Here is a 127,515-nt window from a genome sequence, read left to right as displayed (position 1 = left end):
TGGTCATGCCTAGATTTCGCATCTTCTCAAGATCCTACTAAGGTTGTTTTTCTGCTCCAGCATCCCAAGCGTTGTATAAATCCATCCGCTTGGTCTGCACTATGACCAATGGCTGTGTGGCCCACAGGGTCCCAAAAGGAGAGAGGAGCTAAGGGAATCCGGCCAGAAAACCAGCTCCTTGCTCTGCGGGGTGGGATTGGAAGCACTGCAACTTGGCAGGTTGCTGCCCAAAGCTGAACCAGGGCCATGGTCCTGTCACCAGCCAGTCCTTGGCACAGCTTGCAGGTGCCCCTGGGGTTTCCCAGGATGATGGTTTCAGTTCAGGGTTTGTAACGTAAGCCAGCCCAGCTGAATTTTTGCCTCCTTTGGGATTAAGTTCCTGAAAGAGGCACATAGCTCAAACCATAGCTCTTGGTTATGAGGGCTGAACAGTCAGATGTTTGCAGTAGGGCAGTTAGCAAACCCTGGGGCTTGAGGGCAATAGGATAATTGTCTCTTAGGATGGATGTGCTGGTGTCTCCGTACTTCTGACCACTGTGCGAAGTGCAGTTTGGAGCTACAGGTGGGGATGGCTCCACTTGATCAGGCTGTCCTACTGCTGGAAGCCATGAGAGACCTCAGCTACAGAAGCTTTCTCTCCACTTCTGCCACTAGCTACTGACAGCTCATGTCCTGCAATTCAAGCCTTCCCAGATCCCCCCTCTCTCCTGCCTAGCATCCCTGTGGAAGCTGTCCTTTACGTATATTTAAGGTACTCTGAGACATTAAGGGCTGCTCAGCCCAGATCTCAAAATCTGGGGACGTCAGGTTGCCCATGAAAACATTCGTGTTGCTCCTTGGGTGCATGATGGCACAGTCTAGAAGAGCTCATTCATTATTTTCCCCACTGTATGTGTGTTTTGTAGGGTTTTTTGCATGTGTAGCACAGAGACCATCAGGAAGGATTCTCTCCTTGCTGTCCTGAGTGTGGCTGGGTGGTTACTGACAGTCCTCCTCAAGCCCAGCTCTGGAGCCAGGCTCACGCCATTGCTGGAGACCTGAGTGATTTCATAACGCAGGTGTCCCTGTCATCATGGGTGTCTAGGAAATAATGTGCAAGTGAGCAATTCCTTCCTCCTCTTCCTACTTCAAGTGATTCACTACCCCAGTAGCAGAGGTGGCCACAGTATTTGCAGGCAACATGCAATGGCTTTAACCAGGAAAGTAGCCATCCTTCCATTTAATGTCCCATCCCTCCTGTGGGACACTGCTCCTCAAACCCCTTGGAGACCTACAGACCCTGATTTCCTATTATATGGTTCAAATTCAGTCCCAGAGCTGTTTTGTCCCAGCAAGTCTTGCAGGGACAAGCATGTGAGCTGTTTTATGCCCTAGCACACAGGGTGAGGAGGGGAAGTTCACCTAATCAAGGCATCTCGTATCATGTTAAGGTTTGACATCAGCATCTTCATTTTCTCTTAATGTAGATTTTTCTGGGTGTGAATAATGTAATGAAGCTGAAACACAAACCTGAAGGAGGTATCCCAGCAGGAGAAGTGTTTTGGATCATTCAAGATTGAAGTTAGTTTCTGGGGAAGGTATTTCACATGGAAATTGGTTATAAATAGTGGCATTTCATACCTTAAAAGCTTCAGAAATATCTTCAGCAGTGAGTTCCACAGATTAATGGCAGGTTGTAGGTAAAACATTTTTTTTCCATATCGCAGGGTTTTTCCTATTTGCCTACCAGGACAAATTTGGAGAGGCATCTGATGTTTCTGTCATTTTCTACTTGCTGATCTTCACTAGTCTGGAGAAGCTGGCTGCTCTCAAACCATGGGAGGCTTTCGGTTTGGAGCCTCTAAGTTTGCTGGGAAAGTACAATGGGAGTTGTTTTAAAATAGAGATTTTTTCAAAGTTTTTTTAAATTTCCCCGAGAAATAGACAGCTAGCACTTACCCATATCTTGAATAAGATTTTATCAATTTAATCCAGAACACTTTTTTTCAATTAAAAAATGCCATAAACTGCTGAGAAACAGTGAAGACTGCAGTCCTGGGGAAAGCTCACATGTTCAGTTGGGTTTGTATTTTCCATGCATGCTTTTGCTTCAGGACAGCTTTTAATTGCATCTTAAAAATGCCGCTGCGGTCCTTGCTGACACTTGGCTTTCTTAAGAGGTGGCTTGTGAAGTGTCACTGACACCAGGGTTCTCCCTGGGAGCAGCAGCACATCCCGTAATACAGAGATTTGAGGAGCTGCTGGATGGAGGAGTGATGCATGAGGTGTTGTGCGTGGTCTCCTCAGGTGGGTTTTCTCATTGAGTTTGTCCTTGTTTTCTTTAAGGATTTCATTGGGGTTGGCGAGCGCGAATACAGCACGATTGGGTGGGGAGAGCAAGCGGTGTTGCTGCTTCTTGGAGAATTAGATCCTTGGGATGGAGGGATGGGGAGAAGTCTGGGGAGGGAATTGATGGGAAGAAATTAAATAACGAGCAATATTGCCAGAAGTGGCCAAAGGCAGTTGAGAGGCAGGGCTGAGCTCCCTGCTCCAGAACCTGCTGGTTTTTCACCCCTTATGGCCCCAGGACAATGAGGACAGACTCGGATATGACCCCATGGATGGAACTGTCCCTTGTCACCATGCTGGATGTTGTGGCCTCTGCTGAGGAGCCCAGCAGCTTTGCTCAGAGAGGGATGGGAACAACCCTGCCCAAACACAAGGACATGGCCAAGCTGTGCTTGAGATGTTGCACAGGGAGCTGGTCACTGTGGTTGAGAAAGCCCTGATCCGCACGTGGCAGGGTCTGGATGATCTGGGGAGTGATTTGGGGCAGCATGAAAGTGTGCTGTGCCAGGGGATGGCTGGGCTCCCTCAGATTTGCAGGCAAGCAGCCGTGCTGGTGGTCTCCAAAGGTGGGGAATGAGAGATGACACTGAGGATGCTCCTTGCAAATACAGGGGGAGGTGGTTGTGCTAAAGCATTTCAGCAAACTGGGCACCTGCAGTGCCTCTGCAAAAGCTCTGTGGTTGGGACCCATGCCCCCTTGCCCCAGGAACAAGCCCTGATGGGTTGGGAGCCTCAGCTGGGAGGCTGGGCAACCCTCCCAGCCCTACAGAGTGATGGAAACCCGTGACCATCCATCAGCATCTCCTTCCTCCTCCCTTGCTGAACCTGCACCTCCCAAGACAGCCGCAACCACCCCCTGCAATGGAAAATAATACAGCTCCTTCTCTTGAGTGTATGCCGGGCAGCATCCTGCATCACCCTCCAGCAACCCCCAAGCAGAGGGGGTGAGTTCAGCCTTGAACATTTACCCTTTGGCTCTAAAACAAGGGTTTTCCCGGGGTGAAGGAGATCCATGCTGGTCTTGCAGGCTGGACCTCCAGAGGGCAAAACCCATCACACACGTGTGCAGCCTGCAAGGAGCAGGGAGAGCACTGCGCTGAGGATTTGCAAGGTCCGGGAGCTGCAAAGGATGGGATGCAAATTCTCTTTGCGTAGCTGCATGTGCTGTTTGCTGCAGGAGGAAACGTCTTCGTGATCTCAGCTGGTTATCGGCTTTCTCTGCCCCGAAGCATAAGGGCTGTGAGATGCTGCAGCTGCCTCCAGGCCACAGTGACAGCAGATGCTACTAGTGGAGACATCCAAATATTTAATCCTTCGTTGGAAATTATTATCCGCGGTGTCATTGTGAAGGTGGAGATCAAAAGAGCACAATAAATGTGTCAAAATAAAACTGGAGATGAAGGGAAGTTGCTAGCAGAGGATAATTATCAAACAAAGCATAGAGATCTTTTCATCTCTGGAAATTCCCTGTACTGTAAAAAGTCACCAGGTGGAAGTCAGGGGCCACAGGATTTCTCATGGCAACTCTGCTGCCTCTGGCAGAGCTGTGCTCATTCCCCCTGGGATAGAAACTGGCTTTCTGCTCCCGCAGGCTACAAAAAGCAATGTTGGGGTTTGAAACGTGACTCGCAAGCTCTCCTGCTAGGATTTTTACTTTAGGGCTCCTAAAATACAATTGATTTTTTTTTTCCTTATTGATTCCCTTTGCGTGAGCTTTGTATTTCCTTGCTAGGCTGGAGGAGTCTGCAGGGCTCTCCTTGCTGGTGGTGGCTTCCCCGTGCTTGCTTGATCATGTCTCTCTGCTACACATGTGCCTGCTTAATCCCCAAATAATTTCCTCTGGATGAGGTGTGCTGGCAGCACTCGCACAGATGTTTTGTATTGGGTATGGAGCAAGACTGTGCTGAATGATGCCCACACCTGCATGTGGGGCTTTAATTCCAGAACATCCTTCTGGCCTGAGCAGACACTGAAAAACCCCACCTTTTTCAGGAATAGACTTGGATTTAACTGCTGTCCTCCTGGATGGGCTTCTCACCTGCATTGGGAGTGGGGTAGAGAGCCAGGGGATGCTACATCAGCACCTCTTCTATCTTTACCCAACTCCTCCTTTTTCAGGTAAGTGGAGGCATTTGGTGGGTTTAATTTTTCTCTCCTGGCTGTGGTTTTTTTTCTTAGCCATGAAGGAGAGGAACTATAAAATCCTTATAAAGGACACAGTAGATTTTGGTGCTGAGTGTTGGGTCTGGATCTGTCCCCTGTTCTAAGCAAGGGATCCCAGGAAGAAAAGCTCGGCTTCCTCAATCTGTGCCTATTCCCTGTCCCCTATTCTTCCTATTGAAATAGTTTTTTGTCCTCTTTTCCAAGGGATGTGGCCATTTTCTCAGGTACCCATGACAGCATTGTAGCAGGGGACTGAAACAGGCTGTTTGTGTAAGGTAGTGCACATCAGTTAAAAAAACCCAAACAACAAAACCTCTCATAGGATAAACAGCCCCTATCTGCCTCAACAGGCGTGTTTGGGATGGGAACTGCTCTTTGCAGAGGAAACGTGGATCATGCCATAGTAAAGTCTAAAGAGATTAGAGATGGGAATGGTTTCTGCGTGAAGGTCTTGCCGTTGACTGTCTGAGCCCTGGCATGATCTGAGATCTGTGTACCGTATCTAAGATCTTTCCTGTATTGGGGATTCACTGCGTACCCCATCAGTCTGCAAACTCTATTTTAAATATGGGGTGTTTGCTTTCTCTGCAAAGGCAATATGGGGAGGTCACCTGGATGTGATGGGAGATGTTCCTGCACCTGGTGCAGGGGCTGTTTATGGGGAGTGTTGATCTTGGATAAGTGGTTATCCAGACAGTTTGGGTAAACAGAAAATGTGGCTCATAACCAGCGCTGACACAAGACCTGTGCTGGAGCAGCAGATCAGATGGAGAACCCACTGGATGTGACTGGAGGGGCTCCTCCAAAAGTTAGCACCCACGTTTGCTTTGGTGGCCTGAAAACAGACACCTGGTGGCATCTGAGACTCCTCCATCGTCAACCACTGATGTCCAACATCAAGACGTGCATATTTAGGTTTCTTAATCTGCCAGCTGAATCCCACCTCTGATAAGGAGATTGCAGGATGGCAAATGGAGAGGCCGGGGGTGAGGGGAGAGCAAGGCTTGCCCAGCCCATGCCAGGGTGGTGGAGCTGTGTGTAGGGAAGGAGGGTCCTGGATATCTTCTGGGAAACTCTGCCCTAAAGCCACAAGACAATGTATGGTGAGCTGGAAAAATACACAGAGGTGTCTCATTTTCATCTAGATTTGTGCATGTGCTGGATAAAGAGTGATGATTTTTTGGAAACCCCTTTGGGGCTGCCTTTCCTGGAGATGCTTGGTTAAGCTGGTGGTTGTCCCAGGGCTTTGGGCAGCTGAAAAGGAGCCCACTGGATCCAGAGTGGGGTGCATCTTTTGGATGGGGAGACCCTGGGGGGTTCAGACCATTTGGGAGCAATAGCAGGGAAGATGGTGGAGGTGCACCATGAGGATGTAGTTAAAGGGGGCTGTTGGGGAAGGTGGTTCTGTGGGAAAAGCTTGTTTGGTAAATCTGGAGGGTGCAGTAGGAAAACAAAGGATTAGCAGGGTGGGAGAAAGGCTTTCACAGGAAGCGATGTGTTGGGAAACACTGTGTCTGGGAGGAAAGCTGGGCAGGATTGAGCCAAGGTTGCTGAAAAAAACACCAGAAACTTGAGATGTGTAAGCTGCTTTGAGGCCAGGGGATTTGTCCCTTCAGGGTTCTGTTTTTAGCAGGTTTACCTTTGATATTTAATCTTTCATTTTCTTTTCTTTCAAACTTTGTGCCTGCATTTGAGGTTAATTCCTACAAAACACCAGCCGTCACCTCGAGCCACGTACAACGCGTGCTCAGACAGGCCCCGTCGGAAGCGGTGCTCAGTCAGGAGCTCGGATTTGGGGATGAGGTGGGATGCGGAGCCGGGTGGACAGGCAGCTCCTGACCTGGACCTGTACCCGGTGGCAAGGGACCACAGCTGGCTCCAGTGGTTGATGTGGGGGTGGACAGGGCAGATCCAACCTTCACCAACAGGACCCCCATGAAGAGGTCTTCAAGGGAACACCATATTGCAAAATCATAGTGATGAGAGCTCCTTGGGGAAAACGTAGCCTCTCGATTCAAAGGGAGGTGCCACCTGAGGGCTTTCCAAAGCCAACTCCTCCTGTGTCTCTCCCTTTCTCGGTGTAGATACCCACTTCTAGAGGTCAGAGCGGTGAGGATTCACAGGACCCCAGCAGACATCCAAGAGATGACCCAACTGATGAGCTGAGCAGTATGCAATTACCTGGCTGCTTTCAGAGCAGGTCACACCACCCTGATCCTGCTCCGGGAACATGGCATGCTATGTGAGGATGGGCTCCGGGGCCCCTTGCAGCTGCCTGCTTGTGCACCTGGGTGCTTTCATCTCCCCGCTTTCCAGGGAGAGAGCTGCCAGGTGCTTTCCCATGAAGCTGGGGCTTCGTCGCTGCCTGTCCCAATGACGAGCCCTTCGGGATGGGTTCTTCAGCAGCTTTTCCTCTGTGCGGTTTGCCCCGTACTGCTGGGAGTCCCCTGATGTGAAGCAGCAAACAATACCTGGACCCAGGTCGTAGGTCCCTTTCAAGCATGCTGAAGCCACCGTGTACTCGTGAGGGGCCAGGAACTGGGTTAGAAATTAGAAATTTTTTTTTTTCTAGAATTGGAAAAACAAGAAAAGCTCTTCAGAAATGCAAACCAGCCTGCTGGCACAAGAGGGATATTCACCAGGAGGAAATGTGGGGTTGTGTCCTCCTGGAAGAAGTGGCGATCCTGGCCTTTGATGGGCGTTGCACGAGCACGTGATGGAGTCGTGCTGCAGTCTGTGGCAATGCGGCTGAATGTTTCAGCACGTGAGCTCCCTGTGAAAGGAAAGGCTTTTTGTGATAAGCGGTATTATCACAGGCCCTTATGCAACATCCTCCCACATTCCCGAGAGATGGGATCTGTAACAACACGGATGAGAACTGGCTTGTCTTTGTGCTCGGTGCTGTGTCAGGGCCTGAGCGGGTGCTGGGAAGGGGTAGGACCACACAGCTGGGGAGAAGCAGGGAGGGAGGAATAGCTGAGGCTCTTCCCCTCTGCGGCTCTGTTGGCTCAGCTGCATGTGGATCTTGGCCATGAAGTTCATTTTGCTCATGCAATGTCTTGCGTATGCCTCGGAAGGAGGCATCAGGACCCAAGCAGGTGGATTTGGTGGCCTGTGTCTCTGTTAAAGCCTGTCTCTCTTCCTAGCGCTCTGTTAGGTAGTGACTTAGAGGCAGGACTCTTCATAAATGTCCTAAAAGCAATTCATGGGTTAATGCTCCAGGGAACATGAGAGCTAGTTCAAGGCAAGGTCCATTTCCCAATAGCAAGTGGAAGTGACAGTGCTCACCACAATATCCTTTTCATGACAATAAAGGTCTGACTTTGAATGATGAAACCAAGAACATTCATAGCTGAAGACTGTCATTAAATTGCCCCTCGAGGGCCTCGCTAGACGCAGGTGTCGGGGAAATACAGGATGTTTTGTGTACGCTCAGCACACTGAGTCTCAGCCCGAGGAAAGGAACATGCTTGGTCTGGAGCAAAGAGCTGTTTGCTCTGTCTACCTGGGTCACCTCTTGTAGCTGGGAAGAGATGCGAAGGCTGAAGTGATGTGCAGGGGGTGACCATGCCTGAAGTGACAAGAGAGGCAGGAAGGAGAGCTTGAACACCTTCAATAAGTAGGGGTGGGTGTAAGGGAGGGTTGTCCTTGGTCCTCACCCTGAACGGTGAAAGGAATCCCTGGTGGAGGAGATGCTAAAGCAGCAGGAGACATGCAGAAGCCTGTATTGCTCTTGGAGTAAATTAACATCCCCTCTGAAAGAACCTGAGCATGATCCTGGGCATAGCTTGCACCAGAAACCCCCCTCCTCTCATCCATGTCATGTTGCATGGATGAAATGGGTCTAGACCCAGCCCTTCACACCCTGAGCAGTCCTCTAGCCCTCCAAATTCCAGGTCACACTCTCAGATTTCCCATGCAGACCCATGCCCCTTTGCAACACACTACTGGGCTGCAAACGCCTTTCTCGGCTGTGACACCGCAGGGATGTTACTCCAGGCGCTGTGAATGGGACAGAAATGTAAAAAATGACTGTAGCCCCAGGAAAGCCATGGGAGGTGCAGTGGGGATATGCAGAAGTGTCATCTAACCGTGAAGATGTGAGTTGCTCTGCACTGCTGGGATCTGGGGTCAATTCTCACTCTCCAGCATGGTTGCCTTCAGCAGAATAGAGATGAGCACTAGGAAGGGGGGGAAAAAAAGTGGAGGGGAGAAAGAGGCAAAAGGAAAGAAATGGGGAGCCAAGGGGTTAGGGGAAAGCAGAGGAGGAACAGCTCTCTCCACCCTTTCCTTTATCCTACATATGAGAAGATGTGGGGAGAAAGCAACACAAGTGGAGGAAGGAGTTGATGCTAGTGGGTCACCTACGTCTGAGACCATACAAAAAGAGATGGGGAAGGGTAAGGGAAGAGTTAAAAGAGCAAAAGTTTTGCCTTCACACCCTGGGAGGGGAAGGAAACCCCTTGCATTCAGGGAAGCATGAGTATTGAGCCGGATCGGGGCCAGAACACGATCTGTTTGATTTCCCATCACCTACGGTGGATGCAACGCGGCTAGATTTGTTGGCAATGAGTTGCACCGTCTCTGCGAGTGGTGTGAAAGAGTGCTTCCTTTTGTTTGCTTTAAGCCTGCTGCCAGGCTATCTTGGGACCTTCCAGTTCCTGCAGACTATGAAAGCTGCCGGCTTTCCCCTGCCCCAATGTCATGCAGTCCAGAAGCACAAAGGCTTGATCCGAATTGGCACCGTCTCTGCGGAAAGTTGTTGCGTTGCGGCTGGCCAAAGGCGAGCCACCCCGATGCCTTGAGCTGCCGCAGATCTGGCTTCTCACGCTCTGGTTGTAGGTATTTGCTTTGATCTGCTTCGCTGGGAAAAATTGCCCCCAAGTCCTGATGATAAGCTGGGCTCTTGGTTTTCTCTGCAGCACCGAGGAGGTGGCTGGGATGGAGACGGCGGCGAGGTTGACGCTGGGGGAAGCCCATGGGCATCTCTGATCCCTGCCAGATGCTGGTGAAGGCTGAGTTCGGTCTAACCCGAGCCCTTCCACCAACCCTACCTCTGGGGAAGCCAGACCTTGTTGCTGTCTGTCCCCTCTTCTTCTCCTGATGATGGATATTAAGAGGCCAGCTTTGAGAAGCAAAGTTCCCGCTGGAAGCACAGCCTGGTGATGAAGGGGAGCCAACATAAACACCTGGCAAGCTTCCCTGGCCAAGTTTCACACCTAGAATAAATCAAAACATCTTCCTTCCTGCTCAGGCAGCCCCCAAGGAGTCGCTTGCTCCTGCCACACACACTTTCTGTTCTTTCCAGGAGAAAACTTGCTTCCTCTGGAAAGTTCGCACCATGAAACCTTTTATTTTAGACTGGCCCCCTCAACTGTGGTTCCGGCCAAGGGCTGGGAAGGGGGAACGCTGGTCCCTCTCCTGTACTGACTTCAGGCATGCTTAGCCTGGGAGGTCTGTGCATCTGTCGTTAATTAGGGCTCCACAGTGAAAAAATATGGAAAAAACTCACAAACAGCTCAGGGTGAGGAGGAACATCCTCCCACCCCTCCTGGTGATGGAGTTTCTTTGGCTTTATGCGACCTGGTGTTGGTTCATTGTACAAACAGCTATGAAGTCAGGTGGGAGTGACAAGGTCCTCTCAGTCTGTCTTCCTTCTGATATACTATTTACAAGCTTGCTGGCTTCAGAAAGGTAGAGTTGCCCTGACATGCCAAGTTAGGTGGCCCTTGGTTTTATTTTGCTTTGAAAGAATGATTATTTTCAGGAGAGGATGAGAACTATGGTGAGGAATTAATCTAGATTTTGGAACAAGTCCATAAGGAAATAATCCAGTGCTCTGTGCTCCTATAGAGGAGAATCACGTCACCTGGAAGACAACCGGGTGCCCCACCAATGCTCCCACCCTATTTCTACCCTCTGGTTTCTCTTGATGGTCCCTGTCCCATCCAGCTCATTTCAGCTGCTGAAGTGTATGTGCCAAGTGCTGTTTGATGTGACCTGGGATATCCCGTCTGTCCTCTGGTTGCTGGCCCAGAAGGACGTGGGTCTCTTGCAGGTTCTCAGTCAGGCATCTCAGATCCCCGTGGCCCCATAAAGATGGCAAAGGTCTGGCAGGACTTCTGTAAGAGGAGTGGTTAGGCAGGCCAGGACTTCATAGCTTGGGAAAGAAGAGGAGAAACACAGCAGGACCATCAAATCCAGGGTGATATGGAGAGGTGGGAGGGAATGACTCATTTGTTGAGAAGCGATTTCTCGGAGGAATTTCTGGCCAAAGTCTGGGAGGCATTCTTGGACACCTAGACCAGAGCTCTGGCCATGCATTTGGTGTTGCTGGAGAGGATTACGTGTGCTGGTGCGATAGCAAAGCAATCCTCTGGCTCAGCTTTACACCATGAAAAATGGTGATTTCCAAAAACACCCTCAAAAACATTTCCAAGCAGTAAACTCTTTGTCAGCCCAGTCAAGCTTCAAAGGAGAAGGAGGAAGGCACAGCTAATTCAATGAAATTTTTTTTGTACAAGTATGTACTTGGAAAAGAAGCATCCTATTGTGTTCCTTCGGAAGAGAGGTAACTCCACGCTCCTCCAGGAGAGAAGGGGCAGCGGGAGGTTCAGCATCCTGCTGCATTTACCATGTTTTCACATCCTCGGGTGAAAGTTGACACAAGGCTGCCAAGTGATGTGATAAAGGAGGATGATTTTTTTTCTTCTTCTTTTACAAAGTCTTCCTCCTGAATGATCTGGTGACATCAGATCTTAAATTTGGAATTACTTTAAGAGTCGCTTTAGTCTTCCCCCTGCCCGACTGGGAGGGAAACAGTGATTTCATAGCAAATCTCTTTTAGGATCGCTCTCCTGTCAAAAGCAACAGCAGAAAGCAATGAGGAGAAATAGGGGGTTTTGTCTCTGGCAAATTTTGCTTCATTTTAGAACAATGTATTCCTTGTCTTAGCTATTAGCTCAAGTGATTAACTTATTATCAATGATTTATGACTCCTCTTAAGCTATTGCCAGGCTTATTGGACTGACATCATCAAATTGCTCCACTTAAGAGCAGGCAGAGCCAGCAGATAAGCAATCCTGACTAGTTGCTACTGTTCCAGGCAGGATTTGCTGAAATCTCAGTGGTGTGAAAAGCAGAGATTCAGTTTTCTCACCCATGCTTTCCTCTTCCTGCGGTGATGGTCCAAGCTCTGGTGTTGGAGCGTGAACTTGTGCTTCACCATCATGAAGCTCCATCAGTGGTTTCCAGTGGAAGCAAAGGTAGAAGCCAGTAGCTACATGCTGCCAATAAGATTAGATGCATCCAGCAGCTGACAGCCCTCGGCTATGGGTGAAAAGTGGAGCATCCTAAAATTGGCTGCTCCTTGCATCCCTGATAAGGGGCCTCTGCAGTCACTGTGCAGAGCGGATCTTGCTTTTCTTTCATCATCCTGAATGTCTCTGCTCCTCTGGGTCTTCTGCCCCATTTGGGACCACGAAGCTATCTTATAGGCAGGTCTCTGGTGTTTTTGCCCTTGCTTCAAGTGTTCTTCCTTTCCCATTTGGTGTCCTCTGCAAAAATGCTTCCTCCTGGAGCTTCAATAACCTCTGAAGCAAGTCTCTATGCCACTGTCACTGACCTGAGTAGTTCTCCAGCTGGGGGCAGAGAGAAGGAAATGGGGGCTGCAGAAGGTCCCTGGAAGGTTCAGGGCTGGATAAGCTCTTGGAAATACCCATCTGATCATTGCATCTCATTGCCCACTCTTCTGTCTCTCCTTCTCTTCTCCCTTCTGCAGATTCCCTCCGCTCTGGTGTCCTGGAGGGAAAAGGTCATGGCTGAGCTGGAAGCTCATCCATACAAGCCAAAAAGCCGGCGGAGTCACCTGCATTTGCCATGTGAATCCCCCTTCTGGCCCTTAAATGAATGGGGCCAGGTCTGGCAGACCTGGACAGGCAGGGTCTGAGGCTCTCGTTGCTCTGTGAGCTGCACAGCAAATGTTCATCCGTCTGGGGTTCCAGCAGAGGAATATGGCCCCATGTCATCACAGCCTGTTTGCTGGGTATGCCAAGAGGGAAAGCAAGCAGGAGGACATTGATCTGCAAAGGGGGGGCATCCTCCTTCCTTCCCTGGGCTGCTCTCACCTGCAGCGCCTCACTCCTTGTTCAGGGAGGTTACGCAGCTTCTGCTGCATTGTCTCTTTACCCATCTCCTCCCACTCGTCTCTCACCCAAGTAGAAGTGTCTTCAAATACAGCCCAAAATGTAGTCTGTGCCCCCAGGCTGGGAATTCTTGGTCTGGAGGAGAGAGACTGAACAGGTCCTGGAGATGGCTGTGGGTGCTGCCACCTCCTGAGGTGCTCCATTGGAGTCCTGTGCTGCTGGGACACTTCTCGGACCAAAGCCATCTCTGCAGCTGTGGGCACACATCCCTCTCCCACATCTGCAGCCCAAAAACATAAGGAGGGTTTACCTTCCTCTGCCGCCGCACCCTCCTCCCCAGAGCCCAGCCTCCTGGCTTCATCCTGCTCCCTCTGAACGCATCCTGATCCGGGGTTTGCGCCGTATGCTGACCATCCTGCAGCAATCGAGCTGGGGTCTTGTTCTGAGCTGGCATCTTTGATCAGGGCAGCTCCTGTGCTTCCAAATCAACCATTCCTCCTTTTCCGGGGGGTAAGTCCTACCTGCTCTCTGTTCCTTAGTCATCACAGGCTGCAGGCAGGGGAAGATGCTGAAAAAAAGATGTTGGGGCCCATACAGAGGCTTGGGATGATGGATACGAGGTTGTATTGAGTACAACTCTTCTCCACCGTCCATTAGCAAGGGCTTTGCTGTCCTGCTCCCACCGGGAGCTACTCATCCGTGTTGGCACGGTACAGCTCTAAACCAGGATGCCATCTATTTTCTTTTCAGGGCGGACACCGTTGTCAAAATAAACCTTCCAAGATAAACCTTGCTGCCATTCACCCCTGGGTCACTGCTTCAAACAGCCCGAGGTTATCCGGTCCAACCTGGCCATGGGTGGGAGATGACCTGAACACAGTCGCGTCCGGCACCTGTTGGGTGGTTAGGGGTGAAGGGAATCGCTGGTTCTTCCATGTGCCTGATGGATGGACACCTTCCTTCCATCTCTACCCCCATCGGCAGGACTGCCAGGAGGTTGGTGTCATTGCTGCCAGTCCCTGCAGAAGAATTAAGGGCTGACCGGGTAACAGTTTGCACGATCCCCTGCCTTCCCTCCAGGCCGTCCCTGCCACAGCTGAAGCCTCCTGGCATCGCCTGGCTCTCTTCTTAACATATATTGAACCCAGCCACCCTCCCGCTCCTCTGTGGCAGCTTCATCCTCATGGCAGAGCCTGGGGGACACACTTCCAGTAAGAAATGTCAGGCCTGTCCCAGCCACTGCGTGCCTCGGTTTCCCCATGTGTGAATTGGAAGGAGGTTATCTCACCTCTATGCTCTTCAGCCCAGGATGGGCTGTCCCCTGCTGTGTCACGCACGCTGCCAAGCATGTCAGGGGGCTCAGGTCTCCTTGGGACAAGTGGTGGCTGTAGGATTATCATCACTATGGCAGATGGTAGCTTCTCCTGCAATGGGCACGAGTGATGTTGTTCAGCAAGCCAGCAGATCGTTTTTCTCACCTTTCTGCTGCCAGTCTTCATCTTTGCCAGGTCAGAAAGCGTCTGGCATGCCCACATGTCCAAGGGCCAGCGATGCAAATACCGGGCTGATAAAATGCCTTGGTTCTCTTGAAGCCATTGAGATTTATGTTCCAATTGAGATTGAAGGCACAGCGTGCAGTGGTTAGAGTAACATCTTCAAAATAAACCAGAAAAAGGCTGCTGTGATACCCCCTGCCCAGAATTTCTGCTCATCTGACCTGGGTATGGTTCCACTGAGGGATGTGAACATAGAGACAGCAAGGGAGCATCAGCGAGGGAAATGCCAGATGATCTTCCTGCACTCAGTGATGCAGTGAAGGCATTTGTTTGGTCTTGGTACAACCCGGGCCCTTTTTATGAAAAAACCCCAAAGGATCAAAAATAAACCAAGAATCCTGAAGTCAGCGTGAAGTTTGTTCACGTGGATACTGGGGCTCAGTCCAGTTCAGCAGCCGTAGGCTGTTGGAGCTACCCTAGGACCTGCTGGCCTCCAGCTGTGGTGGGTCTCCTACTGGACCTGGCAGATGTGCAGATGTTTAAGGTATCATAGAGCATTTTGTATGTCACCAGGCATCTTGCAGGGAGCCAGCTGACCCCTCAATCGCAAAGACTCTGCTCTGTAAGCCAATTGCTGTGCTAAATTCATCAGCTGCTTCTGGTGGCTTCTCATCTCTGAAAATGTAGCTTGGGTCAAGTTGGAAGAAGCAGCAGCAGAGGGAGCTGGTCGGCCAGTGGATGGTTGAAAATTATCGCTTAAGAGGTGTTCTTGTTTCACCGAGCAGCACTTCAGGGGCTGAGCAGAAGTTGGCCTGGAAATATTGCACCCTGCCGCTGTCGTTGGGCTGGATCCTGTGTGGTGACCGGGAAAATGACCTTCTGTCCTTGCAAATAAATCCAGGAGGCAGCGGCGGGATTGCAGAGTCCAACCCAGGAGCTGCTTGAAGCAGCAAATGCCGGGCTGTACTCCACAAGTACAAGAAGTGCGTCAGCACAGCCTGTACTCAGTAAATAAACTCCATCCCACGTCGGTCCCACTGAAGGGCAATCTTAGAGCTACGCTACCAGCATTAGGGCTAAATCTCACCAGGGCCCGTTAGAGGGAACGGAACGTTGGACGTGGGAGGTGATTTTATTTCTGCCTGATTTAGTTTCGCAGGTCTGGGTGAAGCAACGTTTTGGATCCCCCTGGGAGGGATGTGACCCTGCAGGAAGGGCATCCTCTGGCAACACCGGTCCCAATTTGCTGGTTTTCCCAGAAAGCGGCGTTTTGTCTCTGCTGAAGGAGAGGGCTGCCTAAGCTCCTCTAGACTGGGCTTTTTGTACTTCGTTTGAAAAAGCATTCAAGCTAAAGATGCTGCTCTCCTTTGCAAGCAAAATCTTTTCAAGATTATCTCGCTCCTTTTCAGAAAGCAGATGTTGGCAGTAATCTTAATTTCACATCACTGAAATTTCCTTTGATTTTATTTTCATTCTGTTTTTTTAATCACTTATTTTAAATTACAGAGTGGGAGGATTGCTCCACAATTTAGGAAGATGTTTGTGGCTCAGGAAAAACAAAAAATTTCAGTCTCCTGATTCTGCTGTAAATCTGAGTGATCTCGGTAAATTTTTAATACATCAACCATTGATAGTCTATTAAGGTTTATGTCATCTGAATGAATAGCCATTCGGTCAAAGGACTTTAGGCATTTAGGAGCTGGGGATCTAAATCTGTCCTTGCCTTGCCTTTGCTTGTAATAATTCCCTGTTGCTGTGAAATGAGGATAACTACTCCATCTCCCAGCGGGCTCTTGGGAGGATTTGCCCATGTCTGCTGGAGATGCTCAGGGGTTGCTGGAGCTCCCGCTTGAGCAGCAAAGCCTTGTGTGAAGGGTGTCCCCTTGGTCACATCCCCTAATGTGGCTGTTACGCCCTCTCCCATGGTGTGCCCCAGCTGGCCCATCTCCCAGGAGGGGAGACGTGTGGTTTGGCAAAGACGTTCCCAGGATGGATTTTGCTTTGCTGTGAGGGCTTATGGAAATCTCTGGCCAGCTCCAGCCTGTGCTGTATTTCCTGCACTACTTCTGCAATTTCTGCACTTTCAGATAGGGGTTTTCATTTGCTTAAACTTGATTCCCTTTTTGGGGTTTCAACAGTGAAAGCAGATCAATATCCCCTGAACCTCCTCCGTAAAGATGGGGTGCGATTTGCTGCTGTACTGCAGCTTTACGTGCTGGAAGCGTTATTACCTGCTTCCCCCTCTCCTCTCCTTATTCCCACCATGAGCACATTAAGTCATGCCACAGGCAGAGATCCATCAAAGGTTATAACTGCTGTGGATGTTTCCTTAAGTGTCTTATTCAGAACATGATGAGGCTCGAGTGCTTCTCCTAATGCAGTCACAATTCAAAGTTACTTGTGCGCTCTTAACTAATAAACTTGCAATTGCAGACCAGAATAGAAAGCTCTGTAATCATGTAAAATTGCTTTCTGACGGGTGAAAATGCACGAGCCTGGGGTGGAGATTTTCTTCCCTTCCCCCTTCTCCTTGTTTCCTAAGGCAGGGAGTAGGAAGCCAGAGATTCTGCCTGATGGGGGCTGGGTGGAGGGGAGCAGGAGACAGGAGCATCCTCTCCTTGCTGTAGCGATGGCTCTTTTTGAAGCCCTCAGCATTCAAATGGGATTTGACACTGGTTATCATTGCAAATTGTGATTATACGGCAGATGGGAAAGGGATCCCTCCGAGGCACCGTGAAAGCTTCCCCGCTCTGGGCTTCATCCAGCAGGTCGCTAAGCCTTCCTCGATGGTGCCAAGTTCCCCCTTCCCTGGAAAGGATCATGCTCAGCGTCTCAAGGAGAGGTGCGCTGCACTGCAAGGGGAAGAGTGGGCTGGGAAACGGGGCTCCCCGCAATGAGCCTGGCAGCCCCCATCCTTTCATCCATGCTGTCTGAAGCATCTGTGCTTCACTGGGGGGTGTGTGAGCTCCAGGGAGAGCTTGAGCCCACTCAGGGACATCCCCTGGGGTAACGCCAGACCTTGGCTTGAGAGCAGGCAAAGAGCTCTCCTGATGGGTGGGAAATAGTCCAGTGTCTCCAGCTGGAGAAATCCCGAGGGGTCTGCAAGAGATGGCGAGGGAAGGGGCTTTTTATGCTGCAGACTCGGTGGGACACCCAGGCTTAAAGGTGTGGGCTGAGGTGCCACTTCGAATGGGGCTCGGTAGGCAATGAAATGTGAAGGGTTAATTGTTCCACGTGTGGAAAAGGCCACCTCTGAGGAACATCTCCCTCCTCGTCTTTCCGAGGGATGCACGGCTCAGCAAGATGAGCCGACGACGTGAGGCATTGCAGGGAGAGCATCGTCGGCGCGTCGCTGCGAGATGCCGAGCCCTCTCTGAGGAGAATTCCAGGGCTGGGAGCACGGCGGGGTCATCTCCCTCCCAGTTACGCACGTGCAGAGCGGGAGGCACTCCCCGGACACTAACGGGGTTATCCCGATGTCAACCCGGGTGACCGCAGGGTAAGGGCCAGGACGTTCCCTCGGCTGGAGCCTCGCCTGGCTGAGGTCGGATTTCCAGGGCCAGGAAGAATAACGTCCCCGGAGACATTTGATGCACTGCGTGTGCAGTGACGGCGTCCGACGGACGGATGGTTTCATACCTACAGGGCTGAATCAATGCTTCTCTGTCTATAAAACACAGCCCTTAGGTGCAGCACGTACATCTGGCACATATGGGGATATAGGCACGAGGCAGCGAGGGAGGATGCCCAGCAGTTATAATTCACGTGCTTGCAATTTCAAAGTTGAGCTTAAACTCCAGATTCAGTCAAAACGAATCTCAGATCCACATTTCCCTCTGTGAGGTTTGGCCTTAATTGGGACTTCTGTGTTCGTTCTGAATTATTCATAATTTTATTTTTTTTCCATACAGACTGGTTTTGGTTATCCTGCTTCATCTCGAGTGTCTTGCATCTCAGGCTGGCTCATCTAATTAATTGGCACCTATGAGAATATGAGGCACAAAAATCCCTCCGAGCCTTTCCAAGACCTTCATATCTAAATTCACAGACCAAGGGCTGAGGTTCTGGCTACTAAGTATTAATACTCATTAAGTAATATTTATCCTTGTCTTCTTCCATTCCACTCCTGTCCTTCCTTTATGCTGCTCCTCCTTCAGTAACTCAAGTTGAGACCATCCCATCAGTGTCACCCAAAACCTTCCTGGATCTCCCTGCTTTGCAGCTTACCTGGCCTGAGTTGATATCTATGTTTCAAAGCACCTGATATACTTTAATAGCAGAAATCAAGGTGCTCTCCCAGTTGGTTTCTGGCTGAGGGGAGGAACGAATGGCCTGGAACATGCGTACCAAGAATGGGTGCAGAGGTGGCTCAGCCAAAATCACGCACTCTCCGTGGGGACCATGACTACTGCAGTCTCCAAGCCAGGATGGCCATCTTGCAGGTTCAGCTTATGGCTGACACCTTAAGGCTGTAGAAGACCATGCGTGGCTGAGGGTAGTCCCTCCTTCACGTGTGCCTCGTGCCACTGAGTGGTGGCCACAGAGCTGGCCTGCACTCAGAAGGCACCGAGGGATGTCTGACAGAGCCAGCACCCGGCCGTTGCACCTGTGGCTTCCTTCCTATGATGCTGGTCTCCCCAGGACATGAATTTTGATGGCATGAGAGTGTTTCCAGGCAATGTGTTGTGTCTTCCTTCCAAGGCAGAGTGAGTTACGACCGTCAAGCCTGGAGATCTCTGATCTGTGGGAAACTGCAGCCAGGTCCAAGGATGAGATGATGAGGTGCCAGATTAAGGTCAGGGCTAGCTGAGAGGGAGCGTATCTTTCCCATCACGGCTGCTGGGATGCTTGGGGGAATTGAAGAGGACAGAGAAGATGTGGGATGACACGGTGGTCTGAGGGCAGAGGTCTTGCACAAGGGGAAGATGTCCAGCGGCTACAGCTCCATCCACACTCTTGTCTCTGCCTCTCTTCCTCTCGCTCTGTTTGGGCCGGAAAAAAAAGTCTTGAGTGCAAAAGGACCCTTTTAGCACCCTGCCAAGCAGAGAGTCTGGGCTAGGACAGAGGCTACGTCACAGGGCCATTCCCATAGCAATGATGTCCTGCGTGGGAAGGTGTTTGGGTCTCGGAGGGGGCTCCTTGGGTCTCCTAGCCAAATGACAGACCCCAGCCTCGCCTGGCTGGGACCAGCGAGAGTCCTCTCTGCAAGAGCTCTGAGCTGCTCCAGTCCCTATAGCAGTTAAAGAGTAAATAATGAAATTAAACAGGCACAAACAAGCACAGAGATCAGAATTCAAGACTCCCCAGTGCTTCTGGCCTGACAGAGAGTCGCAACAAAACCTTTTCTCAGCCGGCTTTGAAAGGGAAACCCACACAAGCTCCTTTTGCTATTCAGCCCAAACACAGGGCTGCTACTCATTCGAGCCCTCTGAATGTTTTCTTAGCTCCCGGGTTCATAGGGCTGTGCCAAGAGCACAAACACTAAGGCCGCTGGTTGTAGGTGGGCAGGAAATGACAGCGGCGGACCAAAGTGTTTTCCAGAGCACAGTAATCAAGGCACATCCCTTGATTACAACCCTCTCATCCTTTTTTTTTTTTTTTTTTTTTTTTTTTTTTTTCCACAGTAAATGGGGAAAAGTGGATGAGAGGACATCCTGGAGTCTGCTCAGCTTCCTCCTGTAATTTCTATTAGGGCTTTGGCTCAGTTTGCAAGTTGAAGCCAAGCTCTTCATCCTCGTTCAGTTCCAGCAAGAGTGAGGCCAGCACAGAAAACTTTCATCTGAGCCATTGGACATGGACTGGGGGCTTGGCCAAAATGGGTCCAGAGCCCAACCATTGGTTTGGAAACTACCTACTGCTGTATGTGCCATCTTCATCTGCCAGGGAGCAGGGCTTCTTTGGAAGAAGGCATGGGAGTGGGATCCTCTCCTTGGGATACATAGCTTAGCTGTGCCTCAGTTTCCTTCCAACCTTATTGCTGCCTCACTGGGGTGCTGTGTATTTCATTAATTGATCCAGTGGAGGAAGTCCTAAAATGAGGTCCTTTCCCTCCCTGTGGTGCAGCTGACAACCTGATCCAAACCCTGGTCCAGAGAGGTGCTGAGTGCCAGAGAGCTCAGTGCACCCGGGCGACCCTGTGCAATCACCCCATCCTTAAGCGCACTCATCAAAACCACCTCAATCTACGCCAGACTGCAACCAACAGTAAAATCAGGTCAGCAAACCATTAGGACCAGGAGGGAGAGGTTAGCTGGTGTAGCTCAGATGCAGGACACAGCAGTCCCAAGGGGCTGGAAGGATGGCAAAGGCTCACCAGCCCTGTCTTGATGTGCTCCAAAACCACAGGAGGTTTTCAGCTCACCTCCATACTCTGGGGATGTTGTGTCGCCTGGGTCCCCTGCAGGGACGAAGGTATGCGGTGGCGTCCCCTGGATCGTCTGGGGCCACAGCAGAAAAAGGAAAAGGATTTTATGCATTGCCTGCATTTTCTTTTCTTCTCAGAAGGAAAAGATTTTGGCCCTTCTCCATGTTTTGTGGCCACCTTCAGGAAGTCCTAGATGCACCTCCAGAAACGCTTCTTGAATGCTTTGATTCTTAGCCCAAAGAATATCAGCAGGAGAAATGGCTTGTCCTCATGGCTAGGTCAAGGAGAAAGTGTCAGGTTGTAATAGGTGCTCCTCGTCTTGCTTGTCCCTGAAGTCTCTGTGCTTTCCCTTCTGTTGCGAAATGGAGGTTACAACACTCATTTTACCTTCCTGAAAGCCTGTGATGTTCTCAAAGGCGTGTTTACATGTAGAAATGCTATCATCCCAAGCAGTGTTTCTCCCAGCACTGTGGTTTTTGCTCTGTTCTCTACTACAAAGCAAGCTCCTCGTAGCCCACAGTCTCCACTTTAGTATCTTCCCTTCTCCATCGCCCTGGCTCATCCCAAGGAAATTCCCTCAGAAAACCCCTCCTGCCCTCTGAACGCATTTCTCTTTGATCTGCTGCCTTTGCCAGGCATCACCACCTGACAGCACTGCTTATTATGATGGCTAATTGGTGCTGGTGCTGCTTATATGTGATTTTAAATCCTGTCTTAGCTAACAACACAGGGATTCAAATTTCTAGCTTGTGAGCATGGATCATGCTAGGAGGTCTGGCTATGCCAGGAAATTCCTTGCATTTTCTTGGGCAATTTGTTACTCTGTGCCTCCTTGCTGGAATGGGCTCTGACACGGCTTTTGTTTGTTGCAGCTGCTGGAGAACAGAGCTATCATCGTTCCCTTCCTTCGTGGGTGAAGCTTGTTATTTTGGAAGGGAAGCTGGCATTTTCAGAAACCTGCTGAATTGGCATCCTGGATGCCAACGCTCTCTCGGCCCAGAGCTAGCACAAGCCCAAACTTCTCATCGTTCAGTTGTTTTGTGCTCTCTATGGGATGAACACACCTCTGGACTGGGAAGATACATTTGGGCAATGATTCAGTTGCCTAAATACAGGTTTCAGTGCTGATTAAGATACCCAGGCTCTCCTGCCTGGCACATCCCTCCCTCCATCCGCTGGTTCAGTGGCCATATCTCCTTCCTTGAAAAGCCTGTGCCACATCCCTATGAGGATGTCCCAGACACCACAGCAGGTCCCAGGTAATACCAGATATCTATGTTTTGGTAACCACATCGAGTGTCTTGCCAGCACAGGCAGTAATGTCTAGAGGTAATTCATCTGACCACATGCAGGCACTTTCTGTAGCGGTGGGTAGTTCTCTAGGGTCCCTTGATTAAATCTCTGTGAACCGTAACAGGTCCCTGGTCACCTCTGGCTAAATGCAGTTGCCTCAATGTAGACACTTCAGGCCTTTTGAGAGATGCTGTACCATGCCGAGGACATCTGCAAGGGTTGGAAGGTATGGCACGGGATGCACAGGAGACCCATGCATTTCCAGAGAGGTGGGTGGGATACCCAAGGATGTCCCTAGTGGAAACGGATGCCTACATTTAGGAAGCTGAGTCCTGCCCCTAGATTCCAGGTAGACACCTAACGCTAGTGGGATTTTCATCTGAGAACTGAACCCCGTTCCCGCTGACTCAAAAGGACGTTGACTACTCCAAGCCCTGAAAGAGAGGAAGCATTTCACAGGGCATGCTGACACAACAGCAAGAGGCTCTTTCCTCCCTATCGTGGTGCAGGTGACACATCCATACTGTCATTGCCTTGTAGGTGATCTTCCAGCTCATTCACAAGCTGCATCCCTCTGGTAACCCGTGTCATTCCAGGAGATGCCAATACCTGAATGCAATTTTGGCTTGCTATAGTGCAACAACTAGCAACAGAAGGTATGTCAGGTAATGCCCTCCCTATGGGATGGGGTTCAGGTATGATGTGTTCCTGGAATCAGTGGCTGTAAACATCCCACAGCCGTGTGTGAGGTGGAAACAGCCCAGAAAAGAGATGCTGCTCTCTGGCCCAAAGGCTCTTTTAACCCACCTGGTGAGCTTGGTGTTGGTTATATCTCTGTTTGTTAGTTCTGCTAAACCAGAATTGAGATTTGGGACCTGCCTTGGTAGAGACATGCTCCCAGAAAAGGGCTTCGGACAGTGATGGAGGGGAAAGATGAGCATCACTGGGTTCCCTTGTAATAATGTCTGCATGCAGAGAGGGTAGCAATAAATGCAAATTTAGTTAAAAGCCTTCCACGCCTGAGGTGGGGGAGGCTCATTTCATTCCAGTTCCCTTTGGCTGCCGGAGTAAACTTGGATGTTGTCAGCAATAATAAATGTTGCTAAGCAACACGTGATCCCAAATCAGCTTCATCAGCCCAGCCCTGTGGGGAGGAAAAGACAAAAGGGATCTGAGCAGAGAATATCAGCAGAAAACACCTGGTAAGGGGATGGAGGACAGAAACAGCCCCTGGTCACCCTGGGGACAAGCCCATCCCAATGCCCTGCATCGAGGGAGCAAGCGAGGGCAGAGCCAAGGACTGGCTGTGGTTGTGCTTGTCCCAAGTACAGCATCACAGAGAAGGGCAGGGCTGGTCTCCATGCTGACCGGTCCTGAGTGATCAATCCCCTGCCATGGGCAGTGCTGGCACCCATCCTCCTCGCTGGCTCGAGCTCTGGTGTTATCATCTCTGGCTCGTGTGCCACCACGAATGTGGCGTTGGCTTGGGGAGAGAGACAGACAGACAGTCTGCAAAAGCCAGAGGCCCAACGATGCCAGCACAGAGGTAGCTGATACCCAGAGGGGTTTTCCCAAGGAAGAATAACACAGGAATTGACCTCTTTCGCTTTTCCATTCCTCTCGGATAAGCAAGCCGCCTCTCCCCATTGCTATAAGCTCACACTGGATGCTCGCCACAGCTCATGTAGCAGGGCGAGCACCGGGGGGGGGGGGTCACAACATGTGTCCCCGAGCACCTCTGTGTGAGTCCAAGCACTTTTCTGCCCTCCCCTGCACTGTCAGTAGCTCTCCAAGCTCCTGATTTAGATCCTTGAGATCTTGCTTTAGGCCTGTCTCATTGCAACAGAGACGTAACCGTGCTTATTAACTCCTTCCCATGCAGGTTCTGGGGGCAGGAGGGAGGATGGTTCAAGGCTTTCCATCCCCATCCTCATCAGACGTGTGTTCCCTGCTGCTGAGTCTCTTTCTCCACGCCTTTCCTGCTCAGATACATTCATTCCTGGGTGAAGCTGTCTCCAGTGAGGGTGAGGTGCTGGGAAACATCACACAAGAATTAAGAACACAGGGAAACATCACAAAGGCTCTGCACTGCACCAGTGTGCCCCGTACCAGAGGACCAGGAGCTGGGAAAGGTCCTGAGAAGTGCAGCGATGGGAGCAGAGGCATGGAGTGATATTCCTACAAGGAATAGCCAGGTAGGTACTTCTCGGCTTTGAAAGGAGACGACTGTGGGAGGACACAAGAGCGGTCTAGAAAGTCATGGGTGGTCTGGAGAGTGTGGGCAAGGACTAGCTAGTCGCTGTCTCTTACACCTCAAAAACTAGGGGTCATCTGATGAAGCTGGCAGGACAGACACTTTCAGTCTCTGGAAATTCCAGAGGTGATTCCTTGCTTGCTTTGGTTGTGTTTCAATTACTTGTTAGCTATTAAAGTGAGATGGTTGCCAGGCATCCCCTACAACATCCACCTGGGGTGGAAGTGCACTTCCCAGTAGCAAATGTAGCTTTAATGCTGCCTTCCAGGACGGCTGCAGAGGACTCCATGGTCATTACATACACTGCCGTAAGTCACTCCTCCTCAGTCGCATCCCCCAGTATGAGTTTGGAGCGGGGCCCGGTGAGTCCAGAGTCTCTTCTCACCCTCTGCAATGACTCATGGCTGGTGAGGGAGGGATCAAAACCCACGGGGTTTCACAACAGGGCTGGATCCTGCGTGATGCAAGAAATCTAAGTTCCTTGTCACCCGTTGCGTTGCTGACTTCCTTCTCGCCATCCAGTTTGGTTCCAGTTCTCCTTTGCCTGCTCACACAGAAGCAGCATGTGTTTGGTTTTTAGCATCGCCGCAGGATATTTTGTTTAAATACATTTACTCTTGTTTTTCTGGTTGATTTGGTACAGCTTTAGTTTGGTCCCAAGCCAGCAGTTCTCAAATTGCACCCACTGGGCAAGCGTCGCGGTGTCCTGGGGACCAACATGCATCGTGGGGCTTTTAAGTGGACACAGCGGCCATGGGTATGGTTTCATGGGCTGCCCAAGATGCCCTCACAGACCCCAGGGGGAGAAATGTTGTTTTCAGCCATGTAATGTTTTATCTGGTCATTACCCTGAGGAAGTGAAGGAGATGAGCTTTTGTCCCTGTGTAGCTGCATTGTGTCTTCCACCCCAGCAAACTCTCCCCTGGGTGTTCATGCCCACCTAATTTGACACACCACCATATAGATATAGATGGGTTGACCTATATGGAGCTCTCCGGGAGAACAGATAAAAATGTTTGAGGATCAGAATATTCCATTTAAAAAACAAAAAAACAAAACCAAAACCTGAAAGAAAGTGCATGCAAACAAAACTTGTAATTTTTTCCCCTACTAATAGCATTTGATCTCTACCTGGTCTCTTTCTGATGCTGGTGCTCCATGCTGACTAAGGTAAATATTCTGCTGGACCACAAATCAGGAGGAACTGATGTGATCGTTGTGGGCACCTTAATTTCCACTGTTTCTTCTATATTTTTAACATGCAGCCGGTGAACTCTTGCACTGTGAGCTGCTGCAGTGCTGCTGCAAATGCTTGGCAGGGAGGAGCAAGATTTCCACAATGGTTTCTTTGTGTGCCCCAGTTAACCTCTTACCAAGGAGAAGTGAGCAATGGATGTTCATGTAGAAGATGGGGAGTCTTTGTGAGAGGAGTGGTGGCCACTAGAGGGTGGCCATGTCATATCTGGTGCTGGCCTTGGGGACACTGCCTTCTGGGGCAGCTCTCTGTACTGGGAACCTCATCAGGGTAAAGTGACTTCTGGCTTTGGATGTGTGACCTGCCCAGGTACAACATTTTTGATCTGAACAAGGTTTTGTACGCTCTGGTGGCTGATGGACGGGCAAGTAGTTTTCATGTCATGTGTCAGAGAAGGAGTAGAGGTGTTTGGACATCTGGGAAGGAAGAAAAGGAAAGGTGCGAGAGTTGGGTAGTTGTCTAGGCAGGGCCATGAGTAACGTCATAGCTACTTGCCACGAGTCTCCCAATCCTCTCAAGTTAGGGGTGCCAATGCAACATTTCCATCAGCTCAGAACTGCAACGCCAGTTTTCTAAGCTCCAGGTTTTTCATCTGCTTGCATCATGACCTGACTTCACATCTAAGCCAACACAAACACTGCTATCTGGGTTGTTGCTTGAAAGCCACGATGCTGTCAGAGAACATAATGAGTCCTCCGCCCCTCACGTTACTGCAGGTACCGGCGGTCGGACCAGTCCTGCTTCCAGCAAATACACTGCATAACCTGAAGGACAGAGTTCCTCAGCTGGAAGTGGCCCTAGGCTAAGGCATGGTATGGACTATCACTGAAAAGAGACAAAATAAATTCTCCCCTCAGTGTCTGGCTCTCTGCAGCTCACCGCAGGTCCCCCAGGCCATCCTGCCAGCCGTGGCCACCTTCCAGCATCCACTTCCCCTCCTCTGCTCTCCTGCTGCGGGATATCTTGTGATAAAGCTGGTTTCCTCGTTCATCCTCCCCCCCGTTTTGGCTCTGAACAGGAGCTCTCTGTTCTCTTCCAAGGAGACTTTGGCAAAAGAGCACATTTCTTCCTTTCCCTTTAGCAGCCCCTTTCCTGCCCCAGATCTGTCCCCACCATCCTCCTCGCTCCGTCACTTGATGCTCCCTTCTGCTTTGGCTCTCTCTTTGCTTACCCTTCCACTGGCTTCTGGTTCTCCTCCTCACAGCCCAGGCACATTTTAATCTTTCCCATCTGAAACAGCTCTCCCTCGGCTCCCATTTCCTCTCCAGCTCAATCTGATTGACACTTCTGTGCACATACAATGCCAAGACCCAGCTCATGTCTTCACTAAAACCTTGGCCTGCATCTGACAAGACCTCATGGATTTTGGGTTGTGCCCAGCATAGTTAATTCATTCCTCCTGTGCTGTCTTGGTGTCTTTTTTTGAAGCCTGAGGACACCACTGTGTCTGCTGACACAGTGAATTTGTCCCCTCTTGCTTACACACATCTTATCCCAGCCCCTGAAAACCATGCTGTGTCAAAAATCCTGCTGATCCTTCCCGTGCTGTGTCCTTCCCACCCCTCCGCACAGCTGCGGGTCTCACCCACGGCCCTTGGCATCTGGTACCTTCGTCACGACATGGATGCTCTGTGGCCGATGACTGCCTTTCTGTACCAAATGGCTCAGCCTTGCTTCTGTTTAGCCCATGGCATCTGCAGCCTTCTTGCTTCGTTTTCAGACACGTGCCTCTATGGTCTCTCCTGCACTGCTCCTCCAAACTCAGGTGGGGAGAATTTCTTTTAAACATCCTTGTTCTCCTTCGAGTATCTTCTTAAAACACCACAGCACTGTGATGGCTACAAAATGGAAGGTTCGGGAAAACCCAACATTGTCTTTTTTTCTTCTTTGTACTCGCTTTCCTTCATGTTGGTGTCTACTGATGGTCTCTGACCACAGGTACTTGAGTCCTGGGCTTGTGGGGTTTTGAATGAACAGGAACATGAATGAACCTGGAATTATGAACTATCTCTAATTTAAGCATCTCTTTTGCTGGAGCTGTGATATCAACAGAAATGAGTCTGGTTCCTTGGGGTGTCCCAGACAGACAAAGCTGTGGGACGCTGCCTAGAAAGGACACGTAGGTGCTGGGAAGACAGATGGATGTTTGCATGGCAGGCAGGCTGTTATTGCCAGCCAACACCAGCTGGTCTCAAACGGGATCTGCTGGTGATTTTGTAGTTCAGTTTGAGCCTCTTCAAGGCTTAGCTGTGTCTGTAGGAAGGGCTCCCTGTGTTTGTACACCCCTGAACACATTGCAGTTCTGTGCTCCGATCACCTCTTTAGATGCTCTGATAATAACAAAGCAGCAGGGAGAGTTCTCACACCAGCTCTGCAAGTTTGTGATTTCTGGAATCAGGGGCAGAAAATACTTGACAAGTCCTCTTACACTTCCCACCTTCCCAGGCTATGGATTGGGATCAACACACTCAGCAGCACTTCCCATGGGACTCCTGCCTTGGCTGTTAGAGGATCCTCATGTGTCAGTGTTTGTAAAATGAGCCTGGCCCTCTGGAGCTGGTTCCCATCCCTGCTGACTTTGCAAACATTAGGCAGACACGAATGTTTGCCCAGCAAAGCACGTGCAAGATCTGCTCTGAGCAGTGAAGACATTGCTTCCTCAGCAGTGTGGGTGCTGGGGATGGTTTGCCCAGCACCTGCACTAACACAGAGAGAAAGGGAATAGGGAGAGGTTCATAGGGGATACCACTGCTCAGAGATCTCTGCACTGTCGTGTTAGCTGTCCTTGGGGCTTTCATTCAGGGAAATCACCCTGGAGAAATTCAAATCTCCTCTGCTATTTTTCCCTCCTCCAGTATCTGTGGAGTCTATTACAAAAATACTGGCATCTTCCTCCTCTTTCGAAAATGCAGCCTTCCAAGACCATTTGCAAACACTGCATGCTCAGTCCTATCTCCTCAGTGAAGCAAGAAGAAATGCGTTACTATTGCTGCTAAAGCTGCTTTGGCCTTGTGGGCTTCCATGTTCATGTGTTTGGCAGCCACTTTGTTTTGAGCCTGTATGGGATACGCACACCCTCATGCGAAGGGGCTTCAGCTGCTTGTGGTACCTTTTAGGGAGCATCTGAAAGATGGTTCCCTGGTCTCAAAAGACAAGTGAATGCAAAGTGAAGTTGGAAAAGACTTAGGACACCAAGATGCTGAAAATTTGGTAGTGGCTACCATATCACTAAATAGATGAGGACTCATCAGGCTGGAAAGGAGACATTCTGAGAAGGGTTATGACAGAGGACTATAAATCACTGGGTGGTATGGGAAGGGTGGACAGGGAGAGTATGTTCACCATCTCTAGTTGTACGAGAATTACAGGTCATCAGATGCAACCAGAAATTGCAAGTCCACAACAAAAACAAACAAGAGGAGGTAGTTCTTCTCGCAGTGTATAATTCAGCTGTGGAACTCCTTGCAACAGGATGTTGTGGATGTTGAAAATTGATGGGAGTTCATAAAGCAACTAGATAAATTCATGGAAGAAAAATTCACCATGGGTGAAAATATGAAAACACTCTCTATGGCACAAGAAGCCATTGTTGAAAGCTGACTTGATATTTTGGGGAAGTATCTCAAATTATTTGCTGTATTCCGACACTCTTCTCTAGACATCCACTCTTGGCCATAGCCAAAGACAAGTCCGTGGGATGAATGGACCTTGATGGCCATTCTGATGGTCCCACATCTTTCTACCTGAATACCTGACGGTAGGTTAGGGCCCCCATTACTTTTTAGGTCTCAGGACTTGTGAGGATGCTGAAGGAGTTTTGGTGGTATGCTGTGGGAGTTTCTCCTGTCTTCTGGTGGCTGTGATGCTAAGATTAATTACTAGCCAGAGGCTTTGTGTAGGTAGGGGATAAGTCACCTCCACAGAGACTATACATAAAATGGCTTATAAACTGTTTGTGCCATCCTTGTGTGCTTAATATTCCATGCTTACCGTGCTCTCCAAACCTTCTAATACCAAGTCAAAGTGCTGCTTTAACCTGCAGATCAGCTGTGGATCCTTTGCAGTGGAACTCTCTGGATTCCACAGGAACCATCACAGTGTAGATAGGTCTAACTGCATCTATACTAGAGTTTGGTCACCTGCAACAAGGCTGGTTGTCATGAACATTTCATTGTTTTCCTGATCATAGTCCACAAGAGTAATCTCAGCAAGGCTTAGACCAAACTTTGTTATTTCTCTATTTGCAGTTTTGAGCAAGTACTTGTTTTATAGCTGAGATACCGTCCTGGTTTCAGCTGGGATAGAGTTAATAAGAGAAGCTTTTTTTTGCTTTCTTCCCCAGCCTTGTGTGGACTAGAAGGATTGGGCAGATCATGCAGCACCTTTGGGACCTGAAGGCAGTTGCCTGCACTTGTGTATGCTTAGCCTGAGTGCCTCAGTACTAGTAAAACATAAATATGCATCCCCTTCCCAGTGCCCATCCCCAGTTTTATCAGTGCCATCTCCTCTCTGTTGACTGTACAGTCAGGCAGAGATGCAGTGATGGGAGTTGATCCACCTGAAAAATAGGTAAACAACAACAGCAAGTGTGGTTGTTTTGAAAGCTGTGCTGGTGGCAACTGAGAGGACAAGGCAGTTGCAGTGTGCGATGATGGGTGGGGAGGGATGAAGCAGGCAGCAATACCTTCAGCAGGTTTTTCTGCAAAGACTTGGTGCCGTGAAGCCACAGACTCAATGCTCGTTGGCATTTGCGCAATGCCATTAGCAAGCGTGCTGGATTTTAAGGCAGGTTGTTGTGATCTCTGGCTTCTAGTGTCTGGAAATAGGACTTGTGCTTTGGTCAAGAAGAATGGGAGCTTGACGTAGGTTTTTGTTTCCTTGGAAAACTGTCTTCTCAGCAGGGAATACAGGGGAATCAGCAGGGATGGAAACTGCCACCCTAATTTAAGGACGTGACCAAAGCAAGCTGGGCCATGAACTGTGTGCTGTCTGTGGTCCATGCTAGCTCCGTTCAACTTGGTGACCTTTAAAGGCTTAGCACATTCCCTTTGGCTACCAGTGGGTGACCTATCGAAGCAAAGAAAGAGGCGCCTGTGCCTGGGAAGCTCCAGGCTGTTGAGTTTCCCCATGCAGAGCCTGGCTCTCCTCCCGTTTCCCACAGATCACAAGGGAAGAGGGAAGTCACGATGCAGGCACTCACTGTTTTGACGGCGACTAGTCTCTGCTTTGCTGCAGCTGCAAATTAACATCAGCTTCCCCATCTGGCTCCCCTCTGCAGGGCCAAGGAGGACATTTCATGCCAGAGGTAGCCCGGGACAAGCCGAGGCGTGCACTTTGCTGACAACTCCTGCCCTGTTCAGAGCCAAAAGCGACAGGTGACTTTGTCCACAAGGTAAGACACAAGGCTGGTTAGTTATCCTTGTGACAGCTCTTGCAGATTTGCAGGGTCTGAAGGCTGGAGGTGAGGGTACAAAAGACAGGCTGAAATTTGGAGGGCAAGAAGAATTTTTCACAGTCCCTGGTGTCTGTACCCTAGGCGACATCATCCCATTGGGGACAGTGAGTCTCTCTGGTGCTTCTGAGCAGCATCAGGGAAGCCACAACTAAGCAGCATTGAAGGTGGTGGTTCTTACATCTAGAGGCCAGTCCCAAGTACTCCACTGGGACACACCAGCTTCAGATCAGTGGAGACCTCCTGTTGCTTGGGCTGACAAGGAAATACTTTGATTCAGCAGTTACCTTCACGTTTACCTTCCCAAGAGCTAAAAGGAAACATTTCTACCCCAAACTCTTCAGATCTCTCTTCCACTGCTCAGATCAGAAATGCCTGCCAGTTCCCAACCACCCCATTAACCTTTGAGGCAGGGCTAGCACGGGAGCTGCTCGCTGCAAATGCGGCATCAATTAGCCTGTTATGAGCTAAAGGATGTTATTGGGATTCAGAGGCGTGAAGTTCATAGGCCACGTACTGAGCTGCCTAATAACAGATGGAAATTTGGAATAGCTGTAGACTGCAACAAACAGTGCTTCATGTAATATATTTTAAGGTTGAGATATCAGGAGCCTTTGTGGAAGGAGGGCTAACCCAGTGTGCAGAGCTGTGGGTTTCTATGTGCCCAAGTGCAAGTTTCATCAGGTAGCATAAAATACTCTTAGATTGGAGGTTTTTCTGCTTTATCAGGAGATGGACACCATGAACAGAGGACTTGGGACTCCAGGATCCAGTGCGCTGATCATAACTTGGTTTCTCTTCTCTTTAGCATGTATAACGTGTCCTGCCAAGTTGCAGTAAGGAGGCACCTGAGGCTAGTTTAATGCATTCTCTTATAATGAGTTAAACCATCCCTTGATTTCACTCCAGTTTAGATGTGCTGCTTGGTCAATGCTCAGGCAGGACATCGTAGGCTGAATGTTTGAAAAAAATCCACTTCCTCTGCTGGGGCAACTTTTTTTTTATTAGGCATCAAAATAAGTAGCCAGATTGACAAGAGACGTCTGTGTAGCTTGGGAAGGACTCTGATGTGCTCTGAAAATGTGATCCAAAGGCTGTCATGGTTTGCAGTTCTCACCTTTGCTACACACTGTGCTCAAAATCTGTGCTCTGCTTCGGTGCCTAAGTGAGATCTGAACCCTTTGGACGATGTAGACATCTGTGTGTGATTGTGTGTGTGTACGTACGCATGCGCACGTCTGGCCAGGGTTGCAAAAACGTTGAGTCCTCACAAATTCAGCTGAACTGACGTGGAGCTGAAGGACAGTAGTGATGGTCAATTCCTTTTGTTTTCTTTCAAAAGACCAGAGAAGGATTTGGTTTGGTGTCTTAGCCAGAAGCCAGACTGCACCACCCCAAGTCCTGCCAGGCTCTGCCAAGACAGATGGTACTATCTGGCCTTCTGCAGTCACTTCCATTTTCACCAGCAGCTTTATAAACGTCTTTGGGCAAAGGGACATAATATTGCTTCATGTTATGATACCTGCCAGAAAAAGCCTCCCGGAGACGGTCCTACGTTACGTGACTGCTCTCTTGCCCATGGTGGGCTCTGCTGCAGGAAGGTGATGAGTCAGGCTGTGTATTCTGCTCCTTCTGCTGACCTAGAAGGTCTTTGGGAGCTTTCAGCCTCCCCAGCTACTGATCTAACTAGCCAAATTCAGTCCAAACATGGAGCTTTCCCTCCTGACCTTTCCAGCCTTTTCCTGAACCTTTGGTTTTATGCTGCCCTGCTATAAAGCTTAACAACTCCTCCTATAGAAGGCAGCAGAAAGGCTTTAGCAATAGATGAATATGCATAAAAAATTTGGGAGAAATGGTACTTTGTGGTAGGTACTATTTTACACTTAGGTGCAAAGACTTTCCATTGGGATTAATTTCCCTTACTTTCAGCCATATGAAAGTCAGGTATGGAATCCAAATGATACCTAGGCTCAGAGGATGGGCTGAGGCTTTAGCCCCATGCTTGAGACAGTGCTGAGCCACTTCACAGCTTCAGCTGTGGTCTGCATGGAGAAGGTCTTGATTGCAGTGTCCAAGCCGTGCGTTTCACCTTCAGCTGGCTGCTTGCTTCGGTCCGAGTTTATCCATAAAGAGATGGAAGGGGAGGAAGAGGGCTTTCCTCTTTCAACCCGCTCACCCCTGGGATTTCTGCCTCTGCTGCTGAACCCAAACAGCAGCCAAAGGTCACAGTCTCAGTCCTCAAATGTCTCAGAAGAGGAAGTGCTGTACATGCTGAAACCGTCTCCTTGACAAAAAAGCAAGACAAACACTGCAGCTGGTGTTTAAATAGCCTGACCTTGAGTAACACGGGCTTGCCAACTTTAAGAGAAAGGTAAATGCTGTGTTGGGGGGTAGGAAGGCAATTGCAGGAGGGAACGGTTTGGCTTGCAGAAGAGGTGAAGGGCAGGTGCCCAAATGCCTAGAAGACCAGGTGTATCTCCACTCCACATGGTGACACGACAAGTAATGCTGTGTAGGTGCCCAGCAGAGCGTGTATATGTGCCTTGCCAGGACCTCTGGGACAGCCGGGCTGGCAGCTGATCTCCCAGCAGTAGATGTAGGTACTGAGGTTGACCCAGGGGTGAAACCAGCAGCCTACCTAGCCTGGTGACAACCGGGAGCTGCAGCCTATATTGGGCACTGATAAAATAACCTGATCGTGGGAAAGTGCTGTCCTGGTCCAAGTTTGTCAGCGCTGGTTCATGCTGGGGCTGAGGAACCTGTGGTTGGGGGCTGCACGCAGCTTGTGACTTCATTTCATATGCCTTGCTGCCTTGTTAGGGCATCATGTCTTAAAGCATTCAAGTTGTAGATTGGCTGCAGCCAACCTACATGGTCTGCAGCGCTATCCCAGCATGTCTTGCACCATCTGCCATGCCCATATGCCCACAGTTCTGTCCAAGGGCACTGAGCACATACCCTGGACACCACACTGGTAGGTTGTGACACAGCCCTCACAAGGTCTTTGAACTGAAAAAAAAAAAAAGAAGAAGAATTTCATTTTGTGCACAAAGGCACTGGGGGACCCAGAAGAGACTTGCAGCAAGCACAGTTCGCAGTGGACATGGTTAGTCTCTTCCAGGCAAACAGTATAGACAAGAGCCCACAGCATTTAGCCTGGAGACCAGAAACTTCTTCCTGGGGAGGGTGACTTTGGCGGTATGGAGATAGTCCAAGTTAATTAGATCATTTGTAGCTTGTTCAAGGAGCGTGAAGGAGCTATTTGACCTTTCCTAACGAAAAAGTCCACAGCCTTGTTTTACAGAATAAAATGGGAAGGTCTAAGCCCTAGAGAAAGTATTTAACATTCAACAAATGTGACTGGCCATATGGATAGTTGAACTGTAAGGCCCTTGTTTGCAAAAAGAGGTTGAAACAGGGTAATTGGCTGTCCTGGCCTGGTTTTGTTTGGAGGTTTCTGTGTGTTGTCTTGCAATGGGAGCAGTGGGAGCAGTGACAGCAGGAAGGAGAATGGGAAGGGTCCCTGACTCCCCCTCCAGGGAGCAGCCACAACCACCCTGGCTTTTTGATTTTGATGGGGATATAGACAGTATATGTGAATATAAATGTATAGCTGGCCATGAGTCTTCTGGATAAAAAAACCCAAACAACAAACAAAACCTTGCATAAAAGGTCCTAGGGATTTTGGTGGACAGCAAGTTGGACATTAGCCAGCAGTGTGCTCTTGCAGTGATGAGCCACAAATAACACTGTATTAACACGAGTGCAGGTTGAGGGAAGTGATTATTTCCTTCTGTTCAACACTTGCAAGACATATCCAGCTACTGTGTGTTGGTTTGGTGTCCCTGGTAAAAGACAGACACTGACACAGTGGAACAAGCCCAGTGGAGGCTATTGAGATGGTCAGGGGGCCAGAGTACATGAGATACAAGGAGGGGCTGAGAGAGAAGGGTTTGTTCAGCTGGCAGAAAGGTAGGGCAAGATGGTACCTTATTGCTGTTTAGAGCTACCTAATGTGAGGGTGCAGAGAAGACAGAAGATTTGTCTTGGGAATAGACAGTGGAAGGGCAACATGCAGTGGGCACAAGCTGCAACATGGGAAATTCCAATCACATAGAAGGAAAACCTTCCCCATGAGGATGGTCAAACGTGCAACCAGGGCACTGAGAGGTGGGGGAATCTCCGTCCTTGGAGATATTCAAAACTCAGCTCGAGCAGGCCCTAAGCAACCTGAGCTAACTACCCCTGCTTTGAACAGGAGCTGGACCAGAGACCTCTGGAGGTACATTCTAAACTAAAAGGTTCAATGATTCTAAGACATGTGAATATATGTGTATATAGACAGTACGTGTAGATACACACCTCAGAAGTGATTAGTATGTGATGTGAGATGCCTCATGGAGTTATCCGTAAGACCAACACTGTGCAGTGTTCCCTGATCTGTTAGCAAATGCAGGGTATGAGGGAGTGAGTAACCCACTGTAGCAACAGCTTCTGGGACAGCATCCCAAAACGAACAGTGAATTTCACTTCTTGTATCACTGCTACCTTAATGCTCCTTTTACAGTTTTTCATTATTCCCTTATTCTGACTAATCTAAAATCTGAAATGTTGTTGTGTCCCTCCTGGGCCCCTTTAATTGGGTCACCAGCCTATTCAAGCATGAGTTCTTATCTGGCGCTGTAGCTAAGTGATTTGGAGGGGGGGTGAGAAGGGAATTGACTGCCATCTCTCTTGGCAATTCTGTCCCCTCCAGCAAGAGCAGCAGGAGGAGCAAGTATGGCTCTCCTGGACTCATGCTCCACTCCTTTGTCTCATCTCCATCCACTTCATCTCTCCTGAGGGAAGGCACCAACTCTTTATCCTGTGGGAGAAGCTATGAGCCTGCTCTGGCTGCATGCAGCACCCCCAGATGAATCCTCCACTTTTTAATCTGCAAACTCAAAAATCTCCTCCAATTGGCAGCAAATGCTCTTCCAGGTCCATGACAATCCTCTGCCATTCTTCACATCAGGGTAGAGACTGCTGTTTGTTTGGTGTAGGGAGTTGGGTCTTTTCCTCCCTTGGGAATCTCTGGTTTCTGGAGAGTCAGCTAGGGTTATCAGACATAACTGAGGTGTCTGTCCATAATTGTTCTGTTGTTTTTTTCAATATGTCTGGCTCAGCTTCCTTGTGGGGTTTGCAGTCAAAGTACTGCAGGACAGTGCTATTGAACACAGTCCCCAATGCAAAGGAAATGATAAGCCTAAGAAAAATGGCAAGCTGAGATTGCAGACTTCTCACGAATGTCACTATTGTTATATCGCTGATAATGTCATTAAAGACTTCAAGCTATGAGAATAACCTGTCTTTTTCTGCCTTGGTCACTATACCTGCCAATATGTGCAACAACTGAGGTGAGGATTTAGAATAAAATTTTTTCCATTCTGCACATCAGGGCTACCAAGACCAATAAATGATGCAGGAGTTCTGCAGGAGAGAAGGACTCTGTGCATGGCACATCCTGAATGTGTTACTTCCCAGGCTTCACACAGCTGATGGTTGTGCGTTACTGTCCCCTCACCCGTGCTTCATCTGTACACATGCAATTGTTTGCCAGTGTTGCTAATCCTTGGCCCTGAGAGAAGGAGAAAATGGGCTTCTACCCTGTTAGGAATGTAGCTTGGTGGGACCATATATCTCGCAGAAAGGCATGGCTAGCAGATGAGTTTGAAGGGTTCTGGGCTGTCAGAGTGTGAGTGTAGTCAGCACTAGAAATTTCTTAGAAGAGTAAATTTCATATATGTCCTTGCTGGCTACAGAAATATGTTTTTTCCCTTCCAAATGGAGATCTCATAACATTTTTGTGTGAGGCAGTGCCAAACTTGAGTGCTTCCAGACTCAAACATGAGCCCCGGGACCCAGCACTGAGGACTGGAGCTGGTGTGATTCTTGCCAGTTTTAAAGCTGCTATTTCAAGCTGACAAGAACTGTGCTCGTTTCAGATGGTGGCTTCAGGGATTTCTAGGGGTAAAAGAAGGAGCAATGACCTCGAGCAAGCCAAACAGAATTAGTTCTACTTAGGTCCTTTGGCTGGATGGCTCCTTGGGTTGCCTGACTGATGGGGCAGTGAAGCTCCCCAAAGGACAGTCCAACAGCCTGGAGATAACATGAGTTGGGATTGCAGCTGTAGTGAGCTGCCCCAGAGCTATGAACCACCAAGCTTACCCCAATATTTGACTAGGACCTATAAGAGACACTTTTGTAGAAGCCTTGAGCTCATCAAGTCATCAACCGGAGATCCTGATTGCAATTCTACAAGCCTGGCTCCCTGGAAGTAAAGGACAAGTCGGTTTGCACAGAGTTCCTCATACATCACATGAACTGGCAGTCAGGTTCCCAGTGGAAATTTGTCTTGTCCAGTGGAAACATCTCCCTGCCTGTGCTCCATCAGAGGTTCACCAAACCAAATGTGTTTTCTGTGAAATGTTCAGCGTTCCATGAATCTGCACAGTCTGATGGGAAAAATGTTTGTCTGGAAAATTCCCAAGTAGCTTGACTGGGTCTGTGTGGTGTGAAGCGTGCCTGGGAGTGGGGTGGTGTTGAGAAACGTGACTGTGTCATGCTGTCCATCCCATCTCTTGGGTGTAACCTCATCCCAGACCTGACTAACCTGTCACTCCTGGCTAAAGGCTCTGGCTTTCTGTCCCTGCTCCCGGCTTCCCTCTCTCTACTCAGCTTGTTTCCACGGATGTCTGCCATGGAGATGATAGCTTTATCTTGGTCTCCAAAGGAAACACAACTTCTGTGAGCACACTTTACACATGTATGGAAGAGAGGACTGTCTTCACCTGTGCTCTTCTCTACTTTAACTACTCTTGAAGCGTTTAACCAACTTCCACCAGATTTCATGGCAGAAAAGTCATAGATATAAAGCTTTCACAAGTTTGCAGTCAGCTTGTACCAGAGTCAGGTCACAAGGCACAAATCCACGTGGAGCCATTGGGCATTATCAGCTCTGCTGCATATCGAACTACTTGTTCTTGCTCCTCTTCTCTTTCTGTCCCTGCAGGGTGAGTCTGAGGGGACTAGGGAAGGTCCACAGTCTTTATCCATGGCTGGAAGAAGGAGGCTGTAGGGTTGTCTGTCTTCTGCCTCCTGTATGGGGTCCGTAGTAGCTCTCCCTGACTGTGAGTCAGGCTGGGTCCCTCCTGTTTCCCCTCCGGATGCTCCTCAGCAGAGCAAAGAAGAGACCTGGTGTTAATGCCCAGGAACCTGTCCTCCAGATCCTGTGTTGGCCTCCAAAGCCCTCTGAGTTTCTGCAGCTTTACACAAGGAGGAGATGTTAATGTTTCATGTTAATGAAGCACTCCTGGCTTATCTAGCCAGAAGAGTATGCTGTGGAAACAACAAACATTCCTGCTTAAAAATCCATGCTCTCCTCAAGAGATTGCAGAGAGACTCCAGGAGTAACCAGCTCACATGTTTGAAAGTCATAAGTCAGTCCTTCCTCCTGCTCTTCCCCACAAGCATGGCATTTAACTGAAGTTTTAGGCTTATCTGCCTCTTTCGCATAAAGCACCAAACTGGAGGCTAGAAGATTCAAAGGATTCTGATGTGTACGTGACATCATAAAACCTGGGTTTCTCCTCTGATTGAGCAACTGCAAGGGTGGGCTTTAGGAAGGATGCCGAAGCTCAGGACACTCCTGATGACAAGGTGTGAGTTGGCAATGTCCCTCGTCCTAGGAACAAGGATGCCAAAGTCATTTGAGGATGGAGTCCATACAATGGCTCCACTCTGCTGGTGTATGTGGGCTAAATGGTGACTCTGCTCCCAAATGCATCTCTTGAGTCTTGCAGGAAAGAAGGATTTTGTAACGGAGTAGCAAGCCCCTGTGCACAGAGCCAGAGATTTCTTTGGAGAATATCCTGATGCTGCCAAGCTCTGTACCTGCTCCTTTTTGCTGCTGAAGGCAGCAAACTCCAGCCTCGTGGGACCATAGGCTTTCATTTGCTTGTTTTGTTTTGCGGCTCCATGTTAATTGTTATATACCACTGTATATCATCACTTCTATGGTGATTGTATGCCATATCAGTGAAATCAACCAGATTAACGAAGAATGAGCTCTGATGCAACCAAGCAAAGTGCAGTGATGATAGAGCAGTTCGATGCTGTGCAATGCTGATTGTACTGCCCTCTGACCCTGCTCTTCTGGAGACGTGACACATCTGCGCCTCACGCTCTCGGTTTTAATAGCCATCCCCTCCCTAACATCAAAATATGCAGCTGCCTGACAGCACCAAAGAGGCTTTCATAACCTTTCGCATGACGGTGGTGGATGTGGGGAAAGGTGGTGATGTCAACGTGGTTGCTGCAGCAACCCAACGTCAGGGTGCATGCACCCTTTCCAAGAATGTGGTTGTGGTGCAGACCTGACACAGAGTCAGAGCTGGAGCCCTCGGACGAGCTGGGTGAGATCCAGATGGTGCTGGGGCTGTTCGGAGACAGACGTGAGTGTGCCTGCTATCCGGGTGACTCCCTCCAGTGCACTGCTGTGGACACAGGGAAAGGACCTCCAGAGAAGAGCTGGGCATGTGGGGCAGTGACTGGATCTCTACAGTGGCCCAGCCTTGTCCTGGAGAATGAAATATGGGGACCAGCACAATCTTAAACCAGACAAAGCAGGGTGAGGAAAAGGGTAGGAAAGAGCCACAAAGGAATTTGAGGGGGACAAGGGGAATCTGTGAAGGACAGTATGATTAAAGGCCTGATCCTGGTGACACACGCCACCTCTGGGAGCGGCCACCAACTAACCTAGGTGTCAGTGGCATTTGACCAACAAGCATTCAGTTTCTTGCTGAGTTGGTTTGACTGGACAGGGAGACCCAATGGCTAAAGAAAGACAAGAGGGTGCTCTTGCATCCCTGCCCCATGTCCAAAACAGAATGGAGACCTCCATCTGATTAGAAGAGCTTTAACTAAAAAAGATTGAAGGAGAAGCAGGGTTGCCCAGCATGGTGTCACTGAGCTGGTTAGTCGGGCTGCAGCAGTGCTCACCACAGGATGGACCCTTCTGAACGGGTGAGGGATGCTGGCTTATCTCTGTCTTGGGGCTAACGGAGAGGATCTCAGTGGAGGGCAGAGAAAGACCATGAAGCAGCAGAGACAGGCACTCCCTTCTCCTGGCAGGTTTGGACTTCCAGGTGCAGAGCATGGTGGGCACGGGGAAGCCAGCACATTGTGATTGATAGCATGATTAGACCATCCTCTGCGATCTCCTTGCCAGATCCCTCAGCGACAGGTCTGCAGAAAGGTAGTGTGTCGTATTGCCATGGCTGGCAGAGCTTACAAGGGCCGGCTGGCATGGTTTTGGGTTCTTCTAAGTGCTGCTATCTGGGACCTGTGGGGACCTAGTTGCAGGGCTCATTTGGTCATACAGGACAAAGCCTGTCTCAGTTTTGGCTCTGTGTTGGCTCAGGCTAGAGGTAAGAGGGTGATCGCTGGCCTTCCTCAACAGGGTAGGCGTCTCGGAGCCCAAGGGACTAACCTTCATGCGCCAGGACCCCACCTCACCCTCCTTTCCTCTGGGAAAAGCACCCTAGTTGCCCTCCTGCTCTTTTCCCATACGCCAAACACAGGAGGTTGCCTTGCTCACTAGACCCAAAGTGGAAGGAAGGCAGTGATGCTGTGGCCCCATTATTAGCAGGGATCTATCCTCATGGGATCCCTTCTGGGCAACAGATCCCTTTTCTGTCTCATGGCTGGATGTGCTAGGGTGCTCCTAATATGTCGCAACGTGCACCTCTCACCTACTTCATTGTGTGACCCAGTGTGCGGCTCTCAGATGACCACGCTATAAAAAAAGGCCATTGCTTAGGCTGCGTTGACCTTACGTGGAGATCATCTCAGCCTTGTTTCTCACCTCCACCTTTACCCATCGCCATGCAGATCTCCTCCCTCCACTGCAGCAGACCCTTCTGGGAGCAGATTTAACTCCTTAATCTGGCAGAATGCTATCCCACTGTCCAGGGACAAAGAGGACGAGGGGAAATAAAGAACACCCTTCTAGTGCAGGAAGCTGTTAATTTAACTCATCACATCTGCTAGACTTTGCCCTTAATCTGAAAAGGTATCAAAATGCTTTCTTGTATACGAGGAAGAACCAGGCATGTCACTTACACCCTTGCATAATTCAAACACATCTCCAGGCTCCCCACTGGATAGCAGCCAGGAGATACTTTGTCTTGACTCAGTAACGCTCTCTGATGTCTGGGATTTACTAAAAAATAAGCATATGTATCGAATTACCTATGTACAGCAAGGAGAGGGTTCAGCGCTTTATTGCCTCCTGAACTCACATCTCAGTTCCGTGAAACAAGGGCGTATATTGAACAAGAGAGCTGTGCCAAAAGATAGGTCAACAGGCTTGTCAACTGGTCTTGATTTCAAGTCCCCCATTCCATTAGGATCCCAGAGGAAAACCTCCAAAGAAGTCCTCTGCCTTCCAAAAACACAAAGGCAACAGACTGAAAGAGCTTTCTCAGAGTTCCTCTGGACCAATAACTATTAGCCAGATACTCTTTTTTTTTAATGGAAAAAACACACTATGCAGGCAATTGATCTGCTGTTTCTTGGTAAGCAAGGATAATTAGATCGTCCTAACTATATGCTGCAAAGTGCTACTATAAATAAAGGTCAAACGCAAGACACTTCCTGCTACTTTTGCTGACACGTGGCTGCCATTTAGTGATTCATAATCTCTACACACGGCTTGGCAAACAGAGAGGATTTTTTTTTTTTTATAGGAGCTGTTTTCCACTTGTGCAAGCACAACAAAGCATTTAAAGGGACCCGCTTCGATCCAGCTACACAACCAGCGAGTTTCAGCAGAAGGTAACTAAGACAAGTAGGACCGAGGTCTGTAGGTTGAACTATGCACAAGAGGGAGCTGATCCTCCACTAGCTTTTAGGGGGTCTTCAAGCTGAAAAAAAGTTTAAAGCTATGCCTATTTTTGCGTTTATATAGCATTTTTCTTCTGTATATCATGCTGCCTTGTGCAGCTGCATAAACACTGATAGAATTGAGCGGCAGAGGGGGAAAACGGACGCTGGGAGATAAGAAAACCTGACAGTGTTTGGATAGGATTGTGGTGGGCTGTGGTCTTCTGGTCCACAGGCTGGGCTTTAGTTGTGCGATGGACTCTAACGAGATTAATTTCATTATCTGGACAGGAATAGGAAAAAATTGTACATGAATTAAGAGCCTTTCCACGTTGAGTCTGTTCTGTGGTTTGTACAACGCCTCGGTATCAGGAATATCAGAGCAGCCTTGAAGTACAGCACCAATTGCAAAAGGTGAAAAAGACCCTTTGCATTTAGGAAGACAGCTGGGCTTAATGGGCTTGTTTCATCAAACAGGTGTTCTTATTTTTGAAGATTTATGTTTAAGTTGTCTAGGGCCACAGTTATTTTATTTGAGATGACTTTTGTCTGTTTGTGCGGAAATTATGTGTAAGATTCAGACAAACCTGAAACATTAGGACTTGGAAAGCTGCTGGGTATTTGGATATTTGGCATAAATGCAGAGAAGAGGAATTACTTTTTAATGTGCTCTCACTGTTTCTTAGACTGCATAGAAACCTGCCTCATCTCCTATTTTGATTTGTTTTAATGACCTGATAAGAAGTTTCCAGTTGGAGCTGGACTGGGACGTATGACCCAGGATGCGTATCTGTGAGCAAGTAATTCCATGAAGGATCATCTTTCACCTTTGATGGTTGGACTATTTCATTTCCTTTCGGTAACCTTTTTTTTGGGTGTGTATTCATGGAAAGTTCAGGGAAGTGGTTTGAATTCTGTCATTTGAGTGAATTCACGATGCAGTCACTTCAGTGTTTGCATTACAGCCCAGCTTAGAGTTTCCACCATGCTGGGCACCATTTAGATGTGCAGCAAGAGCCAGTCCTTGCATGGAAGCCAACAGCTGAAGAAAACAGGAGAGAAAAAGCTGGTTGGGGAAGGGAAATCTGGAGCGAGCACCTGAGTGGGAGACTTGCAGTCCATGGTCCTACTGAGTGAATCACACTGCTGATGTCATTTATGAATGAATGACATTTATTTAAGACTGTTTCCTGGTGAGGAAGAGGCTCAGCACCACACAGGTCAGCAGCCACCATAATGAATCACCAATGCTGTTTGTTGAGCTGAGTCACTTGCATGGACAGAGACCTTTCCACAGAAAACATTCCTGGGTGAACAAAACCCCCACCAATTCAGTAAAAAACTCCAGGTCCCTTCTCGATATCCTTTGTCTGATGAAAGGAGCATTTTGCTCAGTCGAATATTACCTCCTTCTGAGGATCCGGTCTGTGGTGGTGTCTGGGTGCAGAGTGACCTGAGGTTTCCACCTGGCAGAACAAAGGCAGGGGATCAAGTTTGCAGGCTGTTTGTTCAGCGTCCCGGTAACAGGACATTGGGCACCTGGAAACTTTGGCACACAAAAATTGTGTTTCATTTTCATTTTTCTTTTCTTCTGAATCCTAAAGCGACTGAGGGGGAAAAAAAAAGTTTAATATTTTTTTTTTCTTCTTTTGAACAAGAAAGCAAATTGTGTGAGGTGGGGAAGAAATTGTCCCAAGGCCAAATTATCACCTGCTCACTTAAAAAACCCTTGAATATTGGCTCAGAGGAGATAAGTGAAGCAGAATATGGCCCTAGATAGTGAAGGAGCACATGAAGATGGTTTGGAAAATCCTGTGTGCCAGGGACAGAGTGGTGTGGGAACAGCTGTCCAGTATCTCGGCCACCACAAGAACTAGTGGCCAGCAAATGAAGTTAATGGGATATGGGTGCCAAGCACACCCATGGAGGTGAGTCCTCATGCAATGGGTAGCTGAGATGTAAACTTCTTGCTGAAGCTTACTGTGGATACGAGAGGATTCAAGAGGTAAATGGGCAAATGGAAGAGAGATCTGCTGGGATTTACTAAGCAGACAAATCCCATCAGGCTCAAGACATCCCTTGAGCGGAATATAAAGGAGGCAGGGAGAGTTTTGGGGAAAAGTATCGTATGTGTTTGATCCACCCTTGAGTGCCTGCTCATGACCACTGGTTTTATCTATTTTTTTCATCTTGTTAACTTGAAACAACAGGAAGCAGAATGAGCTTAGCCACCAAAGCCACTGCACCTCGTGGCATGTGATCGGAGTTGGGAACAGCATCCTTGGTCACATGCAGCAGGAGTGTGTTCTCCACATGTCTCTATCTACATAGTGTCAGGTTTTGAGATGCCCTGAATGCTGCAAGAGAGCACCTTATGAGGATGCTCAGCTTTGTCCTCCATTTTCTTTTCCAACTCCCTTCCCACCTTTATCTGTACCCACCAAAGCAGCTTCCCAGGCTGCGTAGACCCTGGGCCAGAGCAGTGCGGCTGTTTTTATGCTCTTAATGTGTCCCAGCAACACCGGGCAGCCAGCCTAGCATTTTGAATGAGATTTTGACGGCTTGCTATTACCAGTTCCCTTCTTCCGCTTTTCTTCCAGCAACGCTGGGTAATTTTACCAGTTTTTGTTAAAGTCTTGTTTTGCCCTTCCTTTGGGGATTAGGACAAGGGACCTGTGTCCACAAAAGTGATTTGGGTGCCAGATCCCTGCTAGTGCCTGTCACCAGCTGTAGTGAGCTGCTACCTTTCTCCTTCCCCACCTCAGAGCCAGGCAAACACATTCTGTCCTTTTGGGATTATATCCTTGAGATCTGAATGTCACAGCAGGCTGCATGGTTTAACACAGGAAACATTTGTGCCTGCTATTTAAGAGAAATAAGTTGCTCATGTTTCCCTGGGAACCAGCCTGTCAATCGAGCTTGCTTGACTCCTCTGTCATTAAAATAAAATGTGAAAGAGTAAATTGATATGTTGCAAGTTGTGAAAGGGTAAAATGCTACCTGGATGTATTTCGTATCCAAAATACGTACCCTTATATAAAGAAGGAGCTAAATTTGAGTGCTTTTTCAGGTTATTTAGATGGATCATCATTCTTCTGGATTACTTTTGTTAGCAGTGCTGTATCTTCATGCACAGAACTTGGAGGCTGTCTGTAAAAAAAACCCTGTGGCTCAGCAGTTGTCATATTATGTCTGTGTGCAGGTTATACATAATACTTGCTCCCTGGGCCCCTTGGCACTAGTTGCCTCTGCGGCTTGCGTGTGTACCAAGGCTGTGTTCTCTATTATACTCCTTAGCCTATTTCTTCAGAGCTTTTCTCTTCGCCCCAGGAGTGCCTTTGCTTCTCATATTGTGCAGGTTATATGAGGGCTTATCTTCAAGACCTGCGACTTTTAAAGACTGCAGGTTATCTGTGGGGCAAGCTATTTTTAGGAAACACAGTACCAGGATGGCTCATAGCACTTGGCAGCGTACACGTGCAGAACACAAAGGCAGCCTCTGTACTGGGCAGCTTGTGAACTCGCCATCGTCAGGAGCTGAGAGACAGGCACGGACAGACAGCAGGGCACAGAGAAACAACAGGGCTGTTTTGGTCAGTGAGAACGGCTGCAGTCTGCGAGCAGGCATCTGTGGGCATCGCAGCGCCCGGAGCAAAGGCAGGGGAAGGGAGGCAGGGGCTGCTGAGACAGGGATGGAAACGGTGCGGAGGGCAGGAGGACTCTCAGGAACATTCACTGGCTTTCGCAGGTCTCAGCCCTTGGCCCTTAAGGGGGAACATCCAAACCAGCGAGATATTGGCTGGAAGAGAGAGATATTGGCTGGAAGAGAGAGTTATTGGCTGGAAGTACTGCTGTCACCTGGCCAGTGCCAGAGATAGAAAACGAGACTCGTAGGACTAGTTCTTACTGCAGTTGCCATTGCTTGCGCTTTCCTCTGTTACCTGCTGTGAGATAAGGCAGGAGCCGCGCTGCTATCATTGGCAAAGCCTCCTCCCAGATTTCCACATTCAACCCTGTTCCTTTGTACCTGCCAAATTTTCATTTCCTGGATTCTTTGTGTTCAGAGTAGTTTAAGTGATTGTGGTTTCATGCAACCTATGCTGAATTGGCCACAAAGCGGAGTAAAGGTCCATAACTGCTTTCATAAGAAGGCACACTAGGTGAGCTAGGACTTTCCTGGGCATAACTTAAGAAAGATATGCTAGTGGTGTACAAAATAGCGAAAGACTCGCAGAGAAGTCGGCTGTTCACTGTCTGTTCTAATATAAGAACATGGGGGCATCAAATGAAGATAGCAAGTTCCAAGCAAATCAAAGGATGTGTCATCGATATGGTTCCTTGGTGGAACTCCTTGCTGCAATGTGTTGGGGTCATCAGTATGTACTTGGGGAGAGCAGACAAGCTCATGAAAACAAAATCCAAAGAAGATTACTAAATACAGAGAAACCATGTCTATCTCACGAAGTCCCTGAGCAGAAAGTAACTGGGAGCTGATAGGGGTGAGTCTTCTTCTTCCACTTGTGGAGGCAGCACACTGGTCTGGACAGACATTCGTTCTCACCTGGGACAGTTGTTCAGCTGAAGGTCCAGGAAGGATTTGTCTCCCGTGCACTTTCTCTCTCCAGTACGGACAGACAACAGCCTTGCCTGTACTTACTCAGGTTGTTGCCACCATATATCCCAGACAATCTTGCAGCACTTACACAGTCCAGGTAAGGCATAGCAGTTGTCCAAGCTCCTTCCTGAATGAGCCAGATGTTGTGTACAATGAGGCACTGGGAGATATCCCGGCTGTAGGACAGCACAGCCCCCGGCCAGCACGCAGATGTGTGCTTGTGCGAGTCTGCGTGTGTGTCTATGAGACAGTCCCATCTTTTAACCTGCTTTCTGCCTGTGCTCCAGGGAAAGTATTCCCCATTTTCCTAATCCAAATGAAGCCAGAGGGGTACTTTAGCTACGAGAACTCGCAGAAGTGGAATCATGAAGGATTTTTAAATTTAGCAGAGAGAAGGTTGTGGTAAGAATAAGTATTTGGGACTTGAAGCTTGATGGATACAAGCTAGAAATAGTGACACGTTTCAAGCATTTAGGGTGCATGCTTGCTACAACAATTTATTGAGGATTGCAATGTATCTTCCACATGGAGATTTTTTTTTCCTGTTGTTGAGATTGGATACTTTTCTCAGCAGCTATATCCTTCCAGGAATGCATGTAGGAAAGTGTTAAAGCCTGTCGCTCTCAGGATATTAGAAGAAATTATTGTTTGAGCTGTATCATTCTGAAAATCACCTTCCTAGAAGGAAATAAGGAAGAAAAAACCTGCAACAGGAATTTCAGGAGTTCTCCTCCTCACCTGGACTTGTTTTGTTTCTAACCATAAAGGTGAGATGGATGGTCATGCTGTGTCTAGATTATCATCACAGGGAAATATTTATGATAGCTTGTCAAATGATGACTGAATAGCAAATGTCATTATTACTCATTCCCATGAATTACTGCAGCTACGCTGGAATGGGTGGAAGGTGACAAGGCTTTTTAGCAAAGGGCAGACACTCTGAAGTGACTTTTGAAACTGCCTGTAGCCTGAATATACTTTCAAAGGGAGGCTGCTGGGCTTTCAGATTTCCTTTGTAGTCTTGGTAAAACCTTTTATTGACTTATTGTCAGGGGATTGTGAGGAAAAGGGGAAAAGCATTCACAAGAAGCGATACTGTTTGATCTTTGCCCTTCCCCGTTGTGTTTATGATCAGTAGTCTTGCTTCAGATAAAACTTCTAGCAGGACTTTGTATTTATGTCAGAATGTTTCTCTCCCCTGCACCGGACACGGTTTTGTTTTTTCTCCTGGGAATGTATGTTTTTGTTTCACTATTCAAGTGTTCCTCAAGTGGGTGAATGAATCATGGAAATTCCGTATTACGTATGGATGGAAAGATAATGAAGCATTACATCTGAGCCCTCACAGTAAGCTTGCTTTGTCTACTTTGCAGGTAAAACGTATTAGTCTCTCTCTAGTAAACAAACAGTGTAGAGGATGGAAAATTCAGCTGGGCTGTCTGGAGTTGTTGTAATGTAATTATTTAACACAGGTATTTCCAAACTGTACTTAGTGTACTGCATGGGGGAACACAAGCAGCTCTGCAGTCGCACATCGCTAAGCCCAGAGCAGGAGCCAAAATCAGCGCCCAGGACTCCTAAAGACAATGATTCATGGGTTAGAAAATTGGAGAACTCCTGTTCTTACCTACATATTTTGTGTTTGCTTTTGAGTTATATTTTAACTTGAGAAGGGTCCTGCTAGATGTCAGCGTGCAAGTGGATCCCCCAAAGATTTGAGCATGTTCCAAATTTCTGACATGCAATGAGGCCTTTAGACTGCAGACGTGCTCTTAAAGCCAACTCCGAATCTTAGCAAGAGTGGGCAATTTGTAAAGCATAGCACACCCTGTGGCTTATATCAGGTGGCTTTGCATTGAAAGATTGCTGACTTCAAGTGCATAATGGCACTTTTACCAACATTTTTAAATCCAAGGATGAAAAACACTGCGTGAGAACGGTAAGAGGCAAAGCCTTTTTATGCTGAATGTCAGGAATGTGGTGTTTTGGAGCATGGAGGGGTACTGAATGCTGCCTACTTTTCATTTCCACTCCTGCTCTCTTTTCCAGGCAGCTGGATCTTTATTTTTCTAAAAAAAGCTTCATGCCAGGCTTGATCCTCATCTCATCTGACAGTTCTAGGAATGGGGTATTATGTTGGTCAATAAAGGACAATTGCTTAATGGCTTTAAATCATTATTTTGCTTGGCAGAAAAAAAAAAAAAAAAAAAGATCAATCCATCCCATAGGTCCCCTTGACAAGACTTCAAACACCCCCAAAGCCAGAAGTACAGCTTAATATGGTGTCCAGGTATCCTTCTACCCTCCTTGTGCCCACCATGAGCTCTCCAGACTAGTTTGCTAGTCTTCCTTTCCTATTTGAATGTGTGTGTGTCAAAGGACATGAGACTTGAGCTATTTCTGTCCGGCCCTGGGAGATCTTGCTGTAGTGCAAAAAACCCCAACAATCCTCCCAGAAAGAGACCTTCCAGGCAATACTACCATTTTCTTTCTTCATGCTGATTATGTCTCTGGCTTGCAGCTCTTGGCAGTCTTCTCAGGTGTGTTGCACAAGGAGGTCTTTCTTCCTAGCTTGTGGGTTACACTTTCTGGACTTTTATCATTCACTTTACATTTCATTCATAAACCTGTGGTTCATGGGTTCTTCCCAGGAAGGATGCTCTGTTTACCTTGAAGGCCAGCTGCTCACAGACCACAAGCTAAGAAAACAAATGTCAGAGGCACAAAAAGTGCTTATTTTAGGATTTCATCAAATTTCTTTGGAACTACTGTCTGACTATGGCACCAGCGTCAGCCATATCTGTCAATTCCTCCTTCTTAATGCATCAAACACTATATTAAACATGTGCTTGCAATGCATTTTAGCTTTATTTTCCCACAGGTAATTGCATTTCTATGTACCCTCAAAATGTCTTGCAAGCATGCCTAGGGCTTTTGAGCTGACTGGGCTTTGTTGCCAAATTTAAACTGGAGAAAGAGGGTAGAGCCCAGGGGACCCCAGCTACTCAGAGCTTTCTAGATTTAGTTCAAATCCTTCAAATTGCAGCCAAGCGAGCTGAGAGCTAGTGCAGTCCTGCAGAATGGTTGTTTATTTGCTATGGAGGAAATAGAAGTGCCATTCAGTAGGAATTGGCTTACCAGCTTTCCCAGCTGCTGGATGACTAGCATCTCTCATGGGTCAGCTTCTCTGTGGGAACAGGGAACACCAGCCTGTTCTTCACCGTGGCTCCTCTGGCTACGAACAGATGCGGCCTCGACTAGAGGCAGCCCCGGGGGCAGGTATTGCTCTGTGAGATGCTGAGGACCACGGAGAGGAAATCCCGTGTTCCCCTCCATCCCTTCCAGATAGGTAGCTCCATGTTGGACCATCAAACTGACCCTATTTCCTCATCATCTTGGACTCTGTCCGGTCTGGTGGGAAAGGCTGTTCTTCCCAGCCAACATAACCAACCTCGTTGCCAATTCCTTTTTCCAGATATAGCTGGTTAACACAGGGATATGGCTCATTTCCCTGAAGTCCTTTAATTCGCAAAGCTCTGCTTCCATCTGTAGGCTCGGTGGAGACCCTCTGCTGAGGCTGCATGACATGGGTGAAAGGCCAGAGCTGCTGCTGCTTCTTCGTTAGCACCCCAGCATGCCCAGCCTGGCCCAGCAGCGCTGGCTGGTTCCTGCGGTGTGCTGGACGGGGACAGCCATCCTTATGGCTTGCAGGCTCAGAAACCACATTTCAAACACAGCATGTGGCCGTGAGATGCCCATTGTCCTACACGGATTGTCAAATACTACCGTGGCTTCAGCATCTGGGTCCTTCCAGGTGCTTGGCCAGTATCGATTCCATCGGTGACAGCGGCAGTAACGGGCAGTCAGAAGAGCGGAAGGTCTGAAAGAAAATGGCCTGCAAACACTGTATCTATGAAATGGAAAAGTTTGCAGAGTTGTTATTTAATATCTGGTTGAAGCTGGCAAACCCAAACCCTGTATTATTCTTGCTGTTTTCCCCAGATGTTTTGGCTGGCTAAGCAACCTCACCCCAGTCGTGCAGGTGCGAACCTCCAGCAGGCAGCTGAGCGTGTTTTATAAAACCTGAAACCGCTTGAAGGCAATTTGCAGACACGGCTATTTTCATCCAAGGCGCAGTCTTTTCTCCAGACTTTTTCCTCCAGACATCCAAAAGCCGTTTCAGCCAGTAGTCTGTCTAACGGGGCAGGCTGGGGGACGTCTGAGCGTTTCGGCTCTGCTGGTGGATCCTCATCCCGCACGTCACACAGTGCTCGTTCCTGGTTGCAAACTTTTTTTTTTTTTTTTTGAAAGAGACTGTCCTTTAATAAAACGCACTGTTTATGGGGCTGCTGCTTGGAGGCGAGGCTGTTATGCCGCAGCAGCATAAGAGGCATCAAATTCAAAAGCAGGAGAGCCCTGTCCCCTCCGCTTTAGGGCTCCGAATGCCGTTTCCCAGCTTGTTAGACCATAATGGGATTTATTTTTTTTTTTTCTTTCCCCTGCCTTCGGGAGAGGTCTGTGCCCAGAGGTATTTAAGAGTATATATCCCGTATCAGCCGAGGTGGTTTATGTCTGAGGGGCACTGCGGGCTTAAGGCTGGGATCCCCCCAGTGCCGTCCCTCACCAGCCCTGTCCCAAAGGAGGAGAGGAGGATTTATTAACCCCGGGTGGCTTTTTTGGTTTTATTTTGGCCGTTTCGGTGGGTTGGTTTTGAGGTTTTCCTTCTCCCGGGCAGGCTGCCGGCGGGGGAGAGCACCCAGCCGCCTCACAGGCCGCACCGGGCCGGTGCTTTGCCGGGGGAGAAGCGGGCGGAGAGGAGGAGGAGGAGGAGGAGGCGGGGGCGGGGGGATCCTTAAGGCGGAGCCGGGGCGGACCGAAGGGGAGGCGGCTGGAAAACAGGCCGGCGCTGGTTCTCGCCTCGCAGTGCCCAGCCAGCCGCCGGGAGCCGCGCCGGGAGCCGCTCAGAAGCGGGGAGGGGAGCGAGGCGCTGAGGCGAGCCCGGGCGGGCGGCGAGACCCCGTCCCCTCCGGCCACCGCAAGAGAGAGGTACGAGGCGGGTGAGGAGGAGGAGGAGGAGAAGGCAGCCCCCTTCCCGCCTGCCGGGGGGTCCGTCCCCGTCCCCCTCCTCAGAGAGCATGGCGGGCGAGGGGTCCCCTCAGCTCCCCTCAGGGAGGCACCTGCCGCGCTCCCGCCTCTCCCTCGGCCGGCCCGCGGCTGTCAGCGCCGCCGGCGTCGAGGGTCTGGCGGGAAGGCCAGCGCCCACCTCAGCGGCGGTGACCAGCCCGGTTCTCTCCTCCTTCATTAAAATGGCCAAGGAGGTTTCCCAGCCGGCGGTGGGGAGAGGGTGGCCGCCGTGGGGCAGAGCCGGGGCCGCGGGGCGGGTGTCTTTGCCTACCCCGGCGCCCCATCCCACACGGCCAACTCCACAAAATCTCCTCGTAAAGGTGCTCGCCCTCGTTCCTCAGCCCCGAGGAACCCGGGTGGGTGCCCTGACGAGCCCAGGTGGAGAGCAGGAGCCTGCGGGCGCTGCTTTTATCCCTACCTGTGTTTCTGGGGAGGGCTGGGGGAGAGGACCACCGAGGGCAGGGCACCCGCCGGTGTCTGCGGTCGTGTTGGGGGTTTTGGGGTGTTGTGTTGGCTTGTTTAGTGGTTTTTTTTCTTTTTTTTTCCTTTATTTCCTCCATGTGTTTATGTCAGCGGATCGCCCGCACGCGATGTGCGTCTGCGTGCGTCTCTGCTTTCTCTGCCTTGGCGTTTCAGGCGATGACATGAAGAGTAAAGGTTAAGTAGGAAAGTCACCATAATCTGATGTGTGAGGCGGGATGTAAATTACGAGCTGTGAAAGCTTGCAGTTCATTTGCGTTTTGGTGTTTCTTGTTTATACAAAGCTGTTACAATACTGGGGGCTTGGCAGTTCATACCGATCTCGTGTTTTCAGTCAAATCCATTGACTTCTGCAGAATTGCTCCGTCTTTTAAATCGCTGCGGCGGATGAGGGATTAGTCTCGGACGCACAGTAGCAAAATGCACAAAGCCAATTGTCAGTTACCAAACCCGGCCTCAAAACAAAGCTTTTTAGCAATTTACATCCTCAGCCCCAGAAATACAGCCGCTCAGCTGGATCCTTGCTCTCGGATCACCCCTAAAAAATCCTTTGCGTGGTGTATAGGCACGCTGTCTCAAATCCAGTGCTGGGGCCAGCTGTAATTGCCCTGATATATTAGATGTAAACACAAGCTTTATGTAAAGTGAAACCATATGTATCGGCTAATGCATGTCCACTATGTGATCCTGCACAAATAGAGTCGAGCCCAGAGCTCTGTCCTTAGCTCACCCTGTTGATCCACTTTTCCCTTAGCCTGTACGACACAGTCCTGTTCCCGGAGTTACCAGACGGGTTTAGTGGAGGAGGAGAAATCAGCCTAGGACCATTTCTGTGTTGTGCAAGAATGCTGTGTGTTTTCAGTCTCTTACAAATGTTGTTTTATTGACTTAGTGATAACACTTTGCTCTTCTAGGTCCTTTTCCCTTTCCAGATTGCTAGCCCAGCACTTATTAATCTTTTATGGCACTGCTGTGGAACAGATGTACGGTGTTTTTCAGTGAGTCGCAAGGTCCGTAGTTTCAGCTGGCTTTGCCTCTAAAAAGACAGTACTGCCTTTCCCTTGTACCCCCATTGTGGAGTGGGTAGCTAGACTGGGAAAGAGATTTGGATGATTACCAAGCTCGCAAAAAAACGATGGTCTTGGGTCTGACTCAGTGCCTGGATCTGAATCATCACATAGCTGCTCAAATGTTTACCTGGGCATCTTTGGGTTTAGAGGAGCATCTAGCTGTTACTTTGGCTGAACTATATGTGGAAATAGGTGTAGAGGTCTGGGTCTTTTAAGTCCTGAAAATACTGGCTGAGTTTGGGTACTGTGGTCGTTTATCCTTCTCAATCCTTTGGCTCGGTGGAGCAGCTGCTCTTGAGCTGTACTGCTTTGTGCCATGCTTTCTTGAAATGGCAGAGTGTGTGGCTGTAACGTCATGGACATACCACACGTGTCCTGGGAGCCCTTGTCCTCATCTCTGCTGTTGCTGAAAGCGCTGCTGGATAGCCCTCTCTGGTTTTCACTTGAAGGGCTTTCTCTCTGTTGTGTCTCTCGCACCAAAATGTGCCCTGACTTGCTGTCACAAGTTAACTGTGGTGCCTCTGAAACAGAGTCTTCTCCTGGAGTGGGGGAATCTCAGTTGACTTGGTGGGGATGGAGTGGTTGAGGTAGAGTTTGGAAAGCTCTGTGAAACTGCTAACATTCCTCACAAGCAGAAGGATACCTATGGTTTATGGGCTCCCTACAGGACCCTTTGGTCAAAAGGTGGGATGGTGCTCTTTTACTGGTCTCCACCTTAGTCAAGTAGTATGATTTGGGCTTTTCACAATCCTCCATCCACAAAAGTTAGCGGGACTCCTGCCCATCTCTGCCTCAAGCTTGGAGGGGTATTCCTGCATGTAGTGTATTCCTTCTGCCTGCTACAGAAGTATAGCTGCCTGTCCTCTCAACCCCAGTTGTATTGCTTCATGGTTTCTGTGACTGTAATCCCACAGAAAAGTAATCCCTTTTAATGAAATCTTAGGTTCTACAACTAATTTCCTGCTGGCCCAAATGAGGGTCTAAGGAGAATGCTGATGCTGACTTCTGAAGTATGTGGATTTACTTACTTTGTATGATTGAGTTATATAAAAGAGAAATAGAAATTATTTTCCCTATGCCCTTGACAAATACTAAAACACAGCCTGTTGTATTTCACAAATCTAACTGCTGTCTCCTTCTCTCAGTAACTGTAATTAACAGACCAGAAAATGGAAAAATGTAGAAATATCTTTTCCCAGTGGCCACAAACATTAGTCCTCTCCAGAAGTTAATGAAGTCAAGTCTAAGGAAATTAAATAACTGATTTTTTTTTTAGCTCTGTTGGTGAGCTAAAACACTGTGTCAGAGTGGTAAATCATAAATTAGAGAGGTATAAAGATTACCTCTTGGAAACGAAGTTGGTGAAGAATGGATTTGAACTCTTCCTTCTCAAGAGAGCATCTAAACCATCTGACTTCAGGATCTGTCCTGCTCTGCTTGGGTGCAAAAATTAATCTGTAGCACAGCAGTAAGGTGGGATAGGGATACTAACTCACTATGGCTGGTGAGCAAGGTGCTCTCTCTTGGCTGGTAGGAGCTGGGGCTCCAATCCTATTGCACACCAAGTGTGCTAGCAGGTCTGTGACACTGTAAAAAAACGAATGCAACTGATCCCTTGTATGATGGACTCCTTAGAAGTGAGCAGTTTAACAAATGACATCACAAAATGTTGTGGTGTTTCCAGACCACGTTATCATCCTTGTTGTGTTCCTGATGAAGGAACATGAAAATTTTCAGCCACCTTGATGGTATGTCCTATTTTCATCAGCTCTTGTGGATGTGTTGGCTTTGATGTGTCCAGGTGTTCCAAGCTCACGTAGAGGGCACGTGGGTGTATACACACTAATATCACATGAATTTATAGTAGTCACCATGGAAATTGTTACAAATCCTTGCTTTTTTAAAATCTGATCTTTCTGTGGTTTCTTTTTATTTTAAGAAAAAACTCCAGCAATACTGTGGGTGGGAATATGAACTACTTGGCAAATAAAACTTTGTGGCAACTCCCGTTAGCACCATGTGCATTGTGGCACCTGAAGAGCGTGTTGATGTGGTGCAGCTGTCTCGTGTGATGTGTGGCTCTACCCTGGAGAGTGGCTTTGTAAGAATTCAAGTTTGAGGTCCCGTGTTTGTGTCTGTGTAGAGTTGTGAACATATTTTGGGGAGCCTGTGGCTTTCAACTCCTGCCTGTACCTTCTGATAGTCCACTGCAACCTGTAATAAGGGCATGTTCTTTATTCGTTGTATGGGAAGAAAAGGCTGTGAGTACTGGAGCCAGCACCCAGGGACCCTGGGGTAAGGATTGCACTGCAGGCTGGAGGAAGGTTGCAGGTGGTGGGGATTCAACCAGCAGCCCTACACTGCCCACCCTGGCTGTGGATAACACAGCATGTGGTTTTTTTATAACAAGCTGTTTGCAGGCTCAACCTGACAGCAGCATGACACAGACCTTTGCTTTGGGAGGTGCACTGTATATATTGGTGACCTTTTCATCTGGAGATCTTTAAATGCAGTAGATTTTAAAAAAGTGGTGTTGCTTTGGTTAATTTTAATCATGCCCTTGGTTTTAAGTGCAATTTTGGTGTTGTGGGTTTTTTGTTTTTGTGGTGGTTTTTTTTTTTTTTTTTATGGCCACTGGAGTTCTTGTTTTGTGGCATTTTGGGGCCAGAGACATGAGGTTGTAAGGATGGATGTAGCAGGGAGTTTTTTTGGCACCAAGGAAGGCCTGGGTTGCTCTGAAGGTAGTGTGAGATAAGCTCATCAGCAGGAATTGTAAAGCAAGAGGGGGTCAAAAAGCCCCTCCTTGCTGTTCAAGTTGGAGTTTGATCCCTGAGCTATTTCAGGGTAGTTCTCTGCTACCAGGCCATCCTTTAAGTCTCGGTAAAACAAGACGGCTATTGTTAGTGCTCTCAGATAACTTAAAATGATGGTGGCTGGGAGACTGCTGGGTCTGAGGGAAACAAATTATGTAGCCCCGGAGTAGTGATTTACACAGGGCTTTGGTTGCTACATATTCCTTCTTCGGAGCCATTATCCACATCATCCTCTGAGACCATGTTTATCTCTCTTCTGAGAGTAGAAGGATGGAGGGAGAGAGCTGGAGGCCATGGAGCAGATCAGTGGCGGAATGGAGGTCACAGTGAGCGAGGCAGATTCTCAGCTGTGGGGAGCCCAGCAAGCTGATCTGACATAAATAGAGACAATTTCAGCTTGTGAGAAATGTTCAGTTTTGATCACTTACATTTCTTTTATCCAATAGGTCTTTAAAGGTCTGCAAAGTCTGTATAATGGCTTGAAAATGTCATTACAATAAATTTTTTTCTTTTTTCTTTTTTTTAACCTGCTGAGTTCAGAAAAAGGAACTACCTTTTAAGAAATAAGGAAATATTTGTTTTGCTGGCTGATGAAGTAGAGAACTAAATGAAGGTAGATAATTTCTGAAGAATGGATGGTTAGTTATTCATTTCTTCATCATTCATTATTCTGCATAATGCCAGATTTTTCTTAAGTGTGTCCTCTAGATTTAGCTGAGTGGCATTTAACAGTGTAGGTTGCTGGCATGTTTGGAATGACTGAAATATTGGACAGGATATGATGATGTTTGTACACTTTGAGGAAAAAAAAAAAAGGCACTTTAGTTTGGATCTTTTCTGCTGTGAAGTATCTACTCATGCTACCTTGTAGCTAAGATATCCAGAAAATGCCTTGTGCTAAGCTAAGCAGGTAGTCCTGGCCTATCCCTAAGCTGGGAATTGCGTAGGAAAGGAGCAGTTTCTTTTCCTTTCTAAGAGTTCTGTTCAGTTTAATTCCTTTTGCAGGGCAGGAGAGGAATGGTTTTTCTTCCAAAGAGATTGTACAGGTGTAATATTCAAGTGTGCTAACCTAATGTTTCTGTTGGACGGACAGACATTCAGTCTGAAATAGAATTAAAAATTCTTCTGTCCCATGGGCATGCATGTTCCAGGATGTAGGTGTAACCTCCTGCTTTGATCTCCAATCTTCTTCTAACAGGATTTTCTTTTTTGGAATCAGTTACAGTTGTGATCCCAGAGGACTCTGCCAGGAAGATGTGCATCATTAGCATGTCTAGTAATCCTTTGGTTGAACTCCTAAAAATCATAGACCCTTTTGGAAAGTCTGGGTAGCTGGAAGGAGTGTCGTTTTGCAAGACCCTGGCGTCAGCAGTGAAACTGCATTAAGATATTTTCACTGTGCTGTCCTGTCTCTGACTGCTTGCTTCCTCTCTTGCATAACTGTTCTCCACCCCCATCAGGGCATATTCTTACGGGTGACTTACACAAATTGAAGGCACTACTTCTAGTGAAAGGGTTGGTCCTATTCTTGTGCATGTTCTGGTGTGACTAGGCAAGAGATCTTGATCAGGGAGTCCACACACCTGGCAGCAGATTATTACTTATTTTTATAGGGTTATTTTTCAGTTGGATCTAATCCCTAGCCTGTCCCATGACTGCTGCTGTCAGCACTACAGAGTCAGTCAGGACTGTCCTTCTTAAGGACAGTGCAGACTTAGATATAAGTTTCCTGGGGTTGCAGAACTGTGCCCTCATGTGCTGGGGTGTACTCACAAACATGCACACACGAGTGGGTTTTTCTGCCTCGGACCACTTCTGTCATCTTGCTCACTGCGTGCTTCTGCAGACTGACATGACTGAAAGCTTGGAGGTTGGCTTTGTGTTTACAAGAATGAGCCAGGAGGAGTTGTGGGGGATGCGCAAGGAAGCAAAAAGTCCGAAAACCTCTGTACTGCTGAAGTTGATATGTCAAGCTTTAACCCTGAGATAAAGGTTAGTACTTTGGGGCTTGCAGTTTATACTCCGCTGCTTGGATGGTCTGATCTCACAGAATGCTATATGCCTTTAATTAATGCTTGCAGAAGCACAGTGCTTCCAGTAATGTAGTAGACTAAATTAAATGTTCCTTTTGTAGTCATGGGGAGCTCACACCATTGCTCCAGTTATACAATAGCATCTGGTGCCTCTATTTGGACTTTGAAGAGAACTTGACAACGGGCTGAATGTGACCATGGGCTTTAGAGTTAAGCACTAGGTCATTACCCTTTTTTGTCCCCCTATTCCCTTGGGGTGGGATCCAGGACTGTGTGGTAGGCTCCCTGTGCAGCACAGCAGAGCATTAGGAGGGGATCAAAAGTTTTGATGAGAGTGCTACGTGAAGTCAGCTTTGCTCTTACTAGCTGGCTGCCACAGGCAAGCCAGTAAGAAGCACTGAAGGTTGCAGATCTTGGGGATGACTGAAAGGTCAGTACTAACTAGGTGTTTCTGCATGAAGAGTTTATGCAGGTGGGATTTCTCATGCCAGGCTCCCAGCCCAGCAGAGAGACAGGCAGTGCTGGGGAGGAGATGGGAGTCTGTAATGCTAAGCAGACTATCTGCAAGCTTTTTTGTTGGTAGAAGCACAGACATTTTGCTCAGGGCTTCCCCGAAACATGAAAGGGATCCAGTCCTGAAGATCTTGCACACGAAAATATTCCAAGGAGGAACAGAAGAAAGGCCTAAAGAGAAAAAAGACAGAGTTCCTCTGACTGCTGGGTGAGATGTGAAGGAGGCAAAATGGGAGAAAAAGTGCAGATGGGCTCCTGTTAAGAACCGTCCCCATGCTGTGGGATGTGAGAGGGACTGGCTCATTGGGAAGGCTGTGCTAGGGAGTTCCTGTTCCTGCGCCTGCACTGTAAGACTAATTGTTTGTGTTATCTCTGTATTGCTGCTCTAGGAATGGAGGGAGAAGTTACCATATGGGAATGGGCAATTGCTACATGCATGATCTCGTGGCATTTCTCCTGTGTATTGTGGAAATACTAGGGAAGCTTGTGTTCTCTGGGGCTGTTGCTGCTAAGTTCTGTTGTCATATTTCTGTTACAAACAAAGAACAGCAAGGCCGGAAGGGACCTTAATAAGTTGTCTAATCTGACCTCCTGCCTCAAGACTGGGTCAGATCTATCTAAACTTTCCCAGCAGATGTTTGTCCAACACAGTTGTTAAAAGCTTCCAGTGATGGACTTTCCCCATCCTCCCTGGGTGATCCTTTAACATCCTTCGCTGTTGTTACCATTACCAAGATTTTCCTAGTTTCTGACTTTGATTTCTTACGCTACAGTTGAAAATTGCTGACCTCTTGCCCTTTTGTTACTGTACAGAGCGAGCTGTTCAGTGCTCTGCGGTAGACTTTGGGAATGTCTGGGCCATGTCCTCCTTGAGCTGCAGGGCCCCAAACTTGCTCGCAGTGCTCCATCTGGCACCTACGTGTACTGAGCTGACAGATTTTATAACTCTCATATGTAGACTTTGGGGTATGATGGATGCATTTCTTTTTTTTTTTTTTTTTTTTTTTTTCTGACAGCAGCACAGATAAAGTATTCTGTCATGGAAGGTTTCATTATGGCTTTGTCTCTTGTGACCAGCAGGTCAAGGGAAGTGATTCAGCCCCTCTACTCTGCTCTGGTGAGACCCCACCTGCAGTACTGCATCCAGCTCTGGGGCCCCCAACGTAAGAAGGACATGGACCTGTTGGAGCGAGTCCAGAGGAGGGCTACAAAGATGATCAGAGGGCTGGAGCACCTTTCCTATGAGGACAGGCTGAGAGAGTTGGGGTTGTTCAGCCTGGAGAAGAGAAGGCTCTGGGGAGACCTTATTGCAGCCTTCTAGTACCTGAAGATAGCCTACAAGAAAGCTGGAGAGGGACTTTCTATAAGGGCATGTAATGATAGGACAAGGGGAAGTGGCTTTAAACTGAAAGAGGGGAGCTTTAGATTAGATGTGAGGAAGCTCTATACTGTGAGGGTGGTGAGGCACTGGACCAGGTTGCCCGGAGAGGTTGTGGATGCCCCATCCCTGGAAGTGTTCAAGGCTTTGAGCAACCTGTTCTAGTGGAAGGTGTCCCTGCCCATGGCAGGAGGATTGGAACTAGATGACATTTAAGGTCCCTTCCAACCCAAACTGTTCTATGTTTCTATGATTCTTTACCCAGCACAGAAACAGGGCATATGGTCTTCTTGCTCGAGTGCCATCTCTTCCATGGAGATGTATTATGGATCTTCACCAACTGTTCCAGAATAGTGCCTGTCTGTTGTAAGGTGAAGGTCCTTGCCAGCTGCTCTCACCAAGTCTTTCCCCATGACTAGCTCGATTGCAACTTGGGCAATTGTGCTTTCCTGATCTGACCTCCCAGCTGTAGTTCACGAGTGACCTTCTGTTCTCCCTCCCTGCAGTGGCTATGCTCTATGCATCTGATTTTGTATGTACTATCCCTTCCTTTCTGTGAAGGATACAGGTATTCATGCATTTCTAAAACTGGTAAAATGCGGTTGTGAAGATTATTTTGAGCGGAGAGGTAGCACTCAAACATAAAACATGACAGAAAATGCAGCAGATAAGCACTAGAAACATTACTTACGAAGGTAAACTGGGTAACAAGCCAGCCAACATTAAAGGAACAATTAGCTGTTTGCTTGAAGGTGATTGTTGTTTGATCATTACAGTTTCAGGAAAATTATTCCAAATGGCTGTCGTGTGACAGAGACAGATATCTGAGGGCTGCTTGTCTGTCTGGGTGATTTTGGGTCTTGCTGCTTCCAGGTGGACAGATGTCCACGTTACACAAAACACTGTAGTTTGCATTCATTGACCTTCTTGTACACCATAGTTGTATCTGTTTTGTCAGGTTTTAGGGGGTTCATTTTACAGGATACTCAGAGGAAGGTGGCAGTTTCATTTGAACTGTATCTAAGTGCTTCACTTTGCAGAGTGCTTCACTTTATTTTTGGGGAAAAAACCCCCAACTTGTCTATGTGTATTGTTGCAGGCATTTTCTCTAGATCTATTAACACCTCTTACACCTTTCAGTGGGAGAGAGTAGGAAATATGTATGAAAGGTATGTCTACATACAGGGAGCCTTTGTCCCAAGACAACCAAAGAAGCTAACACCAAAATGAAGGCTGGTCTGGACAGGTCTGAAACACCTCTTGGCATTGATTCATGTTTATTGCAGTGGGAAGAGCAGGTAGGGAGGAGCAGTCTTGATTTTTGTTTGTTTGAACTATCACTACGTATCTTCTTTGAATTCCTCACAGTTTTCTTGCAGGGCTTTTGTATGGTAACTTGTATAACGTGAGTCTCCAGTTTCTCTTGTTCTGTGCAAAATAGCAGTGAAAGCTCTAGTGTTTTCTTCCCCACTCTTTTTCTCCCTTAATTACAGATACAGGGATCTTTAGTCATGTGGAAGGTATTTTATTGACAGCTTTTGAGTCTAAAGTACTTGTTATCGCTGAACAGGTGTAGAGTGCTGTAGGCTACTGGGCAAAATCCCTTGTTCAGTGTTTCTTCATAATGATTTCTTGGAACTGAAGAGTAATTTAGGGTGCATAGGACATCTGGAGCTCTCTCATCTGACCTCCTGCTCCAAGCAAGGCCAGAATCGTAGGTAGGTTTCTTGTGAACTTTTCTGATCAAGTTTCGTACCTTTTCCAGTCAATCGTGGCAGGTTGATGCCATGCTTACTGCTCTCACGGTGAGGAATATTGTCCTCTTGTCTGATCAGAATTTCCCTTACTGCAAGTTATGCCCATTGTTTCTTGTCCTTTTGTTCATACTCATTGAGAAGAGTCTGGCTCCATCTTCTTTGTAACCCCCCAGTTAGGTAGTTGAAGATAGAAATTAGATCCCCCACTAACTGCCATTTCTTCTCCAAGACAACAAACGCTGTTCCCTCATCCTCTTTTACATCATGTATTCCAGTGACCAGACCACCTTAGTGGTGCTCCACTGAACTCTGAGTTTGTCAATGTCTTTTCTGGGGAGTGCAGCTAAATTAGATGGTGCTCCAGATGCAGCCTCCTTGGTGTCAAGAAGAGAAGAAGACCCATTTCCCCAAGCTCTTGGCTATTGTCCTTCCCAATACAGCCCAGCATGTGCCTGGCTTTTGTTGCTGCAGGGGCACACTGCTGATTCCTGTTCACCTTATTGCCTGCCAGGACCCCAGGTGCTCTTCTGAAGAGCTGTTCTCTAGCCAGCCAGTCCCCAGTTTGTGCTGACAATGGATATTTTTTTGTCCCGGGTGCAGGATTCTTACTTCTATTTCTCAACTTCATGAGGTTTCCTTCAGCCCATTCTTCCAGCTTGCTGGGCAGTCCTGCCCTCTGGTGTATTGACCATTCACCTGAGCATGGTGTTGCTTCTGAACTTCTCGAGGGAGCTCTCCATCCTGTCATCCAGGGCGTTAATTAGGATGTTGAACAGTGTCAGTGTCAGTACTGGCTGTTCACTGAGGAATACTATTTGTAAAGGGCTGCCAGTTAAGACTTCAGTCTGGTGGCTGCTACCTTTTAAGCTCAATGATCCAACCAAATTTTAACCACCCTGTGTTCTATCCATCCAATTTCTATCCCCCCATTTGTGGGGACTGGTTAAGTGTCTCTAGGATGGTCACTCTTTAAAAGATCTTCTAATGAGGGAGTTGCTTCAAAACAGTGAAAAAGTTGTGTTCAGACTGGCTACATGGAGCTTTTCTATGGGGGAAGTGTGCTGGAAGAAGAGGGATGTGAAGTAAAAGCACATGGGATTCTAAAAAGTAGTTTCTGGTCTCTTTTTCTGTGTTGATAAGGCCATGGGCTCTTGTGCTTTCCATCTACATTGATGGCCATTAGCTTGTTTTTTAAATAGAGATTAAAGCCAGAGTGTTAAATTCAGAAGAGCTAAACTCTGAATTTTCCTTGCTGGATGTAGGAAGAAGGAGGCTTCCTTCAGGCTGTGGCCTGCCTGCTTGCCTGGGCTAGTTTGTTCTTAGGAACATGTCTGGCTTAAATGGATCCAGCTTAATCTCATACCTGGTGGTTTTTATTTTATTGTTCTCTACAAGATTCTTTCCAGTGTGCTTTTATAAAAAGCATATTAGCTGCACAGCAGTGAGCAGCTAAGGGCAAAACTTTGCAAGGTGTAGCTAAGTGCTTTCCATGTATCATCACTGCAGCTGAGGTTTGCCTTTATGCATCTGTGGGACATTCTTGAACCTTGCAATTGTACCTTGACTCTCTAAAATGCCAGGGTCTTTTCTGGAGTCTTGCTGTATAGGAAGTTGCTCCCCATTTTTGGATTTGTACCTGTGACTTCTCTTTCTTAAGTATTTCCTCTTGTTGATGTTGCAACAGTGTGCCAAGATCATTTGGAAATCTAAACCTGTACACCATAGTGGTTGCAAATCCTCCCAGCTGAATCATCTGTTGGGTTTATGGCCATACATTCCAGTCTATCATCCAAATTTGTAATGAAAATATTGCACAGCTCTTATGCCTGGCTGGACCCGCTTTCCAGTGCCCTCCCAATTAGATAGCAAACCCTTGATAATTTTGCTCCAAGAACTATGTTGTCAAGCAGCCATTTTGTGGTGATTACATCTAGTTTATATGTTCTTAGCTGTATCTTATGGGAATGTCATGTGGAACAGTGTCATAATAAATAAAGATTGCATTCCTGAATATCCTTATCACTTCTGTACAGGCAGACATTTTTTTTCCTGCTGGTGCATAGGTCCTTTGTTGTTCCATAGAGTTATATTTTTTTTGTTTTTTTGAAGATAGAAGGGACCTTGAAGGTGATGAGCTCTGCCCCTGTCCGCACTGAAAATTTGAATGTGCAAGCCATGCCAGATTTATCAGGAGTTTCGTAATGGGACAGTTGCAATATAACGGCTCCAGGAGATCAATAGGAAGCAAACGTGATGTGTTTATGGGTTCCAAACTAAATTAAACAATTACCTGAATCCAGTCTTCAGAGCAGCCTTTGAACGTATCCCAGCCCTTTTTCTGCAAGGGCTGGAAAAATAAAGAACGTGTCTAATCTGTACCAGATATCAGCCAACAGTTATCTGTGCCTACGTGCTGTTACTCAGATCTCGTTAGCTATCTAATTGGATAATAGGCAGTACACTTCACAACTACATAAGTATATTAAGCTTAATCTGCTTTGGAGCAGGGAGGGGAAGATGCGCTTGGTGATAAATGGACACAAGAAGAAGCACAGTGGAGCAGCAGTGTAAATATGGTCCTGTGTCCCCATCACTTCATTTCCAGGAGCTTTCTGAGGCAGAGGCTCTGTATGTCTGCAGCATTTACATTAATATTTGAGTCCTAGAGCAGAGAGTTGCAATATTTTCAGACTTTGTCTATGTTAGCCAGGCAGTTTTACTTTTAAAAGCACAGTTTTTCTAGTGGTTAAATCCCTTTCAGAGGTGTCTTTTAATAAAACATGTAGGATAACTTCATCCCTGTTTTTAAATCCAGCGTGATGTAACAGAGAGAGGCGTCCTGTGCGTGTCTGGACACTTGGATTTTGCAGCACATTCCTGGTCCTAAAGCTTGTTTCCGGTACGTGAAGATGCACAGTGGACAGGATCAGAAAGCTTGCACAGGGATGGGTGTGACTAGTTCTTTACATGGAAGAGAGAAGCTATTTGATTACTGAAATACTTTTCCCTTTCTTTCCTGAGAAGATGCAGTTACTGCATTTATCTACTGTAAAACTTTTGGAGGGGACTGACTCTTTTCAAAGCCATAATGACAACAAAGACTCTTGTAGAAGACGTGTGTTTATATTTTCCCAGCACCTAGCTTATTTATTGAAAGATGTGGGTATGAGCACACTTCATGAGTCGTCTCCACATATTATATTCTCAGAAGGTATCTGCAGGGGATGTTTCTGGGTACAAAAGATCCATCTGCCAAGGGGATCTTTTAGCTCAAGGTAATAGGAGAGTGACTATGTGAAACATGCCCTGTCCAAATGTTTTGTGGGTTCCCTTGGGATCGGTGGAGGGTTTTGACACAAGGCTCAAGTTGAACCCAACTTTTGGCCCTATATCTTCGGTGAAGTGCCTAGGGCTTTTCACTTTGAGACTGCTTACCTCATCTAAAAGTTATCTTCAGCTTGTCATGCTGTCCAACATCTGTCTGTAGCAGGCAGAAAAGGCAGTAGTAGACCTCTTAATCTTTAAGTGTCTTAAGCAAATGTAACTCCGTTAAGTGTGTTTATCATCAAGCAGCTCATTTATCAGCTGTTCAAAGTACCTTGTGGTTCATTTATATGGGAGGTTTGGAGGATTCTCTGATGTTTCCTGTCTTGACATCTGTGTTTTTGTGCCTAGCAAAGGTTAAGAGTTAGGCACTTGTCCATGTGAGAAAAGTATTCCACTGTAAAGCAGGGTGTGAATTTAAAGCATGCTGACTTTCCCATGGAAAATCTTATTTAATAACAAAAGCCCTAAATCACTTTTATTTTGGATGAAGGGAAAAGATTGCAGGGCAACTGTTTTGGTCCATTTCAGTGTAGACAAACTCCCAAACCACCAATTTATTTTGGATGAACTAGAGAATAGCTGTTGAATGCAGAAGAGTTTTTATAGTTATCCACACCTGATTTAGTGCCTGGACTAAAAGCGTGATCAGCAGGGAAAATGGTATTTTTTCCAAAGGGTAGTTCACATCTCAGCATCTAAATTACTGGGACAGGCTCTGGAGAGAGTCTGTGTCTTTGTTTTCACTACACAGAAAGCCTGCCCTCCTAGCTGAGGCACTGATGGTGGGTAGCTACAGGTAACTGTTCAGTTCCATTGCTGCGTGCCTGGGACAGATTTCAATTTGAGGCATCCAGAAGGAACGAATGAAAGTGGTATGTTATAGATGGTCTCCCCAAAGTGTTAAATGAGGTGAAGGTTGCATGCTTTCTGTAACAACATACACTAATAATACCTTTATTTCCCACCCCAGTCTGCTGTGTATTGAAGTAAACTCCCATACTCAATCCATCATCAACTTTGAGTTGGGCTAGACTTTGACCTATACTTATTAAAGGGTGAGGAATGCTCTGTCATATGCAGTTGATAAGGGAAGTCCATATTAAATTGTCAGTGGCCTTTTTTTCCCTTTAGCTTTGGCTGGAAGAAAATAATGGCATAGGTTGCTTTCCTCCTGCGTGGGCAATATCTAGGCATGCCCAGCACTTCCAGGATTGTTTTTCAAAACCAAGGTAGCCCTTACGGTGGTCCTGTCCGGCTGCTGCCTGCTGCAGATTAAACCCACACCCAGTAACTTATGAATCAAAAGCAGAACACCTGCTTTTGGTTGGTCATTAGTGTCTTCTTCATGAAATGTTTTAAAACCAAAACCAAATGTGCAATGCTGTATGTTTTCAAGAAGACAAGGCGATGAGATTTGTGATGCTTCTTAGCTCTTTGGGAGGATTCATCTTGTGGTTATGGCTGAGCATGGATGAGCTGTCCTTGTAGAGTGATCCACAGTGCTCACAGAGTGAACGTGTCACTCTAGGTCTTTATTAGGGTCTTTAAGCACTATTTTAAGTTTCCTGAGCCTAAGTCATAGAACATCTTATGTCTGGAGTCAAGGCCTTGACTGTGACAGGCAGTCCTTTGGAAAGCTGTGGAAAGATCCTCGTGTCTCTGAAAAACAGCGGCCTGTATTTCAGAAAGGGACATTGTGAGTGAGGAGAACAAGTTTCAAATCACATGTCCCCCAGCAAGTACTGTTCTTTCGATAGGAAGACTTGTTGGAGAATGTTAATTGAGTCCCTTTTTAAATGAAGGAGGCTTTGCTTCCTTCCCAAGTTTTCAAAACAAATTTTCCAAATACAGAGCCTATGTTTCATTCAAGTGTAAATCCTTTCTCTTTAACCTGGAAGTTATCCCAGAAAAAAGCCTATCCATTCACTGCAGGACAGACCCTTGCGGTTGCAGTGGAAAAAAAGAAGTGGATCAAATTGTCCAAACAGGAAGGGAATTAAGAAAAGACTTTGCTTAGTGAGTAGAGCTCTCATTTAAGTTTAAATAGTCGTCCTACAAACTCCACTTTATATCTCTGTTGCTTCTGAAGCATTGCACAATAATTGAAGTGTCTGCTAAATTTAGAAATGACAAATTTTTCTTGCCAACATGCCAGCCTATCTGTAGGCTGTATGGATTTCAGCATGTAGTTATAGGGTGGATGCAAACAGTGACTTGAAATTTACTGGCTTGTTATCTCTTCTGACTTCCACATAGCTCAGTCCTGGTGGGTATCTAATACTTTACACTGATTCCTTTTCATTTGAGGGCATTAATCAAAATGCTTTTTTGGCACAGCTAGGTGCTAATGCTGTTTTACATATGGTGAGGCTGAAGTATTGAAAGGATAAAGCGTGACATGCTGAATAAAATGAGCTCCCATCTAAACACATTGAAATTGTGCTATATTTTTAGCAACTTATGGGTAGGATTGTCATTCTTTTACCCCCAGTCACATGGGAAGGCTGTGGAAGAACAGATAAATCATAAGTGTCCCAGTTCTGGTTTCTACTGTTTACCACATGACAAGTCTTCCTGCTCTGTGAAAAATCTCTCAGATCTAAAATCTCTCTTTTTTTTTTCCTCAGCCTGTGCTATTTAATTTTTCTCTTTCTGAGCAATGTTTTATCTTAATTCTGTAAAGCTGTTTGAGACACGGTTTCCTGAAGAGGAGCAATGCAAAGTAAACTTCCCTTTGTTTCAGTAAAATGTCTTAATTATCACAGAGAAGAAATATTTTTGAGTTCAGGTGTGTCAGGAGGAATGAAAGGCACCTTGCAGAAGTGATAATCCATCATTAGTGTGCATCCCATGGCACTCCAGGCTGCAGTTGCCTGCAGGGCACTTACTAACCTCAAAGCACAAGAAGTTGACGGGTGGAGGTTTTCTGTTGGAATCTCCAGACAAAATTTTATCCTTGGGGTTTGTATTGAGGTTTGTGACAAGGTGGAAACAAAGCCAAAGGTGTCAATGTTGCGTTTTCATCTCTTTCTTCTCCCACCCTTCTTTTCCTTGTCTTTCATGAGCTGTTTCTGCTCTCTGCTCTGTTTCGGTGTGCCTAGCACTCAGGAGGAAAATCACTCAGCAGGGTGAATTGCTTCTGTTGCTTTACAGCAGGGATGCGTTCCTCTATGATTTTTGTAGCAGTCACCGATTTCCTCTGGATATCTCTAGATGACCTGAATGCAGACAGCGTATCGTTAGGAGAAGGTCTGTGCTTTTGTATTGAAACATTTCTTGTTGTCATATGCAAAACCCCACACTTCAAGCATGATGGGGAAAATGCCTGTCTTCTTCAAGGCAAGCTTCTGGTGGGTAAAAATCTCAGAAAGCCAGTCTGGCAGCCATGGCCCAGACTTCACTGAGATCTCAGGACATGCTTCCCAACCTGAATTCCCTTTCCTCAGGCTCTCATCTGATATGTGAGCGTGTTTGTGCAGACAGCAGGATGGAGAAGACGGTGTGTATCGCAGCGTGCTAAAGGCAGACCTGGTTATGTGTCTGCTGTCTTAAAACTGGAGCATATGGTTTGCATTTAATGTTCCAGCAAAGCACGAGCCTGGGAGAAGTCCCCTCAATACATCTCCACCTGGACAGACATGCTTTTCCTGGAGTCACATTTAGTCTGTTCCAGGCTGAAGTCAATCCAGTTACTGTGGGAGTAAATCCGTGAGGTGTTTGGCTTTTCTAATTTTGGTTCAGATCCCTTAGTGTTTCTGTTGCATTTAATGATTTTCCCTGTGGCTTGAATGGTAAAGATGTGGTAACTGCTTTGGGGATGGCTTAAAATCAAAGATTCAGTGTGGGTGTTGCTTTCAAATAGAGAAAAACGATGCTATTTAGAGAGTTGTGCTGCTATTTCAGGGCAGTTTGTTAGGTCTGGGTTCTGAGAAGTGGTGAGAAAAAATAATTGCTTTTGGGCTAGCGTGTCTCATATGGTGTGTCCTGAAATGATCCTCATGTGCACATTGAGTTGGAACCAGTACTGAGCCTCTCTGCATGCAGATTCATTCCCTGTCTCACTCTCCTATTACACAGGATAGGAGGAGAAGAAGAAAAGATCCTGTTGAAACTTCGCTCCCAAGCTCGGTGCAATGAATTTAAAACCCCAACCACAGAGAATTCCCAAATGTAATATGGACATCAGTGTTTATTTGACTGAGACCCCATTGTGTTCTGAGTTGTGCAAACACGGGCAAGCTTTCTATTCAATTAAGGCTGTTTTTATCAATTAAGTTTCCCAAACAATTGGAGAGAGAAGGAGGGTAGTGAAGATAAGATCACACGGTTATGCAGATGGGATAGTGTACAGCTCTTTTTGGCAGTCAGAATACAAGTTCCGTAGGAAACTTGATTGCAGCATTGTTCTGATCCAGTATGCCAGTGTTTTTATTTTGTAACCTCTTTTTTTTCTGTAGTTTACTGTCTGTCTCTCCTTCCTTTTACAGTCCTGAAACACCAAGCTTTGCTTCCACAAGAAGCTTAGCAGTGGCAGACGCCTCCTAATACTGAACGTGATGGAGGAGCTGGAAATAAGGGGAAGATTCCCACTACAGGGTCAACCAGGGTGTGGCAAGCTTGTAGAGACACAGTAAAAGGCAGGCCAGTTTGGGTCTGGTTGTTGCTTGTCCTGGTTAGCTCAATAGCTAACCTGAGCTATTAACCTTCTGTCTTGTCTGAGGCTAACACAGCCAAACTGCATCTTGCTGTACTGGTTTAGGTTCTGGCCAGCTCCCAGTGTTGATAGGTCCCTGATGGTCTATAGGATGTGGAAACATAGTGATTTCTACCACAGGTGTTAGAATTTGTGGCTAGATCACGATTTCTATTACCAGGGTTAAGAGAGGAATCACATTCCCTGCAGCAGGGTGAATACCACGCTAGTGTTCTTATTTTCTCCAGTTGCTTCTGATGTGGTAGGAGAGTGTTCTGGCAATGTAAGCTCTCCCTGGTGATGGAGTAGATGTTGTGGGAAGACTTCTACATAGGTGGGCCCTTGAACCTGTCTCTGCAATCTCCCCAAATAAAGGGGATGCTGATATGTCAGGTACAGCATATACTTGTTCTGTCTTCGGAGGATTTGTTGAGCAGAGGATTTACTGGATTTGCTCCTCTGTTGTGCAAGGAACATGCTGAAGCTGTGCTTTTTGTCGCTGCTGTGAAACTACTTTTAATTGTGTCCTGTGTAATACTGTAGCCTCTAGCACATGAACCACAGCATTACAGTGTTCTGATCTTACTAGCCGCATGAGAAGCGCCATAGCCCAGACCGCATGGCGCAGGGAAGTCATTGTCTGAGCTGCAGGCAAGCTAACCAGCTTTGTGTGAGCAGAAAAGCTTCAATAAAAAGGGGAAGGAAGAGACTTATGCCTCCAAGACTGTCCCAAAAGCTCAGCCAGTCTAACCGCAGCTGACCCATCTTACTATCACAGGGTGCCCTTGCTGTGTGTTCCTGAAAGGCTTCATTCTCAGACAATTTCTCTGGGAATCATCTGGGGATGGTGACTGCCTCCTAGCACTTCCATGGGAGCTTCTGATGGTGGAGGAAACCATCTAGTCCTTAATTTTATTCCTATACTGTAAATCAAGATGCTGACCCACTGGCCAAGGTGTATTCCAGCAGGCTGTCAGAGCGGCCTTTGAAGAGTAGTTCAAGATAGTCTGCTCCCAGCCCAGCATCTGAGAGCTGGCTGAGCCTGCTGTATTTTCATGGTACCCTTCAGCCAGAGGAATGCGCTTGAGAATCAGCTATAGGCCAGCCAATTATTTTGATTTATTTTACTTTCTTTTCCCTGAGATGAGAAGGATTTGAAAAACATATAATGGTGCATTTTATCAGTGAGTTTTAAATGGTGTGATTCATCCCCTATATTCCTGGCATGATGTTCTTTGGTTTATTTTTTGGATATCCTTGCAGTTCTGTTAGTGCCAAGCTCTGTATGGAAGTGCCCTATGGCAGACAACCTGCTTTGCCCATATGTTAGCTTTAAAAAAACCCAACTCGTAATAGGAAGTCTTATACTGCATGCCAAGATGCTTGGGGCTTGTTAAATATATTCTACTTGTCAACAACTACCCAATTTAAAAAGTAGCCTTGGTGTGAATCAGCTTTGAACAAGTTCATTTGACTCAAGGGATATTTGCAGGCATTAAAACAAGTTGGATCACAGTGGTAAAAATGTGCAGTGGTTTACTGATCAAAAACACCATCCAGTGACCCTTTCTTATTTTTGTTTTGTTTTAATCTCCTCTAAACATTCAAAAGTACAGAAGTTTTCCCAGTTAGCAAGTTTTTGGTGACTTTGTAGAGTGGAGGAGGCTTACAGGGGCAAGTGTTTCTGGGAGACACTCGGTGTGTTACTGGAATACTTGCTGCAGTTGATGCAAACTGAACGTCAGTGTGCAGGGATATGGGTGTAACAAGACAAAGCATCCTGACACTTCTTTGCCTGAAGTCAGTATTATTCAATGAGGTTCACTGGCTGCAGCAACGGATTCCTCACTGGTATATAAATCACATGTGATGTTTGTGTGCTCCTCAACAGGTTAATTTATAAAGTCAGAACTGCGGCACCCATTTACAAAGTGAGCTCTGCTCCCTTCTTGCTCCATCTTTGCTGGCTTGTTGTCTGAAATTGTCTGCCCAGCCTGCTCCCCTGCCAGCTCTGCAAATCATCTCTCAGCAGGGAGGCTAGTCCACATGTGATGGGTTTGGGAGCTGGTGGCTTGTTGCAATGCTTCCCGTCCCTCCTTGTCTTGAAGACTCAATTAGCACAGATGCTGTTTGGTCCACATTTCCTACTCTCCGTGGGCTGCTGGTCTGATCGCTCAGAGATTTGGACACTAGCTAACTATGTCTTTTCTTGCAACACAGCTTCAGATAAGCTGCTCAGAAAATCAGGTGGCAAAGGAGGTGCCCAGTGCCTCTAAGCTAGCAGGAGATCTTATCATGGATCCTCTTCCACCATCTTTGCTCATTCAGAGATAATTATAAAATGTCAGATTTGACAGTTTATTCTCTCTGTCTCCCCCACATTTTTCCTGGATGATAGTGTTGTAGGAAGAGGCAAAGGGGACAGCTGTCTTGGATCACACTTATGAGAAATATTGTTTCTTAGAACAATTTTTTGGTTTTGTTGAAGAACTTAAACAGTTCTGCTTCCTCTTCTAGGCCAGCAGTGCAGGACCACAGAGTAGTGCTGTCATCGGAGCCTGTAGCCTGTATAAGGTCTGATGGCCTCAACTCTGAGATCTAGCAGCTTTGGGCTGCTTCTCCTTCATAACTAGTGGACTAGTTTTACAGAGGTGGCTCTGGGTGGTCATCCTTATATGACACAGGTAGGTGAAATGGCTTGCTGGAGATCCCACAGACCATCAGTGGTCACAATAGGAGTAGGAGTCCATTGTTTGTTGTGTGTGTATTGAGGAAGCACAGCTTCTTCCCAGCCTGGGAAGAGGAAACAATTTAGTATGGCCCCATCTCTCTCTCTCCTGAGATGTGGGGAGGTGGTGTTTCTGGAAGTGAAGGGGGTAAATGAGGATAAGGCTTGCAACGTTTTGTTACAAGAATAAAGGCTAGGCAGCCCAGCTAAGGTCATCTTCTCAGGCTGGAGGAGACCTGAGTTTGGTCAGGCAAAGGTTAATGCTGTAATTTCCCTCTGTTTCTTTTGGGATGCGTCCAGAGGAAGAAGAGTGCAGAATCAGCCTGAAGGTCTCTGCTGCCTTCAAAAAACTGATGCCGAGGATGTTTTGGGTGCAAGGCTGCATGTTTGGCATATGGGTAAAACAGGAAGCATTTTGTTCATGCTGCTGTTTAAGAGTATGTGTGGTGTGTTATTAACATGTTTCCTTCCTTGATGTCTGATCCAGCTCTGCATTCGCTGTCAGTCATTGGGGTGGGTCAGTAATTTGTAAATGGGGCTTGTAGATGCTAATGTAAGATCAATGCTACTGAACTGCAGCCTTTTTAGTGCCTCAAGCCACATTTGATGGCTTGGGCTTTTACATGGGCAAATTTTAGTGGATGGTAGCATTTGTCTTCAGTTCCAACTTGTTTTTCTCTCACAGCCACCCCTATAAATTCCAGCAACTCTCTGGAAATGGAACCATTTCATTTTGGCTTCTGCCTGCAAAAATATAAAGCAGGATACCAGCTGCTTGTCTGCAGGAGGACTGCTGTCTTGTTTTTGTGAAAAGCTGTCTGGATTCTTTGTACCACCACAGTGAGAAAGATGAGCATGGTCATCTCTCCATCACCAGGGCTGGGGGGCAAAGGTAAGGCACACAGGATAAATGGGTTGTATTGATGCTGTGGGATGCATTAGAGAGGGTGCTGCAGAGATGATGGAGATGGTCCACTCAAAACCTGCTTGGGTCCAGGGAGAATTGCTCACTAAGGTTCCCATGTCCCTGTGCAGCATCTGCAAGGCTCCTGGCTCCAGTCAGGCATGAAGAGGTGATGAGGAGCAAGGGATGAAGTTGCACTGATGGCAAAAGCAGGGATTTTGGATCTGTCTTGCTTGTTTCAAGTACTGGAAAACACTGTATTCAAGGAGATCGTGCTGTTGATGGTCCTACTTGGAGGAGGAGGTTGGAGTAGAGCCTTTCAGGGTCTGCTTCTGACCAACACTTCCAGTTTCTGTGAGCTGTCAGAACAGGTCTTCTCTGCCAAGACGTGCTGCCTGCCTACGCCTGTGAAAGAGGGCAGCAGGACTGGTCTGGGGCTGAGTGACTTGCTCCAGCTGCCCCCGTCCAGTTGGCAAACCTGTTTAGACTAAAATACTGAATTGGATAAAGCCTGAGCATGAGGATGATGATGAAATGCCACTTTCCAGGTGGTTTCAGCCCAGTAGTTGGAGGCGAGTTTCCAGCATGTGCAGGCGTAACACGAGTTAACCTTGATCTCGTTGGTGCGTATGCTGTCAGTGACACAGGTTTATGAGCTTGGGGAGGGCCCAGGTATGTACATAGATGGCTGCAGACCATTATCCTGCTCCTGCAGCTCTCCGGGTAGCTGAGTAAACGAGGTGTGTCTGCTTCTGATGCAATAAACCTCCTGTTGCACTGCATACGCAACCTTGCCAGGTTGGTGTTTGCACAACTACTGTCCAAAGGCAGTTTATAACAGCAGGTTTGTTTCACTCGTGTATCTGACTGACGTGGAGTACTTAAGTTCAATTAATAATGCTCCTGCCTTCTGTTGAAAGGGTGTCCAGGCTTAACCCATGCTGATATCAATGGTGATTCTGAAAAGGACTGTGAGTTTGGCGTGCAACCTTCTGGATTAAAGAGGAGAGGGCTATGTGGAGAAGGAAAAAAGAGACATATCTTCCAATTTGACATGTTTACAGCCTGGAGAGCTTGGAAAGAGCATTCTGAAATAACAGGCAGTAAGGATTAATGTGCTTGCTTCTGAGAAGGCTGATGAAAGGGGAAAAGAGGGAGAAGTTATAAAATGCATGTTTGTTGTGCCAAGGGCCATGGAGAACCACAGCTAACAGCGACGGGAGGTGCTGGTGACAGGCAGTGCTGGGGCCAGCGCAGCAATCTCCTTCCACTTCATTTTCCTATCTACTCAGAGATACAGTCTGCTCTATCTTGACCTATGCTCAGTGGACAGCCTGAGTCTGAAGCCTGGAAAGGTATTAAAGGAGATAAAATTGGTCTCATTAGAATAATCCTTCCAAGCACTTCTCCCTCAGCTTAGAAAAAAAAGATGCATTAGAGGTGATAATTGAAAAATTTGTTATTGCAGTTACTTAGATAAAGGTTACTCATTACAGCCATGCAGTTGCTCAGTACAAGCAGTGCTAGACCGCATAATCAGTTAATGGCCTAAACACTGGAGTGTCTTTACATCTTCTAAATAAGTTGCCTTTCTGTTTCTGTTGTGGAGCTTTTGCATATAGGCTCTGCTGACAGTGCTTTCAGATAACCACTATTCTGTATGCAGTTGATGAAATAATGGAGATTATTACATCTATTGAAAAAAAGCTTTTGAAACTATGAAAAAGTTTGCTGAGGTTTGTTTGTTTGTTTGGGTGTTTTCTTAGTTTTCTGAGGCCCAGGAGATGCCCTGCACTGGGTGGTCTGTGCAAATTTCCATTCCTTAGGCATCACTGGACACCACCTGCATGTGTGCTCTCCATCTCTACAACACTATGCTAATAACGCGTGTGGTCACAGACATACAGTTCTGCATCATGGTAGATTCCTGAGGTGCAAATGCCAGAAAGTTTTGCCTTGCAAATCTGCCCTGGCCACCTCCATCGAATAGGCAGGAGCATTCCTAGCACCACAGCCGTGTCTTCTGGTGGGATTGGAGTGAAAATGTCTATGAGAGATTGGATCCTGATGTAGAAGGTTCAAGCAATATCATATTTGTCTTTAGCGAAAAGTATTTCAACAGCTGATTAGTGTCACTGTTAAAAATAGACACCTTATTTCTGTTCTGAATTTTTCTACCTTTTGCTCTTGGTTGCTCAATCTCACTTTGCTTAGATGGATTTAATCCTTTGGTGTCAAGTATTCTCTGTTTGTAAACATTTTCAGACTGTGATGACAAACCTGCATTGTAAACACGTGTATGTAGTGCCCCTTCATGTGTTGATAGTATCTTGAATAGTTGCGCTTAAAATAATAAATTTTATTATTATTAGTGTGTTTATTTCTTGTGCTTCCTTTTAGTCTTTCAACTGAAATGAAGTCTTGTTGTTTTTATCTGAGTTCCTTTCAAACAAACACAATATTGTTGTTTAGGTTTCTGATTAAGGATTATGCTTAATTTCCATCAATTAAAAACCTAGAGGGAATAAAATGATTCTGGTAAGTTTTAGTCTGTTTATGTTGGAGCTGCTTGGTCTGTGCGATCAGCAGGGAATTTGTTTGTGTTGATGATGCATTTCTCACCCTCCAGACTGGCTGTTACGCTTGTTAATGTGAAGACTGTCAATTCAACACTGTACAGAAGGACTAAAAAATTCAGGCAAATAGTGTGGTTAGGAAAGAACACCAGGTTCTCGTGCAGGAGTCTCAGAATAGCAAGTGGAAGTGTAGCCACTGGCTGCCTCTTCTGGAGGTGCAGTTCCTCTCAACCTCATTTTAGCTGTCAAAAGCTATTTCTAGATCAGTAAGTATGTCATGGTAATATGAGGTGATAGATTGAGTGAAAGAGTCAGTGCTGCGGTCCCCGTGTCTGCGAGTGCATGTCCCTGGAGGCTTCAGGTTGGACTTGCTGTATGCTGGTCCCATGAATGCCCCTTAGTGGCTGCAGATGCATTTTGGCTCTCCTGGAGTGCATCTTGTAGTTTAGTTTCATCCACAAGGAGTGAAGCTGTTCAGCTGCTTCAGTACCACTCCACAGAATGAATGAAAACGTGGGAAGTGGAGGTGTTGAGGTCACTCCAAAGCAAACTCCTGATCCTAGCTAAACTGCTAAAATGAGGACTCAGAAAAGTTAGGTGATTGTGTTTAAGCTTCCTTTCAGCTTGTCCATCCCAAGATAGGTATGCCAAAGATCAGTGGGATGGATTACTCCTCTCCATCGCCTGACAGGCTGCAGACAGAAGATGCAAGTTGGACACCCAAGTAATGAAATGGGGCGAGAGGAGTCCCACCTGGGATGACCATGATTGTGGTCAGTGGTATGCCAGGAGCTCACAGCTACAGCTCATGGGATAAGACAACCTGGTGTGTGATACGAAGTCTGAAGGGAGAGGAAGGTCACTTTTTTAAGACTAATCAATCCTGGTGGAAAAAAATCCAAAGCAAAAAAACCCAACCAACCACCAGACAAGCCTTTAAGCACGCAAGCCTTGTTTTCAGTATGTTGCCTTGCCTAAGTCTTTGTGTCATCACAGCTAGGACAGTAGTACCACAAGAGTATTTAAGTGAGCTAAGAATAGCAGATTTCCTTGAGAAATGTTTTTGTTTATTTTGGTTTTGTATTTTTAAATTCTTGGAGCCTTGGTGACCTTTTTCTTTAAGGGTCCTAGAAGAATAGCCTGATCAGAGAGTATTGTTGTAATAAGGAAGGCAGTTGTGAACTGCCTTAATTCTCTGGCTTTTTCCTTGTGACATGCAAGGTTTTACTGGCAAAATGAGGAAAAAAAAATCATGAAGTGGCCATACCTCTGAACTTTATTGCTATTGCTGCTGGATTAAAGGTAGAGGAGGCTAGCGTGACATTTGCATTCATGCTGTTTTTAGGTTGCCATTGTCTGTGGGGCCATTGTAACTTAAATAAGTAGAAGGCACTCTGCATTAAAGAGGATATAACCAGACTATATCTTTGTTAAAAGGATGAAAGAAAGGAATCTCTTCAAAATTATTTCTTAAGTTATTGCTAGGATAGCAATAGGTGTGAAGTCCTGGTAAGAGCTAACAAGGCTCCTCTATGTGGATGAAGAGTTGTTTCCCTGGGAGCAGTCAGTGGGCTGGGTGCATAACTAAGATCAGCAGAAATTAAGGGATGGGGAGTTCATAGTATTGAAGGGTACAAATGCAAGGAATGGAAACTCATGATTCTGGGTTGGTAGAATGATGTGCATCTTTGAAAAGATATTTTTCTAAGGATTTGCCTGCTGGGAAACAGCAGTTGAGCTCAAGGTTGTTTGTGGGGTTTTTTGTTTGATTTTTTTTTTTTTTTTGAGGGGGGTTGTTTTTAAGGTTGTTTTTTTTTTTTTTTTTTGAATGAAGGAAATGGATGGTAGTGAGAAGGGATGAATGAAAGGTAGTGGCACCTAGGGAGGTAAGGGCAGAATGGTGGTACAGACTGAGAAAAGGCAGCAGGTCTGGAAGAAGTGGTTATTTAAATATCATGAGTGAGACACTTAGATGCACAAGAGGTAAGAGGATCAAAGCTATTTTTTTTTTAAGACAGAAGGAAGATGTGTATTTGGATTTTTTAAAATTTAATTTTATTCTGGATAGCCTGTGCCTGTTAGCTATCTCAAAGGAAAGCTATAAGCAAGACAAAGCAGGAGGAATTTTACTGTTAGTCAAGCTATGATTTGGTACTTCCCATGCTCTTAGATGGACACAAAGTAAAATTACAGCCTTAGAGATTCACAGTACAACAGCTAACACTTCTTAGCTTGTGATTAAAAAAAAAAAAAAAAAAAAAAAAAGAACCAAAAAAAGAGAAACAACCCTTTTTGGCAATCAAGAAAAAGTACAAAGCCAAACTACCTTTGTGTCAGAGGACCTAGTAATATTCACTGGCTCAAGCTGTGGCTGGTGGCTTGGCAAGTACTGAAGGCAGAACATTGCACATAACAGACCATGTTTTATGTGCTTGTCTTACTTATGAGCCTAACAGAGCATATAATTGATACTGAAATAAAGTGTAGTGGGGATTCATATATTTATGTTGTCTGTTCTTTTCACAGTGGAGTATGTATCCTGGTTGGAAAGCTCAAGCTCTTGCTAAATTTTAATTGCCTTCCCCTGCCGATCATATGGTAGAGGTTGTTGGCTAATTAAGGGTAGTTTCTAAATCAGGATTCTGTACACACAAAATACCCCGTTATTTTCTCATCTGTCTAGGCAGATCACCTATTACAATATTAAAATGCTGAAACAGGAGGGAAAAACATTTTCTTGAAGCTTTCATGTGAAGAATTCACATGAGTTTGCCCAAGCCAGGATTAGGAAAGCTGTACTTAAAGAACTGAGCTAAATGGTTCAATTTCTATAGGATGTAGATGGCAGAAAAGATGTTTATTTACTGTGGCAATTAAAATAACATGGATCAAAGTGTTATCTGGAGACTGGATGAGAAGTAGAGAGTATTGTAGAATGTCTATGGGTTGTAATAAATCCTGAAGACATTTCCAATAAGAGTTATTTCAGCTGTGAGTTTATAATAGCTCACAAATGAGGAAGGACTAGCCAGATTAAGATTTATTTCTTCCTGAAGAAGAGATGACTAGGATCATATATGAAGGTCTTTAGCACCGAAGAGAATGTGAACAGGGAATGACTGTTCACTGTTTCTTATAACATAGTTTTTGGGGATGTCCTCAATTTTCATTGGGTAGCCATTTTGAAACCACCAAAAGGACATTAATAGTTGCATAAAGCTAAGAGACTGTGGAGCTCCTCACCACAAAATTGTTGCAAAGACCAGAAGTATAGAGGGATTCAAAAAGGAGTCGGCAAATGCAAGGGGCAGAAGTCCCTGGGGTTGTTGTGCTCAGAGGTCTGGACATTAGCTCTACCTTATAACGTCCTTATTGGACTTACTGCTGGAAGCTAGTACAACCAGAAGAGGGTCATTCCTCTTTGAACCAACCCCAGACTCTTCAATATGACTTGCTGAAGCTCTGAATACAGAGATCCCGATGTTTGGCGCCCATCTTAAAAGAACCCAGGGAAATGTCACTTCTTATCTTGTTAGATTAAAAGTCAATAAATAGGCATGCTTGGGAGGGGAGGTAAGGGACTAGTGATTCACAGCACCCAAGAAATGTAGTGGCTTCACTCAACCTCAAGAGAAGATAAAAATGATGGTGGAAAAAACATTTCTTTGTAGGAAGCCCAGCTCTTTCCCATTGTCCTGCGCTAGTAAATAGAGAAAGTGATGTTTCCTTTTTGGTTTGGCTTTTAACTAGAATGTTGACCCTCATCTCCGTGATGTGTGTTTTTGTGTCTGTTAAGGGGTGGTTTTGTCTTTCATATCAGCCTCTGACTGGTGAGGATTTAACCTACACATCATGGAGCAGTTCCCAACTGACTTCCATACCTGGAGTGCCATGTTCCTGTTTATCTTAACCTGTTCTGCAAATCCACTTTCAGAGTGGATTAAGATAAAAAAGAACAAAACACTCCTGTCACAGGTGAGGAAAGTCCACAAGTGGAATGAATCAGCATCTAAGCCAAGTAGAGACAAGTCCTAAGGTGTCTGCAACTGGAAACTTGACCCATCTCACCAGCTGCTGTAGGGAAGGAGCTTTGCATCCTCCACCCTGCTGCCTGCTCCAGATCTTTACTTTTTCTTGAGGAACAGGGAAGAAATTGTTCACTGCTACTTCTTCAAACTGTTGTACTGGTTTTGAATCCAGCTTGCTCAGAACTAAGTCCCGTGCCTGACTTTAGCTGCTCACAGCTTTTCCACTTGTCAGATGACCATGATTCATGACTCTTGCCATGAACTAGAAAGCACTGGATGCTTGGCATGTTTGACTTCAGCTTGGAAATAACTCTCCAAACACTGATGTCTGGCTCCCTATGACAAATATCTGCTAGTTGAGATCTGTTGGTCAGGAGATGAAAACAGTGAGATGATTGATGAAATCGCAGGTAGAAGTTTTTAGCATGGCTGCAGCCAGAGCTGGCTCAATGTCACCTGTTCCGTTGTTCAGTGGCAGTTGGAACAAGCTGTCTTGGCAGGAGCAGAGTTTGTTACAGGCACTGTGCTAATCTTTCTTGCAGGTGAGCCCAGGTAGGCTGATTGAGCTGAAGTTATTCCAGTTGAAACTAAACATTTTCAAAATAGTTGTCAAGAGCTCCAGTAGGACCACTTTACTTTTTATACCACTGCTTAAATAGCTGCTGACTGCAGTCTGTCACCTCTATTACAGAGAGCAGGAGATGTTTGGTCAACATACACAAATGCTTTAAGATCCTGGAGAAAAAAGGGACTTTCCAAATGAAACCGCTATTGTTGTGTACTTCATTAGTACACGTGACCATGTACTGCAATAGTCCAGCAGTGTCTTAAGTGCAAAGGTTTGACTCTTTTCCTGGTGATGCAAGAGAGAAACAGGAGCCTTTGACGCTGGCCAAGTGTTGGGAGAATTGGAGAAGAGCTCAGAAGCTGTATCCAGCAGCTTGGCAACAGGTAGAGGCAGCACACTAGCTCCTTGGATTTCTCTGCGTTCAGTAGGCATTGGGTAGTGAAGATGGTAAGGCTAGGAATTATGTATAAGCTTTATCCAAATCATTGGGCACCAGCTGATTCAAGGGCCGATGAATCCTGGGCTGTGTGTTTATCCTTTGCAAGTCAGGACTGATGTCTGCTTGGGCCAGTGGAGTATGGGTCTCTGTACCCTGTATCTTTGTGCTCTTGAGGGTGGGTGTGAACCTACCCAGAGCCAGATGACTAGACACTGACATTCATGTATAAAGACATCCTACATTGATGGTCCCTGGTTAAGGTTCAGCCTTAACCATGGACTCAGACAGTGTACTAAAATAAGGTAATGGGACCTGAGAACTAAGGGTGTACATGGTTAAAAAGATGACTTCTAGGAGTTTGCAAATTAAAATAGGATACTGCTTGGAGGAGCAGTTGGATCCATTGGGTAGATGGAGGTAGAATTGGACTAGTTGGGACTGCTATGGGTTTGAACCTCTCCATCAAAGACTGAGGCTGATCCTGATGTGGCAGGACAGTGTTGGCTCCAGGGGCTGCATCGTGTGGCTGTGAATTTTTCAGCTGGCCCTTTTTGGCTTTCATCAGTTGAAACGTTTTTCTGTCTGTACCATTTCTGTAATGATCGGTTTGATATCTGATCTCCATGCTTTGAGCTAAATCCTCTAGTCCCATAGTTATGTGATCTGAAGCTTGTGCTTTGTGGTTGCCACAGAGGCAAAGTGAAGCTTCATTGCTGTGTTGTTGGCACTGGGGATGCTTGTCGGCACTGGGCACGTGGTTTTCTTTTTCTTTTTTATTTTTTAAAAGTCTTTACCACAAAATTGCCACTTCTGGAGGTTATATAAAGAGATGGGAGTTTCAAAATCCTTTGACTTCTCCGGGAATAGTCTACATGGTACAAGAGGGTGGAGATTTCTGGAGTTTCCAGTACTGGTGCTCCAGGCCAAAAAGTTGTTGCATCCCAGTTTGACCTCAGTTATCCTTACTATGCATCCCATTTTGAAGGCTGGGTCTAGTTCACAAGTTTTCTTTCTTTCCTGCTGGACTTTTTTTTTTTATAGACTTCCTTAGGATTTTTAACTGCAGAGAATAAGGTTGAGCCGAGTTCCCTGAACACGCTTGTTTGTTTTTTCCATAGGTTCCTTAGAAAGAGAGCTTGGACGGCATGCAAAGTTGTGAAATATCTGCAGACAGCACGGATGATCCTCTTAGTAGTGGCCTACGGAGAAAACGACAGCCTCGAATAGTAGTTATTGGTGCTGGGCTTGCAGGCCTGTCAGCAGCAAAAGCGCTCTTGGAAAGCGGTTTCACGGATGTAACTATCCTTGAGGCGACTGACCGAATTGGAGGCCGCGTGCAAAGCGTGAAACTTGGTAAGAGCAGCATTTTGGCAATAATGTGTTGGGCTTGCTTTATTCTGCTAGCAAGGCTTTGTGTTGTCATTAGGTTAATCTGACCTTGGAAATGTGCCTTTTCAGTCAAGGTGCACATGCAAAAGGTTATTTGAGGTTTAATGTTGTCAGAAACATAAAACCTTGGGCTCCTTTCAGGGTGGATGGGTGAATCTGAGCTATCTTGTGCATCTTTTCTGAGGGAGGGCTGCTCCAAACCCATTCTTCTATAAAGTAAAGACCTTGGTGATCGTTTTCATTCGTACAGGAAGAGCTCTGTGTAACAGGTCTGTGAGAAGCGTTCTGTGATTAAATAACTGTACTGAGACAGTTTCCACCGTTTTCAAGCTTGACTCTTGACTAGGAGCAGTCAGTAAATCTCCTGGCTAGCAAACGGCTGTTTCTCAGTGACTTACATCACTTGCAAAGGGGTGAGCTCCAAGCTATTCTGTTTCACAAATAGCCCCATTCATTTCCCTAGAACTAATTTACTGTGTAGGGCACTACCCACTGTGAATCAGGCTTCTGGAAAAACCTCTTCAATGTACCCTTTCATCCTGATTTGCAGCTTTCCTACCTCTGTGGCTTCCTTTCTCAGTGTGTAATAAAGGTGCAGACACTGGATATTTACAAGCCCTTCCAACTGACATGGGATTAAAAATCTCTAAATGCAAAACTACTGGAACAAACATTACCCTTTGTAGCACAGTACTCAGTGAAACTTTCCCTGGTATCTAGAAGGGCATTGCGTGTCTCTTCTCCACAGGAGGCAAAATGCTCTTCACTTTTACTGAATTGCCTTCCTGATTTCAATTAACTAGCTCTGTTTCTTGATCCCACTCTATATTTATTAACTTTGGCCTCTTGCTGCCCTCCTTTCTTTTTTTTGTTAGGTGCTTACATCACTTACTATATTTTACTCAATAAATTCACTACAGTAAATAAACAGCAGGATCCTATGAGCTTTCAGAAGGGAAATGAATGAAAAGGCAGTCAGACAAGTCTAATCTCCAGGGTTTGAATAGGGCACTTTACATTCTGCTGAGACTTGGCATAGAGGTTAGAATGGGAAGTGTGTCCTTTACTCACAATACACTGTATTAAAAATATCCTGGATCATGTCTGTGATAGGAGGGAAGTGTTAAAGGACTGAAATCTTCAGGGAACAATATATCATTTTGTCAGTGCACCTGTGAAATAGTTTTGTTGTACTAGTATTGAGACCAATCCTCTCACCTTTGGGCACCTTCACCGGTTACTTATATCTTTGCTTTTGCTGGGAATCTACCTCCTGTTCATTAACACTTCTTAACTAACATGAGACAAGAGTAGGCTTTCAGTCTGGTGGGGATCTTGCAGTTTGTAGATGTAACTGTTAGTTGCAGAGCAGAGGACTAGAATACAAAGTCGATCTTTTAATACCTTTCTAAAACTACAAACTGTCTGTCTTGTCTTATCTTCTGCAAACTATCAAAGTTCTGCTGTGTAGGTATGGACTGCAGTTCTCTCCCAAGGTGGGTCCATGTTCTGACTCCTTGTGCTCATTGCAGATTCCCATGCCCTTTAGCCAAATAATTTTGGAGCTCTGTTGGGTGGTGAAATCTTCAGAAGCAGCATGTACTCAGAAGCTCCTTAATCCCTGGTACAAGGGCAAAAGGGCAGCATGGTCCCGCCCCGCGGGGTGTTTTCTTCTTCTGTACTGCCTGGAGCAGCAAGATTGCACCTGGGGCATGCAAGACCTGCTCTTTTCTTAGAACTGGCTAAAGCTTACAAAAAACTGTTACAGAAGTGGTTCTTCTGGGTCTTCAACGCACAACCATTTTGATCTGCTTGTCTAAATGGCATTTAAAAGTTAAACTTCTCTGGCTACTCCCTTGTCTGCACACTTGACTAAAGATACGATTTAGATCTGTGGCACCTTCTCAGGGTTATATCCTAATACTCCTACTCTCACTGAGCCATGCTGTGTCTTGTAGGGGACAGTATTTTCCCTCAACTGCATAGAGTATGTTGCTACTCAGCACAGGGGAATAATTTGGATTTTCAGAGGTTTGGTTCATCACCTCTAGCACAGGTGAGGCAGAGGGTTTGTGTGTTTGTAGGTTGTGAGTGTGTTTCTTGTACGTGATCTATAACACCTATGTCCGCTGCAGATACTTCACCACAGGATGCCCAAGGAATAGTCAGGGCTGCAAAAGGAAATGTGAAAGTTCCCATGCGTATTTAGAAGGCTTGATGCACAACCTGTGCCTTCCTTTGGAAAATTGCTGGTATAGTATATTGTTGTGTATAGGCCTGTTTTGACTGCTGCCTGTGTCTCTGTAATTATATTCACAGAATAGGAAGCAGATTTTTTTCTATTGTATTGGATGATTCATTCAAAGTAGCTTAATATTGAAACTAAAATCTTTTAAGGCCCTGCAAGTAAATCAGCTATCTCTGTTCAAAAAGATGTTATTCAATTTTACACTTTTAAATAATTTATTGTGTAACGTACACTAGGTAACAACTGGCTTATCTGCTTGGTAGTGATGATAGTGAGTTTCTACAGGCAAGAATGACTATTTTTAATTTGTTGGTATTTCATTATATTCCACACAGCTACTGAAGACAGGAGAACTTGGAACACATCATAATTGTTACTAAGCACCATTACAGTGGGACCTGCTGGCATATTTTTTTCTCTCAAAGATGAGGTGCCCTATAAATAAGGGCTATATACAGGACGATTGTTAGTGTAGCAGAGAGCAAGCTCCTGACATAAAGCAGCAGGCAGTATTCCTGCTGCTGATCTGGCATGTGATGACTCGCAGGAGGATTGCATTAACAAGGTGACTGCCACATGCAATATTTATGAGCTTTGTACCTTTGGCTGCCAATGTACAGCAGTCATTTCCGCTAGGCTGGGTGCTCTGGGAGTGTATTGGAGTTTGTGGCGCCTTAAATATTCACACGTTTGTGACTTGATGCTGCACACTTTGAAGCACATGCTTTGTTTTGGGTACAGGTAGAAATCTTGCGCTCTTGAGTCCTGTAATGCATATTTTGAAGGGCAATCAGCGTGCTCCTTAATGATGAGGCGGTTGTCTGCTTGAAAAACAAGATACATGGAGCTTCCCTTGGAGGCAGTGTCTCAGCTGGAGAGCAGCATTTCTTCGAGCTTTCACCCGATAAACTTGACTGCATTATAGCAGTGCTGCAGTGTCTTTCTGTCTGAGCATATATTTACATGTTAAACAGTATACGGTGACTGGAAACTGCACGATCCTTTCTTCATCAAGCAGCATCCTATTAACTATTCCACTTAATTCACGCACCTCTGCAGAGCGAGCTCACAGTGTGGTGTTGGCTGGGATGCTGGGAGAACACAGCTTTGTCAGACTTTAAAACAGGTAGCTTTGGACTTCTGAGAATGTATAAAAATGTGGGTGGAGGACATGACTCAGGGTTTTTATTTTTAGCACCTCCTTTCAGCCGCTGAACATCTCCCTGTGCTATCAGCCCAGTTGTGGCAGCGCTGGCTTAAGGAGGGGTCAGAGCCCTGGTGCAAACCCTGTTAGTTATAAGGAAGGGAGAGAGCCGCGCTGACCAAACTCTTTATGTTTTGCAGGCAGAGAGTATAGGTGATGAAGACTAAATGTATTTGGTGTTTAACCTTACAGTGCATCTTTTTAAAGAACCTGATTTAAATTTTCAAAGACATAAGTAATAAATTATAACCTATTTACTTATTTGGGGAATGGAAATGCATTTTTGTATTGCAGTTAGTCTGCGGTATATTTGTAAATAACATGCATTTTTAATCATAGGATAAAGTTAACTATGCAGGCCAACGTTGCTATCCCAGGGCAATCCAATTTTTTCCTGTATCTCCCTGCTGTAGATGCTTTTCTTCCTGTGTCTGGGTATCCATCCCCTCCTCTCGAATACAGTGGATATTTGAAGTCTTTAGGTACTCTGTTCTTTCCCTACGACTTTAATATTTATGTAAGTATATTTATATGTCCTTTTTGCAATAATACAGTGTGGCTTCTTACAGCTCTTTTCCTTCCCACACCCCCTTCACTAGTACACAGCTTGTGCTGCAGCCCAAGCAGTACATTCTCTGCTTTCTGGTCAAGTTCTTAAATGCAGGTTTAGAGAAGATGTTTTAGAAGGGCCAAGTAGCAAGGATAGAGCAGCTAGCAACAACCATGATAAGAACGGGGAACCCAGAAGGTTCTGAATTTCACCTCAAGTATTAGAGGTGTGTCACTGTGATGTATCTTTATTGGAAACATCCCCTCCTTCTAGCACTATCTAAACTTGTATCCTGAAAGACTGGTTTGAGGGACACTGGCATTGCCCTTGCCTAACAAAGAAGGCTCGCTTAAGTGGTGTTCAAATACGTGGTGTCCTTGAGGAATTGTTCTGGTTTTGCACATGTACATTTTATTTAGGGTTGAGTGCGACACGCTTTCAGAAAAATGGGCTTCTGTAACTAGTCTGCTTGGTTTACTCTCCTGCAGGGCACGCCACTTTTGAACTGGGAGCTACGTGGATTCATGGTTCACATGGAAACCCAGTCTATCATCTAGCAGAAGACAATGGTTTACTTGAAGAGACTACTGATGGTGAGAGAAGTGTTGGACGGATCAGTCTTTACTCCAAGAATGGGGTGGCTTATCATCTTACCAACAATGGGCAAAGGATCCCGAAAGATGTGGTTGAAGAATTCAGTGATTTATACAACGAGGTTGGTATTCAGCTGCTTTGTCGGTTTGTAGATTTGCCTGAAACACTGGGACCCTTGACAGTTTTAATGTTCTGGGTATTGGGCAAAGCTAGAAAACCAGTAATGTCTTTAATTTCTTTGCAAAAAATCAACACTTAGTTTGCTCTCATTTGCATAACTATAACCCATTTGTCTCTGATGTGGGATTAACTCACTGTTGTTAGGAAGAACAATCTTTCCACATTTGTCATCAATTTAATCACTTCCAGCAACTATTGCTGGGCAGATCCAGTCATTGCTCTAGAAAGTTGCTACTTAATTAAAAGGGTAAAGGAGGGATCAAATTACTAAACAAAGTAGAATGTAAAACCTTAGCAACAACCAGCTAAATATTGTAGCCCTGTGACATTTTATTGACGTTATAAATACCATAGTGTGCTGTGTAGTATGCCAAAGTCAGCGGAGTATCATAGGAATTGCAAGTTTTCTTGCATCAGAAGGAAAGGAACATCTTTTCTAGTAGACTCAAACCAGCGTGGGCTTAAATTCAAGGTTATTTTAACTTCTTTTGCTCTGTGTTCAGTGGCCTCCTCTTCAGTTTAGGGCCTCAGTATGTGACAGAAGAGCCAAATAGAAAAAAAAAAAACCCCAACCAACCAACTACCGATGCAGAACCTAAAAACACTAAATAGAAGCCTGCAGGACGGAAATGAAAATGCATGTTTAGTGGAAAGATTAACCTGTGCTAAAAAAGCAATTAGGCGATGTTAGACTCACAAAAAGGCCAAACTTACTTTCATGTAACTTGGGATGACAGCAGCAGTGCCAGTATTTCTTTCGGAGGGAAAATGGGGTTTCTTACTGATATGTGTGTTGAACGTGTGAAAGATTGGTATTAGCTCTACCTGCTTTCAGTAGGAAGATTTGCCCTTAGGTAGAGTGAAGTGAAAGAAGGAGGTTTGCCAAAGTTAATGATAATTATTCCCCATATGTTTTTTAACATCACTTATGAATTACATTCAGGGGAGTCAATGCAGAATGTCTAGTACTCCAGGTAATGTGATCTCTCAGTGGGTTATATAAAATGGAGCAAAACATTGTTATTTTCATCAGGCTGTAGCCATGCCTAAAACCTTCAGATTATCATCTGACAGTGAACTTCACCAGTATTTGACGCTTGGCTAAACACACACTAGATTCAGGTTACTCTTGCATACTTTATGTTTAAAAATATGTCCATGAGCATTTAGAAAGCCACCAAGAGAAAAGTCACTGTAGTCTGTAAAGAATTATCAAGAGTTGAATGGGCAGCAGAAATGGTGATCTTTTTTTTTATTTTATTATTTTTTTTTTTTTTGTCTGAAAAGACTTCTGAAACTGCCCTGGGTCTCTGAACTGGAATCTGTGATGGGCACAAAGTTTGAGAGGGGTAGTAGGAATTTCAAAGAAACCTCATTATGGAAGGAATTTAGCAACCTGTGGCAGGGAGGGAATTCTTCTTGGACAAATGCAGGTGGGGATAATTCATCTGAACAATTTTTTTCATATTACTGGATTGAAAACAGAGCCAACCAGGAAAAAAAGACAGGTGAGGTGTGTGTGGAGCAAGATTAACAGTGACTAAGACTAGAAAAGAAAGAGGCAGTATGTGAAAATACTGCAGTGAGCAGCATTATTTATGTAAATGGAACACCGCCAAACTGCATGCATTGCTTGGTGATCATCCTGTCTCAAAGATGACAGGAAAATCTCCAGCAAAGCAAAGGTGTCAGAGGCAGGCAGACTCTGAAATGAGAAGAGAATACAAAGATGAGAGCTGCTTGGCTTTGAGGTACAGCCAATATGATAAAGCCTATAACAAGGTGCCAGTGTTTTAGAAATGATTAATTTGGTAAATCTACCCTTTCTTTTAAAGCAAGAGAAAGGGGGCAGCCAGTGACATGAGAGAACAACACATTAAAAGTTAATCTTCTTTGAGCAACACATAATTAGCTTATCGTTGCCACAGGATATCTTTATCGCTAGGAGACAGAAAAGGCTTTCACATTTATGGATTGTAAAAATGTCTACAGCTACTCTCTGTGATAAAAAAAATATGTAAGGGACAGCTTAAGCCAAGAAGAGGACATCAGCCAACCTCTACTTGCTGTTGCTGGGCAGGTGCTTTCTCTGTTTTCCTTCAAAGTGTGCTGGACTTTCTTGCAGGGGCAGCTCACGGTTTTGTTGAGCTTCTTGTCCTAGCCTCTTTGGGGTGTCAGATTGGATGATCTTTAGTGATTTAAGACAGCTGACTGTGGTTTCTTCCCTGTGCTGCGTAGGAAAAGTGGGAATTAAGGCAAGCTATGTGATCTCCTGAAAAGCTCCAGTTAAAAAAGACTGTATGAAATAGAAGTGCCCCGGTGGGTGAGCAGTCACGAGCATGTGCAGCAGGTGTGTGGATTTGGGGACCTTTTACTCTGGCATAAGGTGCAGAGAATGTTTCTGTTTACAAGTGCTGAGTCTGCCTGGTGCAATTCTGTTCTGTTTTTTTGTTAAGTTCCTGACTTCCCCCTGCATTTTTTTTTTTCTTTCCATTTTCACTTAAGTCCATTCCATCATTTTTCTTCATCCTGGCTGGCTAATACTCTCTTGCTTTAACTGGTGATGAAACGGGTTCTGAGGAAGAGCAGTAGGAATTTGGTCTTCAGTTCTGCATCTCTGTTTTTTTTGAGGAGGCAGGTTTTCTGGGAGGTTTTGTTAAAACATCTTGAAGTTGTCCAGGGTGAAAAGCCACCTTACAGATCACCAAATCTTGAGGTCAGGCTCCTCTCTTTCCTTGTAGGAGCTCCCTGACCCTTCTCAGAGTCTTGGGGCAGCCCGCTGTTAGCAATCCCACCATCATGTCATCTCATCTCTCAGGCTGCATCTCCTACTTTAGAATGGGCCAAGATAGCAAAGGCTGTGACACACGCTGTCCTGGCTTGAAAAGAAAAAAACCCCAAAACCAAAACAACCAAACAAGACAACCAGCAACTGCATGATGGATGGAAAGCCTAATCAGGGATGGAGCACTGGCATTAACAGTGGAAAATGTATTCCTGAATGAACGGGGCTAAATTTGTCACAGTTTCAAATGCCTGCCCTCCCCTGCACAGCCGGCTCACTTCCCATGCACTCACACACTGCCCTTCTTTCGCTGCAGCAGCTGCCACGTGCTTGGGCTCGAGCATATGCCTCCAGCTCTGTTTCTCCATCTGTATCTCTCTAGCCCCAATTATCTTGTCATCTGGACACCAAATTCTAGTGAATGCAAAGTGCAGAGGGTCTCCCTCGAGTGTTCCACTTGGGTACGTGGAGTCACTGAAGCTGGAGCCTAGCGAGGCGAAGTCTCTCCTCTGTGTGCTGAATTTTCCTGGTGTGAAAGGCAAGGCACCCCAGTACTTCCAGAGCTTTGCCTCGCTAGTTCATTTGGAAAGTCCTTATGCATTTTCCGGGCACTTACCCAATCTTTTTTGGCTGGCGGCTTCTACTTCAGTACAAGTTTTGCTTCTTTTTGTTTGCAGTAGCCTGAATTTTTAATAGCTGTAGGGATGCCTCACAGAAGCCTTTATTTGGGTACGAGAAAGCCAGCAGTAAGACTGCTCAGCTCTTCATTTCTGTAGCAGAAGTGTTCTTATGAGAGGCTGTCTTGACCGAGAGGCTGTTGCACTGCATTGAAGACTGTCAAGATCTGTCACAAGCTTGTGACCAAAGTGACCCAAATCTTCCTCCGTGAAAGCACTAGAAAACTGAGCAATGCCTGCAAGGAAGGAAGGTCTCCAGTCCTGCAGAGCAGCTACCTGGATTTCCAACCGCAGATTGCCAAGCGATGCACCATGAGAAAGGGCATCGAGCCTGCTGTTGGCAGGACAGCTCTCCAGCCACTGTTGTTTTAAGACTGTCCTTCTTAGATTGTGTACTGAGTGGGGCTGGAGCTGCTCAGGGTCATTGCTAGTCCATTTGGTCAGTCTGTCAAAGGAAGAGGGCACCAGCCTTGGAAGGGTGTGATGTCTGTGCCACATATTCATAATCTTCCCACCTTTCTCTCTTGACTCCTACTAGGATAACTGGGGGGATCCTGGGGCTGGGGGAGGATTTTTGCTTCTGCCTGCTTATATCACATCTGCATGACCCTTAAAGAAAAGCAACAGGAGTGTGACCTTTGAGGGTAACATCTGCAGCTTCAGTGCCTATGTGTGCTTATAGCTGCTGGGAAGATGTGAATAGGGACAACCCATCTCAGAGTTGCTCTTCTGTCCCTTCGAAGTCTTCATTTCCCTCTCCAAAGAGGTATTTAAGGCCATCTCCCAGGTATTTCTGAAGGGTGGGATGGATGTGGTGAACTTGACAAGTTAAATGCAGGTGAAAAATCACACTGCTTTGCCTGCCCAAGAATTTCACAGTCCATCGGCCAGCCTGATTTAGAAGTAGTGCCTATTTTACATAGGCTTTTCAGTAAGAACATGGTCCCTAAAGACCTGTTTCACAGGAACCCTCCCTTTAACAATCAGCTAATTAATGGCCTTGTTATCTGTCAGCTTTCTCCTGTGTGCTGCACAGCTCCTGGGGGAGGGATGCAGCCAAAGACTGACAAAGTTTTCCACCCTTCTCACCCCCACCCTGTGCTGGGCTTCGTGCCATCCCCAATTAAGCTCCAGTGCCTTGCCTTGCATTATCATAGAAAGCAGGACCAAAGGGCCACTGAGAGTCACCGTTCCCTCCCTGCCCCTCTATTGCACTGACAGATGTCTGGCCTGGTAACAGCCTGGACCTATCTCCATCGAGGTTTTTTTACTGACCGGGGATTAAGTCACTGCAGTTTTTAAGCCAAGTGAGAAAAAGACAATGCTACGGATCGTCACCGGCGCTGACAGGAAGGAGCGTGGATTGGGATGTGCTTTCCTGATCTCCTTCAGTGCTGAGAAGCTTCTTTATTTAGATTTGTTCTTCCTAAGAGACTGCCTCTTCCTGTGGTGGAAGAGCACGTATGTAGTAAACATGTGTAGGTGGAAGCCTGTAGGTAAGAGAGAGGACATCCCTGGTGGAACCCACGTTTTCTGCAGAGACCCTGGTTGTGGGATGCCCCAAAGCTGGTCGGAAAGAAGACAGAAGATGTAAGCTGAAGTGAAGCCATTTTGGGATTATGGCCATTCAATTAACTCCTTTTAATTTCTGACTTTGAGTCCCATTTCCCTGCAGGATTGTATGTAAACCCTCAGAATTAGGGAAGAAAATCTGCTTAGAATGAATAGTCACTTGAGATGTTCTGTGTCTTTTGTTTCTGCTGATGGTTCTTGCAGACAGGCTTCTAGGGCTAGTTGTTCAGCCCAAACCTGGAGGAGCTTTAGAGTGAGAAATGATGAGGTCATTGTGCGGGGATGTGAGTTTGCCAGTAGTAGGAGATGGGAGTTGATGGTCTGTCCTTTTTTTTTTTCTTTTTTTTCTTCCCCCTCCCCTCGCTTGTATCAGGTGTGTGGTAATAGAAAAGGGAGATGAGTCTGGACTGTATATTGTGTAGCTCTCCTTGCTGATGGGCACAGTGCTCTCAGTTTGGATGCATGGATATTTTGTAGGGTTAACTAGAAAACGAGCAGAATCTTTCGGGTCATTCTTGATGTTACCTTTCACTAGGATCTTTGAGATAAAGCCCACTTGAACTCTCTCAGGAACGCTTCTATCATCACATCATGATGAAATGTTTGAAGGAGAATGTGTTTTCAAATCTCACAAATGCCTGTTCCCAGTGACTTCAAAGGTGGTCCCATAGGGATGATGATGCTTTCTGTTATTATGAGCAGTTTCCCACCTGGGGAAGGAAAGCCTAGGTAACTCCAACTCCAGACAGTACAATTATGCTTGTACTTCTTTGGAAATCTACCTTAAATGAAGGCTTCTAGTAAACCTTTTCTTACACAGGATAAGAACCTAGTTTCTTATACAGGATGTGTTTGCTGCAGGTGTACATTAAAGAATACATTTTGAGCATCTTTTTGATTCTTTTATTATGACAAAGTATCTCTTAATGTAGGACTTGCTGTTGTTTCTCCTTTTGCTTCTTGCCTACAACAGCTTTGCCTTCTCTTCTTCATCAAATGGTTTGGCACCCCCAAGAAGAGAAAAGCAAGGAAATAACAGGGATTCTGAGAAAAAAATAACAAATCCTGATGGTGATTATACTTACCTGCTGTCTGATCGATGGGATGACATATATAGGAAAGACTTGACTTGATGTTTACAGCACAGAGAACTGTGCATTTCTGCTCTTTTCTCTGTTGGGCAATGAAGAATACAATGGTTAATAAAAACATACCCATGGCTCACTTAGCCTTTTGGCCAAATGGTAGCTGGGTTTTAACACAGCTTTGCTTGTCTTGTGAATGCGTTATCTGCTTATAGTGTGCAATCGGCTTATGAAAGCTGAGCTGCATTATGCTGACGCAAGGTCTATGCAGCTTGTACTTGCTGGAAGTGGTTTGGGCCTCAGAAATCAGTGGACCTGAGAACTGTGTGATGTTGAAACTGCCAAAGAGCTTTTAGCATTGGGGAACAGAGAAGGCACTATTTCCTTTGCTGGAAGCCTTCATTTCATATAGGGCATTGGTCTCGATCTTTTTGTCTGGAAATCTCCTTGGAAAGGCTGTGACCCAATCAGTGTCTGCAATTCTCTTCTGTCTTCACTAGTTCCACTCATTTTTCTTGTGATTACTACTTCTCTAGTTTTGTAGTTTATTTTCCCCTTTTTTCATTCATTCACCTATTTTCTTCCTCAATTTCCTTCTCATCCTTTACTTGTCTCTCTCTACTCATCTTCCTGCATTCACTCACAGACCTGCTTCTACCACTGCCATGCATTTTCCCTCACTGCCTCCCTTTCCTCATCATCTCTCTATTTTGCCTCATCAAATTCACTTCATTCCTAAAACCCAAGAGAAAATCAAGCTTCTGGAGAGAATCGGAGTGGGAAGAAACTAAAATATGGTGAATTAGCCATATCAGCAGAGAGCGGGAGGCTCTAGGAGCCTTTGAAGGAGAGGCTGCCACAGTTCTGCCAGCTTCCTAGCAGCCATTTACTTTTGAGTTGAACTTCTCAGTATGTCCCAATAATTTGTCTCGAAAAAAGGATCATAAGTTGTAATCAAACCATCTTTGACAGGAAAAACTCACTGAGATGGGATCTGGCCTCTCTACTTACAAGAGTACTGTGCAGCCCTGTGGCAGATATAAATAAGAAGGTGACTAATTCTGGACAAACAAGTCATTAATGGGATGAGTTGCACTTCTGGGAGGTCTCTTTTAAAAGCTTTCCTGTGTTAAAAGATTCCTTGGAGTTTTTCCATGGAGATGAAGGGCCATGATTCAACTGCAGGCTCTCCTGGTAATATTACAGACAGAAGTACTGGTTATTCCAGCCAGCCACAAGCAGATGGCCGATGTAGATGGTGGTTTTCTTGTTTTTAAGTACCTTTTATGGTAGAAAACTGCAGTGAAAAAAAGATGTCCTTCAAAAAGGAGTGATTTATTAGAAGGGGATATTTCTTGTGGGTCCTCCTCAGGCTGGCTTCTAGAAGGGAACTACTAGAGATGTCATGGTTTTTCATGGATCTATACCTGTCTCATGCTCAATTCAAATGTGTGTGCCTACAAAATTCCTTCGCTAAGCCTGCGTTGGTTGCTTCCTATTTTTCTGGGGACAACAGAAAAGTAACTATGAAACTGAATACCCCCACCCTGGTGGATTCCTGGGCATTATTGCTAAATAATGGAGAGGGTGGAAGGGCTGGTTCCAGGTTAGAGCAGTCAAATGTATGGGCCCTGAAACCTGGGAGACTGAGGTGGGAGAGCTGGTGCTTTATTGTCAGATGTGAGGAAGCGTGGGGGTCCTGGTGCTTGAGTTCACTCCCAGTAGACTGGATGGACACTGGGGCCAAGTTAGGCTGTGACACTGCTCACCAGAGCCAGAAATTACACAGAGCAAACCGAAGCCCACTCTGTAGAGGTGCTCTGCAGTCTGCGGTTGCTTAGCTTACTGATCCAGCTGCAGTATCTAAACAGCTGGTTGAACGGTAGGCATTAGCTCCTGAAAATGGCAGGAATGCCTCACTTGGTCTTCTGCAAGCGATAGAATGGACATGCTCAAATTAAAAAATAACTTAATAGTAATACTAACTTAATGACTTAATAGTAACTAGACTGTTGCAGGTGAGTAAGGGTGGTTATCTTTGCCTGGAGGGAAGTGTTGCTTCCTGCCTTCGAACCAGCATAGCTGTGGGTGCAACTTGACATGGCGTTGGAGCACTGTGCACAATAAACTGCTAAAGCTGATCTCTAAAGCTGGCAAGAGAAGCTGATCTGAATGTGCTGGGTTCGGATGGAAGAAAAAGCATCCTGCATGGGGCTTGGATTCTGCTGGGAATCACATTGTCTGTCTTTCTGTCCTGTCTCTGGCAGGTCTATAACCTGACTCAGGAGTTCTTCCAACGAGGTAAACCAGTCAATGCTGAGAGCCAGAATAGTGTGGGCGTCTTTACACGGGACGTAGTGCGCAAACGTGTCAAGGCCGATCCGGATGACACAGAGGCCGTCAAGAGGCTGAAACTAGCCATGATCCAGCAGTACCTTAAGGTGTGTGTGCATGTCATTGGTTTTTCTTGTTTTAACTAAGAGCAGACAAATCTTGAACCTCAGACACCTGGCTAAGCCTTGCCCATCACTGGGGAATTGCTTTCTGTGGTCACTTGCAGCAGGGGCAGTTTGTGTTTACATTGGCAACTTTTCCTTGTGATGCATATCTAAAGACAGTGGGCTGCAAGAAATAATGCCTTTATGCCTTTTTTTCTTATCTTAAACTTCCACCTTTCTAATTAGAAGGGGTTTTCCTAGGCCCTGTTAAATTTTCTGGTGTGATTTAATGTTTTCTCACCACCTGAAGCTACTTTATTGTCAGGTTCTTTTAGTAATGTTTTGTCTTGTGCCTTACACTTAGAATCCCATGTTCCTACCTGAGTGGTTTTTATTCCCTTCTGCCTCTGTCCATATCTTGGAGACCAGAAGAAATGTAACTTTGATACTAGTAATTTGTTGAGGAAGTCCCTAGAAGGCATTTTGAAGGTAAAGCAATAAAATCAAAAGTAGATTGTATAAACCCACGTCCCAAACATCTTTCCTCATGGCTTCCCTAGTTCTTTTTATCTCCTTGATGCCTTGGCCTAAATGAGTTCTCTGTGGGATGAGGACTTAATGCTGCATCAAGCACTCCACAAATAAAGTGTAACAGTCATTCCTATTTCAATTATAATGACTTAAAGGCTTATGAAATGAGGCAGGGGAGGCAAGCAGCACTCTCTGATGTGGGTAAGCGTATGGTATTCCCATTTACAGGTGGGAAGCTGAAATAAAGAGAAATAAAGACCTAAAGAGTCAGTTTTATCTCTCTGATAAAACTGAGATTTGAACCCAGGCATCCTGAGCACTGTTCTGATATCTCAGTGTCCTGACCCAAGAGCTTGTATCACAGGGTGTCTCCACAGCTGCCACGTAAAGACTAGTTATTTATCGTGTTATCCATGTAACATCACCTGTGCAGACAATATTAGTCATTTGATACAGCTCTGGTTTTCCTGGTGGTTACTTCTGCAGTTGCTACAGGTTGCCACAGCCAGAGACTTTTCTGCAAGTCTTGCAAATCCCTTCTCATGTGTAAATACTTGAGAACAACAAAGCTTCTGATACTTAAGACTATCAGATCAGAGTGGTTGCTGAGAGAGTGGCGATTAACTGGTGTCTCAGGCAGAGTATAGGCTTGGTAGTTGCCTGTTTTTTCTCCCTGGCATTTTTCCTTCATAGTTGAAAGAATCAAATAGTCATTCATCACTGTTATCTTTATAATGTGGAGTGTCCTGTTGGAGCATCCAGGCAGGATGAGCAGCCTGTTGCGTGACCTAGGGTGCAGGGTTTGTATTGTGGGCCAGCAGCACTGACCCTGGGTAAGTGTTGGAGAGTGCTTGCTCAGACATCAGGTGGGGTGGAACCACAGCAGACTCAGAGGATAGGTCTTCAAGACCTAGCTGCTGGCAACCTGTCCTAGCAGTTTGTGCCTGCTCAGTCTTCACTGGAGTCATTGGGCAATGACCAGGAAGGGGCAACTACTTGTTTGTCAGTACAGTCACAGGAGCAGCCTGTGAACTACTCAGTACAACTTTTACTTGTTTGCTTGACATCTTAGCCCAGCACAGAGATTCCTGCCCTGCACCAGGATGCTCCACAAGGAGAAGGTCTATTCTTGCCAGGCTTCCAAACATGGTCATTAAAGTGTGGAAAGGCCTGGAATAATTGGCCAAAGGGTGAGGCAAGGAGTTGTAATGTTCCCTTTGTCTAAAATGCTTAAAGAATTGCAGTGTGCAAATCATTGTGACTCCGGTGATTTGAAGATTGTAAGATCACTGTGTCCCATGCATCAGTATTATCATTAGAAACTTATCACAAGACAGGCCAAACATCCTGCCTTTGTTCCAGGGATTGTTGGAAGCTACGGCTATACCTAATACTCCTACAAACATTAACCAACAGGTCCTGAATCTAAAGCTTTGATAATCACATCAAGGGAATCAAACGCAAGTGTCTCACATCTTGGCATTTCCCTTTTCTGTCTCCTTCAGTTCCTTCTGTGCTGGGTCGTCTCACCTCTGGCAGATTGTTAGCTTGCTGATTGCTGACTGTTTGACAGCATGTTGAAAGCTGCAGACAGCAGAAATAGCTGCCAAAAGTTTTTCGTGGCTCCTCATGGGAACATTTATTAACATTGGAAAGAACATCTGATTAACATAACTCCAGCTTCTGTTGTAGGAGCACCAAGTAGCCAGTCCCTGACCAGTGAAGTGGGTTTGAAACGATAGAAAACAGTCAGAACTGTAGCCGAGAATCGTGCAGAAGCAAAGACATCATCTCTGAACTCTGGATGATGCAACTGTGGCCGATGCAACACAAGCTGATGCAGCTTGTTACAATGACAACATGGTTTCTTCGGCTGGAAGGAAAGCTAAGGACTGATTTTGCCAGGTCCTATGGCCAAACACTTCTTTAATAGCAAAAATAATGTGGTTTAAGAGTGGTATTCAGGACTCCCAGCTTGTGCAACTCCTCTGTGCCCTTGCAGTGTTGTGCTGTGGCAAAATGAGTTGCTCTGTGGCAATGTTGCTTTTGTGTTGCTTTTCCTTAGGTAGAGAGTTGTGAGAGCAGCTCCCACAGCATGGATGAAGTCTCACTCAGTGAATTTGGGGAATGGACCGAAATCCCTGGGGCTCATCACATCATTCCTTGCGGTTTCATTAAAATTGTGGAGATTTTGGCCCGCTCCATTCCCGAGTCTGTCATTCAGCTCCGCAAGCCAGTCAAGTGCATCCACTGGAACCAATCGGTCAGCAAGGAGATTGAGAGGGTGGCTGACCACAACAGTGACCTCCCCGAGGAGGACAAGGGCTCCGATGTCTTCGTAGAGTGCGAGGACTGTGAGTTCATCCCAGCTGACCATGTCATTGTGACTGTGTCCCTGGGAGTCTTGAAGAAACGCCACGAGAGCCTGTTTCATCCGCGCTTGCCTGAGGAGAAGGTGATGGCGATTCAGAAGCTAGGAATCAATACGACTGACAAGATTTTCCTGGAGTTTGAAGAGCCTTTCTGGAGTTCTGAATGCAACAGCATCCAGTTTGTCTGGGAAGATGAGGCAGAGAGTGAGAGCTTGACTTATCCCGAGGAGCTGTGGTACAAGAAGATCTGCAGCTTTGATGTACTCTACCCACCAGAGAGGTACGGCCACGTCCTGAGTGGCTGGATCTGTGGAGAAGAGGCTTTGATTATGGAGAAGTGTGATGATGAAACTGTGGCAGAAACCTGCACCGAAATGCTACGTAAATTCACAGGTCAGCCATGCTCGGGTTCCTTTGGTGAGTGGAGAGGAGAGGGAGAGTGGGGTTGGGCTGTTGAATAACCGCTAGGAAGGAAATGCACTAAAGTAATTTTTAGTTCTTTGGCGTTTTATGTCCCTTTGAATGGGCTGTGCATGTGCTTCCAGCATACCTCCTGCTTGGGTGTTCCTGAAAGCTATTTATACAGAGGGGCTGATAACCAGCTCAGGAAGTGGTGGGCAGAAGTGCTTGAGGATTCCACATCCTCTGCTTTATTTAATCACAAATAACTCTTCAGCAGCTGGAGCTGTCTGACTCAGTACTCCTGAGGACTGATCTCAGCTGTGGAAAGCAGCATAGCTCTCTTGGAGCCAGTGGAGTTGAACCTGTTTACATCAGCTGAGATGCAGTGGTTGAATCACATCCCTGACTTCCATTTAACATGAGGCTATATGGAAATCTCATTGGCCTAAATTTTGACGAATCCATCGATCTCGGAGAGTTTCCATTGCTGGGTGGTTCACCTAAATCTTCCTGGACTTCACAGGTTTCACATGTACTGAGCACACATCGCATTAAAGGCAGCAGTTGGAGCAAGACAGGTCTTATGTGTATTATGCTGAGAAAATCCAAGATGAAGTCACTAAAGGTAGTAATATTTGAACAAGCTGGGCCTTAGTTTGTCTGCAGTCACTTCTCTAGAGCTTGCACACATTACCAAGGAAAGGGCTTTTTTTTCTGTGGAGTTATTAGAGACCCTCTGATGGGAGACACTGTATAAGTTCAAGCATAAGGTAATAATGCTGAAAGAAATAGTGATTGACTTATTGGCAGTCTTGAAACAAGGATTTTGGATTTATACATAATTATAAGCAATTATAAGAGCAGTGTCCTCCAAGATTAGGTGTATTTTATGCTATTCTACAGATGGGTCCTATGACTAAGCTATTTATATCTGCTTGCTAGCTTGTGTTAGCCTAGTCTCAACACCCAGTGGGTTTCCATCCTTACCTCTTGTCCATGGATCTCCAATTAGCTGGAGAAATTTGCCTTCACAAGTGTAGCTTTCCTCTGTGCTTACAGAACATTTGCTACCGACAATGCAGAGATTGAGAAAAAGAGTTCTTGGGAAGTTGAGGACTACCTGCATAACTGGCTACTGCCAGAAGAGGTTTTACATTTTACTACTCTCTTCAGAAATCATAGGGTATACTTTGGATTCAGAAACCCTAGTGCAGTGACCAAAACTGAATCCTTGTTTCAGCTTGTTCAGTGTTGCATTTATGTTGGATGATGAACCCGTGGCTCCCCTGCAACCTGCAGAGAAGTAGGATGAATCGGTCAATGCTGGACTCTGGGCAGCTTCCCGAGCTGTTTGTTTTCAGCGGTGTTGGGTATCCCTACGTTGTGTTGCAGTGTCAATACATACATGCCTTCTTTCCTCCTGACCTCAGCAGGCCAACTGCTGCCCTACGCAGGCGTAGCAGGAGGCTATTCTCCTCTTCACGGCCAAGTTGTTCCAGTGCCGATGTCTCCCAGAGCGTATAAACAACCTTGTTTGTTGCAGCTCTTCTTGCTTAAGACGGCTTATTTTTTAAAATGCCTCGATTCGTCAGTGGGAATTTGGCTCTTTGGGTCTTTCTTAGTTTGGCAGCTAGGCGTATACTCTCCCTCTTCCTTCTTGGGCTCCTTCACTGTTATTGTTTACATGTGTTGGATGTTCCTTTCTTCCCCCCAGGATGGAAATATGTTGGCACTGGGTCGTCAGTATGTGCTGCAGTTGCTGTTCCAGCTGATACTGCACCTGGTCACTGTCCATCAGACTCTTCAGCAGTGTGAGCTCTGTCTCAGCCTTCTGCTAATCCTGGGTTATCTAACCCTGGAGAATTTTAGACTGAATTTACCAGGGCCTTTCCCTGTAATGAACATTTTGTGCATAAGCTGAGAGGTGGCCTTTCAGCTGCTCAAAACTGTGAGAAGAAAACCTGTTGTTGGAGCGCCCATTACACGATATGACCTGTTCCACTTTCTTCCCCCAAAACTTGTTAGTTTGTAGAAAACCTTTTCGCAGATCTTCCGGGATGGCCTTGCTAAGGTAGCTGGGTTTATCCTGTTACTCTTGCTCCCATTTTCCCTAGCAAGTTCACAGAAGAAGCAATACCTCAAGGGTTGTCTGGACCGGGTGCCAGGCAGGCTGAAACGACAGAAGCGTGCTCAGCTCTCCATGCACCTACCATCTTCTCCACTAATCTGTTTCATTGGGAGTGGGTTAGACCAGCTGGGAGGTGGCTGTGAGGGGACAAAGCAGCCTTCTGTCTGTGATCTAACTGTAGTTATTCCTGAAAATGAATGGACTTCTCTGGTCCAATTAGCACCACCAAACCGAGCTTTTAAAGTGTTTCCCACCACCCAACTTCATGTAAGTCAGCTAACTTAGTTGGGAAACTAGTCCTCCTAGGGTCCTAAGCTCAGCAGAAAGACAGATTCTTCGATGAGGCAGTTCAGATCTTCCATACGCCACTTGGTGCTCTGTGACATCTTCTGGAGAAGCTTTTCTATACTGGGTATAGAGAGAGCCTTATAGTCAGTAATGAAAGTAGGTAGTATGAGCCTTTTAATGTTCACTTTGCCTTTTTGTAGCTTTTATGTTCTGGTTATAAAATCCCTCAAGTTCTTATTTCTTACTTTTCTATTAAAGAATTAATGCTTTACCAAGTAGGTTCCCATCTTCAGCTGTGTTTTCCCAGTCCATTGCTCATGGAGTCCTTTGCTTTGGCTTCAGAGGGTGTTAGACCAGTCCTATGTTAAAACCATTTTTTAGACTCAGTGTTACTTCACACTGAGAATTCCTCTCGGAGGGGGGATGATCTGCCTCTGTGACCTTACATTTCACATGCAGGTTAGTGTTGCGGATTACCTGGTTTTGCTGTGAAAAGCTCCAAGGATTGTTCTAACCTAAGAACCATTGACAATTACTGGTTTTCACAACTGGATGGCTGAAAAGTGGTGTCCTCTAAATCTGATTAAATGGCATACCTTCGAACAATTAGAATTCTCGCTCTGGTTTCTCTGTTGGCTAAGCTGAGAGTGTTAGAAGCCTGAAGGCAGTAATTGCAGGCGTGCTCAGTTCTGAAGGACTCGCTGATTTGTCAAGCTGTGGCTGGAGATGCCCTGAGTTGTCCTCCCCATCTTCCAGCTATTTCTCTAGAGGGGAATGGATCTCTTTTCTTCTGCATCATATCTACCAGCCCCATGCCTGGGATACCCTAATGTCTGTCTGGTGGCTGTAGGTGCTAGTGTGTGGGTAGTACCACAGATCTCTGTTGGCCTTGATGGGCTCTTAGGTACATTGCTCACTGGTAGGCAACTAAATTTGGGTGTCTTAATTTAGATCTCAGAGTTGATTTTATGATAATCCTGTGTCTTATAATCAGCCCCATAACCAATAAATCTGTGTAGCCACACCTCCCAGTAGCTGAATAAAGATGAGATTGTTTGAGGCACACAGAGTTATCTTCTATAGCTTCACAAGTAGAAATCTGTGGCATAAAGATTGTGCCCTCCTATTTTAGTGGCAGCTAAGATTCTTTTTTTAGCCATTTTATCTCTCTTTGGAAACTTAAAAGTTTCCACTTCTGTATTAATTGTTACTTTTATCTGCAGTGAAAGGCACATGTTTACCCATCTATTTAAGGGCAGATTGAGAAAGTTCAATTAAATACATTCCTTGAATGAGTGTGGCCCTCCTAGTCTTTCTAGTTTCTGTCTTGCAAACGACAGTTCAGGATCAGAGCTTGTGTTACACGTTCCTGTCTGACCTTCAACCAAGCTTCTCCTGTGTGCAGCAGAAATAAAAGCCTCCTGATTTTTCTCTTAGAAACAGCTCCTCACGTTAAAAGGTGCATAAATGCAGAAGCGCAGGGGCACAATAGTTGCACAATGGACACTTGGATCATGCTCACACGGTCTCGTGTGCTGGAGGACCTTAAAGGAGCTCACAAGAGCTGATACATCTGCACCACACAGCATAGTGCTAGGTAAGGAGACTGGCTTCGGTTCTGGGAGCTGTACAGCTGTGTTTTAATGCACCCAGGCTCCTTAGCTCTTCTCCATACTGGCAGCTGGCTCAGGCGTCTCTGCCTGAAGCTCTGCCATCTGCCCAATGCCACATGCTTCATGTTGCTGTGCTGCAGTTTCCCGTCTGATGAAGTTGCTACATGAAGAATAATTCCCTGGCGGGAAGGCTGCGGTTCACCTGCTTGTATACACAGTACAAGGTCATCCGTGGGAAACACTAGAGAGAGACAAAGCTGTTGCTTTTACCAGTTTTAACAATTGCTCTATTAAATATTGCTGGATTTATACAGTCGTTGAATGGGCTGATGACTCCACAAACCCTTTCATTAACAAATTTCAGTCTTTTAGCAGATCTGTGGCCTTAGCTGCAGGCTGACAAGCCCTCATCTCATTGCTTGTAACACTGTGTGTTCCTACTGTTGATCATCTTTCTATCGACATCTTACTTGCTGACTCCTGTATTGAAAATCTTCTGGGTACCTTGACAGCGGAACATGAGAATATGTGCCAGCTACAGAAGAGGCACCACCAGCCCACTGCAGAGACTCCTTTTATTTGAAAATCCATTGTGTGATTGTTTTTGTGTAATGCAGTGTGATGGATGAATGCTTTGGCCCTGTTTGGTGTTGTGTTGTCTAACAGCTTTCATAGTGTGTTCTCCTGGGTTTTCCCACAGACCTTAAAAATAAAACGTGATAACTTACTTCCTTGACGCATCTGAGAGCTCCCTGTTCTCAGACTCCCTTGGGCTTTTCACTTCCATCCCAGGCATTCCTGCTTTGAAGATTCTTGGGGGAGCATATTTTAGAAGCTTTGTTATGCTAAGTTCTTATTCCTGAAACAACATTCATTTGTAGGATGTGTTTTGTTTGTAGGGTATATTTATTTGCTAGTCTGTGCCATATTTTGATCTGGGGGTTAGTGGTTAGAAAGTGTTCACAGTGTACTCTGGCAAGCCATCCAGGTGCCTTCGCTCTGATTTAGCCTTATATTTCATAGTTCTGGCTGACACATGATACTCCTAAAACCAGTAGCTGAACCTAGGATGTAACCTGCTCCTGATTTTAAGGAATTAAACGCATGACTAAATAATTGTTTAGTAGGACTAAATAATGTAGTGCCTAACTAGTCTTTACAGTTGGATGTCTCCCTCTCTAAGCCCTGATGAAGAAAGTGGGGGAATTCAGATCATCTTCATAGCAGGCTAAGCATGCTGAAGTGTTACAGAGTCACGGTCTGAAGCGGGCACAGGAACTGTGCAAGATGTAAACGTGTTTCAATTACTCTTGCTTCTTGTGCTGACAATCTCACAGACTCCAGCAGCTGAACCTTGCCTGGCTATGGGAGGTTGCCTCAAGGATGGGTCTCAGCTCTCCTGTGGAGAGAATTTATCTTCATTGCAATTCTCCATGTCCCCTCTCCCTATTCTTCTCCTGCCAAGCCAGATGTGATCACAGGCCACCAACAAAATCTCAGTTAATGATGCTGAGATGGTCTCAAACCAGCCTAACAAGAGGCTTTCCAACATATGACCCTCCCTATTTCAGTTCTACCGCAGGCTCTTGTGGCACCAGCTGGTGAGCTGCTTTGGCTGCAGTCCTGGATCCCATGTGCTCCTGTACTTTTTGGGATAGGGACGATGGCTGATGATGGCCCTGTCATTGGTTCCCTCAGGTGCCCCTCAGCTTTAGGTCCTATATCCTTTTATCAGTGGAAATCCTACAGCAATCTAGAAATCCTACTTCCAGCCTCAAAAGCCTTCTTTCCATACCATGTGCAGCCCACAGAATGGGTCTGTTGAATTTTAGGTTATTTATGGGGAGCAACCGGGTAGCAGTTGGAGTGAGTAATACAGGTTTTGAAAACTTTCTGACAGGTTTTCCTATGCACCTGCATAGTGAGGATTTGCCTTCTAACATCCTTGTCTCCATCCCTGTTTGGTGGCAAACCTCTCTCACAAGACTACCTAAACATCCAGTTTAGACTGGGCACCCAATTAAATACTGAGGTGACATGAATCATACGCTTGATCACCACCATGGCAAATGAGACCAGGAAATGTTCTGTATTTTCAAACAAACTGTATCCAGGGTTCCCTGAAGCTTCCCAATCTCTTAGGAACATAAGCATTTTAATGATCTTTCCCAAAACGGAACACTGCAGCTGAGATTAAAAGGGATGCTATTTCTGTTATGTAGATATTTACAACTCAGTAATAGAAAAGAGGTATGTTTTAGGGCCTCTTTACTGTAGTGTGCAGGCTCTGCTAGGATGTATTTTCAATAAATCAGACTGAACACATGCCACTCCACAACTTGCACAGGCATCGTCATGTTTTCTTTGAGACACGATCTTACTTTTTGTCTTCTGCTTTCCGCCCAGGGAATCCAAACATTCCGAAACCTCGCCGGATCCTGCGGTCCTCCTGGGGCAGCAATCCCAACTTCCGTGGATCCTACTCTTACACCCAAGTTGGGTCTAGTGGGGCTGATGTAGAGAAACTCGCTAAACCACTGCCTTATGCTGAAAGCTCCAAAACTGCTGTAAGTATGGCCCCTATCAGTTCTGTGGGAAGAAGACTAACGTGATGGTGGGCAGAGGGTTTTCTGGGGGGAGGTTGAAAGAGACAGGTTGGGCCTCCAGTAGTGTGTTTTCCATTTTTTTTAATTTTTTTTTTTTTTTAAATACATACCCCTCTAGACAAATAATGTATGTAGGATTTTACCTTTAATGTTTGGAATCCCAACATCTCAGGGATTCCCACATCTCTCTCTGAAATTATTGAGAGCTGGGAATCTGCATGACTTTTGGAATTCTGATCTCTGTGTTTAAAGACCATTAGCCTTGTTGGCCGGTTCAAAATTCCCTAGGAAAGCACGTTACTCTGTTTTAAAGCATAGTCTGAATATGTAGCATTAAATGCATGATCCCTGCTAATGGCTGGGTCTGAATGTGTCAGAGGTGCATGTTAGGAAATCTTTCTGTGTTGGCAGTAGAGGGTGAGGGAGGCCCAGTCCTTGGCTGGGGGACTCGTGCATTGGCAGGAGACAATGAATTTGCTCCTCAGACACTGCCTTTGCTTTCTGAATATAGCATGGAGAACAAGAGCACACATGGAGATAGTTACCGCAGCTCAGCTGATGAGCAGTAACGTATTAAGCCAAACTCACCCCGTCATTCAGGGTTGTTTGTCCAAATCCAAAGAAAACGGCTGACGAATATGCAGCCTCCAAGCATCTACCCAGTCCATCTCCTCCATCCAGAGCCTGACCCCACCATGTAATTTTGTTCGGCACAGAATTCTATTAAAAAGGTAGCAGGAGCTTTAGGAATCTTTCTCTGTAGTTCTTAGGGAAGAAAGGTACCTGCAATTCCTGCCTCAGAACTGAGTTGGCAGCAATTTTAGCAAGCACCTAGCTATTGATGTAAAAGGTAAGACACTGTGTCTCACCCTGTGGGTTTTGAGACATGACTACTTTTCCTTCTGAAACTGCAGTCCAGAAAAAGAAATCCTTAATGCCTAAAAGACTGAAGCATAATTTGGGGGAGCAAAAAGAGGAGACGACAGAGAATAAGGTGTTCAGTGACTCATGCAGATTTGTTTGAGGTCATCGGAGCTAGTGTCTGGATCTATGATGGTGCCTCAGCCCTGAAAACAGCTCTGCATAGCAACGAGGACAAGCTTGACCTTGACAAACCCATGCTGTGCCTGTCCCTGTGGTGCACCGCATCAGGATTTTGAGAACCAGTAGTCTAAAAAGACTGGTGTCAGCTTGTGGGGATGTGGGAGGGCACAGAAAGTCTTTTCTTCTTTTAGCCTCGTGTCTGCTTTCCAAAGCTGCTGAGTTTTTCTGCTTTTCTTGTCCTCTCCAGCCGATGCAGGTGATGTTTTCAGGGGAGGCCACTCACAGGAAGTATTATTCCACTACCCACGGTGCTGTGCTTTCTGGGCAGAGAGAGGCCGCTCACCTCATTGAGATGTACCAGGACCTCCTGCAGTGCCGGAGCTGAAGGGCCCCATGTTTGTGAACACCACCAACTCCTAAATCCTTGTACAGGTGTGTGGAGGGGTTCTTTTTAAATTTCAGTTCACAGTAGAGCAGTCTCTATCTTTTTCTATTAAAAAAAATTGCCCCAACTGTTTAAAAAATTAGTCATCAATAGCTTAATTTCCGTGTGCTGTATTGTTAACAGGGAAGGGTGCTCCTTTTGTCTGGTAAACTGTTTCTTTGTCATTTTAATTCTAAATTCTCTTTTGGTGCCTATCATATTTTTTTTTTCCTTTCTGTATTGTAAGTGCCTTCTATACTAAAATAAATGTTGTAATAAAAAGACTGGGTGCTTTGGTACTTCCTGGACACTTCACTCAGTAACTTGCAACTCTTCTATTCAACTTTATAAAAATAGGGGGTTTCTCCCTTCCTACAAAGTTTGGAGTAGGAGGATCTTGAGATAGATCTGGATCGTCAGTGTACCGGTTGATCTTAAATGTTTGTTCAAAGATTTGCACTTTAGAGGCACAGTCATTGCCTTGTACAGATTAGCATAGAAATCACTCTGTATCACTACATATTTCACTCCGTGTGTCACCTGTCTATCAGCTTATGTGGGCCTTTGGGCTTCAGGAAATATGCCTATAATTTCGTGGGGGAATTTGTCTTCTCTCTGGGTTCGTTCAGCCAGTCGGGGAAGTTATCAAAGGAATGGCAGTGCTGCAAAGCAGAAACACACAGCCTTGACGAAAGCAACGTCGGAGACTGCGTCCACATTTGGTCTGGAATCGTATCTTGGATTTGAAAGGAGTGCCCCAGTCTTTCAGCAATTGGTTTGGTTCACAGAATGGTTTTGAGGTGTACAAGTTAGGCTTCCCTCTAAGGAAACTAAACCAGGTACACTTCTCCAGGAACTCCCCAGGTATGGTGCAGCCTGTAAAGACAACACCGAACTCTAAACTATCACTTGTCCTTCACGCATTCTTGAACCATGTTGTGGAAGGAGCATTCATGCCTGTGCACCAGACTAAAGTGCAAAGTAAAATCCCCAAACTGCCGTAGTAGTGCGTATACAGCTAGAGTGTAGCCTATGGCTGTAACTGGGGCAGCTAATCCAAGTGGAAAACACCATGCAAACTTATGTGGGAGTGTGGGTAAGAACGGGAATGATGAGAAGCAGCATACTTGAACTACCTCTGTGATGAAACTCTGTGACGAAATCTTTTGTTGGACAGCAATACCCAAAATAGGTGAGGCTTTCACCCCCCACCCGCAGAAAAGAAGGTCCAACAGTCTGAATGACAGCATTGATGCTGAAGAGTTTTCTCAGGGAGGTCAAGGCCATTCCCACTAGTAAGGAATTTTGAAGGAATGTAAAATCTTATCTCAGTCATGTTACATCTGGATTAAAAATATGTTTTCCATGGAGCCTACGTGTAATACCTGACATGGGCTTCAATTAAATTTCTTAAATGCAGTTATCCCAGACTTATGCTTAGTCCAAATACAAGCTGGGCAGCCCTGGGTTATCTCTGAAGTGTTGAGACCTTAGGATACAGCTTGGTAAGCTTAATTTTCTCTGTGGGGGTGCTGCATCTCACACCTGAGTGATTTTTATTTGTCCAAGAGGAGGTGGCACCCCAGAGCCTCTGATACACAGTGACTACCCCCGTGTCCCTCCCTGTATGTTCAGATTGGGCCCAGTTGTGTATAAATGTGCTTGGTTTATCAACAAGATTAATTCTCATGTTAAACTATTTCTGCAGTAAAGCAAAAGGCTGGGAGACACTGCCAGACCAGCCAGGGGCAGAAGGCTGATCAAACAGATGTCCTTCCTTCCTTTGCTTGGGTGGAAGCAGTTTCTCCTCCACGTTTGGGCAGAGAGGCCACTGCTGCTGAACCATGAGAAGACTAAACACCGGTGCCAAGGATAAGGAATGCTTGGCAAGGTTTGTTTAGGAGCCTGCCAGCTCCTCTTGTGTGATCTGGAGAGCACATCTTCATCTGAACAGCACCTCTGGCAGTGACCCCCTCTTGCAGTGACCGAGTAGAACTGCTTCAAAATCACTCAAATGTGCTTGAAAAAATAGTTACACATAAAGTTGACGAAAAAGGGAAATTTAACAAGAAAAAGCTTTGAAAATTAACTCGGGGTCAATGAATAAAAGTAATGCAACAAGGCTGTCCTAGTGTGTACCACTTAAAACTTTGGGAAGAAGTCCAAGCTAAAACGTACCTTCTGGGTGGAGAGACAAACTGGTTCCCAGTGGAGCCTTAAGGCAATCACCTATAGCAGCCTGTATGGAAATAAAAATTTCTGATCACGCAGTGTAAGAATTACATCACGTAAACGTGCTTTGCATGGAAGAATCTCTCAGAACTGGGGTTTTCCTATTCCAGCAATGTAATCTGGACCAAAAAGGTCTGGTTAATGCAAAGCTAACAGGACTGTGGTAAGTGAGAAACCATCTGTGTGCTGTATTCAAGCTGCCCCTCAGTTTAGTGAGAGGATTCTCCATTGACACAAATAGGCTTCCTGAAAAGAAACTTGTTTATTTTTAAAATGGGTTCTAGTTTTAGTCACTGAAGCATATGCGTGTGTGTGTTCGTGCACATGGTTTGTTTCCCTCAAAGAGTTTTCTGATTGTGTAGGCAAATATTTGCTGGGACATATGTTTCTTCAATAAGCCATAAGCCCAGTGGTACCACGCCAACTTCCAGTTATGTCCTGAAGAGGAGTTGGGCGCAGAGTTGGGAAACGTGCAGGCTTCACAGATCATCAGGGTTTGGGATCCCCTGAACTGTATGGGTTTAGAGAGAAGGCTTTTGAGAACTCGTTCTGCCCTTTGAGCCTCAACCCAGTTCAGCAGTGCTCGGTGCCGCTACGGCAAACGCAGAACACGCACGTGTGTCTTCTGCACCGTCGGGCAGAGATGTTACGAGCCATGGTGCATCGAGGCCAACAGCTCCTTTCCGAGAGTGGCATTTCATGCTTTGGTGTCACCCGGGCTGACACGTGTCCTCAGAGGACACTTTCTTGCTAGGAGGCTTTGTAGCGTGAGGGTTTGAAGCTCAGCTTTTTGCTTTTGGAGCCTACCTTCTGGCAAATGGCTGTCCTCACTGCAGGGCTAGGGGTTTAACCTGGGTAATGTTCGGCTCTGCTCTTCCCCTGGGTTAACAACTTTCACGAGGACCTGTGTACAATGTGCCCTTTTGTTAATGAGTCCGTTTGTTGCCTTATGCTTTAATTGCATGTCCTCCAGCTTAACAGGAGTACTGTCCCCCAGTCTAAGCAGCCCCTGAACTGTGCAGATGTGTGTCAGTAGGCACAGCTGTTAGTAACTAGCAAGGTTTTGTCTTGACCTTCTGAAAGGTGCCATCTGGAATGAGAAAACACTTTTTTTTTTCCTTAGAGCTATAAATCCTGTTCTTTTTTTGAAGTCAAGCGAACGAAATGTAGACATCAGCATAGTTTTAAAATGTCTAAACAGTTTCCAAAAATAAAAAAGTTTGCAGGATGAAGAAGACGTGTCTTTAGTTGTTGCCTTATCTCTCTGCATTTCATTTATCCATCTGGCTGGCTGCTGGCCAAGGGTTCACGCAAGGAGTGAAGAATGTGTCTCATTTTGGCATCTGCTACCCCACGTGAAGCGTGCGTACTCTCTTTGTGCTTTTCTACGAAGGATCTGGGGTGGGAGTCGCGTTGCCTAACTGCACCTATTTAGAAGTGGGATATCCAGCTGATAACTGACTTACAGAGGGTCCTTCTAGAGCCAGCAAAGAGAGGGAAAGGGGACAGAGAGAAGGGGAAAAACCTCTCCAGAGGGTGAGTCAGTGCATCCCAAGATAGATGTCTGGAGAGGAGGCACCATCTTTGACTGACTCTCTCCAACCTCAGCTAAGTTGTGCTGATTCTCTGCTATTGTGGGGAGGTAGATGCCTTCCTGGCTGCTGGAAAGGACCACAGTACATTGATTTTATGATGTTTTTCTCCATTTTATCTCAGAAGCAAACCCCTTTTCATGGTGTTACTGAGTTGAGAGAGAGTTGTGCTGTGGGAAGAGAGCGCAGTGTGCTTTAGTTGAGGAGAACAAAAGATTAAAAAATCTGTCCAGCTTCAATCACTCAACTTTTGCCAAAGTTTAACGTCAAGGAGCCAGAGCTGATTTCCCAGAAGCCAAATCTATCGCAAAGTGGAAGCAGAGGAGAAAACCAAATCCTATGACCCAGGAAAAGCCGAGGGGTTGCTTTCTCCTGTGGCTTCTTTATCATGGGATATCCAAGAAAAGCTGCTATGCTGGTAATCAGGGTTTCAAAGCTCCTTTTTCTGCTTTGTGCAGACAATATGATAATGGTGTCTGCTTTTGCTAACCAGGGATCTACGTCAGTGCTCGCTCAATTGATATGACTCAAGGCACATAGAGAATTGAATGTCTCAGGACCCTGGATTTTAATAAAGGGTCTTCTCCATGGCTTGTTTGTGTGCCATTCAGCCTTGGGTCCTGGTGTACACCCCACGAGCAAGGGGTGTTGTCCTGCTCTTTATCACCCAGTTCCACGGACCTGCCTTTGCCTGGAGAGGTTTCCATGCGCTGGAAACCTGTGCGTGGGCAGGTCAGCGAAGGAGGAGAGGTGAGGGGCAGTGCCGAAGGCTGGACCGAAGCTTCACACATCCTGGCCTGGTTGTGGTTTTCATGCTCCCTTCATTTGGGGGCTTCGAGTTAACATCTCCCTTCCCCACCAGAAAAACCTTGCAGGGCAATCCCACTTCACCCCTTCACTCTTCTGCCTCCGTCACCAGCAATCCAGCCTTTAAAACGAGGCTCGTGTTGCTCTTGGAGGCACTAAATATAGCAATTGTTTACTAAGAGGTACTTAAAATTAGCAGCCTCCGCAGGGGTGAAGGCCACCCTGAGCATGTGATGAGCAGAGGTGGCCCTGGCATCGCTGTGGGGCTCTGTGACCGCTTGTGTGACCCCCCCCTCACCCTGCTCTCCTTTCTCCAAAACGTTCAGCGTCCTCTCTCCTGCCGTATCCACCACGCGCTCAGCGGTAGGATGAAGGTTGGTAGAAAGCAGACATGGGTGCTGTGACGGTAAGAGGCACCTAATTACCCAGAAGTAATTAAGAGAGAGCTCCTTCATGGTCGGCTGCGTTGGGAAAGCGGTAAGTGGGAAAGGCAGGGTGCTGGCAGAGGTCAGTCTCCAAACCTTTTGGCTTAACATCCCTCCTCCTGCAAATCGTTACCAATCTGCGGTGAGCAGAGAACCCCGTTAGCATCACCGTGTGGTTAAGCCTGAGTCAGTGGCACTAAGTGGACACTGTAGTTGTCCATGCGGCCACGCACAGAGGGGACCATCCGGACAGCATCCGCACCGGCGTCTTTAAGGCTCCCAGCGTGATTTTTGTGGATGTTTGCAGTGTTTAGCCCTTTCCCCCTCACCCTGCGGGAATGGTCCAGGACCCATGCTGGTCTCCGAACTGCGCAAGTGGCCACAAGCCAGGCTGTACCAGGGGATGCTAATTATACAACAGTGTAAAGGATGGAGTTTGGTGCCCAGGAAATTTCCCGGGTGCTGATTTCTTTGCAGTAGCAAACACAGACCCAAAGTGGAAAAGGAAACTGGGAGATTCTGAGACACGTAGCAGGGATTAAGGGAGGGGACAGGAGGCAGCACCTTGGGCTGTACCTCTGTGTCTGACCATACCATGTCACTGCCTTGGCTTGTGCATATTCCTCCAATTTTGCTGCTGCCTGGGGCTCGCTGCAGCCTTCGTCTCCTCTTTCTCAGCCCAAGCATCTCCTCTTACAGAGGCTTTTTCCTGCGTGGAGATGCAAAGCTAGAAAAAAGAAGGAAACCCCCCAGCTTTCTGCTGGGTGCCCTCAGGACTCATCTGCCTGAAGTTGAGCACGTTAAAGCCTGTGGGCTTTGTTTGCCTCTTCTGCAGTGACTGACACCCCTCAGCACATCAAACCGGCTTCTCCACCATCTCGGTGCTGTGGGGTGAAACGAAGAGGCTCCGGGTGTCCAAATCAGGTTTAGAGTCACCTCGGAGTTATTAGATGAGTGCCTGCAAGATGGACAAATTCAGCAAAACAAAAGTGCTTGCAATGAGTGGATTCTGAAATTACAGGTGGTTAAGTGATGAAAAAAGTGCGTCCCGGCTCGACACTTGGTGGGGTTGGGTATTTTCTCCTCCTGTGGCCATCCCTGGGGTGAGACCTCTGACTTCTCCATGACACAGGCTCTGGGGGACCTTCTGCAAACTGAACGTAACCCGGGGAAAGGTGATTTTATGCTGCCATCTTGTGGCATTAAATCTTGTCCAGAAATATTAAAAATTAAAAGAAATGCGGACATGCATACGCGTGAGTGAAGTAAAAGAGGTGGGAGCCCAGAGGGGTGAGCGCAGCCACGGTCCAGGGAGCGGGTGGTTTATCAGGGAGTTTTGGATCCAGTCAACGGGGTTGAAGAGCTCAATAAACTGAGATGTCCTGGGGTGGCTGAGATGTCCCGGGGTGTCTGAGATGTCCCGGGGGGCTGGCAGGAGCTGCGGGTTTGTCTAGTCTGGAGAAAAGGAGACTAAGGGGTGGCCTCATTGCTCTCTGCAGCTTCTTGAGGAGGGGAAGGGGAGAGGGAGGTGCTGAGCTCTTCTCCCTGGGATCCAGTGATAGGACGTGTGGGAATGGTTTGAAGCTGTCCCAGGGGAGGTTTAGACTGGACGTTAGGAAGCATTTCTTTACCGAGAGGGTGGTCGAACACTGGAACAGGCTTCCTAGAGAGGTGGTCAATGCCCCAGGCCTGTTGGTGTTTAAGAGGCATTTGGACAATACCCTTAACAACAGGCTTTAAGTTTTGGTCAGGCAGTTGGACTAGATGATCATTGTAGGTCCCTTCCGACCAAAATGTTCTACTCTTATCCTCTTTTAAATCAGCGTGAGACCACAGCTCAAGAAAGTTAAGGCTTCACTTTTAAGTCAGCTGGCTTCAGTTGTACCATGCTGATTTGTGGCCATTGAAGATGCAGTCCTCGGTTTCTGACATCAGAAGAGTGATGATACTTCAGCAGTTTTGGGGAAGACGGGTTCTCTGTGTGCGTGTAAGGCCCTCAGCTGAGTTATAGAGTACCAGATTTAAACTCCGTGTTCTGCCTGCCACTGTGAATTTTATGATGCAAAAGGGGCATGGACATAGACTCACTAACTTAAAATCTACCTCAAGTAAGTGAAAGGGAGCTACAGAAAGAGCTGCTACAAAATATACCCTTTTCTAATAGCCTGAAATTGTTTTTGAAAACTTAAGAAGTTCAAATACCTGAGTTTATACTGTTTAAATTGCATCCCAGTAGAAATTTTAACTGCAACATTAGAAAGATGGAAGAAGCTGGATGGCCTCCCATCTCTCAGAGCCCGTGTGTGTGAGACTGCTCGTGCTGTGGGATCCCTGGGAGCCCTAGAGCTGATTATTTGGTGGCTTGGGCAACGGCAGTCCGCCTCCTCCGTATCTGCTTGGCCCACAGGAGCTTCGAGGTCAGTATCGTTGCCTGACTATAGCAGCTGGCATGTGAGCCTCCACCTCCCCCAGGGTCTTCAGGTGTCCGCTGGTAGAAATAATGGTAATTAATCAGGTCCTGCATGAGGGTCCGAGAGGGATGTGCTGGATACGGCGGATCTCCATGAGTTGCAGGGATGTCTGAGAGCTCAGCACCTTCCAGGATCTCCCTCCGTCCTCCCAACCTCTTCCCCTCCTATAGTCCCTTGCTGGGCTACAAGAAAAGTTGGTCACACCTGGTCATGGGCTGGTGACCGCGTGGACTGGCCTCCCTTCTCCTGGGCTGGTACTGGTGACATCTCATTAGAGGGACAGGCCACAAGGGGTGAGCAACTGGCATGAAACTGGCCCAGACAAAGGATTCTGATCCCAGCAATGCCAGCTTTCTCCAATGAAAAAAAAAAGAAAAAGGAAAAAAAAAATCGTGAAGCACTGGGAGAGATTTCCTAACCCCAGTTAGCCTGGCGGCTTCACGTCAGGGTGGTTTGCTTTGGGTGTCTGTAAGATAAGTGATGTGAGTGTGAGAGCAGCAATAAAATGCGCAATTATGTTCGGAGGAGAAGCAACAGTGTCAGCTTTCTCACGGGTAGCGTGGCCCTGGCTAGGATGGCTGCCAGAGGGCAATTTGCAAGATTTTTGGCAAATGAGCATTGCCTAATGGAAAGGCAACAGCACAGGCAGTGATTCAGGGTCTGGAGCAGTTGATTTATAAGGGGAGAGATTAAAAAAAAAATAAAATAAAAAAAATAGCAGAGCTAAATATGTCGCGTTTGGCTGGGCAGCGGGTGAGGGCTGAGCTGGTGGGACGCCAGGAACGCCGGAGGAGCTGGCGGGTGCTCAGGGGAGGATTCGTGACCGTCATGGGCAGCGCGGTTGGGTGCAGGGGATGACAGCAGAGCAAGGAGAGGGCACGCAACCATCCTGCCGGTGGGAACGTGGCTGTGCCAATGTCTGCAGTAGTGCTGTGATAAAACTCACCAGCTGAGGGCCTTAAATCTCCAGGAAATTTTGGTACAGGGACATCAGTGCTTTAAAACCTCTCCTTCCCTGCCCTGGCTCACTTCATTTAAAACGAAGGTGGAAACTGTAAATTTACCTGCTTACAGGTAAGCAAGTTTCAAAGTCCAAACTGGTGCTTTCTCCCTGACCTGGGGATGTTCAGGCAATCTTGATAACACCTGGACTTGCTTGTGCTCATAAATATGCCCAGAAATCATTGCTTATTGCTGGTCACGCTACTGTTTCCCAGGTGAACGGGTTGAATTTTTACCCGCTTTTGTGACGACAACCTTTGTGCTCCTGCGTGGTAGGAAGAGAATGGATTTACACAAGCCAGGAGCTGTGCTCCTGGCCAGTCCCACACTTCTCCCCTCTCTGACCTGGACCATACCTGCCTGCTCCTTCCTAACCTGACCATATATGAACCTCCAGCAGTCATAGAGGGACATCTGCTAGTTGAGTCAGTGACCTTGTGCTGCCTTGCTCATGTTTCTGGACACAGCAACGCTCAAGGGGAAGACAGCAGTTGACTTTCACAGCTGTCGTGTAAGATCGTACAAGGGGTATTTTGGCCTCATGGCAGAGATATGGCTGCACCGGATCTTGGTTCAATTTGCAGTCAGAAAAAAGACCTTGTTTTGGGCTGTCCTCCTTCTTTATCGCTGGTTTGCATCCATTTGTTGGGTGCCACCACTCACGGCTTAGCAGCAGAATCCATCTCGTCCTGGGATCTCTGCTCCTGGATCACTTTCTGCTCTCAGTGAAGTTTCTGCTGAGGGGCCATGGTCCAGGAGGATGGTCTTTAACTTGGCAGTGACTTTCTGTTGACGTGTCCCTGAGATGGTCCCTTGGGTTGCTCTGCAAGCACAGCCAGAGTCTGAACTGGACCTGCTGGCATAAAGCTAGACCCAAGCCCCTGTTTTGAGGATGTCTATTTTGGGTTGGCCACCCCAGAAGCTGGTTTTGGCCTGTCAGAGCAATTACCTGGTGCACGCCTCGTTCCCTGGCACCATCCCTCTTGAGGGCCCTCCAATGTAGAGAGGGAAGGGGTCGTAGCCTACGTGAGCTGTACTCGGGTCCTGTCTTTTGGAAACATCCCGTCATGTGTCTGCAACGTCCCAAGTGGCTGCCATGGTCACGTCCTGGGCACACGCTCGTGCGTGTTGGCCCCTGGGGATGGTGCTGGTTATACTCCATCCTGCTCTTCCATCACACATTGGGTCTCTGTTGGATCCTGGTACCTTCCTCCTTTGCCCAGGTTTAGGGACAACTTACTGGAAAGGTTCAGGTCTGTTTTGTTTTGAAAAGAAACCTACCACTGCACCCGTTTTTTGTCTCATTTCATCTGAAAACTTCAACAGCTCCTCTGCTGAGGGTGTGTTTGTCCATCATCATCTTTACAGGAGGGCTCTGGGACTCATCTGTACACAAACAGGAACATTTGGTGCACCGTCTCCCCCCTCCTAAGCCGAGCATCTCTTTTGGATCTTAAAAATGGCCCGTCCCCAAAATAAACTGCGGTTTATCATTTCCATTGCCCTTTTGATTAAAACACCCATTTAATTCCCATATAGCAGCCTTCTGATGGGACAGCTGGAAAGGGCTAGGTGACTTTCCATGGCCTTTTCATGATGCTGAGCCCACGGAAGCCTTTCTGCTATGACTTTTAAACAGCAAAAAACTTTGCCATCCCCAAAGAATAGGAATATCAAGCTGCCTGCTGACACAATTGGCTCTAAATGGGCCAGGCTTTCAGCACAATCAGGATGGAGGAACGACAGCTTTTTCCCGTAATACCTTTTCAGACAAGGATTAATTTTAGGCTGACCGTCTCTGCTGCCTGAATCACGTCTGGAGACGATGCAGTCGGTGCATTGTGTGTGGCCCTCTTAGCAAGGGACGGCTTTTCTGTCCTACATCTCATAGGACCACGTTTTCAGATGGAAAAGCTGTATTTGAAACACTGCACAAAGCCCCACTTCATAAAAAGAAGCACTAAGGTATCCCCACTTTCAGATAACGTGTCCTCTCAGATCACCTGCACACAAACGAGAGGCAGCAGGGTAGGGAGAGAGCCAGAACAGATAACAACAGGTCAGAGGTGAGTGGAAAGGGTGGATTTGGATAAAATGCCCCTTAAATTATCTGGACCTGTATGCAGTTGTCACTGCAGCTGAGTTACAGTTTTATTTGCTTGAACTGAAAACTCTTGGTAAATACATATATATATATATATAACCCCCCATATATTCATTTATGTTTATATATTTATATATTTTTATCTACATAAATTCCCAATCACCCTCGCTCCCAGGGCTCTCCTAAGCAAGGCTACCCAGGCGGTGGACTTTGCGAAGCGGCTGCATGACCTTGAACTCATCAGACCAGCTCTGAACTCATTTTTCCATCCGGATCCCTTCCCAAAGCTAGCTCTAGCCCTGCACTCTCCACCCTCCTTTCTATTCCCTCCAGCCCGCGCACGGTGTCATGTCCTTGCTATGCGGTAGCGTCACTGCGGCCACGCCTGTTACTCCAGGACAAATTTTTCCACCGGGAAATGCAAGAGTGGGAGAGAAGGAATTTTGCTGAGCCAAGCGAATCTCATCACCGCTCACTCCTGCTCTGAGGACAGCTGAGACACGTTCTTCTCGACCCAAAGCAACCCACCTCCATTCACCCCGGGTTGGGGTAGGTTCCCTTTTGCTGGAGGACTTGGGTCAGGATGGATGTGGCCAATCCACTGACCAGTCCTTCCAGGGGACACAGGAAGGAGTTCCTCTGTGGATAAGGAGAAAGAGAGAACAAATAACAAGGTAATGTAGAGAGAAAGGGGAAAGGATGTGATTTTGGAAGAGAGATCTCCAAGGGACGGGTGCTCTGAAGACAGGGCCAAGCATGCTAGTTGCTGGATGTAAATAGCATCAGGAAGAAATTCAATTTTTCATCACCCTGAAAGTGTTTGATATACGGGCACATGTTTTTGCACTGCATTTCAGTGAGAAATTTTCAACCTCTTCCTTTGACCTGAAGGTAGATAGCCATGTCTTTTGAAGATTTTTCCTTTTTTGGCATGTTCCTGATCCAGCGCTGGATGCAGATTAGCCCTTTAGCTTAGGAAGATGAGCCCACGGAGGCAGTTGTTTATCAAAAAGTGGGATGGTGGGAGGTACCCGAAGCTGCCTTGTGATTTTGCTAAAATAATACATACGCGTGTCCGTCTTTGTCCTGCTGCCGCATCCCAATGTTCCTTGCCAGGTACAGAACCTCCAGTCGTCTGAAGGGGAACCGCATCAGCAGGTGCTGTGCAGGGCTGCGCACTAGGGCCAGGGCTGTGTAGGTGGGATGTCTTCGTTGCCTTCAGACCCGTTGTTCCCTTTCTATCAAGGTCCTGAGAGCAGAGCTGACCTGAGTTTCAGGCAGAGCTCCTAGGAGCAGGGGATGGCGTGGAGTTACTGTCAACGACTATCCATGTGGCTGTTGTCTCCTGGGCTGCGACTGGGGCAAAGCCTAACCATACACGAAATGCATAGGAATATTTATCTGAGTAGGAAAATATCAAGTCTACAAGTGTGGCAGTCACAAGGAAGAGTGAGACCCATTATTAGGGTTGCTAAATACATTGAAACAGTGCCTGGATTCAGGGATTTTTCCTTTGGGATCAGGACCTTGTGGCATAGCAGGTAGGTGACCTGCACTACAACAGGGCAGAAATAACTGCTTTCCCTGCTCCCTTCTCCCCATGGACCACTGCACTCCTACCCTCCGTTAGATGTGAGTTGCTTTGGCCCGTCTGGGAAGAGGAGAAACTCTGACCAGGTTGCAGGAGGACTGAAGAGAGAGGTGAGGACAAGTGGTCAGCGTTAGGTGGAAGACCTCTGGAAGGCGATGTGCTGAAATTAATTTTTTTGGGAAGCAGATGGGGTTTAGGAGGTTTCCAGCAGCTCCCTTCTCTGAAGGCTGCTCTCTGCCCAGTGCTGAACTGCCCCTGTGTTGCGGATATACTCATAGGGATGCTTTTCTGACATAACACAAAGTGGCTGACAATGGGTAAAGGACTCAGGTTTTGATACCTTTAAAAAAAAAAAAAAAGAAAAAGATAAGCAGGAAAAACTTGGTATTTTATACTGGGATGCAAGTCAAAGAATCCAGGGCCTCATCCAAAGCCCATTAATGATAAGGGAAAGACTCAGGATGACTTCAGGATATTGGGGTAGCTGGTTGGCAATGAGTTCACATCATATAGACACTTAGGAGCTAATCCAGTGATGATCTGCCTTCTGCAATATGGCACCATTTCCATCTTTGTCCAGCCAGGTCTGATTTTCTTACATACTTCCCATACTTCCCTTATGTTACATGTTCTTTCTGGCTTACCCAGCCCTTGGTATTTACTGGGAAGAAACTCTATTGACCTAAGGACATAGAACAGGAATTATAGGAGTTTTTAAAGCCAAGCCCCAGATAACAGGAATGGTTTCATTACAGAAGCTCACAGTAAAGCACCTGGTCCTGTTCTGTGTGCAATGTGGAACATGTGAACCATACATAATCCGAAAGGTTCCTCTGATACTGGGAGTCCCTCTGTGGAAACTGAGAAGGATAACTGGAGAACACGTATGTCTTAAATCCAAATAAATGTGTGAGTGGGGTGCGTGCTGGAGGTGAAGGGAATATAAAACTGCCGGGCACTGAGACTCCTCTGACCCTCCCTGGGCTTCAATGGAAAGGGAGGAGGCTGAGAAGGTAGACAAATCTCAAAAAGGTCCCTGCAGTCTCTTTTTGATCTCCCCCTGAGGCGTTATTAGCTGAAGCACTGCCCCATGCTACTATTTCAGCACGGTTTCCAGAGATGAGCTGGCTCATACTTCCGTCTCTTTGCTTGATAGACCCTGCGGTTTTATTTTTGGGGTTAAATGTAGATGAAGCGGGCATGTCAGGTATTTGCCTTGTAGACCTCCCTGCAGACCGTCAAGAGAGAAAGCCAGCCGTGAACTGCAAACGTCCACAGCTTGTCTCAGGAGGCCTTTCCTGGGGGGCGGATTGTCTGGGCAGGCATTTTTAAGCAATTTAAATAGGACTTGATTGACTTACTAAGGAAAAGAAGCAAGGACTGGGATAGAGGGAAGGTTACATTTATATTCAAAAAGCCTTAAGGTGAGACTGGGAGAATTACAGGTCATCCCTCCTCCCCAGTGTCCTGGGGAAGTTAGTTGGAAATGATATTTAAAAGCAGGATAATGAAGTTTCAGGGAGATAGCTCACGGCAGGAGAGCATGGACCCAGCAGCTTGCAGAGAAGAAAGGTCTCACGGGGGGAATTGCGACTCAATGACCGTGTCAGGAAAACGGTGGATGAAGGAGACTCGGTCGACACGACCCAGAAGGTCGTTAACAAGGTCACACTAAAGAGCCTCCTGAGGGAGCTAAGGGGTCACAGGATGAGTGGGAAACTATCGTCGTGGCTCTACAGCTGTCCTAGGAGAAAGCAAAGAAGAGGATTAAATGGTCAATTATGGCAGAAGGTCACAGTTCAGTGCTTAGTCCCAGGCGTGCCATGCTGGTTAATGTGCTGCTACATGGCTTGGAAATAGAGGCAGATGAATCCGCTGATGACACAGAACTAATTTAGGTAGTCAAAAGCAAGGAGGAACTTCAGAGATGCCTAAACAAACCAAGGGAATTAACATCACCATAGCAAAGGAAATTAAGCACTGATAAAATGCAAACTAACACAGAAGAGAGGAGAAATTAAGCAAATCCTGAGCTGGATGGGATTCTCAGATAACCTGTGCCTGGTCGAGAGTGATACCTCTGTATCAGGACAGACAGTTCAATACAAACTTCTTTTCACCCTATAATTGCAGTCAAGAAAGCAATTATAAATTATAATTTATAAATACTGAGATGCTGGCTGACACTGCTAGCACCTTCCCATAAAAATCAATGTGTAATCCTGAAAAAGACCTAATGGCAAAGTTGTTCAGATGGTGGTAACTGGGATCTAGGACCTAGGGACAACTGAGTCACTGAGAGAGACTAAACACCATTCTCATTATTTACAGCACAAATAAGGGGCTTATTTTGCAAAAGCATATGAATTAATACAGACTGTTTGATGTCAGAGGATGCAGAAGACCACGGGTGTGCTGGGACTTGTTGTCCTGCAGATTCAAAATTGCAGCAACTCCCGGGATGAAGTTACCTGCCCGGCTCTCCTTCCAGAGGAGATCGATGAGCACGGCGCACTGCCTTCCCACACTACCATCAATATAGCACCTTACGGGTCCATGGCATGGCAGGACCTGCTCCCACTGTCAAAGAGTTGGGTTTTGTTTTGTTGTTGTTTTTTTTTTAATCTCACATCCCTTCCTCTCAGTGCCTGTCATCTAAAAATGCCAGATGGACATTGACGATGGCAATCCCTCTGGAGTCCCGTGTCTCCCTGGTGCAGGTTGTTTGCTTCTAAGAGCCACAAAGCTGTAGAAGTGCTGCTGCTCTGACCAAATGCAATTTTTAGGTGCTTGATCGTAACCACTGGCCTTTTTCCAGAAAGTCAAAACCTCTGGTAACAACAGCCATATGAAATATTTGACAGCTTCTCTGCATAGTTTGAGTCATTCACGGAGGGGCAAAGATACACTTTGCTGGCTCTTTTTTTCTGATGTAGGCACTTACTGGTGGATCTGCTCTCAATTTTGTCCCTTCGTGTATGATTATTTAACTTTCCTCACTGATGAGATTGGGCAAGGAGTTGGACTCGATGATCGTTATGGGTCCCTTCCAACTCGAGATATTCTATGATTCTATGTGGGTGCGATCAAAATGTTGAAATCCCTCTCATGTACTTGGCAGGGAACTCAAGCCACTGGGGTTTCTCTGCCTTAATTTGGTGGGCTTTGGTGATGTCCATGTCACATTAGGTCTTCAGCAGGTCCTTGAGTGCCATGTCTGTCCAGCAGAGACACAAGACGACTTTCCAGATCTTGGCACTGCTGCCTCATCCTACCTCTGGGCCAGGGCAAGACCAGAAGTGCTCTGTCACCTTTGCTCTTGAGTTGGAGAAAAACATAGTGTGGAGACGATGGGGAGCAAGGATTGGGGAGTTCATCACCAAGGGTGATGCCCATGTTATGAAAGGTTCCAATTAGGCTGGAGGGCTCACTGGCCCCACTGGCCTCGGTGAGATCCCCCTTGTCAGGGGGTCACACAACCCTCTTGGGATTTGGTAGATTGGTTGTGCCCATGCTTGCTCACCCTACTTGCCCATGGGTTGCTCGGGCTGTGGTGCAGGGAGACTAAATCTTGCAAAGTTTAATGAATTCCAGGTCATTAGTGTGGGTACGGTGGAAGGATGGTGGCCTGGAGCAGATGTCCTTGCTATGGTGGAGGTGAAGGTTGAATTGCATGCTGGGGAAGGGGGGCTGCGAGTGGGGAGGTTTTTGCATTCCCTGCCTGAATGAAGGGTATTCGGACCACGATCAAGATTTTTAAAGGGGGTAGAGAGAGGAGGAGAGATGCTGATGAGGTTCATAACACTCCCGGTTAGAGATCTGAGCCAGCCACAACTAAATGATTCAAAGCATTGGGAGAGATCAGAGCAGGATCGGTGGACTTTACTAGAGGAATGCTTACAGGAAACACTCCGGGCAGATCAGAACAACTGTAAGATTTATATTTATTTCCTTTAGAGTTGATTTTACCACCCTAGATCAGGGTGCTTTGCAGTTAAGTGCTGTATTTTGGGCCTTTGTTGAACTACAACTATTTTAGATCAGCGCAACAACCTTTCAGTAATTGCAACAATTTTCTTCTTAGCTCAGTGTCATTAAGGAGGAAGATAAAGAGAAGAAGGACGTGAGAAATGAAGTTGGGCACCTCAGCAGTGAGAGGCAATCAGTGTCACAGCAGTCGCAGGTGACCAGGGACAAAGAAGATGGAGGTGTGGTATCCACGTGAGCTAACCTCTGCCTTTATGCAGCTGAGCAGGCATCTCTGCTTGCTCTGCTTGAAAGCCACACTTTCCAAAGAGAAAAGAATGGGGAGAAGTTGTGGAGAATAAAAGAGGGAGAGAAAAATAAGTTTTTGTGAATAGCTGTGTACATACAAAGAGAATATGAAAGCGCTTTTATCATAAACTTCAATTACAAGAAATAGCCCATTTTATGTATTCACTGGGAGGTCTAATGAAGATACTTGAGCGTAAAAGTGACTCAGTCTCTCTATGTCTAGATGCTTCTGAGTACACCTCATTAATTTTCCACTTTTAATGACAAATTTCACTTTCAGCCATCAGCAATTTTTTCTAGCTGATGATATTTACACACCGTAAGTTTTAGAGTGAGTCAAGAGAAATCCAAACGAGACTGGCATTTTTGGTTAAATTTCACCATTATCTGGGCAAATGCCATTTGTGCCCCCAAATGGTGGTGGGTCCTGGCTCCCAGACCCTGCTGAGCTCAGAAATACGGGCTCTGGGAGATGTTGGCTGTCACCCATGTGGGGTGTCCTGGAGAAATGGGTCACAACCAGCTCCCGTCATGCACCGCTGATTCTCCTTCTCTCTCCTGGTCCCCCCCTTGGTGAGACTCAGTCAGGGTGGGAAGGTCTTTCCCTTGGACGTGTATCACTTGACCTCAGTGCCCTTTTTGTCACTGGTCCTTCTGGTGACAGGACAGATGTAATGAAGAGCTATAACCAGTCAGAACAAAGTTGGGTGATGAAAACTTAGGTCATTAATGATTTATGAGCAATGTCGGGGTGCAGGGTGTGCCGACCTTAAGAGCACATCCGAAATGAAACAACAGGGACTGTGTTTTCCCCTTGATGTAAACAAATCAAAACCAGCAGGGAAGAAGAGCATTTTTACTTTTTTATTATGTTTTTAATATTCTGGACAGTGACCAATGTTTCTCAATGAAGTGTCTTTAAAAAAATGTGCCCAGCCAGCTCCGAGGCTGTTTGAGGGGTGTATGTATGGCTGCTCTGCAGCCTGATAAGTGCTGTTTCTTCTAAGGCTATTCAGAACCTCTAATCACGCCCTCCTGTTGCTTCTCTCCAGAACAAAATGACCGCTGTAAAGCTCTGTGCTCTGCACGTCATGGAAAAAAGGATGACATTTCTCGCTGGAGCCTCAGAGGAATTTATCCCAACGCAAATGGTAACCTACAAAAAAAAGCATCTCCTAAAGGCGAGAGCTGGAAGCCTTACATGTATGCGCTCCATTTTCCACAGAGTCGTAGGCTTGAGGAACAAATGAGCTTGGATGTCTTAATTTCAGCCCCTTGCTCAACATTGGGCCAACGGCAAGGGCTTGTTCAGTCCAGTTTCTAGTTTCTCCAAGGATGGAGGCTGCACAGCCTTTCTGGACCCCTGGTCCAGGGCTGTATTGGACTCAGAGGAAATATTTTTCTCTTTGTATCTAATGGGAATTTCCCTTGTTGAACATTGAGCGTATTGCATGCGAGGGGAGCCTGGCTCCGTCTTCTCTGCAACCCCATTAGAGCAGTGCAACCAGATGCCCACCTAAAACCTTCTTTCCTCTAGGCTGGACGAACTCAGCTCCCTCAGCATCTCCTTGTGTGCGTACTCCAAGCTCCTGACCGCTCCATGGCCTCCTCTGGACCTGCTCTCCAGGTCCCTTTGCACAGCAGCCCGGCCTTCCAGCAAATCAACAATCCTCCCCAAACTGGTGGATCCCAGGGGCATTGCCCAAATATCTGCTGATGCATCAGAATCAATGCCCAAATGTCTCCCCTGGATGGGGAAACACAATACCTGTTTAACTTTTCTTTTCTTTTCCTTGGTTAATTATTTATGGCCTATGCAAATGGAAGGTAATTTTTTTTTTTTTTTTTTTCTTTTTACTTCTTTTCCGTTACTTTTCAACTAGTGGTGGTATTCTGGCTGCTCTGTTTGTTCTAAGACGCTCAAAGCACAAGGTTCATCCAGCTCCTCTTTCAGCCTCTCTCATAGTGAGCTGCAGAGCAGGAAGCCTTTTTCTCCTTTGTTCTGCACTTAGTAGAGAGGTTCCAATTCCACTTGAAGATATTTCCAAATCCTTTTTCAGTTATTTTGGTACCTGATCCCTCCATTAGATATTACCTCTTGAGGAGACCTAGGGGTTGGAATATTTTTAAGCTACATTACATATTTGTAACCTAGTGCAATTAAGGATTTTTTTTTTTCATATTCACCTAAATTATTACTGGGAATAAGCTAATTCATGCAAAGCCTGAGTTGTATCTGTTCACTGCCCGTGACTTTTTTTTCTGTGCTGCTAACAGTATTTTTAGGAATACATTGGCACAAGCACCATTTTTTTGTTTAAAATAAATATATGGCCCTTTTACTTTGCAGTTGCCTATCACATTGCCTTTTGCTCTTAGGCTGGCCATTGCTCCCATGGAAAAAAGTATTTGATCTAGTGAAGTTGGTGTGTGACGCATACTATACACAGTATCCATACATTAATGGCCTTTGCGAGTTCCTCTCAAGTGATATCACCCATTCCTCTTCCTCTTCTCTTTCCCTTATAGTCAATATTGCCTTCTTTTATGAAGGTTTCATAGTGTTTACAGTCCTGTGTCTAATTTTCAGCAGTCTATCCTGAAAAACTTCCTATCTCTCTAAGCCGTCATGGCATAAGACAAAAGGTCTGTCTGGTTTAATAACTGGAGGAATAAACAAAGCAGCAGAAAAAAAAAAAAAAAGAAAAAAAAAGGTATGATTAAACAGTCATTTCTCACAGGGAGGGAGGCTGTTGGAAATTGCCTTAAGGTACTGCTGGGTCCCATAATAGTCACTGTATTCCAAAAAGATCTGGGAAAAGGTGTAAATAGGTTGGTGACAGTTTGCTGACAATCCTTCATTACTCAGGGTAGTCAAAGCTAGTGCTGAATGTGAATATTTGTGGAAGAGATGTCATGATATTGGATTAGCAGGTGGTGAATTTAATACCGATGAATGCAAAATAATGTAGATGAGGAAAGAACTATGCATAGGTGGTCATGCACTGAAAAGTAGTTATCAGCATTCAGGAAAGAGATGCTGAATCTTTGTGAATAGCTGAAATGGAAACCTCAGATCTGTGTTCAGCAGTGGTCAAGAAGGCCAATAAAATGTTTGGAATTAATAGGAAAAGAATTGAGGATAAAGAAGGATATCATTATGCCGTGTGCATGATGACGTGCACTTAATGATATCCCTGGTGGAACTACAACTGAGATAGTCGGGTTAACTTTGGCCACACGCTCTCAAAAAGGATGTAATGGGCCTAGAAGAAGTTAAGGGAAAGACAGCATTAAGAGGTCTGGAAAAACTTTATATACACATGGGCTAAATAGGATAGGACTCCTTCACTGGAAAAGAGATGGTGAGGATGGACATGATGGTCTGTAAGTCATTGGTGAATTAATTACACCCATTTACAGATAGCAGATAGGGAACAGTTATTCATCTCATGTCAGAGTTCAAAACTGGGAAGCACTGGGCAGCCCATCTGCAATGGGCAGAAGTTACTGCCACAGGGTAAATTGGACAAGGAACGTCGAGGTGGGATAAGAAGGGGATTAGAAAAATTCACCCATCTGAGGCCCATCAGTGACAACTTCTTTACTTGCCCTGAGTGTCAAAATCCAATTCCTTGGCTTAAAGGGAGGACAGATAGAGGGAGAGACCTCTCAAGCTGTAAGTCAGGTTCCTTTCTCTGCTAATAAATCCCTCCAAGATAAATATCTAAATGAAAAGAGTAAAAAAAAAATAACTTGCCTGGCCAATTTCCACCAGCTAAAAATAGCTGCAGGGACCCTTGATAGAAAAATGTAATGCAAAGAAATTGGATGCTAAAAATAAAGTAAGAAATAAACAAATTACTCAGTGAGAGGAGAGGAGAGGAGAGGAGAGGAGAGGAGAGGAGAGGAGAGGAGAGGAGAGGAGAGGAGAGGAGAGGAGAGGAGAAAGAAGACTTTTCCATCCAGGTCCCTTTGGGTCAGCGGCAGACGCCTCAGCCTTCTGTATTTTCTACCTTCAGCAAAACAGGTGCAATCTTTTGGCAGTTTTTGGAGCTCATCAGGGCTTGCCAAGTCAGGCAGAAAAACATTTATTTTTAGGGCCAGACAGCATATTTTGATAATTTAGCCTGACCTCCTGTATAAGCAGGGCAGGAGAGCAAATTTT

General features: G+C 46.4%; 1 protein-coding gene across 2 annotated transcripts; it reads left to right on the top strand.

Moving 5' to 3' along the window:
• Positions 1-46,266: 46,266 nt before the first annotated feature.
• On the top strand, positions 46,267-107,122 carry SMOX (spermine oxidase). Of its 2 annotated transcripts, none has more exons than XM_049791583.1 (7): positions 46,267-46,384; positions 81,837-82,071; positions 86,598-86,824; positions 95,270-95,443; positions 98,037-98,736; positions 105,181-105,341; positions 106,672-107,122. In XM_049791583.1, exons 2-7 carry the CDS (start codon positions 81,864-81,866, stop codon positions 106,807-106,809), a joined length of 1,608 nt encoding a protein of 535 aa, XP_049647540.1. In that variant the 5' UTR covers positions 46,267-46,384; positions 81,837-81,863; the 3' UTR covers positions 106,810-107,122. The 2 variants fall into 2 exon arrangements, with proteins under 2 accessions (XP_049647540.1, XP_049647531.1); XM_049791574.1 differs by lacking the exon at positions 46,267-46,384 and adding an exon at positions 51,183-51,333.
• Positions 107,123-127,515: the final 20,393 nt, after the last annotated feature.

Source organism: Accipiter gentilis, chromosome 3 (assembly GCF_929443795.1).
Source record: "Accipiter gentilis chromosome 3, bAccGen1.1, whole genome shotgun sequence".
Classification (NCBI taxonomy): Eukaryota; Metazoa; Chordata; class Aves; order Accipitriformes; family Accipitridae; genus Astur; species Astur gentilis.
The sequence above is the reverse complement of the archived record's forward strand: the minus strand, read 5'-3'. Positions and strand labels throughout refer to the sequence as shown.

Coding starts and splice junctions, on each gene's coding strand:
- SMOX (XM_049791583.1), top strand. CDS start 81,864: ATGCAAAGTTGTGAAATATCTGCAGACAGCACGGATGATCCTCTTAGT. Junction 82,072..86,597: donor CGTGCAAAGCGTGAAACTTG/GTAAGAGCAGCA, acceptor ACTCTCCTGCAG/GGCACGCCACTTTTGAACTG. Junction 86,825..95,269: donor TCAGTGATTTATACAACGAG/GTTGGTATTCAG, acceptor TGTCTCTGGCAG/GTCTATAACCTGACTCAGGA.